Source organism: Capra hircus, chromosome 7 (assembly GCF_001704415.2).
Source record: "Capra hircus breed San Clemente chromosome 7, ASM170441v1, whole genome shotgun sequence".
NCBI lineage: Eukaryota > Metazoa > Chordata > Mammalia > Artiodactyla > Bovidae > Capra > Capra hircus.
Genome location: NC_030814.1, coordinates 47596906 through 47707412, shown reverse-complemented (window position 1 = coordinate 47707412; position 110507 = coordinate 47596906). Strand labels below are relative to the sequence as shown.

Here is a 110507-nt window from a genome sequence, read left to right as displayed (position 1 = left end):
ACTTTTTGGAAGTTCCATTTGCTCCGCATTCCTCCCAATACTTCATATTGCGGTTTTTTCAGTTTTACCCATCTTAATGGGCTTGTAGTGGTAGTTCATTGTGATTTTAATTTGCATTTGCCTAACCACTACTGATGTTGTGCATCTTTTTCTGGGTCTTTTTGCTATTGGTCTTTTTTTTTTTAATTAAAACTTTTTATTCATAAACAACATGATTGTCTATGTGGAAACGCAAAATGCAGAAATACAGAATAAAATTTACCATTAGAGATAATTAGCACATTCACAGTGTTGTGCAGCTATTACCAGTACCTAATTCCAGAATATTTTTATCACCCCAAATGGCAACCATATACGCTTTAAACACTTTCTATCCCATCCCTGCATACCGTTTTAAAACGTACATGGGTCAGAATGGGTACCATCAAAAAGTCTACAAACAATAAATGCTGGAGAGGGTGCAGAGAAAGGGGAACCCTCTTACACTGTTGGTGGGAATGCAAATTAGTACAGCCACTATGGATAACAGTGTGGAGATTCCTTAAAAAACTGGAAATAGAACTGTCATACCGCCCGCCAATCCCACTGCTGGGCATACACACTGAGGAAACCAGAATTGAAAGAGACACATGTACCCCAATGTTCATTGCAGCACTGTTTACAATAGCCAGGACATGGAAGCAACCTAGATGTCCATCAGCAGACAAATGGATAATAAAGCTGTGGTACATATACACAATGGAGTATTACTCAGCTAATAAAAAGAATGCATTTGAATCAGTTCTAATGAAGTGGATGAAACTGGAGCCTATTATACAGAGTGAAGTAAGTCAGGAAAACACCAATACAGTATATTAATGCATATATGTGGAATTTAGAAAGATAGTAACGATGACCCTATACGTGAGACAGCAAAAGAGACACAGAGATAACACACTTTTGGACTCTATGGGAGAAGGCGAGGGTGGGATGATTTGAGAGAACAGCATTGAAACGTGTATATTACCGTGTGTGAAACAGATCGCCAGTCCAGGTTCGATGCGTGAGACAGGGCACTCAGGGCCAGTGCACTCCCTGAGGGATGGCATGGGGAGGGAGGTGGGGGGGCATTCAGGATGGGGGACATGTGCACCCGTGGCTGATTCATGTCAATGTATGGCAAAAACCATCACAATATTGTAAAGTGATTAGCCTCCAACTAAATAAATTTAGAAAATTAAAATGTACATGGGATTTGTTTTGCTTAGATATGGTAAGGTACACAGAAACAGATAGAACTGTCGTGAAAGATGGTTTTTAAATTTTGTTTGTTTATTTTTGGGCTGCATGGCATGTGGGACTTTAGTTCCCTGACCACGGATCAAACCTGCGCCCCCTGCATTGGAAGTGCAGAGTCTTAACCACTGGGCCACCAGGAAAGTTTCAGGATGAAGTTTTTATACTCACAGATCCATAGAAATAGGAGGCAGAGCCACACAGAAAAGTGCCATGGGTGATCAGGAGGCAGAAGAGAAACAGAAGCGTGGGTGGAAGCCTTTAGGGCGATTTTTGTGGGAAAGGCAAGGCAGGTTAGGGTTAGCAAGCTGAGCAAATCTGAGGTTAGACAGGTACACACTTTGAGCAGCCTGGGCTGTAAAGGTGGTCTCTAGTTGTCTATAACTCCTGGAGTGATTTAAGGTGGGGACTGTGATCCATACTGATAAGATGAGTTGGGTTGGGAATTGCACTCTGGATTGGTTGATTTGCATATCAAAGGGATGTCCTCAGGCAGGCTGTTTGCTGTCTCCAGAAATTAGCTGACTCTGGGAGGGGCAATCCCTCTCTGGGTCCGCAAAGACCCCAAGATGTCAAAGCATCATAAAGTGCAGAGAATAGAAAATGTGATTAAAACACTCTTTCCTCCTACCCCTGGCAACTACTAATCTGCTTTCTGTCTCTATGGGACTTTCCTATTCTGGATACTTTATATAAATGGAACCACAACAATACATGACCTTTCTGGCTTCTTTCATTTTATATAACGCTGTCAAAATCCATCCATGTTGTAATGTACATTAGTAGTTCATTCCCTAGCAGCAGTCACAAAACTGCTTTCTGTTTCTTGGTTTCATTACTCGACGTAACCAGCATCTTCATCATCTCCTCTTCTCCTCCTTCACCTTCCTCTTCATCGAGTTGACCATTTTCCTTCTTTTCTTGGTTCCCTGATTCCTTAGTTCCCTGATCTATCTTCTTTCAGTTCAGTTCAGTTCAGTTCAGTTCAGTCACGCAGTCGTGTCCGACTCTTTGCGACCCCATGAATTGCAGCGCGCCAGGCCTCCCTGTCCATCACCTTCTCCCGGAGTTCACTCAAACTCACCTCCATCGAGTCAGTGGTGCCATCCAGCCATCTCATCCTCTGTCATCCACTTCTTCTCCTGCCCCCAATCCCTCCCAGCATCAGAGTCTTTTCCAATGAGTCAACTCTTCACATGAGGTGGCCAAAGTACTGGAGTTTCAGCTTCAGCATCATTCCCTCCAAAGAAATCCCAGGGTTGATCTCCTTCAGAATGGACTGGTTGGATCTCCTTGCAGTCAAGGGACTCTCAAAAGTCTTCTCCAACACCACAGTTCAAAAGCATCAATTCTTCAGTGCTCAGCTTTCTTCACAGTCCAACTCTCACATCCATACATGACCACAGGAAAAACCATAGCTTTGACTAGACGGACCTTTGTTGGCAAAGTAATGTCCCTGCTTTTGAATATGCTATCTAGGTTGGTCATAACTTTTCTTCCAAGGAGTAAGTGTCTTTTAATTTCATGGCTGCAATAACCATCTGCAGTGATTTTGGAGCCCCCCAAAATAAAGTTTAACACTGTTTCCACTGTTGCCCCATCTATTTCCCATGAAGTGATGAGACCAGATGCCATGATCTTCGTTTTCTGAATGGTGAGCTTTAAGCCAACTTTTTCACTCTCCTCTTTCACTTTCATCAAGAGGCTTTTTAGCTCCTCTTCACTTTCTGCCATAAGGGTGGTGTCATCTGCATATCTGAGGTTATTGATATTTGTCCCAGCAATCTTGATTCCAGCTTGTGCTTCTTCCAGCCCAGCGTTTCTCATGATGTACTCTGCATAAAAGTTAAATAAGCAGGGTGACAATATACAGCCTTGACGTACTCCTTTTCCTATTTATCAGTCTGTTGTTCCATGTCCAGTTCTAACTGTTGCTTCCTGACCTGCATATACATTTCTCAAGAGGCAGGTCAGGTGGTCTGGTATTTCCATCTCTTTCAGAATTTTCCACAGTTTATTGTGGTCCACACAGTCAAAGGCTTTGGCATAGTAAATGGAGTATTTATTCAAATAATTTTCTTCTTTTAAAATTTGGTCTTTAGGGACTTCTCTAGTGGCCCAGTGGCTAAGACTTTGAGCTCCCAATGCAGGGTGCCCCGATTTGATCCCTGGTCAGGGAACTAGATCCCACATGCTGCAACTAAGCATTTGCATGCCACAACTAAGGTTCAGCACAGTCAAATAAATAAAAGTAAATTTAAAAAATATCTTTAGAAATTTGGTCTTTAAATTTAAAGATTAAACTCTTTATTTTGAAGTGATTATAAGTTCACAGAAAGGTACAAAGAAATATATAGGGGAATCCAGTGCACCCTTCACCCAATCTCTCCCATGTTGACAGCTTACATAACTATAGTGTTGTAGCCACGCATTCTGGGAAACAAACTCACTCAGAAGGACAATGTAGATAGTGGAGTGCAGTTAATTACACCGGTGGGCCCAAGGCAGAGTCTCCTCTTAGCCAAGGACCCTGACCAGTTTTTGTGAAAACTTTATATACCCTAAGCATACGTGCTAAAACCCACCTCCCCAAATTCTCTGAAACTAGTCTGAACAAAGGAAAAAGAAAGATACAATCAAAGTCAACCCGTGCCCAAACTCACCTCCCCAAATTCCCTGAAACTAGTCTGAACAAAGGAAAAAGTAAGATACAATCAAAGTCAACCCGTGACTCATATACCTTAAACTTAGGTAGTTAACAGTGGACAATTATCAATAGGCTTGTGGTCATTCCCTAATAAGCATAATAGAATGTTTGATTCTATTCGGTCACACAGATAATTAGGGTATTCTTTTAGGCAATGGAGAGCCCTGGGGCTCTTCCTTCCAGGGGCCTGGTTTTCCAGTTGGTATGTTGTTTCCATAGATGCTGGGCATAGACCTCAAAGTCCACAGTCTGGCCCAAGATGGAGTCCTGCTTTCAAGATAGAGCCTGTTCTGTTTCCTCCCTCAACAGTACATTATCCCAACCAGGAAGTTGACATTGACACAATCCATGGAGCTCATTCTTGTGTCTCCATTTGTAACACACTCATTTGTGTGTGTGTGCATGCTTGCGTATGTGTCCGTGTGTGTGGCTAAACAATTTTAGTTACGTGTGGCTTTTTCCACCACGGTCATGGTGCTTAACGGTACCTTTACCACAAGACCCCTTCATGCTACCCTTTTGTTAGGTAGTTAGAATAGGAAACAGGAGTCCAAAATGGCGGTGGCTAAAACACAAGGAAGGGAAAAGCCCGGGAAAACAGAACAAAGGAAGGTCCAAGGAGGGTCCAAGGACCAGAGTGAGGACCTCAGCTAGAACCAACAGCACTCCTGGCTAGCCCAGTTTACACAGGGCAGGCCCGGGGGAGGAGAGAACATGTAAAAAGAGAGCCGAAGGGCTCTCTCTGTCTCTCTCCCGCACACTGGCGTGCTTTCCCACTCTATTCTCTTCGCTTCTTTGGGTCAGCATGCCCTCACGCCTCGAGGATGGATTCTCCTGCTATTTTCTAAGTAAAATAGAGCTGTAACACGGAGCTGTAACACTGATTTGTTTGAGAGCTATAACACTGTCCAAGACCCGAAAGCTGTGACGTTCTGAGGGCTTTAATGTCCGTCACTCCAAAATCTTTGTTGTGACGAGACAGAACTGAGGAGCATACACTCTCCTGATACCTTCATAGACACATCCACATCCGGAACCTTACCAACATCCGCTATCCCCTGGCAATGACTAATCTATTTGTTGGTCATCTCTGTCATTATGTTATTTCAAGAATGTTCTATAAATGTAATTATATTCTATGTATCCTTGTGAGTTTGACTTCTTTCACTCAGTGTAATTTCCTCGAGGATCATTCAAGTTGATGCATGTATGAATCGGTCGTCCCTCTTCATTGTTGAGTAGTATTCCGTGGTATGGACATACCAGGTTTGTTTATCAATTTACCTATTGAAATTTGCATAGTTTCCAGGTCTGGCTCCTACAAATAAAGCTACTGTGAATATCTATGTATAAGTTTCTTTGTGAAAAAAAGTTTTTGTTTCTCTGGGATGTATGTCAGGAGTGCAATTGCTGGGTTTTAAAAGAATCTTCCAAACCAGTTTATAGAGTGACTGTACCATGTTACCTTTCCATCAGCAGTATATGAATGATCTAGTTTTTTGGGGTTTTTTTTTTTTTGCATCTTTGCCAGCATTTGGTGGTGGTGTTATTTTCTATGTTAGCCATTTATCAGACCTTGTAAATGTTTTGTTAGATTTTACCTAAGTATTTAATTTTCTTTGAAGCAGTGGTAAGTGGTACTGTGGTTTTTTATTTCAGTTTCCACATATACATCTGTATTATATAAAAATGGAAATCATTTATGAGTATTATTGATGTCTTGTGATGTTTCTGCACTTACTTTGTAGTTCTATGAGTTTTTGGTAAGATTCTTGAGATTTTCTATGCAGATGTTCATGTTGTCTGCAAATAGTAGTTGTACTTCTTTTCTGATCTGTATACTTTTTTTTTTTTTTGTCTTACTGCACTGGCCAGAACTTTCAGTGCATGCGTGCTAAGTCACTTCAGTTGTGTCTGACTCTTTCTGACCCCGTGGACTGTAGCCTGCCAGGCTCCTCTGTCTATGGGGATCCTCCAGGCAAGAACACTGGAGTAGGTTGGCATGCCCTCTTCCAGGAGATCTTTCCAACCCAGGGATCAAACCCACATCTCCTGTATTGACAGGAGGGTTCTTTACTAGTAGTGCCACTTGAAAAGCCCCTATATTAGAAAAGAGTGGTCCCAGTGAACATTCTAACCTTTTTCTTGATCTTATAGGGAAAGCTCTCAGTGTTTCACCTTTACATATGATACCAACTACAGGATTTTATAGAAGTTCCCCTGTATCCCTGTACTGAGAGGTTTTCTTGAAATCATGAATGGCTTAATTTTGTTGAATGCCTTTTCTGCATCAATTGCTATGACATTAACATTTTTCTTTTTTGCCTGTTGATATGATGTATTAAAATGGATCATCTTTGAATAGTTAACCAACCTAGCTTACCTGGAATAAATCCCACTTGGTCATGGTATATGGTATATTATTTTAGGTATATATATGTATACACACATACATGTGTACATACATATATGTATACACACATGTGCACCCATATACACATATATGTATACATGTGTGTATATATATTTGGATTGCTTTTTACTCACCCTGATATTGACTTTTACTCTGACAAATGTAGAATCCAGAATGGTGCCTTTTTATAAATGAGCAAAACCATGTGCTGTAACTACAATTTTTGGCATAAGTGGGCTTTTGCCAGTTCCCAGATGCTATGTGCTACTTAAAGACCACATATATTTCCTTAAGACAGAGCTTCTCAGCCTTGGTACCATGTACATTTGGGGCTGGATTATTCTTTGCCGTTGAGACCGTTTTGTGCACTGTAGGATTTTTATCAACGTCTCTGGTCTACTCACTGGATGCCACCTGCATCCTGCCAGTCATGACAACCCAAAGTGCCTCCAGACATGGTCAGACTTCTCTGTGTGTTGTTTGTGTGTGTGTGTGTTGAGTGTGAGGGGTTGTTTGGAAATCACCACCCTCTCAAGAACTGCTGCTTTAATATACTTAGCCTCTACCTACCCCTCTGGAGAAGGAAATGGCAATCTACTCCAGTACTATTGCCTGGAAAATCCCATGGACAGAGGAGCCTGGTAGGCTACAGTCCATGGGGTCTCAAAGAGTCGGACACGACTGAGCGACCTCACTAGTCACTACCTACCCCTAACTGGGGAGATGTCCTTGTGTCTTGGCTGTGAAACAAAGATATGTGAGCATGGATACTACAATAGGATCTGCCTTTTTAATAGCAATGATAACATATCTGACATCTTCTAAGCATTTATTGTGCCAACCATGCTAAGCACTTTACCTATATTCTGTCCTCAGACCCAGAGAGGTAAGGTGCTGCTAATATCTCTGCTTTTCAAACTAAAGCATAACAGGTTAAATGATGCCCAAGATAACACATTTTCTATTATTATTTTAATTTTTTAAATTATGCAAGTATGATAATACAATTGCAGGAGATTTGAAAAATCCAGAATTATTATCATTTTTGCCCACACCGCACGGTATGGAGGATCTTAGTTCCCCGACCAGGGATCAAACCCATGCCCCTGCAGTGAAAGCATGGAGTCCTAACCACTGGACCACTGGGGAAGTCCCTAAGATCTCACGTTTCCTAAATGGTGAAGCCAGGTCTGTCTGACTCTAGACCTCATGTCTTTGGCCCTTGGATCCACTGCCTTGCCACCTGATTCTGTCACTCCTCCCCTCTCATCCCTCGGTGGACACGGTGTGTCTCCAGACCCCCGTCTGCGCACCTAACTCCTCCCACATTCCCACCCCAGGCTGTTCTCCCCACCCTGCACCCCACCCATCAGAACTCCCCCCAGTGCTGAAATACTTTAAACCTTCAGGCCTTCCCTTTGTGCTGTTCTCTTAGCCCAGCCGCTCCTTCTCCCTGTGCTGAACCTGAAGCTCAACTTTAATACCCAGTTGTGATGGCTGCTGCTCTGTAAAACAGGGATCCCCTGCCCCTGTTGTACGTACGGGTCTGTGGCATGTTAGGAACTGCTGAGTGGTGGGTGAAACTGAAACCAATCCCCCCACCAATAATCTCTAGTCTTCAGTCCACAAAAGGGTAGTCTGGTTCTGTCTGCCCGTCTTTACCCCCAGACACTCACTTTTTGCTGCTCTTCCCCAAGATGTCACGTGTGTCCCTCCAAAGCACTGCTCTTATTCCTGGAAGATGCTTCTCCGTGAGGCCTTGAAAAATGCCATGTGATGGTGCGGCAGTGCCTGCTGCCCATGCAAGGAGCAGTCTCACAGTTCCCTTGCCATGGGTCCTGGTGGATTCCAGCTGCCCTTCCTCCTGGAACGTGGTTCTGAGTCCTCCCCAGCCCCTTCCTGGCTGCCCTCCTCTAGCAGTGCCCAAGATTGCTGTGTAACTCTTAAGGCCCAGCCTCAGAGCTGGATACAGGATTACCAGGGTGGCCTAAGTTGAACCCTGGGGGACTGAGCAGACTCTACTTCCCCAAACCCAGACATTCCAGCTGTTAATACCACCTAGAATTATAGTGACATTCTTGGTCTCTGAACTTAGTTGGATCATTGGACTAAGCCCTCTCAGTCCCAGTTGCTCCTGTTCCTTAATCTTCTGATGTCCCATATTTATGATTAGTTTCAAAAACTCAAATGTAAGGCATAGTTCTGGAGTCAGGCATCCCTGGATTGAATCTGGGCCCTAGCACTCATGAACTGGGAGACTCCACTTGAAGTCACTACCATAAGTTACAAACCACTTAACTTCTTGTTATTTTTTTAAATATAAATATTGTTAAGTACTCTTTTGTCTTTACTTTTTAAAAAATATTTATTTATTTATTTGGCTGCACCAGGCTTTAGTTTCAGCACTCAGGATATTTAGTTGCAGCATGCAAAGCCTTGCTTGCAGCCCTTGAGAACTAGTTCCCTGGATAGAACCCCGGTCCCCTGCATTGAGGGGTGTGAAGTCTTAGCCACTGGACCACCAGGGAAGTCCCAAGCCACTCAATTTCTGTGTGCTTCTTTTCCTCCATCTATAAAACAGACATGACAGTATTCACACCATAAGCTTTGTTATTGTTCAGTCCAACTCTGCGACCCCATGGACTGCAGCACGCCAGGCTTCCCTGTCCTTCACCATTTCCCGGAGTTTGCTCAAACTCATGTCCATTGAGTTGATGATGCTATCCAACCATCTCATCCTCTGTCGTCCCCTTCTCCTCCTGTCTTCAATCTTTCCCAGCTTCAGGGTCTTTTCCAATGAGTTGGCTCTTCGTATCAGGTGGCCAGAGTATTGAAGCTTCAGCTTCAGCATCAGTCCTTCCAGTGAGTATTTAGGGTTGAGTTCCTTTAGGATTGGCTGATCTGATCTTGCAGTTTAAGAGACTCTCAAGAATCTTCTCCAGCACCACAGTTTGAAAGCATCAATTCTTCAGCGCTCAGCCTTCTTTATGATCCCATTTCACATCTGTACATGACTACAGGAAAAATTATAGCTTTAACTGGACAGAACTTTGTCAGCAAAGTGATTCTGCTTTTTAATACACTGTCTAGGTTTGTCAGTAGCTTTTCTTCCAAGGAGCAAGCGTCTTTTAATTTCATGGCTGTAGTCACCATCCACAGTGATTTTGGAGCCCAATAAAATAAAGCTCACCACACCATGAGCTTGATGAGGATTAAATGAGATAAGACATGCCAAGCGTTTGTACAACACCTGTCATATAGCAAGTGCCAGTAAGAGGTGATGGTGAGGATGATTGTGGTGACCTGTGTTTTCACCTGGGTCAAGTCAGGTGGGTCTTGCCTGGGTCTCTGCCTTTCTATGCCACTGTCACGCTGTGTCAGACTCAGGACGTTTTGAGTCAGAACCCCAGTGGCTTGAGGATTTCCCCGAGACACGTTTGGGGCTGCCACAGCTCTGTATCTTGATCCCAGAGAGCCCTCTAGTGGCTGATCTGCGAATGTGCAGGCGCAGGAGACAAAGGGAAGGAGGGACCTGGTGGGGAGAGAGGTGGGCCGGGTAGGGAAAGGCTCTCTATGAGAAGAGCAAGGAGTTTTCTAGGGAGACCCCCCAGTCTGGGATCAGACCTGAAAATGGTCTCACTACTGTGAAGTGCTACCTGTGGGACTTCAGATCCACCCCTTCTCCTCTGCAGGCCTCAGGGTGAGGAGCATTGGGAATGATGATGAACTGGATCTGTGTTTCCCAGACAGAGGTGATTTAGGGGACCCTGGACAGTCATTTTGAAAACCGGAATGTTTATGTGTTTTCATGTGGCGCTAGAAAAATTAGTAACTTTCACTTCTTTTCGTCTATGGATATTATCCTTTTAGAGAGTGAGAAGTGAAATCGCTCAGTTGTGTCCCATTCTTTGATACCCCATGAACTGTAGCCTGCCAGACTCCTCTGTCCATGGGATTTTCCAGGCAAGAATACTGGAGTGGATTGCCATTTCCTTCTCCGCGGGGATCTTCCTACCCTAGGGATTGAACCCAGGTTGCCTGAATTGCAGGCAGACTTCTTCCTGGCTGAGTCACAAGGAAAGTCCGAAAGTGAAAATGAAAGCCCCTCAGTCATGTCCAACGCTTATGCAGTCCATGGAATTCTCCAGGCCAGAATATTGGAGTGGGTAGCCTTTCCCTTCTCCAGGGGATCTTCCCAACCCAGGGATCGAACCCAGGTCTCCCACACTACAGGCAGATTCTTTATCAGCTGAACCTCAAGGGAAGCCCTATCCTTCTAAGGTAAATAAAAATATTTTTTAAAATCTAAATACACTAAAAGAAAAATATTAAGTAAACAACAGAACAGGTGTCATTTTATCAGGATCAAAATCATCAAAGTAAAATCAAAAAGCAACAGAACTTTGGGCGCCGCTGGACTAGATTCTTTGTGGTTTCCTGCACCGAGCTGATAAGCTGATCCTATCTGCATACTATACCTGGCATTGTTCCCTAGCATAAGGGTCACCATTTATTGTTTATGCTGCTATCAGCTCTTTGAACTTCTCTCTCGGAATAGGGGTATTATTTACTCTTCATTTTACTGACCAGTGAGAGGCCCGGTCATACCTGCCTGAGGCCACGTTATGGTGTGGCAGAGCTGGTTTGGAACCGAGCCCATTTGACCCCTGAGCCTCTGTCAGCTGTGGTACCACCCACGCGCATGCCTTCTCTGCCTACCTGCATTGGGAGCTGGACAGCAGGGACCAGACCCTCCAGTCTCAGTGATGGACCAGCAAGCCCTGCACGGACCAGGTTGCCTGGCGACATTCACATCCAGCTGGGCCTCAATGTGAGCTATGGAGCTGTGGCCACAGGTGACTCTGGGCCTCCGGGAACTGGCCTCCCAAGACCTGTGATGTTAAGCCCCCTCAGCCTGGCCACTGCGATGTGGTGCCAAGGGTGCTGGCCAGAGGTCAGCAGTCCTAAAGTCTTGTCCTGGGCCTTTCATTTACTCGCTCCTTAGCAGACCTGTCCAATCACTGTGCCCCGCTGTGTCAGAACTAGAGGCAGTTTTCCAAACAGTGTCCTAAGCCCCACCCCAGAGGTTCTGATTTTGTATGTATGGGTGGAACTCAGGGATCTGCAGGTTAGCTGTTTTGCAAGGGAATCATGGTGCTTAGTGACCTGTGGGGTCCCTTCCAACCCCAGACTCCATGAACCTTAGCTTGGAATGGCCAGTAGACCCCTGTGACCTTCCCCTGACCCAATCCCAAACAGCCTAGGTGACAAAGAAAATAACAGTAAAAAAGATATTTTATTGTTAAAAAAACAACAGATGAGGAATGAAACCAGGCACCCCATCATTCACGCTCACAGTCGCCCGCACAGCCGTGAACCACACACACAGACACACTTTCACCCACACAGCTCCCTCTAGCTGTAAGCAGCAGCCTTGTGGGTAAGAGTCACCATTTCTCTTCCTTTTTTCTTTTGTCTCCCTAAACAACACACATGAAGAAGCAGTGGACCAGAGTGGCAGGGGAAGGAGTGGCCAGGCCACCAGAAGCTCTGGTCCCTCTCACTCCTGGCTACATACATTCTGCACGTGTGCACACGTACTATACATGGACGCCCATGTGTGCAGACATGCGCCCACACTGACCCTCCATGCATAGGGTTGAGTCACTGCAGGTAATACTTGGATTGGCAGGTCTCTGAGACAGAGGGGCAGGAGAGGACCCTCCTGGTGTCTGACTCCCTGCTGCCACCCTTCCCTGCGCAAGAGTTGACTTCCTTGTGTCTAGGGAGGACATTGAGTCCCTATGGGGCAGCTCATCCAGACAGCAAGGTTGAAAAGTGCCTAAGAATTATTTTGAAAATGAAGAATCGTGCCCTTCTTGCCTTTGGCCCAAAGTGCTTGCGAAACTTGGGCTGAAGAGCCCAGAGTTTCATGAGGTCTGAATTCTTTAACAAAGATGGTTCAGGGCTGCACAGATCCTGGCAGGCCCTGGCTGGTAGAAAGTCACATGACTTAGAAAAGGAGGGACAAGGTGCTTGGAGTTAGATTAGAGGAGTGGGACCACCAGAAGACTGAAGCCAAGTGATGCCCCTGGGGAACCTTCGTCACCGAGGCTCATCAGCTTACCTCCGATGCCTGGCAGGCAGGGTGCACAGGTGGCATGTGGTAGCTGCTCACCTGCTGCTCACCTCTCAGCCCCTTGGAGAGCCTCTGTTGCCCCGCAGGGCTTGTGACCTTGGGCCTTGTCTCTACAGCAGGTGTGGCACTTGCCTGTGAGGCACAGGCCCGCCATGGCCTGCAGAGCACAGCTGTGGGCAAGTCTAAGAGGGTGCCCTTCAGGGTCAGCCTACTAGTTCAGGCTCTGAATCCCTGGGGACCATCAGGGGGTCCCACCACCTCTTGCCTATCCCAGGAGTCAGTTTTTCCTGGGTTTCCAGGGTAACAGCTCTGGGCACCCCCTTTCTGCTGGGGGCCCTGGTGCTGTGTCTGGAGCTCTACCCTCAGCTTCCCTCCATCCTCAGGGACCAGCTGGGGTCTGCAAGAGCACATTTCAAGATTTGGCAGCTTGGACTGGGTATGGGGGCTTCCCTCCCTCTTTCCCAACCATGCTCAATTCACACCCCACCAGTCGGAGGGGAGGTGTCGGGTCCTCAGCCTCCTGCCTGCCTCCCTCTGAGGATAGCTAGAACATGACCTCCTCACAGCTCCCGTAATCACTCTCCACCATGTCAGAGCCCTCATAGTTGGGGGGGGCCTGGGGCTGGCCCCGGCCCAGGGGGTGCCCACCCCCTACCTCACAGTCGGCGTAAGAGGGTCCAGCCCGGCTGAGGCGCATGCTCACCCCCTTGTAGCCCCCTTCTGCCAGGCAGGGCCCTCCCCCTCCCTGCTGGAACTGCGAGTGGTAGTAGCTGATGGCTGTGTACTCATTGAGACAGGGAGCCGGCAGGTGCTCCCGGGGACTGGGGGGCCGCGGGGGGATCAGATCTTCCAGGTTCTGGTTGCTGTAACGGGGTGGGAGAGGTGCTCGCTTGTTTTCCAGCTCCAGTGGGAAGGGGAAGCCCCCGTAGAGGCCACTGGGGTCTGGCATCACGGCTGGGTTCTGGTGGCAGTGAGGCGACGGTGACAGAGGGCCAGGGGTGACTTCGGAGTGGGGGTACTCCCAGCGCTCCTTCCTGGAGTAAGTTGGGGGCCAGACCGTGGCTCCGCCTGGGTATACTGAAAGGGAACACATGATAGGGTGAGCTCTGAGTTTCCCAGGTGAAGGTTCCAGCTGGCCTTAGAGCTAATGTACATGACTTAGCATGTGGCAGGGAAGAGCCAAGGAGTCAGTGGGTATGCGGCCCATCTGTGTGTGTTGTCTCTGGCAGCTTAAATTAATATCTAGAATCCAGTGGGGCCAAGTTGAAAGCCAGAGGTTTAACTCAAAGCCAGCCCATTTTGCAAATCTGTGCCACTGCTTCAAGGGTCAGTGAATAAGGGAAGAATCTGAATGGCTCCATGCAGCCAACTCCCATTCCTGGAGACAGCAGCTCCATCAAAATCCTACTGGTGAGTTTTGTCTCCTTAATTGAAGGAAACAAACATGTCTTTTGGACTAGGAGATGTGATGGTGTCTATCACAGGGAGTGATTACATGAGACGTGGCTTGGAAGCTTGGTGATCAGGCATCCTTGGTCCTACCTCTATCCCTGGTCCTACCTCTATCCCTGAAGAGTTGGGAGAGTTACAACAAGTCACTGTGTCTATATGGGTCCCAGTTACCCTAATGGCAGACAGTTAATGCCAATAACTGTTGAACTATTAGTAAGTAAGTCTGGAAACATAAAGTACTTTACAAATTCACCTCCTGTTGAGCTGAAGATGAGAGGAGGGTGAAGATCCCTCCTCAGGGTGAGCCAGGTCTGGCCCAAGGCTGCTGTACCTCTAGACTGGGTGGCTAGCCAACTAGACAACTGCCTCTCACTCTCCCTTTTCAGAAAAGTGTAAATATACATGTAAGTGAGTTAAAGTCACTCAATTGTGTCCAACTCTTTGCAACCCCATGAACTATACAGTCCATGGAATTCTCCAGGCTAGAATACTGGAGTGGGTAGCTTTTCCCTTCTCTAGGTAGTCTTCCCAACCCAGGGATCAAACCCAGGTCTCCTGCATTGAAGGTGGATTCTTTACCAGCTGAGCCATCAGGGAAACCCAAGTAAATATATATAGAAGCTCCCTTTTAACCCCATGGGTCCTCCCCACCCCCATCCAGGGTCTGTGGGTTTCTGCCATGGACGTCAGTCCTGGGGAGTGACTTGGAATTTAGACGAGTGCATCACAGTTCAGTGGAACGAGGCATAGACTCTTGAGTCCAGAGGCCTGGAGTCTGGTCCAGCCCACTAGTGCACCCTGACCTTGACCACATCCCTTCGTGGACTGGATGGTGGCTGAAAACTGTCATGTCTCAGATAATGGAGTGTTTCCATCTACTGCCCTGTCCCATCGATCCCAGAGGCTAACAGCCTATGGCTATACTGACCCATCTCCTCGCCTGACCATCTCCTCTTAATGATGGCCTCGTTGTCAGGGTGGGAAGAGACCGCAGCTGGCGGGAGTCTGGGAGGAACGCTGCAGACCATGGGCCGTTGCTTAGAGCTGGGTCCGAAAGTGACAAGTTCATTTGGAGCCGAGGTCTTGCCTGGCTCCATTTGGTTCAGGTTGTTGCAGGAGCTGGTGCTCAGGGGGTTGAGCTCAATGGCAGGTGTGGCTTGGGTGTCAACACCCACACTCCTGGCCAGGAGATCTGGGTCCTCCATGGCCACGGGCTTGTGTGACTTGCAACGGCGGCAGTAGAAGAGAAGCACCGTGGAGATGACGACGATGACCAGCAGGGCCACTATGATGATCAGAATCTCCTGCTGTCCCCAGTCCCCCCTTGTGATCTCAGGGGTGACGAGGCAGTGTCCTTCTGAGCAGCCCCTGGCCTCCATTTCACACCTGCAGGGACAGAGAAGTAGAGGATGCAGTCACTGTATAGGCCTTTCCGTGTCCCCTCTTTATTTATTATTTATTTGGCTTTCTTGAGTCTTAGTTGCTGCATGCAGGAGCTTTCTTTGCAGTTCACAGATTCTCTAGTTGTAGCAGGTGGGCTCTGAAGCACTCAGGCTTAGTAGTTGCAGCCCGTGAGTTTAGTTGCCCCATGGCATGTGGGATCTTAGCTCCCTGACCGGGTGCTGAGAGAAAGGACTTTAAGATAAACATATGGGGGAATCTTGGAGAAGCCCTTTCCTTCTCTGGGTCTGTTTCCCCACCTGTAAAATGGGTGGGTGGACCACACCACTGGATCTCTTACATATACACTGACAGCAGGGTGGAGGGTCCCTTGAGAGTGTGTTATAAATAGAATCTCAGGCCTCCTTCCTTGGAGATTCCAATTTAATTGTTCCAGGAATTTTTATTTTTCATGTCTCCCTCATGATTTTTAAAGGTTTCCAAGTTGGGAATTCATAAAACCAGTGAATTGCCAGAAGCCTCTTTGTGTCTAGGCTTATCGTGGGTGACTCTCCTTCCCTGGCAACCCCAGGGCAGCATTACACAAGGCACAGGTAGCTAGTGGTGGGGCATGAGTCCACAGTGGAGCCTGTCCCGAGGGGAATCATTGCCCCCAGGCCACTTTCTGAAAAGTCAGGGGCCAGAGCAAGAGAATAAGAACTTGAGCATTTTCAGACTTCAGCAAAGACCAGAAATGCCTGAGGAGCTGGTATGTAGATTCCTGGACCCCAGCCTGGCGAGTCCAGTCCACTGGGTTCAGCAGAGGGCTTGGGCGGTCTGTCTGAATAGCAAGTGCCTCCCCTCATGGGGTGTTCCTGATGCAGGTGGTGGGAGGAAGAAGGCCTGACCCCTGGAAAAGGCCACAAGGCCAGGTCGCTGGATTACTCGGCCCCTGGCTGCCCACTGGCCTCTTTAGGGCTCAGAGGGCAGAGGTGCTGCCAACCTCAGGGAGAGGAGCCCACAGCTGGGGGCCTCTCCTGTGCTCACCTGTCTCCTGTGTACGGGTAAGGGCAGACACAGGGGGCTCCCTCGGGCGAGGAGATGCAAGTTCCACCTTCCAGGCAGGGAGTTGAGGTGCAGTTCTCCTTTCTTTGTTCGCAGTGCCTCCCGGAAAATTGTGGGCGGCACACGCAGACATATCCTGGGAGGAAAGGACAAGGAGGTGAGAGGACACACTGGCCTCGTGGTCTGGTGACTGCGGGTGGACAGAGCCTCCAGGATGGAGGGGGACCTTGAGTGTTTGCAGATCCCGGGGTCCACACTTAGCTACTGAGTGCTCCCCTCTGCCACATGCTCCGTGTTGGGCAGTGGTGCTCAGCTGGGCAAGAAGACTTGATTCCTGCCCTTAAACAACTTACAGCCTACAGGGAACAGTCATCTAACAGATACTAATGGGTATCATCATTGTCATCCTAGACAATGCTATTCAGTGTAGTCACTGTTCTAAGTGTCTTCAAGTATTAGCTCATCTGACCCACCCATTGGCTCTGAGATTGGTTGCTGTTATGGTCCTCATCATTAGTTATTATTATTGTCCTTGCGCCTGGGGACAGGTGGAAGTTGATGGCTGGCCAGGAAGCGAGGCCTGGGAATGTATGACATTGGCTCAGAGTTACACCACAAGCAAATGGCAACTGTGGGGGGGATCAAACTGAGACAGTTATATATCATATCAGTATATTAGTAATTATTATAAAAACTCATTTTATTGAAAGGAAGTGTTAGGGGAGGAAACTAGCCTAAACTAGGGACCAGGGGAGGTTTCCTGGAGGAGGTGGTATTTTAGTTCAGACCTGAAGGATGAGTAAAAATTAGCCAGGCAAAAAGATAGAGTGGCAAAGAAGAAGATGCTTTAAGCAAAGGAGAACGTGTGCAAAGATGCAGAGGAGAGAGCATGACATATCACCAGGGGCCAGGGCGGGGGTGAGCCTAGGGAGCAGAGGGGAGAGTGGGAGCAGGAGGGCCGGCAGGTGAAGGGTACAGTGCATGCGAGCCATAGGCAGGAGTAAGAAATCGGGACTCCATCAATGGCACCCCAGTCCAGTACTCTTGCCTGGAAAAATCCCATGGATGGCGGAGCCTGGTAAGACTGCAGTCCATGGGGTCGCTAAGAGTCAAACACGACTGAGCGACTCCCCTTTCACTTTTCACTTTCATGCACTGGAGAAGGAAATGGCACCCCACTCCAGTGCTCGTGCCTGGAGAATCCCATGGATGGAGGAGCCTGGTGGGCTGCAGTCCATGGGGTCACTAAGAGTCGGACACGACTGAGTGACTTCCCTTTCACTTTTCACTTTCATGCATTGGAGAAGGAGATGGCAACCCACTCCAGTGTTCTTGCCTGGAGAATCCCAGGGACGGGGGAGCCTGCCATCTATGGGGTCGCACAGAGTCAGACACGACTGAAGTGACTTAGCAGCAGCAGCAGCAGCTGAACAGCAAGGGGAAGCTGCCACTAGGGTCTGAGCAGGACAGTGATGTGCTCAGATCTGCACTGTGTAAGGATGGCTCTGGTGTCCTGCTGGAAGATGCTAGTGGAGGGACAGAAGCAGGAGAGCAAGGAGGTGGCTGGTGCAGAAGAGAAGATGAGAGGTGGTGAGGGCTGGGCTCAGACTCATGGCAGTGGGGACACAGAAGTGATGGACTCCTTGGATATCTCAGGTAGAAATGACAGTAATATCAGTCAGGCAAACATTAGAAAACGGGAGAGTGCCAGGTGTTGACCGGGATATAGGTGCTTAGGAACCCCATGCACTTGCTGTGGAAGCACAGACTGCTGCAGCCATGCTGGACAGCAATCTGACCTGACTTAGTCAAAGTATTGGTATACTCTGGGTTTGTGAATTTCATGTGTGTGTGTGTGTGTGAAAGTTCTCATGTAGGTTCATAAGATGACATGGAAGGATGTTCAGTGCAGCCCTGTTGATGGAAGTGGGATGTCCATTGCTAGGAAAGTGGAGAGGGGAAACGTAGGCACATGCACACCTTGGCAAATTGAGCTGAAATTAAACATAGTAGGAGGGAAGTTCAAGAGGGAGGAGACATATATATATGCCTATGGCTGATTCATGTTGATGTATGGCAGAAACCAATGCAACATTGTAAAGAAATTATCCTCCAATTAAAAGAAATAAATTAGAATAAAGAATTACTTGTGGCAGTGTGGATGGAAGAGTATAAAAATTCAAGCATGAGAAATATAGTTCATGCATGTTGAAAGGACACTTTTAAAAACTTTAGGGACCTCCTGGTGGTCCAGTGGTTAAGATTCCATGCTTCCACTGAGGGGTGAGGGTTTGATCCCTGGTCAGGAAACCAAGATCCCATATACTGTGCAGTATGGCAAAAAAAAAAAAAAAAAAAAAAAAAAAAAAAACCCCACACACTTTAAATGTTTACCTATGAGTTTGGGGAAGGGAAAAGGCAGTGGAGTATAAAGGGCAGTAAGAAAGAGAAACAGCATGGACCAATGATGACACGGATGTGTTGACCTCAGCCTTCTATATGGAGGTCCCCATTCACCCCCTTCCCCCATCCAGAAAAAAAAAGTAGATAGTTCTTGTTGAAGGAGAAAGAAGACTCTTGGCCTCCCCTGGTGTAAACATGCTGCTGCTGCTAAGTCGCTTCAGTCGTGTCCAACTCTGTGCGACCCCATAGATGGCAGCCCACCAGGCTCCCCCGTCCCTGGGATTCTCCAGGCAAGAACACTGAAGTGGGTTGCCATTTCCTTCTCCAATGCATGAAAGTGAAAAGTGAAAGGGAAGTCGCTCAGTCATGTCCGACTCTTAGCAACCCCATGGACTGCAGCCCACCAGGCTCCTCCACCCATGGGATTTTCCAGGCAAGAGTACTGGAGTGGGTTGCCATTGCCTTCTCTAGTATAAACCTAGCTGAGCCCAACTCACCAGACAGTAAAGGAAAAGGAGGAATTATTTCCACTGAGATCTGCACCCTGAGCCTGTCTCAAACTTCAGCCCTGTGACCTTGGCTGAATTCCCTTACCTTTCCAGGTATCCCTTCTGTAGCACAGTGGTTTCTTGAGCAGTAAAACAGAGCTTTACTTCCCTCTCCCCTCTCTCCCTCAAGGGGCTGCGTTAGAGAAATATACTCAGTCAGCTCTACAGTGATCCATGATTGCTAGTTCAGCATGTCAGGGTCCTCTGCAGAGGCTCCTGCGGTAAGCCTCGGGGTCAGCCACAGCCTTACCTGCCTCGCCAGTCGGTGAGCACTTCCCACCATTGAGACATGGGTTCCGGCCGCACTGGTCACTGGGGAAGCAGCACTCAGTGAGGGCCCGCCTCTCCAGCAAACCGGCCACCTTCTTGCCATGGACCAGCAGCTCCAGCACCTCTCTGTTGATCACAACAGCATCCAGGCAGCCTTCAAAGCCCTGGGAGACATTTGGGGAAGAATGCGAGTGGATGAGGCCACCCAGAAAGAGGTCTCGTTCAGGCTTCAGACCCTGGCAGTTCTCTGGGAGCTCAAGGGAGGTGCTTCTTGCACTGTCAACCAACAGGCGGACGGAAGTGTCCATCTCCTCCACCAGAACAGAGTGCCACTCGTGGTCATTCACGTGCAACCGGGAGGAAAGATTTCCATAGAAGCCACCTGGGCAGTGGTATTCCAGCTGGAGCACTCCGTTGACCAGCTGTAAAGAAAACCCAGATGACCATCAGCAAAACCAAGAAGTGCTTAGAAAAACCCTTGCTCAGAAGCTGCTAGTGCAAAGAATGTTAGTGTATTCTTACAGGTAAGAGGGGTAGTGATTTTTCAAGGCTGTATTTTTTTTTAGATATTGTATTCGTAGAGCATAAAACCCCTCAAGGTGCACTTCCATTTGTGGTCTCATTTGGCCCTTGCTGTTCTCCATGGAATGTCCTGGGCAGGGGTGGCATCTCCATTTCACAGATGAGGAAACTGAGGCCCAGAGACATCCCGCTGGACCCTGTCTTTTGGAGTCTTCTTCACAGGCCTCTCTAGTGTCCTACTCTCCTAAGCCTTCAGGGAAACCAAAAACCTCCCTTTCACCCTCACTCCCTTATTCAACAGTTCAGCAGTTCTTGAAGTGGATCTTAAAGATGATTTCAGGGGATCCACAAGCTGACAAAGGTTCATATAGTCAAAGCTATAGTTTTTCCAGTAGTCATGTATGGCTGTGAGAGCTGGACCATAAAGAATGCTGAACACTGAAGGATTGATGCTTTCAGACTGTGGTGCTAGAGAAGACTCTTGAGAGTCCCTTGGACTGCAAGGAGGTCAAACCAGTCAATCCTAAAGGAAATCAACCCTGAATATTCACTGGAAGGACGATGCTGAAGTTGAAGCGTGGATTCTTTGGCCACGTGATGTGAAGAGCCAACTCACTGGAAAAGATGCTGATGCTGGGGAAGATTGAAGGCAGGAGGAGAAGGGGATGGCAGAGGATGAGATGGTTGGATGGCATCATCAACTCAATGGACATGAGTCTGAGCAAACTCTGGGAGATGGTGAAGGACAGGGAAGGGTGGTGTGCTGCAGTTCGTGGGGTCACCAAGAGTTGGACACAACTTAGCAACTGAGCAACAACAACAACAAGTGAAACTATTAAGTAGAGCTGGATTAAGCAGAGCTTCCTCTGGGTGAAATATGAAGGTCTAACCCAATGTTTTCTAGAGGCTGGCCATTTGTACACAATCTTGACAATTTTTGCCCTGGTTGAATACTACACATATCTTTATTAAAAAGAACGTTTCATATTATTACAGCAAATAGAAAACCAATATAACTTGCCATTGAGGAAAGAGAATGTAAAAAATAAGTACATCTTATGTATAGAGAGAATAACATAGAAAATTACAATACTTTATCTAAAATAGATAGCCAATGAGAATTTGCTGTGTGACTCAGGGAACTTAAATATGGGCACTGTGACAGGCTAAATAGTGGGATGGGGAGGGAGATGGGAGGGAGGCCCGGGAGGGAAGGGACATGGGTGTACCTATGGGTGGTTCTTGTTGATGTATGACAGGAAATCACAAAATTCTGTAAAGCCATTATTGTTCAATTAAAAAAAATTTTTTTATAAGTACATCTTATACAAAACATTGTTATTAAATCACTGCTTTCACTTACCAAAGACCACAACTCCATTGATCCCTCCATTTTTTCACTGTTTCTCCCTTCTGTCATGTCCTCACTCCTCACCTTATCAAGCTTAAAAGTCCATAGACAAATTATTTTCCCTTTCTAACTTGGTAGATCTCACTTGGCAAATACACAAATCAGGTAAAACTCAACTTTCCCTCTACTCTGTATAGGTATTATGGAGCTGAACGTGGCTACGGAGTAACACACAGCCTTTGCTTATCGGTCTCCCTTTAATTTCATGGCCATGAGTCTCAAATGTGTCCTTCGTACTACCCAACAATTGTACAATTGTACTGTCTTGGTTGGGCTTCCCTGTTGGCTCAGACAGTAAAGAATCTGCCTGCAATGCGGGAGACCCAGGTTTGATCCCTGGGTGGGGAAGATCTCCCGGAGAAGAGAATGGCCACCCACTCCAGTATTCTTGCCTGGAGAATTCCATGGACAGAGGAGCCAGATGAGCCACAGTCCATGGTTTTGCAAAGTTGGACAAGACAGAGCGACTAACACTTTCACTGTCTTGTTTAGTCCCCTTGCTCTCCCAGATGACTATTTTCACAACTTCTCTCTCCTTAGACCCTTAATGCCTCTCTCCCCATCCTCACTCTTAGCGACCAGATGGGAAGTTATAGGCACAGTCACCATCACATCTGTCCATGTTGTCCAAAGCCAATCTCTCTATTCGTGCACTAGATCCCACCCTACCCTTCTTAACCTCCTATAGATTGGACAAGAGACCACTGACTATCTCTTCTCCTCCCTATATCTTTGTTCATTCTCTACTGGATCATTCCAGGCATCATATAGACATGCTGCTATTGCTCTAATCTTTTAGAAATATATATATTTATGTATTTATTTATTTTCCAGATCTTAGTTGTGACATGCAGGGTCTTTGACCTTTGTTGTAGCATGTGGGATCTTTAGTTGAGGCATAAGAACATCTTAGCTCTGGCATGTGGGATCTGGTTCCCTGACCAGTGATCAAACATGGGTCCCCTGTTTTGGGAGCATAGAGTCTTTATCACTGCACCACCACGGAAGTCCCTACTGCTCTAATCTTAAAAAAAAAAAAAAGTTTTATTGAACCCACATCTCTTGCCAGATTGCACTTTCTTTATTTGCTTTCTCTTTGCAGTACACATCCACTCCTACCCACCGTGACATCATGACACAGAAACCACTGATGTCAGAGTATGCAGCGTCCTCTTTGTTGCCAAATCCAATGATTGATGTCACTTTGTGTCTTATTTGACCTCTTAGCAGAATATGACTGAGCTGATCACTCAATGCTTCCTTCTCTTTTTATATGTAATTTTATTTATTTATTTATTTATTTATGGCTGTGCTGAGTCTTCGTTGCTGTACACAGTTGTTCTCTAGTTGCAGAGAGTGAGGGCTACTCTCGAGTTGTAGTGCATGGGCTTCTCATTGCAGCGACTTTTCTGGTTGCGTAGCACTGGGCTCTAGGGCATGCGGGCTTCAGCAGTTGTGACACATGGGTTCAGCAGTCGGGCTTCTCACTCAGTGACTTCTCTGGTTGCGTAGCACTAGGCTCTAGGGCGTGCGGGCTTCAGCAGCTGTGACACATGGGTTCAGCAGTCGGGCTTCTCACTGCAGCGACTTCTCTGGTTGCATAGCACTGGGCTCTAGGGCGTGCGGGCTTCAGTAGTTGTGGCACATGGGTTCAGTAGTTGAGGCTCCCAGGCTCTACACTGGCTCAGTAGTTGTGGTGCATGGGCTTCGTTGCTCTGAGGCATGTGGGATTTCCCCAGACCAGGGACCGAACCCATGTCTCCTGCATGGACTCTGTACCACTGAGCCACCAGGGAAGCCCCACTGCTTCCTTCTTAATACAAACCCTTCATCTGGCTTCCCAGATATAATACTCTGTTTGTTGTCCTTCAGCATCACTGGTTGCATCTTTTAATTCTCCTTTATTGGATTCTCCTCTTCTCCTGACTTCTCAGTGATGGAGTATCTCAAGGATAGATCCTTGATGTACCCTCATTTTAACCTGCACTCCTTGGTGATCTTCCCAGTCTCATGGTTGTGAATACTATATGTATGTTGAAGAATCTCAGATCTTCACCTCCAGCCCAGAACTTTCTCACTAGATTCTGTTTGTCCAGCTCCACTAGTAGGTCTAACAGTTATCTCAAGCTCATGTGTCCAAGATGGAACTCCTGGTCACCCCCGCTTCCCCAATCTACTCTATCCATATCCTTGGCTAGGTCTGTTGGCAGCAACTCCATTCCTTCTGGTTGCTGCAGGTCAACATCTTACTCCTTGTTTTCTCTCCTAGCCCTCATTCAGCTCCTCCAGGGTCCTGCTGTCTTTGCCTTCAAAATATCTCCAGCATCTCAACTCTTTTTTTCCCAGTTCCACAGTCATTCCCCTGATCTAAACTGCCATCATCTCTCACCAGAATTACTCCCTTTGGGCTGGGTCTTTCCGCTTCCATCCTTGTTCCTCTAAAGTCTATTCTCAGCACAGTAGCCATGAGGACCCTTTTCACATATGTCAAAACATCTTAATTCTTTGCTCAAAACCTTTAACATCCCCTGTATTACTCAGAATAAAACCCAATGTTCTTAAATAGCCAGATAACTTTTTATAGATATGATCTCATCTCATCTTATTATGCATCAGACCTCAGCTTGTGCTACTACTGCCCCCCTGCTCACTTCACTCAAGCCATATTGACATCGGAGCTGGGTTTTTTTTTTTTTTCTTTTTTTTTTTTTGGAGCTGGTTTTAAACATGCCAAGCAATCTCCTACCAATGACTGTTCCCTCTACCTAGAATGCTGTTCCCCCAGAGGTCTACATAACTAGACCCTCAATGAAACCTTCCCTAACCACCTTATTTAAAATTGTAACTTCCCACATTCCTGATCCCCCTTAACCTTTTTTCTTCTCTTTTAACCTCAAACACTTATCACATTTAGACAAATTCTGTAATTTTCTGATTTACTAGGTTTACTGTCACTCTCTCACCATAGGATGAAAACTCTAAGAGGGTTTTTTTTAAATCTTTTTCACTGATAAGACCCAAGCACCTGGAAGAGTGCCTGTTGCATAGTAATGCTTGATAAATATTTGCTAAATGAATTCAGTTCTAACTAGGGCTTCCCTGGTGGTCCAGTGGTGAAGAATCCGCCTTGCAACGCAAGGGACACAGATCCCTGCTGTGGGACGATCCCACACACCACAGAGCAACACAACTACTGAGCCCTTGTTCTTAGAGCCCATGCTCTGCAACACAAGAAGCCACCACAATGAGAAGCCCCAGCACCACAACCAGATAGTAGCCTCCACTCACCGCAACTAGAGAAAGCCTGTGCGCATCAATGATGACCCAGGGCAGTAAAAATAAACAAATATTTTAAAAATTCTAAATGGGGCTTCCCAGATGGTGCTAGAGATAAAGAACCCGCCTGCCAATGCATGAGACATAAGAGACGTGGGTTTGATCCCTGGGTAGGGAAGATTCCCTGGAAGAGGTCACGGCACCCCACTCTAGTATTCTTGCCTGGAGAGTCCCATGGACAGCAGAGCCTGCTGGGCTACAGTCTATAGGGCTGCAAAGAGTCAGACACAACTGAAGCAACTTAGCACGAACTAGCTGCCAAAATCTCCTTTCTCTTTGGGAGATGGACATGTGTGATGGAGGTGTTAAAATCAGGCAGGCACTCTGAGACTTTCTACAGATATAATCAGAAGGACTGAAAGACCCTTAGAAAGGAAATTCATTTTCCTCCATATGATTCGATGTACTTAATGCTGAGTTTGTCATCTTGAGCGCCCCCTAGGTCCAACCCATCTTGGGGGAACATTGGTCTGTTACTCAGCAAAAGTGATAAAAGCATCAGCCAGGTCTAGGTGGCCTCATGCATCTCTCTCTATCTTCAGAGGCTCTCTGTCATCCCACAGAACAGCCCAGCGTTGTACTAGGACATGATGCATCCCCAAGTGGGGTGGTTTGGCCATTGTAACTAGAAAGTCTCATGTTCTGACCTTCGAGAGTCACACCCAGGATCACGGTAAACCACGCAAGGATTTCTTTGCGGAAGTTTGCCTTCTTGGCCACGCCCATGCCACCCCACCTCCCCAGCCTGGCACGCCCCCAGGAAATCTCTCAGGGTGGCAGTTCCTTACCTTCAGGGAGAGACACACTGTCTTATTGCTGAACAGGAGAATTGCCTGTGACTGGAGTGTTTTCAGGCGGAAGTGTATGTGCCCGTTCTGAAATTCCGGAAGACGGTACCGCCCGAAACTCTGACCGCTGAACCTCACGGCAGTACCTGTGAAAGCAGCCAAAGGTGTCACCTCCACACCAAGTGGTCCCCACGGAGCACTGGAACCGACTTTGTCTCACTCAACTCTTGAGTGGCAAGCAGCGTCATTGCTCACATTTTACAGGTGAAGAAACGAGGGTGTGGGGTAACTTGTCCAGGCTCACACTGTTAGACAGGGGCCATCACCCTGCACACCTTTCTTTGGCCCCCGGCACCCTTGCCTTGGGTCCCAGCCTGGGTCAGAAACTATGAGCTCAAACCATGAAGGAAACGCAAATCGAGCCAGAAATATCAACCAGGTATGTTGGTTGATATCAAAATCCTCCATAGTTTCCATGTTGAGTCTGACATCACTTGGGGAAGAAGGAGGCCAAGTTGGAGAGGATCTTGCATATATGTGTGATTTCAGGAACACTACAAAGGCTTTTTGCCTCAAGATATCTCCTTCATCATTAGGAGTGTAATCATTTGAATAAGCACATCCCACATGATATGCTGTTAAGAAGTCAAGAAGAAAGCAAATAGTGACAAATAATGTAGCTGAAACTTCCATAAGGTCCTGCATGCCCCATCCCCCATATCAATTGCTAACACACTGTTGCATAGTGAGGGGTCTGAAACTTCACCTAAACTTGAGTTTTTCAAGCTCATTTGACCATGGACCCTTTAATGTGGACCACCTACCATTAGCCCTTGGACATAGCATTCTGTGGAAACCCCTTTGAGAAATGCTGTGTTATATTAAGCAATGCCCTCCCCAGATTTTGTTTTTTAAATCCACCCTCCCCAGAAGTGAGTCCACTTATTAAATCCTTAAAACCTCAGTGTGAATAAGATTATCAGTTGTCAGGGCTCCAGATTCCTAGGGAAGAGGATTGATTTGGGGGGAGGGGGATTGGGAGGAGGGGAAGAGAAGCGTTGAAGAGAGGGAACTCAGGTCAAAAGAAGGAGAAAGAGAGTTTTAATAACCCACTCAAGGGTATGCAGCTAATAAATGATAGAAACTCAGATTTGAACCTGAGCTGCCTACTCTGAATGCTAAGGTTAAACCCATCAGACTGTAGTAATAATAGTAGTAGTGTTACTGACTCAGGTTAATTGACCACCTTCTATATGTCAGGCACTTTTCTAAGCAAGCACTTAATATTTAATTCTTACTTAATCCCTACAATAGCACAAAGGCACAGAGAGGTTAATTAATTTTCCTTGGGTCACGTGGCTCACAAGTGGCATAGCTAGGATTGGAACCCAGGCAACTTGATGCTAGAGTCTGTGCTTTTAGCTGTGATCTGAACTGTCTCTTGTATTTTTACCATTATTTTCAAAATTAAAAAAAGTGACTAGAACTAGGGTGCTATTCCATGATGAGATTTTGTGAGGCCATACCTGTCTCGTGGTGGTCCATGGCCCTTAATCCTGTGAAAACATCCCTCTAACTAAACTGAGAGCCCTGTGTTGGGATCTCCAGCCCTGGAGTTGGGCTGGCCAGGCCCAGCAGCACTGAGTGTCCTGGGGAAGGCCCGTTTCTCACCTTTACAGGAGCAGTTCTTCTCCAGGCGGTGCCTCGGGGTCAGGATGCTGAGCCGGGCTGTGCTGTACGTGGGCCCAACCCTGGGGTCCAGGCGCACGGTCTCTTGGCAGATTTGTCCCTGGCAGCTTGGCCCCTGGCAGGGCACCACGGGCATGGCTGACCTCATCTGAATTCCCACCGAGTGCTCCATCTCCTTGGCTGAGCGAGCGATGGTGGATGCCAGCTCCTGGAGCTTGGAGAAGGCCCCCGAGTGCCCCTCGAAGACCAGCAGCACATCCACACCAGCCGTGGCCTCTGCTGGCTGAAGGCTGGCCAGGTGGATGTTGGCTCGTTTGATGTCCAGCCAGTTGCTAAGGAACCTCTGCAGGTTCCTCCAGTGGTCACTCACCAGCTCCTCCGGGGTGAGCTGGTGGAAGCCCATCCACATGGTCCGCTGCAGAGCCTCTGGCCCCATGTGCCACACGTGGACATGGACGCCAGCCACGGTGGAGAAGGTTCCATCGCTGACTGTGACGTTGAATGTGTATCGGCCCCGAGGCAGCGCGTGGGAGGCAATGATCTTGCCATCGGTCGCCCCCACTGAGAAGCGCCGGCCCACGCCCTCCTCTCCCGCCAGGCTGTAGGTCAGCGTGTCCTGCGGGTCTCGGTCTGTGGCGTGGATTTTGCCCACCATGCCGCCCTGGAACTCCTCCTCCCCAGTGGTGATGAAGATCTCCAGGGGGAGGGCGGAGGGCGGGTAGTGGCTCTGCTCCCTGACGTGCACCTTGACCGACGTGGAAGATGAGAGGGGCGGGGTGCCGCTGTCTGACACCTGTGGGTGAAGCAGGCTACGAATCAGGACAGTGGCTGTGGCCCCTAAGGGGCCTCCCTGCTGCTCCAGCGTGAGCTCAGTGTGCTGTCGCATTTGAAAAGGAAAATCGTCACTCCAGAAGCACCAAAGGTTTTGTGGAGGGACTTACAGCCCACACCAGGCAGTAAAACGTAACTCTACCACCTTCTTATCTGACACCTCTCTGAGTCCCTCCTAAGCCTCGCAAGCCACACAGTTCCTTCCTCTTGAACTTCTCTCATTCCGTCTCTTTCTTTAGGAGGGTCATCACATGTCTCCTAGAGATTTCAGAGCACATCCTTTGTGGCCACTGTCAGCCCAACAGGTTCTCTTACTTCTCTTTACTATGTGACTGGGGTCAGGCTGGGGATGGGCATGTCCTCTTCAGTTTGGTCAACAAATATGTATTGAGTGCTGGTACAGGCCAGGCCCTCCGCCATGATCAGCAGAAAAAGAGAGATGAGGAGGAGAGGTGACAGACAGGGAACAGCAAGTGTCAGGCCCTCAGGTGGGAAGGAATGCTGAAAAACCAGGAAGGGACCAGAGTGGCCAGGGCTGAGGGCCAGAGGTGAGCAGAGAGGTAACCCAGGTGGTTACTGATGTGCTGAGGAACAGGAGATTGGATTTAAGTCAGAGACATGAAAAGCCACCAAAGGTTTTAAGCAAGGTGATTATTAGAATAAATTAGAAATGCCTTTCCCTTGCACATTTCACCAAGCATCTCTACAACTTTCTGCCCAGACTTAGGCAGACAAGGGTGAAGCTTTCCTTCCCCTCCTCAGTAGCATTACCACTTTCTCAGCTGTCAGCAAGGATCTTCATGGTTTTCCCTACAGTAATATCTTGTTCATATGGATTTGCTCTGAGTGGACAAGAAAGGTATAATAATACACCTGCTTCTGGGAATTATGGTAATAATTAATATTACTGCTAAGTATTATAATATATAGGCTTTCCTTGGGCTCAGATGGTAAAGAATCCTCCTGCAGTGTGGGAGACCTGGGTTGGGAAGATCCCCTGGAGGAGGGCATGGTAACCCACTCCAGTATTCTTGCCTGGAGAATCACATGGACAGAGGAGCCTGGTGGGCTACAGTTCATAGGGTCACAAAGAATCAGACATAACTGAGTGACTAAGCACTGCATTATAACATGTAACTGACATTATCTGAGTACAAACTGTGTGCCAGTCACTTTTACATGCTTTAAATGTGTGATCATAGTTTATCTGTCTGATGAGGCAGGTATCCTGAAGTGTCCTACTTTACAAAAGATATAACTGAGTCTCAAAGAGGTCAATTAACATGCTCAAGGTCATACAGTAGGTAAAGCCAGAGCAGAATCTGCTGGCCTATACAGAGTTGGACAGGACGAAGTGACTTAGCAGCAGCAGCAGCATAGTGCCTCCCAGTGAACAAAACTGGAAATACAGGACGAATGCAAGAAAGTGATTTTTTTTTTTTTTTTTTTTTAAGAAAGTGATTGAGTTACTAAGTGATACTCTGAGCCAGGCTACAGAGATCAGGAAGCTGATCTCTTGACCTATGCTTTTGGCTTTGAAGACCCTCTACATTAGCCCACATCTGTTCTCTGAGTCAAAGCCTCCCATTTCCAGCTACTTATTGGACACCTTCACTTAGATATATCATGGACTCCTGAAAGATAATATATGCTAAACAGAGCCCTCATTTTATCCCATAAACCTGTTCTCCATCCAAGTCCTTCCAGACTCATAAATGGCCCTACCAACCAGACTTCACTGGAGTCAGGAACCTGGGAGTGGTCCTGATTCTTCTCTTTTCCTTCTCTCCCCATATCCAGTCCACCACCAACTCCCACTACCTGTTGCAAAATCTGTCCACTTGTTCATCCGCACCATCACTCAAGGTCTCAGTACCACCTGCCTCCAGCTTAGATGACTTCTCATTGGTCTCCCTCAACCACTCTTGCCCCCTTAAACTGACTGTCTCTGGAACTTAAAAAATGAGCTTCCTGAGACACAAGAAGGGTCACTTCCCTGTAGGAAACCCTTCCATCACTTCTCACTGCACCCTGATTAGAATCAACAAGTATTACCAAGGCTTATCATGGGTGACTGTACTTCCTGGTTTTGATTTTCATTTGTTATGAAAATCAACAGTTATAACCAATTAACTGTTTTTAGTGCCTCTCTCACTCTCAGGAACATCACAGTTTGGACCTCAAATAACATGGTCATCCAAGCTATGAGGCACCCATGAGCCATCCAACCCATCCCTTCAGCTTCATTCCCCTCCTCGCTCACCATGTGATGAGCAAATGACCATGCCTCGGGTCACTTCAAGCTCTTTCCCAAAGTGGGATTGGTCTTGTCTTGTTCTTGCCTGGGACACTCTCCAGCCCCCTTTTCATGTGGCCAACTCTTCAGGTCTCAACTCAAGGGCAGCCACCCTCTGAATATGTCTCTGCAGTGCCTTTTGAGCTTCCCACCCCTTTCCTTCTTCATCTGTTTATTGTTTATCTCCATAATTAGAATCAAAAGCCCATGGGGACAGGGATCACCCTCTTCTTTTCACTGCTAGCATGGGACCCAGCGTATGATAGGTACTCAAAGGATGCTGAATGAATGAATGCCTGGCTGGCTGGCTGTCTGAATGGATGACTACATCACCCTGAGCCCAGAGAAGTTCACAGGATAGTAGTATCCACTAGACTAAGGTTTAGAAAAGAGATTTGGGGGGATGCAATGAGCATGGGCATGTTTCATCAGCATTTTGGCCGCTTTTTCTTGGGCAGTTTTCCTACAACCCATCATAATATCACTGTAATCCTCTGCACATGTATATATGTTCTCTCATTGGACCCTGGCACTGAAACCATGGATAATCATTAGTCAAATCCACTTCACCTGCCTTCACTAGTCAAGGTCGCTTTAAGACTTGTATCTGCCTATAACCTAGACAATAAGATAGTTGCCTGAGTTATTTTCCAGGACTTGGGGAGTCAATTGTGCCTAGTGGGAATAGAACTGGTTCAGACTGGGTAGGACCACCAGCCCTTCAACAGAGCATGCCCAAGTTCTGCTTGGTGACCTTGATGTCAGAGGGCAGAAAACTCCACCCTCAGGTAGTGCAAAGTGCCTCCATTTCTGGACATGCAGAGGCCTGTAGCTTAGGAACACCTGCGGCAGAACAATGATTACCGCACCTTTTTCCAATCAGCTTTCGCCGTGCTCCCCTCGCTCCCCAGGTCTCAGACTGCCCTGGCCCTTTGTTCTTAATCCATAAACACCCAGAGCCCCTTGCCTTCCAGGAGGTGGTTCTGAGACTTGTTATCCTATCACCTTGCCTGGCAGCCTTGCTAATAAACCCTGTCTTCACCGCAGACTTCATCATCTTAGCATTTTGGCTTGCTGTGACGCTGGATAAACTGAACACCAATGCTCAGAGGTAGGTCTTTAACAAGACTTGAGGTTCAAAGAGCTATTCTGGCCAGACTTGAGGAATTAGATCCAGGGAGAGGGAGTTTCTGTTCTGAGAGCAGGGCAGGGGTGAAGAGCTTGGAGTCAGAGTGCTGGGATTTGGAGCAGGCCAGCTCTACCACTTATTAACAGTATCACTTTAAGCCAGTCACGTAATCTCTGTGTGCCTCGGTTACCACATCAGGAAAGTGGGAGTGATAACTGCACTCACCCTAAAGCATGGTGTGGAGATTTAGTGCAATGATGAACATGAAGCACTTAGCTCAGTGCCTGGCATGTAGTAAGGGCTCTGTACACTTTTTTCCTAATAAGAGAAGCACTGATGGTGCTTTTATTCATTAATTATTTTTTTATTGAAGTATAATTGCTTTACAATGTTGTGTTAGTTTCTGCTGTATAGCGAGGTGAACCAGCCATGTGTGTATATATATATATGTGTGTATATATATTAACATATATAAATGGCTATATATATACACATACCCCTCCCTCTTTATTTTAATTTGAGCTTATTAATTTTTAGTTGGAGGACAATTGCTTTACATTATTGTGCTGGTTTCTGCCATATATCAACATGAATTGGCCAGGGGTATGTGGTTCTCTCTTAAACCTCCCATCCCACCTCCACCTGCATCCTACCAGTCTACATCATCGCAGAGCACCAAGCTGAGCTCCCTGCACTATACAACGGCTTCCTGCTAGTATCTATTAGCACTGCCAGCACATGTTTCGTCCCCACGGTCACCACCAGGGGCCCCCACAGCTCTCACCTCGATTTGAAGCTGATACCATTCCTGGACTCTCTTGCTCAGGCCTGCAGTAGTCACCAACCATCCATCTGGGGTCACTCGGAAGGCAAAGCCATCATTCCCCTTGGTGATTCGGAATGAGAAGGGGGGACCATTCTCTGGGGAGTCTGGGTCACTCAGAATCAGTTGCAAGACTTTGCTGCCAATGGGGGCATTTTCCTGAGAACAAGAGTGACAAAATCAAAGAGCAAAGTGAATCCCAGTCCTTCCTCTCACATCTTTCTGGATTCCCTTCTCTAGGATGAGTCCTCGGCACTCTGGCTGCTCCCAGGTCATGCCTACATCTTGAACTGTCATTCATTCATTCTGCCTGTCTGTGAATTAGTGGTTGACTTTGTTAGTCTAGACCAGAGCTTCCTGAGGGCAGTCCTAGGTTTTAGAAACAAAGGCCATTGGGGCTGGAAGAGTCTTTAGAGGCCCTTTATCCTACAGAGAGGTGACTTGTCCAAGTCACATAACTGATAATTCATGTATATAAGTTAGTGCCTGAGATCCACATGGGAATTTTGTGATTCATAGGATCAGTTGAAAACCTAGAGATGGTTTCATGATTAGATGACCAATGGAACACACATCCAATGAGAAAAATTCAAAGACAATTAGTAATTCAACTGAGAAAATGGATCCCGTGGGTATTGTTCCATTTTTTTTTTTTTAATATGTATTTGGCTGCGCCAGGTCTTGGCGGCATGTGGGATCTTCAGTCTTCATTGTAGCACCCAGGATCTTTAGTTGCAGCATGTAGGATCTAGTTCCCAGACAAGGGCTCAAACCTGGGCTCCCTGCATTATAAGCACAGAGTCTGAGCCACTGGACCACCAGGGAAGTCCCTGTTCCAGTCTTTGTTCTGTAACACAGGAATTCAACATGCTATAATATTTACAGTGATTGTTAACTGTCTTTTTAGCATCAAAAACCTTATCTAAAAACACAGTCTTATGAGCAGAAAGTCATAGTTTCAGATTCAACAAGTAGTCTGGCCTTTCTTATAAAATCCTACTTTTATTCAGGTAGGGCAATACCCTCAGCTAAGATATGTCCTCCTAAGAGGAGACAGACTAAGACTGGTTTAAGTCAGTTGTAATAATCTGATTTCCTATGCCAGTTTTCTTTTTATTTAAGGGTGATCGTATAATCCAGTTCTGACCATTGGAGAAGTCTGACAGGTGAGGGTTCTTCTTTTGATAGAAACAGATTTGGCAAAGGAAATCTCCTGTTCACCTTTGAAGAAGGTTAGGCAAGGATGTGATTCTGGAGCTGCAGCAGCCATTTTATAACCATAAGGAAGAAGGTGAGTGAATTTTGAAGAAAGTAATCCAAAATTGTGATATCTTTTTTTTTTTTTTTTTTTGCTGAAATAACCAATTCTGGAATTGGTTTTCCCACTATCAGACCTATTGCTATAGGATTAATAAGGCCTTATTGTTTAATGAACTTTTAGTCAAGTGATCTATTATTAGCAACCAAAGCATCCTAACTCATACTCATAATTTCCAAAACAGGTGACCCTGGTTGATGGATATGGGACTCAGAATTTTGTGCTCCTCCCCACTTCCTTACGTCTCTCTATGTGATCACAATTCCCCACAGAATCCCAAGGCCTTCTCCAAATCCCGTTTATAAACCATTAGTATAGTGGAAATAGCTTGGGATCTGGAAAATCTTTGAGTTCAAATCCCAGATTTGCCACATTTTGACTATGGCATGTTTCTGTACCTCCATTTAAAAAAATCTGTAAAATGAGTACTATCTATTCCATATGGCTGTGTGAGCCCCCTGTGAGATAATGGATGCAGAAGAACCTAGCAGAATGCTAGATAATTTTTAATTGTGTAATCCGTAATCCCCTTCAGCAGGCTGTGTTGCCATTTGGGTATCAGTGCAAGGTCACAGTCACTGTTTGGGTGGACCGATACCAGTGGTGAGCACCCTCCACTAGGAAGAAAATGGAGGGAAGATGATGACTTTGGGATGATCTTAGAAGGCTGAACATACCTGGACAGAGGTGCTGTAGTTGAGCTGGAAGAATCTTGGTGGGTTGTCATTGACATCAACCACTTGGATAGCGATGTCTGTGTCCTCATAGAGTGCGGGCTGCCCACTGTCTGTGGCTCGGAGCTTCAGGGAATAGCTAGAAGTCTACGGCAAGAGACCCAGGGGAGAATTAGCAACAGGGCCCTCAGTTCTGCCCCCATGATTCATGACTAATATTTTTGGAAAAATAAGATGGAGACACTCCCTTTTGCCTGCCCCCATTGCTCTCCCATAGCATTTTAGGGCTCAGGTTCTGGTGTCAGGTGGAAGTAAATTTGACTTCCAGTTTAACTATTTACTAGCTGAGCCTTGGCAGAGTGACTGACTTGTGTGCGGGTGATATCAGGAGCCACATCCTAGGATCACTTTAAGGGCCAAATGGCATAATGTATGTACATCACATAGCAAAGTCCCTGGCACAGAGCAGGTGCTCAGTAAATGATAACTTGTTACAATGATCTAATAATCCTTGGTTAGTAGTGAGAAGTTGGCCTGAGTTAAAAGTCGCTCAGCCCCTCTCCTGCCTCTGGCTTTACACGCCCCAGGGTCTCCACAGAGGAAAGGAATGGGGGACACTGAGGGCAGGTCTGGAGAAGCATCAGGCTGGGGTGTTGACCACAGTTCACCCTCTGGACCTTCAGCAAGGCTATATTCCGCTCTGATGATCTCAGAACGGGTCCCTCCCATGTGACTCACCTGTTCCCAGTCCAGGGCCTTGGCCACCTGTAGCTCTCCTTTCTTGGGATGGATGGCAAAGTGCCCAAGCTGGTTCCCTCCTATGAGGCTGTAAGTGATGGCACTATTTACAGGTCCATCTTCATCAGTTGCTGACACCTGCAGTGGAGGCAGGTGATGGTTGTGAATGGAGGGGCAAGAGAGACCATAAAGGAAATCTTGGCCCCTAGGAGTGTAGGGGGCACAAACATGTTCCTGGCCCACAGATTGTCCTTGGGCTGGCAGCCCCTAGACCACAGTCATCCTTTCCAAGAGGATATCTTCATTTACATCCTGGTAAGGATGTCAGCATGTCTTGGTTCATTCATTTATCTATCCATTCATTCATTCCTTCATTTACTCATTCATTCATAACCGACAGGGTACTAAGGTCCTGTGCTAGGGGTTGAGGAATATGCCAAAGTGAGTAAGCCCTCAGGAAGCTTAATGTGTAATTTTATGGTCAAGTCTAATTTGGAGCAAAGAATGATCAGTTTTATGGCTATAAATTTCACCTGGGGAAGTTAGACAAGGATTTGCAAAGGCCTGATGGATAAGGAAGGCTTCTGAGAGTGGAGTCAGCATTCCAGGCAGAGGAAACGATATGAGCCCAGGAATATGAAAGTACAGAGGATTTTTGGGGAAACATCTCCTCCTGTGTGGTTGGAGTGTAGGGTGCATGTGAAAGGAGATGAAAACCTCAAATACGGGCATGCAGAGTTCACTGTCACTGCATGAAATGGGGAGCAATTACATATTTAAATGCAAAGAGGTGTTGTTTGGTGTCCCCCCATTCCTCCCTTCCCAGACTGACCCTCTGTGCCCCTTGTGTCCTCTGGGGCCTCTCCCATGCCCATTATTTCATTACGTGATCTAGATCTTATCAAACATGGCTTTGAGACATTTTGTCACGAGAGAGCTTGGTTGAGGGGCTATATGTCAGTCAAGCCTATAGTGTATTAATTGATAAAATAATCTATGCTCATAGATGACTAAAGGAAGGGGAGACAAGAACCCACTCCAGAGGCCATCCCCCCGCTGCCCACACACACACACAGGGCAAAATCACAGATTCTTACTGTCAGCACAACATCCCCCACGATGGCATTCTCTAAGACCCTTGTGCTGTACAGATGCTGGGGGAATCTGGGCCGATGTTCATTGACATCGGTGATATTGACCACGATAGTGGTCATGTCACTGAGGGAGGAAGAGGCCTTCCGGCTGCACTCGACGGACAGGAAGTGCTTGGGGCTGGTCTCAAAGTCCAGGCTCTTGTTGACGTACAGGATCCCTGAAGAAACAAGAGGTGATGGGAGCATTGAGGCAGTTGGGACCACAAAGGCAGAGTGCTGAGGGGGGTCTTGAGCCAAATCCCAGGAGAGGCAACTCAACTGTGTTGGGAGAGATTGATCTCCTGCCTCATCTTCTCTGCCATCTCCTCCATCATCTATTTTCCCTCCCCCATAGTCTCCCTTCTCCTCCTCCATCTCCTCTCATTTTCCTTATTACCATCTCAGCGGCAGCTTTTCCCTCATTATTTATGTACTATTTCATTGAGATTTCGTTTAAATCTATAATGTTAACTCTGTGTCATATGGAGCTATAGTAACCCTTAGAACAAGAACAAGGTGTGATTTCCATTTTCTAGGTAAGTCAGCTGATGTGCCCAAAAGCTAAGTGACCTGCCCAAGCTCAGTCACCTAGTAAATGACAGAACTTATATTATAGAGTTTTATACTACCCAGCATTGTTCAACAGATTGTTAGGGCAGAGAGTTATTATTCTGAAAACTGGAAAATAAAAGAATAAGGATTTATCCTGCTATTCCTCTATAACTGAACAGTTAATGGTAGAAAACTCTTCTTCATAAAATGATTCCAGTTAGTAAATGAATGAAGAATGACAGGACTAGAAAAAGCCACCATTTTTGCAGCCCCTAAAGAAATAATATCCTTGGAAATAATCATTAAAGGCTGTTAAAACCTCTGTTGAAAGAATAGCTAATGAGGAACTCTGTAATAGATAGATCATACTAACAGCCTCTGAGCCCACCATCAGTCTTAACCTCAGGAAAAAGAACCAATAAACCATTACATGCCTCCTAATGTGGTGCAAAGGAGAGCCCAGCATCATCTATGAAGCACCGTTGGCAAAATATTGAGCTTGAACGTGATCAAGGTCTTTGATCCAAATATCATTTATAATAAGCTTGGGGGCTAGGGGGATATATTATATGACATCATAAAGGTACAACTAGCCAATCCAAAATATTAGAAAATCTCGCCTCACTCATGACCCAAATTTTTCATTAAAATAAATAAAATATTTATCTTATTTTATTAAATAAATAAATAAGTGGGAAATAAAGAGGGAGAGCAAAATGTTAGAGATTCAAAGGGACGTTTATATAGCTCCTATCAATGAAATGCAATATGTGGACTTTTGAGGCTGTTGACAAACAAACCAACTCCAAAAAGTCATTTGAGATATAGTCTGAAAAGTTGTCTGGAAACTATATTAAGGAATTATTATCTTTTGGGTGTGCTAATGATATTATAGCTGTGCCTATACAAGAAATCTGTATCATTTAGAGATACACACTGAAGTATTTACAAACCACATGATATCATGTCTGGGGGTTGCTTTTTTTTTTAACTGAATCTTGATCCTGTTACTTATTTATTTGGCTGCACTGGGTCTTAGTTGTGGTACACGGGATCTTCGGTCTTTATTGAGATGTGCAGGCTCTTAGTTGCAGCAGGTGGGGTCTAGTTCCCTGACCAGGGATTGAACCCCAAGCCCCTGCGTTGGGAGTGCAGAGCATTAGCCACTGGACCACCAGGGAAGTCCCTGGGATTTGCTTTAAAATAACTCAGCAATGGGTGGATGTGAGGGTTTAAGGATGAAACTAGACAAGACGAATGTTGTGGGGTCCATATACTGTTTCCTCTATTTTTAAAAAATATGTTTAAAGTCTCCATAATAAAAATTGAAAAAAAAAAAAAAGAATGCTCAACAGGCAGATGCTTTAGGAGGTAGAGCACACCATTGCAGAGGCACTGTGGGGAGGGATCCACGTGGGGCCTGATCTGACCTGAGCAGCTTCTGAGGCCCTTCCAAGGGATGCTATGAGTCTGACTTAGATTCTTTCATGGATAGGAGGATAGAAGAGAGCAGTTGTCCTAGATGTCTATCTTTATGAGACTAAGGGAAAATTCAAGGGAGCTGGGATGTTTGTGGATGGCTTTAGGAGGGAAGCAGGCAGCCTTGCCTTGGGCTGCTCAAGCCCCAAATTCTAGCAGGTGCTTTATGCCTTGGCAGCAAAGGATGGAGGGTGGCCTCAGCATCCTGGGGCTGGATGTGAGCTGGGACTGTGAAGCTGCAAAGTGGGAGGAGGGGTGTCCTCAACACAGAGTCCTTGGTGGGGACATAATGGAAGGAGGGGTGTTTCCATATAAGCTGGGCCCAGGGTGCAAGAAGGGACTTGGTACCTAGAGAGATCCAGAGTGAAAAAGGGGCTGAAGGATGCCAGGGAGGGGCTGTTGTATGTGAAGAATCCAGTGTTCCCCAAAACTGTGAGTCAATGTGTGTGTGTGCGCGCGCTCGTGTTTAGGGTTGGGGTGGAGCTGCCTCCCGGAGCTGTCTCACCTGTGCGGGCATCCAGGCGGAACCTCCCCTGCTCATTCCCACTGACTACGCGGTAGCTAGTCTTCTCAGCACCCGGGCGTGTGAGGGTGGCGAGCCGCAGCACCTCTGTGCCTCGCTGGGCATCCTCTGGCACCTGCACGCTGTGCTCGGTGCTCAGAAACACGGGCAGGTAGTCCTCCAGCCCCACCACAGAGACCGTGACGGTACCCAGCGTGGAGAGCGGTATCGGGGTGCCCAGGTCAGAGGCACGGACGGTGAGCTCCAGAGCTGCCTGTGGCCTGACCCGCAGCGGCTTCTCCAGCCGGATCACACCTGTGGTAGCCTCAATGGAAAAGTGGCCTTCAGCAGAGTCCGTGAGAGAATAAACCACCTGGGCATTGGTGCCTGGGGAGGGAGACAGAGTGCATTATTCATCCAGAGGGACCTCCCCTGGGCCCTGCCTGCTGCAAAGCTTTCAGACAGAGGAGGGTCTGGAAGGCAGGGTCCCTAAGCTAAAATGCTTAGGCTGTTAGCAGTGAGACCCTGTCATGTGGGGGTTCTTGATGAGGGTGGGGCCCAAGACCTCATAGAAGGTTCTTGTGAAGGGGAGGGTTATTCTGCAAACCCTTAAGGATATCTGAAGCTGTTTATGTAGAGGTTAGGGTCCAATGTCAGTTCATAAAATGAAAATTTTACAAGATTGAAACCACCCATAGCGAGTTCTTTGGTTGTGATAGAACAGTTCTTGATTGTGGTGGTGGTTGCATGAGTCTATACATGGGATAATATTGAATAGAAGTGCATACATGTACATATTCAAATAAGTGCGTATGGAAACTGTGAAATTTGAATAAGGTTGGAGTCTAATTATCAGTAATGTCCCTGGTGGCTCAGATTGTAAAGAGTCTGCCTACAGTGCGGGAGACCCAGGTTTGACCCCTGGGTCAGGAAGATCCCCTGGAGAAGGCAATGGCAACCTACTCCAGTATTCTTGCCTGGAAAATCCCATGGACGGAGGAGCCTGGCAGGCTACATGGAGTTGCAGAGAGTCGAACACGACAGAGCAACTTCACTTTCTTTTTTTTTTTTTCTATTGGTAATGTCCCATGACCAGTTTCCTGGTTTTAATGTTATACTACAGATTGCTGCCTCTGGGAGAAGCTGGGTGAAGGATGCATGGGCCTCTCAGTACTATTTTTGCAACTTTCTGTGTGTCTATAATTATGTCAAAATAAAAAGAAAACAAAAAACAGAAAATAAAATATACACCCATGGAAAGTTCTTAGTAAATCAAAGCACATGATGTTTTTCCAACTTTGTCTCAGAGGCTGTTATTTCCTTTGGTTGTGGACCAGATGAAGCAGTTGGCTCAGGCAGGGCCCATAGGGTCTGAAGAAGGCCAACATTTAATGCTCAGCCATGAGAACCTCACCCAATGGGAAGAGCACAGGCCTTGAGCCTATAGAGACTGAATCTCACACGCACATGGGGACACACAATGCTTTTGTTGAATTTACATGAACTAAATGTGCATATCATGCACACTCTTCCATACGTGTATTTTTTTCTCGAGAGAGAAGTACTGGTCAGGCTGCATTTGAAATATTGAGGTGGAATATTGGGTTAGAATAATAATAGCAGTTTTGAAGGGTTAATTGTTAACTGGTACAAGGCCAGAGGATGAATCCTAGAAGGGAGGTAGGGTTGGAAACTCAAGAGTGAAGAAGCTAGGGCTCTTTATCCAGAAAAGGAGCCTTGAGGCTAGAGCTGACAGCACGTCCCAGTCTTGGAAGGTCTAGGACACCTGTGTGGCTGCAGATGGCAGGACCATGATTGACAGGTATCTGCTTCAAAATGCTAACACTGAATAATTATCTGAAGAGGGAAGGGGCTGCCTGGGAAGTTGGGAGCTTCTGTTCCTGGAGGTGTGCAAGCCCTGGCTAGTGAGCATTGCAGGGCCTTAGATATTAGATGCCTTTGCACTGACTATTTGCCCTCCCTGGAACCCCTGCGTTCCTCCAAAATCTCTCACCTCCCTCAATGCCAAGCTAAAACTCCCTTCCTCTAAGAAGTTGTAAATTTACTCTGTTGGTGTCTCATGAAGCAGGGTATTTTGATCTGTCTTATCACTACCATCATCTTCATCATTGTTCCTCTGGCTACTTTGATCCTGAGGGTATTTTTTACCTATAGCAAAATTGTCCAATTTTCTTGAATTAAATTTTATAATTGTATATGTACATATATATATATAAACGTGTATATATACACATACATCTATAGACATAAGTAGAGATCGCCACAGTGAAAAACTTCATGATGTCAGAAACTTTAAATGGTACAGTATGAAATGAATACTCCTGGATGAATCCAACTTGCCTTGTAAATAGTAAAAGGAAAAGAATCCTAATGAAAACCAAGTCATTAAAATTAAAATGTAAAATATTAAAACGTAAAAATAAAATGTAAACTATTCCACTTCATTGCCTAGAAAATTGATCCAAGAATTTAGTAGACTAAATGGAGTTTGCGCCCTAGGTTTCTTTCTTGTGGCCAATTAATCAGAGTCGAATAATTCTGATTGGTGTATTGTATTCAAAATATCCTGGAACTTAAACGATAGGATTGAAAGTGCTCCAGGTCTAAGAGGCAGGGAGAAGCAATGAGGCTGAAATGCCCCACATCAGTCTTGAAATGGCCAAAATCTTTGGTCCCCTAGCACTTAGATACACAGTTTATGGACATTTTCTACTTGTAACTGTCCGTAGGTGCCGGGAGCCAGTGTGAGGAACTCTGCCCATGGCAAGGGTCATGAGGAAGGAGGCTTGGCATACGCAAAGGCGTGATCAAGCCTCAGGAAACCCCCTGTTCCCGAGCATCTAACCCCAAAACCAGAGTCTGTTTATGCTCTCACCTACACCTCTGACTTTACTGGGGCTCTCCCCATAACCGTTTCTCTTGGAGAAGGAGTAAACGTGCAGCTCCAAGTCAATAAAAATTCTTGGGCGTGACAAGAGTGTTTCAGCTTATGGACTCCTCTGAAGGTTATCTAGCCCGCCTGTATAGATTCGTCCGGCCACATGTGATTGTTTACAGCCTCCCAACCTGAGAGGCATGAGATGTTTTAGACTTACTAAAGGCAAATTCTTTTGGGGAATTAGAAATTATTAGTATAGTGGGTTGGTTAGGAATTATATTGGTGAAGGGTTCTTCATTTGTTGTGTCAATAATTGCTGCTAATTCCCTGCTCTGGGTGGGACAAGGGTGTCTTAGGTCAAACCTCTCTGCTGACAGACTAGCTTGTGTGACAGGATTATCCATATTCCTGCCACTAGGCACATGATTGTTTACTACCTCTTAACCATAAACAGCACAGAGAGTTTTGGAGTATTTTGAGAGTCTTAATTAGCATAGGGCTTTTTCTTCTTGTTGAGTCAATGATTGCCGCCAGGCCTCCATATCCTTAGGCACCTGGGAATATATTAATCAATGTATTTGGACTATAGAAAAGGAAATACAGTAGTTTCTGATGTTAGCAATACTAGACTTTTTGAGTTAATGGATTTTCTCCTTTGTAATAGATCACTGTGCTTTGTTATTAATCACTGTGTCCTTGTTAGGTAAAAATGTAACTTTATCACTATCTTAAGACCAAATAGATCTTAAGGGGAACATTGGTGAAAGGATTTTCATTTGTTGGGCTGATGTTTGCTGCTAAATCTCCATGTTCCCTACCCTTATAATGAATATAACTAACATATAGGAGAAATAAGTATTAACCTTTAAGACTAATCATGTTAACCTTGGGTTAAATAAATTCCTTTCTTGATTGTAACTCACTACACCCTCACCCTATCGGAATGTAACTTTATTTGGAGGGTGGTGCCTGGTTTAAGAAAAAACACCCTTGGAAAAAATATGTTTTTTGGTTATCAGAAAGAAAGGATCATAAAATCCCTAAGACCTTTTTATGTGAAGCACCTGATTTTGATAAAGGTCAGGACTGCTGACCATCCCCCACCCCCCCCCCAACCCCGATGACTCTGTATTCATCCCTATGTATAACAAAAGGTATATAAGCAAACCTAAAAGTAAAGAAATCAGATCAGTTTCCGGAAAGACTGATTCCCCCATGTCGCTTCTTTCTTGCTCCCGTTTTTCTGGCTGAATTCCCATCTGGAGCATGGATGCTATTCCATGTAATCCAAGTTATTCAGCCTCTTTTTCTCCACTAATCTTCCTACTACACTATCCATTTCTAATCTCTCTATATCTGTGATTAAATATGTATTTTTCCAAAGACGCCGACTCTGTCCCCACCTTTGAATCACCCTGGATCCACCAGGGCTGGACCCTGGCATGTGGGCTCAGGAGTGACAGTCCTTGCAGTTCCAGAACAAGAGAGAGAGAGAGCCAAACCCTCGCCTAGGGTGACCCTGTGAGCAAATGGCCTCTAATCCTTGTCTTTCTCACCTTGGTCAGGGTCCCGGGCCAGTACTACTGCCACAGGGGTCTTCACCGTGGTGTTGTCGAAGACTGCCACAGCAGAGTGGCTGGGGAAGAACCGGGGGGCGTTGTCATTCACATCCTCCACATGGAGGATCACATCTGCCTGGCACGATTGGCCGCCTCCATCTGTTGCCTTGGCAACAAGGCTGTATGCATCCTTCTTCTCTCGATCTAAGGCTGTGAGTGTGGTCAGCTCCCCTGGCAAGAGAAAGGACAGAAAGTGATCTTTCTCTGGAGGCCATGATCCTAGCATGTACATTCCTGATGTCTATATGAGATAACCTCAGCACCGCCCACCCCCCTCAGTGTGCTGTCACAGAGAATAGGGGTCCTGTGTACAGATGGTTAGGAAAGAGGCTCAGTCTGTATCTTTCCACACCTGCTTGCTTTCCTAGTCACATTCTACCACCACATCCCCAATTTAAAATTCACACCAACAAGCTACAAAGAGGCACAACGTTTTAAAATGCCAGTTAGACAGTTTCTGACACCACATAAAATGTGTTTATGCTTTGGCCTGCAGTCTCACTTCTAGGACTGTATCTGATAGAATAATCAACCCAAGGAGAAAATATACATGTAGAGATATTCTCTGCAGCATTCTTTATAAATAGCAACATACTGAAAATATCCTGTGTCTTTCAAAAATCTACTGGTTAAATACGTTATCATTTAGCCATAGAGTAAAATATTCTGCAATGGGAAAAGTGATTATGGCAAAACTTTGTGTACCGCCTTGTTGATAGCTCCACGATATTGCTCTAAGAAAAAGGAAGTCACAAAATAGTATGCTATATAGAGATTGTGGCATGCATGGAAAACCAGTCGGATAGAATATATGCCAAGAGTGCTTATCTTTCATTAGAGGCTGGTTGTCATGAAGATTTTCCAGTGTCTGCCTAATACACACCTACATGGTTTGTATTTTTGAGCAATGAGTAAGTGAAAGTTGCTCAGTTGTGTCTGACTCTTTGCGACCCCATGGACTATACAGTCCATGGAATTCTCCAGGCCAAAATTCTGGAGTGGGTAGCCTTTCCCTTCTTCAAGGGATCTTCCCAACCTAGGGATTGAACCCAGGTCTCCCACATTGCAGGCAGATTCTTTACCAACTGAGCCACAAGGGAACCCCATTTTGAATAATGAGCACGTATTATTTCCTTACTCAGATAAACCATTGAATTTTTTTTAAGACCCTGCTAATCATCCTTCATCTGGACAAAGAACAGTAGAGAGAGGTTAGGTCACCTCCTTGGGTGACTCAGCATGCCTATGCTAGGGTCAGAAAGGGCAGTGCAGCTTCTTGAAATACTCACTCTCATCTGCCACCTCCCTGCTCAGCAACCTCCATAGTATCCTTTGAGCTACTGGTTCCAAGTGTCAGGAGCTGGCTTTCTGTGCAAGTCACAGAGAGGGCTCAAGAGCCCTCTACGTTGCATGTCCCCATACCCTCCATTACAGCAGCAGGACAAGGACTTCCCCTTCTCTGAAGGAACCAGGCTCTGCCCTGCCTTCTCCACCAGGCGCTCACAGCCAAACCTTTCCCAAGTATTCCGGTCTACTCTGCTGGACTCTGCTTCCCACTCTCTGCTTTGTCCCCTAACTGATAATGACAATGGAAACCGTATCTACTGAATTATTATTATGTGCCAGACTTGGGCTTAGATTTCTATATACTTTATTGGGATCCTTACAATAGCGCCCTGGGGTTTTATCTCAATCTGCAGCATACAACCTTGAGATCATGTCTTTGATCATGACTTTTTATCCACTTGAACCTTTTAATGGCTCTGTAGGTAAGGACTTGGCTCCTGTGCCCCAGGGGGCCTCATCCTTTGCCCTCTTTCTCTCCTCCCCTTCTGTGCACCAGTTCCTGTCTTCTAGGTCCTTACCTGTGCATGTTCTTTCCCAAAACAAAGTCCTCGTATGAAATCTCTTTCTGCCTTGAATGTCCAACCTTACCACTCCCTTACCCCCTGGCTATTTCCTCAAAGAAATTTTACTTACCCCCACTTCCAAACTTAAGTTCTGCTGTCAAAAACTCACCTAACATCCTGAATTTTTCTTACCTCAGCACATGTCAAACCACTGACTCAGTACCTTTCCCACTAGACTGTGAAGAACTCGATCTTGTCTTATCAATTTTTGTCCCCAGCATCTAGTGAATGCTTGGCACATAGTGCCAATATATGTTTGCTGAGTGGATGGATGGATAGGTGAATTCTTGTTTCTTCTCTAAGGAGCCTGGGTACTGGGCACTGGTTATTCAGTGTATCAGTTCTTGGCTTGATCCTGCAGCTCAGGAAACCTACCTGTGTGAGGATCCAGCTTAAATTCATCCGCCCCAGGGCCATGCAGAGAGTATGTGATCTGAGCATTGGTGTCGGAGTCCAGGTCTGTTGCAGAAACTTTCAAAATGAAGTGTCCTGGAGGTACGTCTTCACTGACTTCGCCAGTGTAGAGAAGCTGAAATCGAAAGACAAAGAAGAGGGAGATTGTGGGAGATATGCTAAGATCCAGAGAGAGACAGAGTTACAGGACAAGATAGAAGCAGAGAGAGAGATGAGAGAGGAGAGATGGAAGTGGGGAGGGGAGAGAAGCAGAGAGAGGGAGGGAGGAGAATAGAGTAAGATAGAACATGCAGGGAACATGGAGATGAAAAACAAGGAGAAAGATGATGGGAGACCTAGTCAGAAAAGCAGAGCATGAGAGAGAATTTCCACCATCTGAAAGCTCACACTCAGGGCTAGAAGTGAAAGTGAAAAGTTGCTCAGTTGTGTCTGACTCTTTGCGACCCCATGGACTGTAGCCCACCAGGCTCCTCTGTCCATGGGATTCTCCAGGCAAGAATACTGGAGGATCTCCAGGGGATCTTCTCCAGTGGATCTTCGCAACCCAGGAATTGAACCCAGGTCTCCCGCATTGCAGACATGTTCTTGACCATCTGAGCCACCAGGACCTGCCACAACCTTTTACTCCATAAGGGCCACATTTCGAAGAGTGTGGCCCAGGGGAGAGGCTGGAGGCCAGTGTTTTTCCAGCTGCTGGTGCTGGACACAGTTTCCAAGCAAACCTGTTCCCCCATTGCCCACTGTGGATTAGCACGGACCCCCATATATGCTCTGGGTGGAGGTTTTGTGCTTGGCAGGCTGTGTTGAGATGCCACCCCCCACCCCCCACCCCAGACTCTTTCCCTGGCTCTGGTTATGCTCTTGATCACCTCTGAGAAGGCTAAGGTGAGTTTGGCCCCAGACTCCCTCAGCATGAGGAGGATACAGGCTGGTTAGAAGGATGCTGAGGCAAAAGAGAAAGAAGGTATGGCCACTGTTCTCCCCAGAAGGTTGCCCTTCTGAGACCATCCAAAAGGTGTTCATCTTGGATCCTGCAGAGAGACATTTTCCATGCATTCCACTTGATAATCCAGGTTCTCTTCTACTTTGCTTCTATGAGATTGGAGCATAGAAAACAGAGCAAGGAAAGGTGATAGGATATATGATTTTTGTGTATTCCAAGGTATGTGTCCATATATATGTATACAAATAAAGTATGAAGAACTGAAGTATACACATATGTACATGCTTATATGTTTGTGTGAGTTGCTGCTGCTGCTGAGTCACTTCAGTCATGTCCGACTCTGTGTGACCCCATAGACAGCAGCCCACCAGGCTCCCCTGTCCCAGGGACTCTCCAGGCAAGAACACTGGAGTGGGTTAGAGATGTACATTTACCTGTATGAATGGGTATGTTATGGATAAATGTTATTTGGTGGCTCAGATGGCTACCTATAATGCAGGTAGACCCAGGTTCAATACCTGGGTCAGAAGATCCCCTGGAGAAGGAAATGGCAACCCATTCCAATTCTCTTGCCTGGAAAATTCCATGGACGGAGGAGCCTGGTAGGCTACAGTCCATGGGGTTGCAAAGAGCTGGACACGACTGAGCGACTTCATGCATGCATGCATGCTTATGTGTATCTTTGTATATATGTATATATGTATTTGCATATTTATAGAGTTATAATCTTTCAACTACATGTATGTGTGTGAGTACCTGCATATAAGTGTGCACTTATATGTATTTATACTGAAGAACTGGATTTTTTTATACACTTGAATTATGCTAACTTGATGTCATAAAAATTTAATATTAATAGTTTATTTGGAAACCTTAAAGTAATGCAACCCCCCCAAATTAAAAATTATTTATTGTGTTTTAAAAAATGTGTTTAAAAGCAAAGCTACATGACAATGGTTGTTGATTTATGTCCTCTAAGAATGCAATTTCTCTCCTGATGTATGTGTGCGCGCACACACACACACACACACCACTCAATATTTTCCTTGGGAAATTTAGTGTTTAATTATATGAGGTCCTTAGGAAAGTCTCCCTTATCAAAAATGTAGCTGCCCTGTCTGTATGTTTGTGTATACATGTATCCTGGAGGAGGGTTTCTGATGGTCTGTATAATGCATGCAGATGTAGGGATATGCACATAAAGACATGGTGAGTGGTGCAGGGTGTCTCTGGGGGAAAGTCTCTTTGGATATATTTGATAACAATGAGCCATGCTAACAAGTTGAGTGATAGAGTGACCTTTCCATTGAGCGTAGCAGACTGCTTGGAGAATGAAGTTACTTCTGGATATGTTTTGCAGGAAAAAAGGATCTTTTTAGAGAGTGTGGGGAAGGGAGTGGGGAGAGCTATGGACCATGAATCCTAAAGAGCTTGGTGACATCCTTTTGGGAAGGGCAAGGAATTACCTGGAACGGTCCCTGCCCCAGGCACTAGTCTGAGGCCGGCCGGGGAGAAGCAAGGGCAGGTTTGGTCAGTGATGGCTCGCCTCAGAGATGGTACTCTGAGTCCTTCTCCTTCCTCTTACCCTTTGCTCCAGCTTCCTTATCTCCACTCCTCCCCTACCCTCAGCTGGCTCTCACCTGTGAGCACTGTGGGCTGTTATCATTGATGTCCAGGACAAAGATCTCCACGGGGACTGAAGCCTGGAACTTGCCATCAGAAGCTGTGATTCGGAGCAAGTACTTGGCTGTGTGCTCACGGTCCAGGGTCTTCCTCGAGAAAATTCTCCACTCATCTCCAACTTGGCTGATGCCAAACTGGCCCAGGGGGTCTCCCTCTAGAAATATGGGACAGAGTTTCCTGAAGCCAAGCCATAGGAACAAACCAGGCTTTGTACTATAGGTGACTGCCCACCTGACACTTTTTTTTTAGGATTGCAGGGAAAGGCAAAAATTTCCTCCTTTAACTAGGGACCTACATTTCTTCAGTGAGTCAGTTATTTGGTGTTATGAAACCTCTTTCAACTTCAAAGGTCTCCTGTTAAATGGAATTATCACTGCAAGAAATGCTGCTCCAAAGTATGTGGCTAAGGGGCACATTTCTTCTTTTGTGTGCATTGGAAGACATTCGGAGAAGTTAAAGGGAAGCAGATAGCAATTCTAGACAAGAACCATCTAGTATCCAGTATCTGTTCAATAGTGGAGGGCTGGAAGGTGATCAATAACATTCAACTCTCTGAGGTTTTATTTTACAACTGAGTACACAGGCTAACCAGAGGTTCAGATGGCTCATTAGGTTTGCTTCTGAGTCATCTTTTCTTGACATCCATCACTGAGAGGGGAGATGGATTTTCGAGATTCTAAGATTCTGGAGCTCCAAGATTCAGCTATTCCCTGAGTTGATGATACAGTGGCATTTATTATGTTATTATTCAGAGAGTTTAAGATTTTTGTGTTTTTAAAAGTCTGATATTATAAGATTCTATTTCACTAAGACTCCATGTTTCAAACAACTTTTATCCAGGCTCTGTCTCCAGGAGTCTATAATTCTTGGTTGGAATGTCATGCTTGTTAACTCTCCGCCAGACAGCTGTGAGAGCAGAACAAACTATGACTATGGGAATGGGATGACAAGGCAGCTGGGACACAGGGAAAGGGACACTGAGAAGTAAAGAAACTCTCTGGCCACCAGATGGCTGGTTTCACCCCTGGACAGAGATTGGAGTCGTTTAGGTTTGCAGTGGTTATCTACTGGGGAAAGCAGTTTGTAGGGTCTGGTTTTAATCCCAGTCCTGATGCAAGCTTGGAGTATGATCTTGATTGAGTTTATCCTCCTATCTGGGCTTTGGTTCTCCCATGTGTGTGTGAAAGAAGAGGATTGGGTTGGAATCATATCCAACCCACTTAACACTCAGGTCCTATGATTGACTAGGAAGCATTTTCTACTATCCACAACTTGCCCTTGGCAGAGTACTACTCTGCAAGGATAATCACCTCACAGAATTTCTATAGCCCACACAACTGTTGATCCCCTCTCCATCTTCCAGAAGCTAACAGAACAGTTACAGTATCTCCCTTCTATTCTACCTACTCCAGCTAAGGTAATAAGAGATCCTCGTTACAAAGCACTTTCTAATTTATAGGGAGCTATCAAAGCTTTTTCAAGTTAGATCCTGTCAGCATCCCTTGAGATGAATTAAAACAGCCATGCCAAGTCTATAACTGGAGCAGTTGAGGTCCTGGAAAGTTAAGTGATTTGCTCAAGATCACACTGTTAAGTGGCAGAGCAAGGACTTAAACCCATGTCTTAAGAAACGTCTTACTGGAATTTTTTTCAGTGCATCCCACTCTAAGATAGGTATCCTTACCTGTGATATAGCAGGTGACCTGTCTGTTCTGCTCAGAGATATCAGCATCCAAGGTTTTAAGAGTGGCCACAGGTTCACCAGGCTCACTGTTCTCTACCACAGATCCTCTATAGTCTTCTGAAGCAAATCGGGGGGCATTGTCATTTTCATCTGTAATGGAGACTTCAACCAGGACCTGAGAAGATAGCTGGATGGTCCGGCCATGGTCATAGGCCACTACATAAAAGTGGTAGATCTGGTTGGTCTCACAGTCAAGTTCCTGGAGTGTGGTGATCCAGCCAGTTTCACTGTCAATGGCAAAAAGTTCATGGATATTGCTACCAGGGTCCACTGGCAACCTGTAGCTCACCTGGCCATCATCCCCAGTGTCCTGATCATTGGCAGTCACTTGAATGACTGAGGTCCCCACTGGCATATTCTCAGTGAGAACAGCCTTATATGGGTCAGCCTCGAATATAGGCCTATTGTCATTGACATCCTTCACTTGGATGTTGACAGAGACCAGGGAACCCAAATAAGTGTCATTATGGGGGCAATGAGCCATCAAGTCAATCTGGTACCATTTGGTGGACTCATAATCCATGGCCTTCCTCACCTTTAGAACCCCTGTGTTTTGGTCCAAGGAGAAGATGCCATCCCTGTTGCTCTCTGGCGTGGTGCCCTGCACCAGACTATAGATGACTGGATCCTGAGCTGCCACTGCTTTAACAGAGCCAATTTCAGACCCCTCTGGAAGGTCTTCTGATGCAGAAAAGGTATATAGAGGTTCAGAAAATTGGGGCAAAGATACTTCATTAGGAACCACCTGAAGTCGTAACAGCATGAGAGAGTTCCAGTGAGGAGGGCCCCCATCCTGAGCTTTAATTTTTAAGTCAAAGGCCCGATTTTCCAATCCCACCAGGCTCTCTTTCACCTTGACAACACCAGTAATTGGGTTGACTTCAATGACCTCTTCTTCCAAGTCCTCCACTGAGTCCACTGAGTAGGTGACGTCTGCATTCCGGCCTTCGTCTGCATCATAGGCCAGCACCTGGATGACTGGGGAGTCCTTACTGACATTGGACTGAATGGATACAGTGTACTCAGATGCTTTGAACTGTGGAGGGTTATCATTTTCATCCGTGAGGATGATCTTCACAGTGCAGAATGCCACGCGTCCTCCTCCGTCCTGAGCCATGACCTTAATGGCAATGACCCTTTCTGTGGAATTTTCCCGGTCTAGTTTCTGCAGTGTGGTGATCTGGCCACTCGGGTTTATGGAGAACTTCTCACCTGCTAGTTTATTGATAATGGTGTAATCTACAGTGCCATAGGGACCACTGTCTTTGTCTATGGCTAACAACTCAATCACCTTGGTCCCCACTTTTGCATTCTCAGCCAATTCTGCCTCATAAATATGCTGCTGGAACTCTGGGCTGTACTTGTTGGCATTTGTAGTGTTGATATACACAGGTACAGTTGCTCGGAAGACCCCATCAGAAGCACCTACCCTCAAATTGTAAGAAGAGTCCAAGTGCTTTTTGCAAAGGTTGTACATAGAAATTATTCCCGATGAACTGTTAATGGAGAAGTGCCTGTCCTGATTGCCGGAAAGAATCAGGTACTCCAGGCGGGAGGTGTCCCTGCTGTCAGGGTCAAGAGCTTGCACTTTGAGAACCAGGTGTCCACAGGTTGCCAGCTCACTGACATTGGCTTCGTACTGAGGTTGCCTGAACTCTGGGGGGTTGTCATTGATGTCAGACACATTGACAACCACAAGGGTTTCACCAGTGAGTGGGGGATCTCCTCTATCCATGGCCCTGACTTTCACATGAAAATGTTGTTGGGCTTCGTAGTCCAGCTCTTGAACTGTGGACATTTCCCCTGTGCTCCTATTGATCTGGAAGAATTTGGAAACATCTGAGCCATCCTCTACAATCTGGTAAGAGACATCACGGTTCTGCCCTGAATCCCGGTCAGAAGCCAATAGTTGGATCACGGGAGTCTGAGCAGGCAAACCTTCTGAGATTGAAGTGGTGTAGACCAACTGAGAGAAGGTGGGAGGATTATCATTCACGTCCTCCACCAGGACTTCCACGGTGGCCTCAGAAAATGACCCCAGAGCAGTGTCTGTGGCTCTGACTGTGAACACGTGTTTGGTCTTAGACTCATAGTCCAAAGGGCCCGTCACGGTTAGGACACCAGTCTTAAAGTCAGTGGTGAACAGCATCAAGGGCTCTTCCTCTACAATGTTGTAGATGAGCCGGAGTCCCTCTGGACTCCGGGCCTGGGTGTGGAGAATAGGGGTATAGAGTGTGATATTTTCAGGCACTCTGACTTTGTAGTAAGGCGTCTGAAACAGTGGGTTGGATTTATTTCTCACAATGACAAGTACCTCTTCCTCAGCCTGGAGGGATGGAGTTCCTCCATCTTGAGCAATGACTTTGAGGCGATACTTATTCAGAGCCTGATAATCAAAGGGTTTCCTTAATGATATGTCCCCAAGATAGGGGTCAATTCGAAAATATGTGTAATCTTCTGCAAATGCATAGGTGACAGCACCATTCACCCCCAAGTCCTGGTCAGTGGCAGACACCTGAAAGAGGACATCTCCTGGTTCTGTGCCATCTTGGATGATTGTGTGGTAGGGCAGATGTTTAAATTCGGGGCTATTGTCATTGACATCCTCAACAGAGACTCGGACCAGAGCCTGAGCCACCCTCTGAGGTGTCCGATTGTCCCTCAGTTCCACTGCCACCTCATGAGTGTCCTGCTGTTCTCTGTCAAACCCCACACCTCTCGTCTGCAACACACCTGCTGATTGGATCATGTGAAACATATCTGTGCCATTCAAAAGGAAGTAGGACAAGGTGTCGTTCAAATGATTGCCTTGGGCACCAAGAATCACCAATGCCTTTCTCTCCAGTAAATTCTCCTTCACTGTTGCCCTGTAGACATCCCGGTCAAACTGTAAGGTTGTGTTAAGAGCTTGTGTCCAAGAAATCTTTACTAGTGCAGTATCTTGATACAGGCCATCAGAAGCTCTGACAATAAGCTCCCGAGAGAGTCCCAGGAGAGTAGGATCCAACACAGATATGCGACCAGTAATGGGATGCATGGCAATAGCTTCGTCAGCATTGCCAGTTTTGATGCTATAACTGACTTCTGAGTCATCGTCACTGGCCTGCACCGTAAGGAGCGCCATACCCCGGTGGACTGGCTTCATTATTGCTACTTCATATATCTGGTCCAAGAACCTGGGAGGACAGTCATTAACATTCCTGACGTTGATTATGACCTGGGCAGCCCTGGGTGCAAATAAGATGGGGCTTCCTTGGTCATGGACATAGATGTTGAATTGGAAAGAGGGCATGCTTTCGTAATCCATCTCTAATACGGTGGTTAGAGTTCCCATGCTGGGATCGATTTTTAAAAACTTCAGAGTCTCTGGTTCCAAAATTTTATAGACCAACAAGGAATTTGCTTCTTTGTCACTGTCAGAGGCTCGGATCACGAGGGGGTTGTTGTTTTCATCCATGATCATGCTGCTCAGTGGAGCTGCTTCACTAATTTGGCCCACAAAAGTCAATTTTGAGAACATGGGAGCATTGTCATTTTCGTCAATGATGTAAACAAGAACCATGATATCAGTAAATGCACCCGCCATATTGCTGCCTCGGATTTTCAGCTGGTAAGATGAAATTTTCTCATGATCCAGTTTCTTCTGAGTAGAAATGAGTCCAGAATATGAGTTCATGGAGAATACGCCATTCTTGTTTCCCTCTCTTAACTCATAGGTAACTTCTGAGAAGCTTGTAGCTGAGATGAGGAGGATTGGGGAACCCACAGGGATTGATTCAGGGATCTCTACAAAGTACTCAGAATTTGAAAAGACGGGGGCACTGCTGTCGGAGGGGTGGACGTGAATGATCACTGTAGCCAGGTCATGCCCTTGTGGGGAGCCTTGATCTTCTGCCTTCACTGTTAGAGTATACCGGGCATGATTTGCCTGATCAAGTTTCTGCGCTAGAGTGATGATGCCTAGCAGGGCGTTGATGTTGAAGAAACCTTCGCTGTTCCCTAAAACAAAAGACAAGAGAAATTGAAGTTTACCACATCCTCAAGAGGTACCAACTAGGCTTTCTAGATCAGTATAAGACAATCACGCAAAAGCTGGGCAGGGCAAAACCCACGTCGTGTGCCACAATGGATTTGGTTATGCTAGAAGATGTAGGGTAGGTCTGTCTTTATAAACTCTCTTAATTGGTGCACCTAGTAGGTGCTCCATAAATGGAAGGTTTTGGGGTCATAACTTAAAGCTATAAACCAAAGCCATAGTAGGGTTTTGGAGGAAAGAAAGGAGATTTATACTTTGTAGGAAAAACATACTCCTCTCTGTATTTCAGTGGTGACTTTTATAGGACAAGCTTCAGTTACATCATATAGAATTTTAAACCATTCTTTACATAACTTTGAATAGCTTTGGTTACACACTCAATAGTTGAAAATTGTCAATAGGGAATCATAAACTGTCTAAACTGACACAGACTGGGAAAACTGCCTTGTCTGTTCCCATATAGTCTACTTTGTCAGGGTTGGGAGTGAGTGGCGGGGGTTGAGTGGGGAGGGACTGAGTAGCACTTGAGGCTCTTGGCCAAATGCCCTTTCCACCACACCTGGATTTCCTAAAGGTTAGGCATTCTCAAACCACCTCTGCAGGTTGTTGTTTTTTTTTTTTTTTTAATATTCAGCCACTACCTATACAACAGTATAGTATACAATTTATACCATTATTTAATGGATACTTTCCTTTAAATTGATTTCTTTTTTAAATTTAAAGTATTTTTAACAGGCAACTTTATATATTGGTTCTTTAAAAAGCAGCACAGTATTGCTTATTGTAAAACAGAGGTTACCATAAAAACCAGTCAATGGAAAATATTTTCTTAAAATTCTGGATAAAATCTGTTGCTTGCTAAGAGGGTCTGGCCCAAGACCTTCTGCAGCAAGTATTAGAAAATTAAAGCGATCCTAGTACCCAAAGGAATCTTCCTTGACTAATCAGGAAGCCCAAATGAGAATAAAAAATGGACTCCTTTCTCCATGTCTGATTATTATTTTTATTGTCCTTTTAAAATTTGATATTTATTTGGATAAATACATAATACCATTTCAAATTTAAGTTGAGAGAAGTTGTGATTATGCAACATTACATAGTTCACAAAAGGTAATGTTGAAAACTAATCATGTTTTCCTAAAAAAAAGTTCTCAAAGTTATTACAGTTTTTAGAGTCTGAACTTACTTGGGCTGCAACTATTCTTTTTTTTTTCCCCTTACATTTTTTATACTATGGTAATAAACAGATAACATGAGGTCTACATTCTTGAATTTTTAGAGGTTATAGTGCAGTGTTGTTAACTATAAGCACAACGCTGTACAGAGATCACCAGAACTTATTCAGCTTGCATAACTGGTGCTTCTTTTCAGTTTTATTAAGATATAATTGACATATGACATGGCATTAAAGGTGTATAACATAATTTGATCTATGTTTGAGTATATATTGCAAAATGACCACCACAATGTTTAGTTAACATCCATCACCTGATATAGTTTTTCAAATACGTTTTTTTCCCTGTGATGAGACCATTACCTATTTAATACCATGACTAACACCTGAACAATTCTGCTCACCACCCAGGAGTACAAGTCCTTCACTCAGGGGAGTACTACTTATTATTATGCTTATTTCATTTATTATTTCAATGGCAAAGTAAACAGCCAGGCTTCACCACAAAACCTTCCATCTGATTCTCCCACTAAGCGAAGTCACTCTGCAGCTGTCTATTGAAGTGATTTCCCAACTTGCCTTTGTTATACAAATCCCGAGGTTGATCAAAGAATGTGGTTTTAATGAGTAACCAGAAATTTAAAAGTAGTTCCCTTAAAAGTAGCCAAGTAAGCATAATCATAATTTCTTATTTTACTGCTGAGAGAAAAAAAAATAGGGAATAAAATTGTATATTCATTTTGATCTTAGAACTACAGAAAGATGCATAGAAAAAGATGAGAGAAATACATGAAATTATTTTCTCTGGGTTATGAAAGCCATGGCCGAGTGTTATTTTTATTATTTTTTTGACCATACTGCTGCATGCTGCTGCTGCTGCTGCTGCTAAGTCGCTTCAGTCGTGTCCAACTCTGTGCGACCCCATAGATGGCCTCCCACCAGGCTCCCCCGTCCCTGGGATTCTCCAGGCAAGAACACTGGAGTGGGTTGCCATTTCCTTCTCCAATGCATGAAGGTGAAAAGAGAAAGTGAAGTCGCTCAGTCATGTCTGACTCTTAGCGACCCCATGGACTGCAGCCCACCAGGCTCCTCCATCCACGGGATTTTCCAGGCAAGAGTACTGGAGTGGGGTGCTATTGCCTTCTCCATGCAGGATCTTCAATTTGAACCTGTGCCCCTTGCAATGGAAATCAGTGCAGAGTCTTAACCACTGGACCACTAGGGAAGTCCTCTGAGTGTTATTTTCTTCTTCATAGATTCTTGTTTTTTTCAGGTTTTAAAGAATAACCATGTGTTACTTCTTCAATCAGATTATTTTAAAACTAACTCAATGTGTAAAATAAAATTAGTAGCAGGGGGAATACCTTGGTGCTCCAGTGGTTAAGACTCCAAGCTTCCTCTATAGGGCACCTGGGTTTGATCCCTGGGTAAGATCCCATATGTTGTGAGGCATAGATTTTAAAAATGTATTAGATTTATTAAAAAAAAATTAGTACAACATCAGTGGGACTGTCAGTGAGAAAAAAGAGATGATTATACTTCATAAGTCACAAAAACAAGCCATTAATGGGTTATTATTTGCCTTATTATTCTTCAGGGATGACAGACTACTGCTGTATGACAAGGTATAACAACTGTCTCTACAAAAAAGGAAAATGTGAAACATTCTGAGTTCTTGAAAGTATATAAGATACTGACAAGCAGTAAATGAACATCATTATGCTCCATCAAGGCAAAGAGCAAGTCATGCTCACATTTGATCATCCATAGCATCTTGCTCTATAGATACTAATTCATATTAAAGATACAAAAATTACTAAGTATCAATTATGAATGATCAAACATTACAAATTATGATTAATAATTAGTTGGGTACTGGATATTATCATTTTTGTCATATTAACTACTACTTATAATTAACACTTAGTAATAACCCCTGGCACTTGTATAATATTTTACAATTTACAAAGTGTTAACATACATTTTCTCTGTTAGTCTTCACAAAGAGTTTCTGGCACAGATAATATTCCCATTTTTCAGATTAAAAAAATAATAGGTATGAAATCATGATGTGGCCTTAGAAGAAAATACTCCTGAAACTATGCCATGTATTTTATAGGTCCCTTTTATTGTACATGTACAAAGATACTATCTTTTAAAATGTTGCTTGGGGGACTTCCCTGACAGTCCAGTGGTTAAGACTCTGTGCCCACAGTTTAGTGGGCATTGGCTCAATCCTTGGCTGGGGAACTAAGCTCCTGCATGCCACGTGGTGTGGCCAATATATATACATATTGAGAGGACTTCATAAGCATCCTGTACATGTATGGTCATTGGTGGATATATATATATATATATCCTCAATGTAAATTCTCCCATAACTTGAGTAATCCTTTGTTACCATTCTCACCATCTTTGAAAGCACATTAATTTAGGTCATTATAGTTCCAGGGAATGCTCTAGAATGATAATTTGCCAAAGTTTAGCAAGTAATTGACACTTGAATAACTTGCAAATCCATGCTCCTGGTGCTTTTCCTTATTGCCAAAGCCCCTCTCCTCATACCCTGCACTCAGGGTCAGACCTCTCACCTTTGAGGAAGGAGTAGCGGACCTCAGCATTGGCTCCCCGGTCACCATCCATGGCTCGGACCTGGAGCAGCTCTGCTCCGGGGACTGTGGTGTCAGAAACACGTGTCTCATAGTGGAGCTGGGTGAAGTGGGGACGGTGGAGGTTTCTGTCTTCCACGTGAATGGATACCCACACAAAGTTCCTCTTGATGGGCATCTCCTGGTCGCGAACCTATGGGCCCAAGGGTGTGATGGGATGAGCAGCAAGCGGAATGGGGGAGGCAGCATTAGATAAAGGTCAATGAAATAGAATGCCAGTGAAAAATACACCTAATTGTAACTCTCTGTATTCCTTTAAGCTTTGCTCTGCGACATTCTTTTCTCTTTTTAAATAAATGTATCGATTCATGATTATTAGACTGAGCTATTTTCATGGATAATTCCACTTTAGGAGAAAGGCAGAAATAAGCAGAGGAGCAGTATTTTCCAAATTTGTTCTTGGAGAATATTAGTTCTTCAAGATGTTAGTGTATTATTCAGGAAAAAAAAATTCTATAGTCAGGTAAATTTAGGGAGCACTGAACTAAGCCAAGTTGATGTTTTCTTTGCTGCAGGACTTCTCAGAGCCTTTAATATATATTTAAGTGTCCAGAGGATGATAAAGTAGCATGTAAGAACCTTGAGCCTTGAGTTGGAAAGGCTGGACTGTGATTCTGGTTCCATCTAAAAAACTGTATGATGGTGAGCAAGTCTCTTCCTCTGTGAGCCTCAGGTGTAAGATAAGAGAAATAGGTAGGACCAGGACTGGGACTCGAGTGAGACACATGAGGGATGGAGGGCATAAATTCAGGAGGCTCTCACTCTCAGGGTTATGAAAGTGCAGGTACATGACCCTCAGAGGAAGCCCTCCTTCTTTTAGGCCCTTACATATCTGTTTGCTCTGGGTAGGATGGTCTCTGGGCCCCTCCCAGGTCTGATGCTATATGAGTTCATGTGATCACGCAGTCATGGAGCAAGGAGGGAATTGTTGGGGGTATTTGGAGTGAGCCCAGGAATAGCCAAAGTTGCAGGAACTTTTTTGGCAGCCATCCCATCTCTTTCCTCACTCTCAGGCATCCGTTATGGAAGATGCCTCTGGCAGGCAGTGAAATGTCACAACTCATCTCATGGATTATCACTATAAACATCAGTACACCTGGCTCAGTAGGGGAAAGGGAACCCTCAGCATGCCTCCAAGCATGTACACCCCCACACATCCGCATACAAGCACATCCTTACCCAAGTCTTTGGTTAACTCACCATGACTGTCAGTGTGTGCTGGGAAGGCCCCGAGCCCAGGTCCAATTTCCCCACAGTTACCAGGACACCACTACTGGGGTCCAGCTGGAAGAGACTGGCGCTTCCTGGGTCTTGGCTGCCGTGTATGGTGTAGATGAGGCCCTTGCCCTTGTCTTGGTCTGTGGCCTGGACTCGGAGGAGCTCCACGCCAGGCATTGTGTCCTGAGGAACTCTGACCTCATAATGAGCCTCCAAAAACTGGGGCCGATGGTGGTTAACATTGGCAATCATGGCAATGTAGACCTAGGGAGGCGGGTGAGAGAGAAGACAGGCTGTAAGCTCCAGGGGGCCAGGGACCTTGTCTGTCTGCTTCTCCACCGTAACAACTAGGCCTGGCATACAGCAGTCCCTTGATGAAATTTTGTCGAATAAATGACCATATTTCAGAATCACAAGACTTTAAGATGGTGGTTTTCAAAATAAAAATTCTTCTTTAAGGGCCTTTTCTTCAGATGAAATTTTTGGGGTGAAATTCCAGCATATGAAGCAAATAAAATGGGCTGAAACCAGAATAGAAATCCAGAGCCCCACTTCCCATCATTCCTTATACCTATGAAAGCCCTTAGGTGCTCTATCTTTAATTGAAAACTGCTCATTTAGATAAAACTCCTTATTATACAGAGATCCACAGTGGGAACAAGAATTCTCCCAAGATCACAGACGTAGAGAGAGTGATCAGATAAGACTGGAATGCAGAACCCTGATTCCAGATTCAGTCTTCTTTGAGGTGCACAGAGAGCCTTCTGCGTCCTCATCCCTACCAAGGAGGCCCCAGTGTGCGTTGGTGACATAGTGGTGAGCACAGCTACTTCCAACCAAGGAAACCTCCTATCTCTTCTCAACTCAGGGCTCCCAGTGAGGCTTCTCACCTGGGTGGCAATAGTTTGGGAGCCGTCGGTCACCTCCACAGTCAAGTTATAGCTCGACCTCCTCCTTGTATCAAGAGGCCTGGCAATGACGATGCTGCCCGTCGTCTTCTCAATGTCAAAGTCCATGTCCTTGTCCCCACCTGGGAGGGGGGTGGGGGAAAGCATGCACGACCTCAGTGATGTAGGCAGTGATAGCACAAGTACTAACACTGTGGGATTTGGCAGATCTAGAGGAGCTGGTAGCCGATCCTGTCGGGTTATTGTCAAATTATTATCAAGATCCAAGTGATGATTCAGGAAAAGGTAAACTTATAAGGACTGGGGAGTCCCAGAGGAAGACCAAAATTTGCCCTACCATGTATTCTGTTACTAGACTTAAAACATGCAGGAGTGATGGAGCTCTGTGTCATGGCTTACAGGCAGTTTGCGTGGTCTAGAGAAGCCTAGACATGGGAAAAAATGGAAATGACTGTTTGGCAAGAGGGAATTATTTATTAATAAACTATGAGAATCCAAAATATAGAAGTAGCATGCAGGTGTTTAAATGTCTACTAGTAGAAATCTGTTTAGTGACACAGAAATATGTTCAGGATATATTTTAAAAAGTTATAAAACAATATTTTCCTGTAACCCTAAGTGTGTGGGTGTGTAAAGAAGAATGACTAGAGGGAAACATCAAAATGAAAACAGTGGCTTAACTTCTATTTAGTGGGAGTTTATCCTCCCACTGATTAGGTGATTTTTATTCTCCTCTCTGTACTTATTTGTATTTTCCAAATGTTCTATAGAGTGCATGTGTTAATTCTGCACAAACGAAAAAATGTCAAATGCTTACAAAGAACAGTGAATCAGCAATGGAAGTAAACCTAGGAGATTAAAAAGCTTGAGATAGGTTTGTTATCCAACCTCTGAAGCAGGTGGGAGTCTCTGTGATAGGACTTCAGGTGGTACTGAAGCTCTTAGATTAGAGATTCTTGACCTGGAGTCCCTGGCTGGGTTTCAGAGAATCTATAACTACCCCCTCTCCCTAAATTTGTTCACAAATTTGTGTGTGCATGTGTGCAAGCACGTGCACACAGGTCACAAGTATCCTTCTAAAAAGAGAGCCTAAACATTCATCAGATTCCCAAAGGGATCTGTGAACCACTCCCAACCCCGATATTTTCTGACAAAATGTTGGTTTAGAAACAGAAAGAAATTTCAGAGGAGGCTGTGAGAGCTTGGATCCAAGTGTCTCCTACCACGAGAGTGCACCCTTTCTCTGATCTTGAGGATGGTACCTGGGACCAGAATGTTAAGCAGAGCCCCAGGGTACAGCTGGCCTCAAGTTCGTGGTCAGTGAAGTCAGCTCTGCAATGATGTTCATAGTGAGGCAGAAGAGGAAGCATAAAACTTGTGTTTTCTCTGCTGGGTCTCTCTGGCCACTCTCTGGACCTGGGTCTTAGGTCTCCCAGGAACTTGGGATAACTGAGGCCCCATCCAGTTCTGGCTGGGGTTACCAGTGAGTTCCTGAGATCATAGATGGTATGAAGGAAAGCTTGGAAGAAGCAGTGTCCTGACAACCCACTGCCCCAGAGAAACAGGGAAGAGGCAATCACCACTCACAGCCAAGACAGAGGATGCCAGGGAACATGACCTTGAGAGGGCTCAGAAGGATTGTGCCCTGAGGACTAGGGCTCAGGATGGAAGGGACTGGCCCTCCTGGGGCCCCCCCCTTACCTGAGATGCTGAACCAGAAGAGACCAGGTCGGCCCTCAACACTGATGACCCCCACCATGTGATTCACGGGGTCTGTCTCCATGACCGTAAAGCTGTAGTGGGATTCGTCAAAGGCCAGTGGGATGGAGGAGGGCCGGGGCTTGGGGATCCACTCGATGTGTAGCCGGACGCTGGCCGAGAGCGGTGGCTGCCCACCGTCTGTTGCCTTGACCTGAAAAGAGGCCAGAATTCAAGTTGAGGCTTTGTCTGTAGGATTGGAGTCAAGAAAGAAGACCCAGGTGGCCAGGCCCAGAGACAGAGTGCCCTGTGATGGACTGAGCTGGTCTTTCATCCACTAGATCATCCATTCGGCACAGTTAGGAGCTTACAGTAAATAGGCACCAAGTCAGCTGCAGCGAGCACAGTAGTGAACAGAACATAGAACTATGCTCCAGAACCTTATGGGCAGTGAAAGATGAATCAAAGCCACCATTAACTGAAGGCTTTGGTGCTCATTCCTAAGACTTTCCATGCATGGGCTTTTTACCCTTCCCAACAACAATCCACATAATAAACTAGAATTTATTGAGCCCTCCCTATCATTAGGCCCTGCTCTAAGAGCAATATGTGCAACATCTAATTCAGTCCTCATGACTGCCTAAGAGGAACCATCATCAGCTGTTTTTTGCAGGAGGAACCCGAGGCTCTGTGTTGTGAATTCTTCTGCCAGGGCTGTCTGCCTGGCCAGCAGTGAGGCTGGGATTTAGGCTACCAACATGACAGCCCAGGCCCAAGCCACTTAACTATGTTAGCTTCCTACAAGGAAAATGTTCTCATCCCCATTTTACAGATGATGGAACAAAGGCTCCCAGGTGTAATGACTTGTCCATGGCCACACAGGTGTAAAATGTCAGTGCTAAGATTGGAACCCAGGTTTATCTTGATTTCAATGCCTCTGCCCCTCTCAACAAAAGTCTTTAAGAAGAGAGTGCATTTCCCAGGCAAGGACCTTATTGCCTACAAAGAGAAAGGCCCAGAATTTGAATCTTTTGGCTTCTTTTTGGGAGAAAGCCACGGAGGGGAGGACTTCCCCCATCACGCCTGAAGGCTGTCTCCCCGGTCTTGTATCCTCAGAGAAGATCCATCCCTGAGCAGGTGTGCACCCCGTCCCCACCCCCACCTGCCCCTCACCGTGAGAATGTTATACTCTCCAGCTGTGAAGGTGCTGCTTGCTGACACCACGCCTGTGACCGGGTCGATACTGAAGCCTGCCTCATCACTCTCCTCGATACTGTAGGTGACCCTGCCATTGAGACCCTCATCCAGGTCTGAAGCCACCAGCCTGTACACAGGCCCAGAGGTCCCTGGGATCAGCCTCTCTGGAAGGCGGACATTGAAGAGTTTGTGGGAGAAGACAGGGGGGTTGTCATTGACGTCCACGATGCGTACCACCACCCTGGAGGTGGACCGGAGGGAGGGCTCCCCGTTGTCCAGCACAGTCACCTGGGGAGAGGATCCAGCGTGAGTTGACAGGCACAAGGCCATGACAATGTATTGCCGCCCACCGCAGCTCGTCCTCTGCCCCTGCTTTCAAAAGCCTGGAAACACCAATCCGTCTGTTCTTTGGTGTATGCTCATGATTTTAATTATCGTAACCTCATCTTCTTGGAACCCAGCTCTCTGGCAACCTCGCCCACAGAAAAGCCAGCAAGAACAGAGAAAGAAACCGGAAAGAACTGGAAGAAGACAAAGCCACAGAGGCTGTAACAAAAGCTGGGGCTCTTTACTCGGGAGGCCCATGGGCCATTTCTCCGAGACTTTTGACATTCTGTTTGCTCATAATTCTCATGAGCTTTGTTCTCGCTTTCCTTAAGCTACGGGAGATTAGAGAAAAACAAACGAGGAGGCGTTTATGGAGGCGTGGGCAGTACCTTTGGAGGCAGGCATGTGGCCCAGTGTATGAGATGAGATCTGGAGACAGAATAAAGGCACGAAAACAATTTCAGGACCAGGCACTGGTCCATGTGCCAGCAAATTATCACATCCATCAGTATAGACAGGACATTTCCACTCAGAATGCTTCTGAATTTTAAAAAGATTTTGCTATTTAAGGACAAATGCCTCTACTGAACTATGGAGAATGCCTCAGCGCCTAGAAGGCCATTGCTACTGCTACTGCTAAGTCACCTCAGTCGTGTCCGACTCTATGCGACCCCAGAGACGGCAGCCCACCAGGCTCCCCCGTCCCTGGGATTCTCCAGGCAAGAACACTGGAGTGGGTTGCCATTTCCTTCTCCAGTGCATGAAAGTGAAAAGTGAAAGTGAAGTCGCTCAGTCGTGTCCGACTCTTAGCGACCCCATGGACTACAGCCTACCAGGCTCCTCCGCCCATGGGATTTTCCAGGCAAGAGGACTAGAGTGGGGTGCCATTGCCTTCTCCAGAAGGCCACTGAGCTGCTGTTTACTAGTGATGCCTATTTTATGCAAAGGGAATGTCCAGAGCCTGGGATCATAGAAGGCAACACTGATTTCAGTTCTGCTGAGGAATATGTGTCCCTCCTCGCTGATGCCTTTAAGACTAGCGGAGATGCCTGTTCATCAGTTGTGGATAACACAGGACAGGGTTGACTAGAGTACTTCTGATTTAAGCCCCTCTGGGTCAAGACTGATGCCTCTCATTGGAATGGTCACCAGGGATGCTTATTTTAGAGACATCCTAGAAAGAGCACGACTGAGGTGGCTGAGTGGTAGAGAATACGACTGCAGTGCAGGAGATGCATGTTTGCTTCTTGGTGGGGAAGATCCCCTGAAGAAGAGAGTGGCAACCCACTCTGGTATTCTTGCCTGGAAAATCCTAGGGACAGAGGAGCCTGGTGGGCTAAAGTCCATGAGGTCATGAAGAGACCCAGTTGAGTGTCTGAGCACACATGCACAGAAAAAGCATGGGCCTAGAGGACAAAGGTCTGGGTTTTCATCCTGGCTCTGCTACTGACCTAGTGTTTGACCTTGGGTGACTCTTGAGCAAGGGGATGGGCCAGAAAGCATACTGGACAAAGACATAACCCATGTGTACTGCTCCGTTTTCCTGCACTCCCTGCAGGCACTACTAATTGATCAGTGCTTCCTGCTCAGCTTAAGTAGCAACTTCTCCCTGAGTCAGAACCCTCCTCAGCTACTGCCTGGAGACGTGCATGTGGCCCCAAGGCCTGGCTTGGCTCCAGCCTGGCCTCCTGCAGGAGGTTTTCAAATGTAGTGAAGGGGTTCAGCAGCATCACTCACCTCCAGGATGTGTTCATCCTTATTTTCTCGGTCCAGCTGCCGGGCAGTGGCTAGGAGACCTGGAGGAGAGATGGTTGGGGGGAGACTGGAGCAAAGGGCTGCCAGGGCCATTTTACTGGGATAAATTCAACGCCTACGTTCAAAGCCTAGATCAGAATCCTTTTGGTCTTGGGAGAGCACGAACATAAAGAGGAAATGGAAACCTGGAGAGAGAGGAGGGGAGGAGAGGGAGGAAGAGGACAGCAGAGGCCCCACCTACTTTCTGCTTCCGCCACGAGGAGGGTACTGAGCCCAGGATACTGTGGCGTGAAAAGGCAGCTCATCAGGAGTTATAACGGGGGTCACAGTCACTGCCTCTAGCTCCCGAGAAATCACAAAGGGGTGACGTTTTACTCCTTTATTCTAATTCTCTTGCTCACCTGGCACCTAGAATGGGCTCTTCCCATGCCCAGCTGGCACAGATGAACCAGAGGAGGGCTGCCCTGGGCTCCTCCCAGCACTTCTGTAAATTCCCGAAGGTGAACTTAGTGATCTGTAATTCTGGTTTTCATTTTCTAGGCACTGTGGCTATAAATTGAGGCCATAATGGTGAAAAGGAGCCAGTTCTCTGCCTGCATCAGACAAGTCAAGCTCAAGATTGTTGGGAGACCAGAGGGGCACCCGAGCCCATAGACTTGAGAGGTCCTAGCTGGGTAGGTGGGACCCTTTTCAATGAAGGCAGAGCTATTGGTAGGGGGTTGTGGGTGTTCTAAAAGCTTTCTGTAAGTTTCTTGATCTTGTTTAGGCAATTAAATAATAGAGTAATGGAATGAAGTGGGGGGTTGGGGGCCTCCTGAGGAGAAGGGGGATCTGGTGTTGGGGTGGGGTCTCCAGTGCAGATGTGAGGAGTGACCTCTGTTGGGGGCGTGTCTTTGCCTTTGTGTCGTTCTGGCTCTTTCTTCCCTCACTGAAGGCAGCCGTGGGAGAGGTCCTAGGAGGTTGTTGGAAAGCCCCACAACCAGGAAGGAAGACGTTCCTCTGGGACAGAGTGAATATTGTTTCAGGTCTCCCCACCCAGCTTGTCCCCAAGCCGAGGAACCTGCCGGGGAAGGCCTGGCATCCGGGGGACCCCCAGGAAGAGTGCGGGATGAGAGGGCTTGGTGGAGAGCCTTCCTTCCAGCTCAGTCCTGCCCTCCTCCTGCTCCTGCTTCAGCCCCTCTCCCCTCTCTCTGTTGATTCCTGTCCGTCCGCCACCTCTCTTGCCTTCCCAGGGATTCCTCTCTCCCTCCCCTCTCTGTATGTCTGGTAAACTCAGTCACTGTTCTTCTATCTCTAGCTTTTCTTTTCTCTCTTTGCTTTCTCTCACCACCGCCTCCCCTGCTGCCTTCTCCCCCACCTTCTCAGGGCCGGTGTCTCTGGAATTGCTGCTGGACCCCCTGGACCATTGCCCCTGTGCTCCTCCACATCCCCCTCTCTGAGGTTGGTATGAAGTCTTAGATGGGAGTAAGGCCGTTAGCAGAGAAAACTGGGGAAATCTGAATGAAGTCTGTAATTTCCTGAATTCCCTTGCACCAGTATTAATTCTTAGTGTTGACACATACACTGTGTTAATATTAGGGGAAGCTGAGTGACCGGTGTATGAGAACTCTCTTTGCAGCTCTCCTGTAAGTCTATGATTTATTTCACCATTAAAGAAGAAGAAAAAAGTTTTTTAAAAAAGAAAGAGAAAATGGACCTACTTGCTCTGTCTTCAGCAAGTCTTGGGTCTTCTCCTCCTGGCTGCTGCTTCCATAACCATTTTTACCCAAGTGCCCGCCCAGCCTGCTGCCTGTCAGAATCTTCCCTGCCTGCTGTCCCATGAAGCCATTGCTGGCCCACTATACTGAGCAGCTTCCTCTCTCCTCGAAAGTCACAGCCTTGCATCTACTCATCTTTTACAATGTTGTACTCTTTACACCGGTTCTACAGCTCTTTTTGTATCCAAATCTTTATACTCCTCATGGATTGGGTTCCTCAAGGCCTGAAACTGTGTCTTTTTCTTCTTCCCCTCTCCATAGCACTTAACTTAAATGCCTTATAAAGACAGACACCTTCAAACATTTGCAGAATAAATGAATCTCGGGCTTAACCAATGATTGTGGATGCTGGCAGAGATTCATTCATTCATTTCCTCATTATTTGTTGAGGTTCTATTCTGTGCCAGGCCTTGATATTATAGTTTTCAAAAAACAGTCAAAGTTCCTTTTCTGGAAAGCTTGTTGAAGTCTAGTGAAGTATGTGGATAATTGATGGAATAATCACACAGATGACTATAATGTTCTATGTGATAGCATGTTTTTTAAAAGTAGATGCTGCTGGGAGGTGTATTATAGTGTCAAAAAAAAAAAAAAAACTTCTTTAAGAAAAGAACAGCTGAGCTAAGATCTGAAAGAAAAGCAGGAGTTACCTTGAAAAAGGAGAGGAGACCCCTGGCAGAAGGAAAAGCTTGTGCAAAGGCCTTGTGCCAGGAGAGGGCGTGCGTGGACTGAGGCAGGCCACATGGTTGGAATCAGAGAGTGATGGAGTGAGAGAGGCAAGCTCATGGGACGTGACAGGGCTTGGCTTTATCTTAAGGGCATAGGGAAACCAGCCCAGGGATCCAGGTATGGAAGTAGGACAATCTAAGGGATAAGAAAGGTAGGCGGGGGTGGGGGGGAGGGGTCATTGCTGGATTTATTTTATTTTTAAATGTTCATGCTGATAAGAATTTCTGAAGGAAGGAAGAATTTCTGACTGAAGGAAGACTAAGCATCTCTGCCCTTTGGGGCATTTTGCCAGACCTGGTGTCAGGGAACTGTTGACAGTAAACACAGCAGGGATTTGGGAGAGGTAGAGAACCTATTACCTTAGGTGAGAGATGTCTTCGCTTCCAAAAAGGGAGGGGCCGAGTGGGCCCAGGCAGAGAGCCAGCTTGGGAAAAGCATTCTCCTTCCAGGAAGACTAATCCATGCCCCGAGGTCAAAAGTGCCAAACAGATGTCACAGGACACTTACGTCTCCCACCCGCTGTCTGCCTCAGGACCCCCAGGTCCTTGCTTTTCCTGACTCCCTTTTGCCTTAAGAATCATGAAGGAAGCTGCTGCTAGCTCTACCCCATGCCCCTAACTCCCCTCCTGCCTTTTTCCAATCTTGCCAGACTTCTGTCCTTCAAGGACAAGAGTCAGTGGTTGGAGCTGGAGAATGGGAAGTTGGGTTGGAAGGCAAGAATGTCAGCATTCTCTGCAATAGCATTGTTGTTCATGGTCCAGAGGGACACAAGGCCTTGGAGCTGTGCCTGCAGCCATGGGAACTGGCTCTCATTCTTCTGGGAGCCAGGCAGGCAGCATAAATGCAGGAAGCAGGCGGGAGTGAGGGGAGGAGAGAGGAGAGAGGACACGCCTGCCCTACACAGGGAGCTGCTGTTGGCTCAGGTGGTTGTGGCCCTGCGGGATGTGCAGTTGGCATAGCTAGATCTTCTAGCTACAGAAGCCTGGAACATTTTGTGAGCTTTGCTCATTTGTAAATGTTGGCAACAACTTGAAAATTATTGTTTAAAGCTTGTGCAGGCCAAACAGAACACTGCTGTGGACTGTATCTGGTTCACTGCTGCAAGTTGTTGACCTCTAGATTCCTCTGAACCATCCTAGATGGGCTGGGTTGAGGAGAGATCTTTGTGAGACTGTTGACTCCTCTGAAGTGGATCTCTATCACCACCACACCATGGGCAGGCTTGAGATCAGTTTGAAACTAGAGTTAAGAGACTCAGCCTGTGGCTTGTGATTCTGGGGAATGGTCATGTTGGGAACACTGGCAGGGTTGAAATAGTCCCAACTTGACAACATGGAAAACCTGCTTGGCTTCCCTAGGCCCCAAGGAAAGAAAACGGACATATTCTTCCATAGAGATGGACTTTGATGAAGTGCAGTTCTCAAACACAGCACACATCAAAATCCTCTGCATGTCTTATTAAAATACAGATTTCTGATTCAGTAGGTCTAAGGTGGAGCCTGAGAACTTGACCTACTAGCAGGTTCATATGCGACACTCACGATGCCAATCTTCAGATCACAACTTTGAGAAGCACTGCTGTAGAGAATCCTATTCACCCAGGTTTCTGAGGTCCTTACCTGTGAGAGGATGAAGGACAAAGAATCCCATATGGTTCCCGCTGGTGATATTGAAGGTCAGTTTCCCTTTGGAGCTGGAGTCAGGGTCCCAGGCATCCAGCTGAAGCACAGAGGTGTGCAGCGGCGCATCCTCCCGGACGGAGGGGTAGAACACAGGTCTGGACATTTGGGGTGGGTTGTCATTGACATCCAAAACCTCAATGTAGACTTCAGTTACAGACGAGAGGGGGATGGAACCCCTGTCTACTGCCAGTACCGTCAGCCAGTAACAGGATGCAAATTCTCGGTCCAGGGGTGCCAGAGTCTGAATCATTCCTGGGGAGAGGTGATCACCAAACCCAAAGTATTTCAGAGCTCAAAGGAGCTCTAGAGATCACTTTACCTAACAGTCCTGAAACCATACCATGGAAAGGATATTAACAAGTGTTTCAGGAGAAAAGGGAACTGTGGCCTATACGGCGTGGGAGCTGCTGAGTTAAACACAGGGGAGCTTGTATCCTTATTGAAGAACCTCTCAGAGCCTTTCTCTGCTAAGACAGATCCATAACTGGGGCATATGGGCACACACAGGATTTCCAGAAGGCCATAGTATTTGATCTACTTTCTCCTGACTACTTCAACCCAAGTCCAATTTATTTATTTCACATTCTCTAGGTGGGATTTCCATACTTTGTTCCTTACAGTGGTTCCTTCAAGCTTCAAGTCCTTATAGATACTAATTCAAGGGTGAGGGATTTGATGAATAAATTGCTGTTCCCCTCTCCATCGTCTTCACGATTTTAGAGACTTAGCTTCACTCATTAGTTCACTCATTCTACAAATTACTTATTGTGGGCCAACATTTTTCTAGAGGTCAAGGGTCCGAGAGTGAGCAAAAGAGCCTGGTGCTCTAAGCTCTCATGGGGCATACTGAACTCTGAAGACCTAGGTGAGAGGGCAGCATCTCAGAGCTGAAGCAACCTTCCTCCTTTGACAGATGGGGAAACTGAGGCGCATAGAAAGAGCATGACTTGACCAAGATCATGCAGCAAGTAAGCAGAAGAGCTGAGTCTAGAATTGACTCTCAATCTAATTCTCTTTCATCACCCTCCCCTTTACCCTGGAGAGAAATCATCCATCAGGTTGTAAACTTCTCAAGGTGAATAACCTACTTTTATTCACCTGGGATCTTCTCTAAGTTACCTACCTCAGGGCCTCACAAGTAGAGGGTGCCCAGTGTTTGCTGAATTGCACTTGTTTTCTATGGAGCTTCAAAGGAATAAATACATTGCTGCCACCTTTTTGGAGGACAACTTGGAAAGATATATTAACATTGAAAATGTGTGTTATCCTTTGACCCAAGAACTGCATTTTAAAGGTTTTCCTATAGAGACTCATGCATACGAGTAAAAGCATATGAACAAATGCAGCCATTAAAAAAGAGTGAAGAAATTCCCAGGTGGTCCCGTGGTCAGGGCTCTGTAGTTTCACTGCCAATCCCTAGTCAGGGGACTAAGATCTAAAAAGTCATGTGGCATGGCCAAAATAATTTAAAAAATAAAAAATGAAAATAAAATAAGAGGGACAGGAAGGAGTGGCCCTATTTATTGCTCCTTTTAGCTTACAGCCTGACTTCTCTCAAAAGAGCCCCTGATTTTCCGTAGCCCCATCCTCTCCCAGCACCTGGCCCTCCCGTCCCTCCCAACGCCCAGTACCTGTGTCTTGGTTGATGCTAAAGGCAGCAAGGCTGGTGCCAGCGCGCAGGAAGTACTGGAGCTCCCCGTCCAAGCCAGTGTCATCATCGTGGGCGGCCACTACCATCACTGAGGTTCCTGAGGGGCTGTTCTCCTGCACCTGGCCCTGGTGCACAAAGGAAGCAAAGTGGGGAGGGTGGAGATTCTCATTCACATCCAGGACAATCACCTCCAAGTGGCAGAGGGTCCTGCGGGCCAGGGGCTTCCCACTGTCGCTGGCCCATAGGCTCAGGTTATATCCAGCCCTCCTCTCAAAGTCCAGCTCTTTCTCCAGACTGAGTGCCCCTGTCATCGGGTTCACATGGAAGGTCCCGTGGACATCATCCAACAGGACATACTGTACTTCTCCCGCAGGGCCCAGGTCAGGATCAGAGGCATCCAGAAATGTTAGAATAGTCGCTGGGGGTAGATCCTCTGGGACCTTAAGCCTGCGGTGTTCTGTGATGCACTGAGGGGAGTTGTCATTGACATCTTCCAAAGTGATTATCAGGTCAGTGACAGAGAAAAGCTGGTGGCCCTTCCTGGGCTGGTCCCTGGCCTCCACCTTGAGTATATACCGAGGTTCTGATTCCCGATCCAAGTGTCCTGTGACAACTATTTCTCCGGTGAGAGGATGGAGGGAGAACTTCTCTGTGGGGCTTAACAGCGCGTATCGAACCCTCCCGTTATCCTCTGAGTCAGCATCTTTCGCTTTCAGCTCTGCAACAGTGGTTCCAACTTCTGTGTCTTCTGAGATTGTTACCTGGTACCCACCGGGAGGAAATCTGGGCGAGTTGTCATTCCAGTCTTCCACATTCACTGTCAGCAGCTTCCAGGAGGACTTCTGGGGAGTGCCCAGGTCATACACTGTTACATTGAGGACGTGGAAACTGGTGGCTTCATAGTCTAAGGGGGCAGCTACAGTGAGCAGCCCTGTTTCCAGCTCAATGTCAAAGCAACCCTCTTCATTGCCATCTGCAATCACATAGACCAGTTTTCCATTAAAGCCAGCATCAGGGTCAGTGGCTGCCAGACGGGCTAGAGGTGTGTTGAGAGGAGCACTCTCAAGGATGTCAATGGACTGTGGAAAGTGGTCCTCAAACTGAGGGGTATGATGATTGATCTGATATGCACTTAAGGAAGTGAAATCCTCATCATTGGACTCCTGATTCTGAAGCCCAATAGAGTGCAAGATGGTCTTTGTGAAATGTGTCAGTACCCCTGTCTTCTCACACTTTACAGGGACCTCAAAATGAGGGTCCTTCACTACAGTAACATTCAAAGTCATGGGTGAGGCATAATTTTTCCCATCTGAAGCAGTAATTTTCAGGGAATAGCTGATGGGTTGACCAGTAGTACGGTTCCTAAAAGAGCGTTTGAGGGATATCACACCAGAGAAATGATTTAGATCAAAATACTCTAGTTCGTTGCCCGACACAAACTCGTATTTTAGGTTCAGAAGCTCATCCACATCTATAGCTGACACAGTCATTACTGATTTTCCTACTGGCCAGTCTTCGTGGATAGACCCAGTGCAATTAACTTCCTCAAACATAGGCTTGTTGTCATTCAGATTCTTGAGCCTAAGAGAAACAGATACTTCTTTTTCCTGGCGAAATGGGGATCCCCAGTCTGATGCCCGTACCCGGAAAGTGTAAATTCTATTCATGAGCTCATAGTCCATGGGTTTGGAGGTGGAGATGATCCCCAGGTAAGGGTCAATAGAAAAGGGGACAGCATTTGGGCGAGCGATGGAGTAGGTGATATATCCATTCTCTCCATGATCCTGGTCTGTGGCACTAACAGCCAGAACACTGGTGCCTGGAGGGATGTTCTCATCAAAAGTGCCATCGTAGGAGGACCTGTTGAACACTGGGGCATGATTATTACAGTCCATAATGTCAATGACCACAGTGGTGGAGGCCAGGCCCGGTGAGGTTCTGATGCGTAGCTGGTACTGGGCTTGGTCATGGAAGTCCATGAGCTTTGTGGTGGTGATCAGCCCCGTGCGGGCATTCAGTTTAAATGCTGCACTCTCTGAGGATGGCTTTAGAACATACTTCAGGTTGGGGAAGGCTGGGGTTACTTTCACCATCACCACGCGGCTGCCAGTGGGGGAAAACTCACTAAGCCGCACTCTGTACGTGGCCTTCTCAAACCTGAGGGAAGTTAGTTTGGAAGGAGGTAAGTGAAAGCCCCTGATCTGGGAGTAAACGGAAGGTCTGCTCCCAGCCCTGGCCTGCAGGCTGAGGTTGAATCCATGAGGGTGGTCCATCCATTTGATGTCTTTGACAGAAACCACGCTGAACTCACTGCTCCGGGCATAAGACTTGATGGCTTTGAAGTTCTTTCCAGGGTCACCACCAACAATTTCCAGCGAGTCCACGTCCACCCCTGAGCTGTTTGCGTCTACCATGACAGTGGCATAGGTGGCGTCCTCCTGGCGGTCCGGTGCAGCCAAGACCACCGAAGAAATGGCTGGGGGCTTCCTGAGGGCAGGCTCCACGTGAATGACGAGCGCAGCCACGTTGCCAAATCCATTGCCCTCCGAGATCTTCCGCATGCGGTCCACAGCCAGTACCTGTAGCTCATGCTTCCCTCGCCAGGTGACGTTGAGCTTCCCAGCCAAGGTGACCACCCCGCTGGTGGGGTGGATGGCGAACATCTCTGACCTTGTGTTAAATGCATAATAGAACTCGGCGTTCTGGCCCAGGTCTGCATCGGTGGCGCTCACCTTGCAGATGGGGCTCTTGAGGGGCATGTCCTCAGAGATGGTGACTCGGTATGAAGGCGGGGAGAAGAGGGGCTTCAGGTCATTCTGGTCCAGGATGCGGACCACCACGCGGGCCAGCGCTTCTAACTCCAGGGTCTTCTCCGTGGCTTGGATGATGAGGGTGTAGCTGTCTCGCACCTCCCTGTTCAGAAGGGCCGTGTTGCTGCTCTTTGTCCTTATTCTCAGAAAGCAGAAGTTGCCCACCATGTACTCCTCTGTTTTAAACACGTTGGCCACATCTCCAGAGATAATCCGGTACCTCACTGCCCACTGGGGGTCTATGAGGTAGATGCCCATTTTCTCAGAGCTTTCCACGTAGGTCTTGGGAGCAGAGTTTTCATAGATGGTCGCATTATATAGGGGGTGTGTGAAGTGCCAGGCTGAGGAGATGAGGGGGTTCTCACAAGTTGTACAGTGGAGCAAGAGAATGGCAAACCCCAACGAGGCAATAATCATGATGGAAAACCTCCTGAAACCCTGGGCAGAAAAAGAAAGGGCATGAGTTAGCAAAGAAATGGTTCCTACTGCTGTGGCTCTTAACTGGGGTGGTTTTGCCCCTCAGAGGACATTTGGCAATGTCTGAAGGTATTTTTTCCTTCCCAAGTGGCACTCATGGTAAAGAACCCACCTGCCAATTCAAGAAACTTAAGAGATGCAGGTTTGACCCCTGGGTAGGGAAGATGCCCTGGAGAAGGGCAAGACAACCCACTCCTATTCTTGCCTGGAGAATCCCATGGACTGAGGAGCCTGGTGGGCTACAGTCCATAGGGTCGCAAAGAGTCAGACATAACCAAAGCAATGTAGCACGCACAAAGGTATTTTTGGCTATTCCAGCTTGTGCAGAAGATGCTGTTGGCATTTAGTAGAAAGAGGATGGGGATGTTGCCAAACAGCCTATGGTGCACGGGACAGACACCCACAGCAAGTCAGTAGTGCTGAGATTGCAAAACCTTGTGTTTGAAGAGTAACAGACTAGTTTAAGTGCTTCCTCAAGAGCATCCAGCAGATACAGCACAGTCCTTAACTGCTTCCCTCCCTTTTCCAAACCTTCAGTGGTTCCCTGTGCATGCGTGCTAAGTCGCTTCAGCTGTGTCCAAGGACCCCATGGACTGTAGCCCACCAGTTTCCTCTGTCCATGGGATTCTCCAGGCAAGAATACTGGAGTGAGTTGCCATTTCCTCCTCCAGTGGATCTTCCTGACCCAGGGATCAAATCTGCATCTCTTATGTCTCCTGCATTGGCAAGTGGGTTCTTTACCACTGGAAAATCTTCCTCAGTGACGCTAAAATCATTCTGAAGAGGCACCCAAGCTTAGCAGTCTGGCACTAAATACTTCCCATAAGACACTTCCGCCAGGGCTGAACTCTAGTTGAACTGAGCTGTATCTGCACATGTAGGGGCTGTGAAAAAGCAAAGGGACCAGGATCGAAGGCCTGGCATCAGGCTCCTGGGCCATCAGGCCTGGCTCCACTATTTACTAGCTGGGTGACTTTCTGGGCAGGTTGTTTCACCTCTATGAGCCTCAATCCCCTCTTCTGTAGAGTAGGAATAAGGATAATATCTACCTCATTTGACTGTTTGAAAATTAAGTGAAATAACAAAGGTAAATGAGCTAACAGAGTGCCTGGCACATAGTAAATTTTAGCATAAGTGAAGTGAAGTGAAAGTCACTCAATCGTGTCTAACTCTTGCAACCCCATGGACTGTAGCCCGCCAGGATCCTCTGTCCATGGGATTTCCCAGAGACGAATACTAGAGTGGGTTGCCATTTCCTTCTCCAGGGAATCTTCCCAACCCAGGGATTGAACCCCAGTCTCCTGCATTTCAGGCAGATTCTTTACCATCTGAGCCACCAGGGAAGACCGTAAGTTTTAACATAATATTAACTATTGTTAGTCATAGAAATCTAAGTTTCATAAATGGAAGGGGCCTGCCCATGGCCTGACAGCTAAATAAAAACAAAGCACAAATTAATCCTGGTGAGACATCCCTTGTGGTCCAGTGGTTAAGAATCTGCCTTGCAATGCAGCGGGGGGTCATGGGTTCAAATTCCTGCTCAGGGAAATAAGATCCCACATGTTGCAGGGCAACTAGGCCTGAGTGCCACAACTACTGACCCCACACATCACAGCTAGAAAGCCCAAGTATTATAACCAAAGATCCTGCATGACGCAGCTAAGACCTGATATGCCAAATAAGTAAATAAATATTTCATGGGGAAAAGTCCCTGGCTTAGGTACATCTCCTCCACCAAAAAGTCCCTTTGGATGGGGCCTGATTCTGACTTGTCTTGTAATCCTGAAGAGAGAAACACCTTGCCTTCCTCCTCTGAAATGGCAGAACTGAAGTAGTCCTGAGAGATAATGGAGCTCGGACCCGCTTCTCATGCAGAGATGGAAAAAGAGAACCCAGGTGGGGGAGGGATCTTGCCCCGAGTCACATAGTGGGCAGCCAGGTAAGAAGCAGCCCCTGGCAATTGTTGAAGTAACCACGAATGAGTGCTTCACCTCTAAGACCCACTGTTCCCCATCCTCTCCTTTATAGCTTCCTCAGTGGCTCATCCCTGGACTCCATCCTGGGTCAAAATATGAGACTCATCAGGGCCAAGGATGGGGAGGGTCATGAGGTAGGCTGAGTTTGGTTGCCAAACCGAGTCTTCTAGAAGCACCTGGAAGGCTGTGTGCACCAGGCTGGTGCCTGGCCTGACCATGGGAGTCTTGACTCTGGGGAGTTCATGGCTATCAGCCAGATGTGCCAAGCATTCCTGGAGGAAACAAGCAAGACTTGTTTTTCCAGTTGCCTTGGTCTTCAAAGGCAAGGAAGAGTTAAACGTCCAGGGCAAGGGGGAAAAAGAGAGGCTTAGATCCTTGTCTCTTTAGAGTCGAGACAACCAAAGGCAGGTTCTTTAAGACCCTGTGGGTTGCATCCCAACATGGGAAGGAGAGTGAAGGCAGAAATGGGAAAGTCAGCCTAACTTGGGCTCTGAAAGCCTGTGATAGTAAAGAATTTGATTATGCCTCCTCCTTCCAGGCTCCCTCCCACCATTCCTCACTTGACATCCTGTTGGTGGCGCCCTAAGCCCAACACCTCAGAAGAGAGGGGCCAGGATGGAGGCAGACTCTACACCTGGGGTCCTAAAGCCGGTGACACAAAAAGATGTTGTCTATTCCCCACCGTTCCCACTCCTTGCTGTCACCCCTTGCTTGTCACTGCAGCCCACAAGGGTCCTGGCCACAGGGAAAAGCCACACTTGCCCATCCCTGACACAGTTCCTTGCAAGCAGGAAGGGGACTGCCCCCCCCTCAATCATTCAGACCCCACCCCTTCCCCCAGGACCGCATTGCTTTTGAAGTTGAAGCTGGAGGGGGGAAATGAGTGCTTACCTGGTCCCAGGTCCACACTCAATTTGGTGGCCCAGCAAGTCCAGGATGCAGGCAGCCTCCCAGCTCCGCCCGCCCTGCTGTGGGGAACACTTCCTGTTCACCAGGTCAGCTCCCGTGGAGGGCAGGTCCCAACAAGACACTCCGCTCAGCAGCTGCAGGGGTGCCTTGCAGAGCTAGAGTTCTTAAAGTGAGCTGCAGAGAAGGGAGCAGGGATGGGGTCTCGCCGGGGCAGGGTGTAGTGGTGGTGGTGGTGGTGGTCAAAGGGGATGATGTCAAAGGGAATGAACCCTTGGGTGGGGGTTTGGTGCCCATGGCTGTGTTCAAGCTGTAGGACTCACAGACCTGGTAAGTGGTTTGCTGGGGGAAGGGCCTGTGTCTGAGACTTGTTTCTGGCGCTGTGCCCAGGCAAGTGAACAGGCTTGCAGGGGGCAGGGACATGTTCAGCTCCCTGGGCTACCCTCCCCACCCGCAGCACCTAGGACCACTATTTTGAAACATCTTGTGAAAGCATAAATGAATTCTTATCACTTTCACGCTTAAAATTTTCCAGCAGCTTCCTGTAGCATTTAAATGAAATCTGAACTTGTATCATAGCCTGGAAGGCTCCCCACCATCTGGGCCCTGCCTGTATCTCAGATGATACCTCCCAGCACCCCTCATATTGTTCACCAAGCTGCGGCAACGAGGGTCTTCTTTCTCTTCTGCAAATACACACTTCTTTCTCTTCAGCAAATTTGCACTTGCTGTTTTCCTCTGTTTAAGATTCACCCATGGCTAGCTCCTTCTTGTTATCCATTTCTCAGCTCTAATGTCACCTTCTAGAGAAGGAAATGGCAACCCATTCCAGTATTCTTCCCTGGGGGATCCCATGGACAGAGGAGCCTGGCAGGTTACAGTCCATGGGGTCACAAAGAGTTGGACACAGCTGAGCGACTGAACACAGCTTCTCAGCACACCTTCTAACCCCCAGGTTGATGTAGCCTGCTATCTAACACCCTTTTTTATCACTTCACCCTCATTTTCTCCACGGCACTTGTCACCTCCCAATATTGTTCTTATTTATTTGTTTACTGTCTCCTGGGCTCCGTGAAGACAGGAGCTTTGGGTATCTTATTCATGCATGAACTCCCAGTGCTTTGATCAGTGCCTGGTAAATAAGCAAGCTCAATAAATACTAGTTGAAAAAAATGGAAGGATCTGGACTTAGGAAAAGCAAAGACAGAGGGAAAACTGAGAGAACCTTTAGTGAGCATCCCTTCCTTTTTGAAGCTGGAAAATAAAGTCCCTCCAAAAGAAAGGGGCTTGCCCAAGGTCACAGGGTGAAAACCAGAGCCAGGTTCTTTCCTCCTAGTCATGTTGTGAGAAAGAGAAACTGTGCTCACTTATAAATCCAACTGTTTGGGGTCAAGTCCAACTCTACCACTTGCTGACTGGATAACCTTGGGGAAGTTTACCTCTTAGAACCTCAGTTTCCTCATCTGTAAGATGGGGCTATTAAGAACACTGCTTTCCTGAGGTTTTATGAAGATGAAACAGGATTGTGTATGTTAATGTGCTTAGTATGGCACCTGGCCCATAGAAAAGCACTCAATAAATATTAGTTACTATTGTTTCAAAGCCAAGGCAGAATCAAAGACTGAGATTGGGGTGAGGGTAGGGTCCACTGAACCCCCTAGAGAAGGCCCAGTCTGCTCCCCAGTGGAGCAGGAAGCCGCTGGTCCCTGGTCGAGTCTAAGCTTGCTAGCTGAGCCATAGGCTGTGCTGGGAAGCTGCGAGCAGGCGCTTGTCCGGGGTGGGGCCTCAAGCTTTTGGCTCCCCAGACTCAGAGAGAAATCTGCATGTGGCTGAATGTGCACATTTGCAAGAAATCACATACACACACACTTAAGAGGCAGTTTTGAATAATTATGTGGGTACACTCTTTGTGTGTGCCTGCTTGACAGAATGAATGGAATGGGAGTAAATAAACTGGTAGCCATGGGGCTTGTGTGTGTGCACAGGTGTGAGCAAGTGCAGGTGTGGGGCTTCACGAATGGGCTCTTTTAGGATATATGTGTGAATCAAATTCTGTGTAACTCCCGATCCCATTTCGTGCAGAAAATGGCTCACAGCACACAGCTTCTGGCCGTGTGACTTTGGGCAAGTGACTTACATTCTCTGATCCTTAGTTTCCTGACTTCATAATATCATTTTGAGAAAGAAATGAATTAAAGTACATAATTACTATGGTATATGACACAATTTTCAACAAATATTACCAAGTACTATTTCTTTTTTAGCAACCGGCTCAGATTATTGATTGTTGAGTTTGTAGGTAATGAAAACTCCTAGATGTCTTTTCACACCACCCCCAATCTGTTCCTATGCAGGCTGATCTTCTGCAACTAAATGACATAGGGCTTTAATGAGACCAGGATTCATTTCTCCATGTGTTTCACTCACTGCTTCAGCTTCTCAGAATCTTAATTCAAATGTTTAGCAACTTGGTGATTGTAACATCTGTGTCTTTATCCAAGTCAGTGATAAAAGTCTGAATACAACTGGCAGGAACAGTGTTCTGAGATGTAGCCCTGTTTTCTTGGTTAGCGATCTCAAGTGCAATTCTGGAATGAGTCGTCTCACAATATAGAGAGCTCCCCCTCTCTGGGGGAATCCAAGCAGATTCTGGGCGGCCACCTGGGAAAGGATGTGCTACTCCAGGGGAATGGTTGCCCTTGGGGACTACAAAGAGGGCTCTAAAGTCCTTTCCAACTTACATGGGCAGATTCTTTGGTGTGTGGAATTTGGGACTTCCTCTGGCTGTGGATCAGGGTTGCACATTCACTGATGCCTGTTCAGTGGTCAGTGTAGTTAGCTGACCTGGCTCTTGGAAGACCTAGATCTAAAGTCACTTATTCCCTGGGAGTGTTGGTCAAGTCAGTCACCTATGCCATCTGGACCTCCATCTTCACCTCTAAATGATGTGCGTGTCTTGGGGGAAGGGGCAGGAATGGATCCGCGATTTCAGACCCCTCTGTTGCTTTCTTTTTTCCCTAATCAAGTTGTACTTGGAAACACAGCCTATAAACAGATAAAAGCAGAACTGCACTATCGAAGCAGGGCTCCAGGCCTCGGACTCTGCCTCCAGGCTTGCCCCTCATTCTCTTGGGAAGCACAGGTTTGAAAAACCAGACTGGGAGCCCCTCCAGATCTGACAAGTGGGGGCTCTGCCATCCTAACATTCTGTGTCCTGCCTGCTGTTCTGAACTGCCTGGTGGGATGTGCTGTGAATCTGATGCTCTGTGACCTGTATCCATAATGGTCCATGTGCGAGGACTCAGGCATCTAGTTCTGGGAGTTTGTGACTCTGTAATTCTGTCTCTTCCATGGGGAAGCAGATGCACTTAGAAGAATTCAAAGCCAAATCAAGCTTCCACTAAAGACAGTCCTACCACATTTGTTCAAAATGCCAGGCTTGTTTCTGATGATGAAATTCCTCCCCATCACCCAGGCACAAATCAGAAAATGACATTCTGCCTCATGGCCCAGCACCTTCCCTTTTCTTGGACATTAACTAAATAGCCCAAGAGTACTTTTAGGAAACGCATCTGCCCTTTTACTCCTGTTTCTCGGTGAGGTAAACTGAGATTTGCCTGGCACCCCAAGGGCACCCAGAAGGGGGAGGCTGAACTGATATCAGAAAGCCATATTTCCTAAAGCTGGGCATTCTGGATTGCCTAGGCTCGGGGGAGAAGCAATGAGCGAAGATATTTTGTAGAGTTTGGAGAGTCTTTCATGAGAGAGTCACTGGCTTCATTCCTCTTCACTGGATGATGTCCACACTCTCCCCCAAAAAGTCTGAATATGAACTTACCATGGATCTGGGTGCTCTCAGGATTTAATTTTTGACGGCCCACCCCTATCCACCGCCTCTGGCATCCAGTGTGAGGCTGGCTCTGTGGCTCTCGAGAAAGTATCCTGAATATATTCTATTTATGACAAAGGCTGGGGAGTGGGGGAGGGTGGAGCCATGGAGTGAGAATTAGGAGGCCTTTTGCCTTTGAGCCAGATTAAAACCGTAAGTGAAAGAATGTTGACATTCCAGGTACCTGCTTGTCAGGAAGTCTTTAGCTACTGAAATAATTTTTCTACTTAGTTGTATGGAGCCGCTGAAGGTTTTAGACAAGAGGCAGGACCAGAGCAGAACTATGTGCTAGGAAGAGTAATCTAACATCAAATCGAAAGGGGAATTTTCCTACTCGATTCCTGCTCTATGAAGTAAGTCAGAGAAGAAAAAACATCGCAGCTCATCCCTTATAGGTAGAATCTAAAAGGAAATGATACAAATGAACTTACTTACAGATTAAGAAGAGACTCACAGAGAAGGAACTTATGGCTGCCCGGGGTGGGAAGGAAGGGTAGCAGGAAAGCATAGTTTGGGAGTTTGTGACCAACATGTATACATTGCTGTATTTAAAATGGATAACCAACAATGTCCTACTACACAGCACAGGGAACTCTGCTCAGTGTTATGTGGCAGCCTGGGTGGGAGAGGAGCTTTGGGGAGAATGGATATATGTATATGTATGGCTGAGTCCCTTTGCTGTCCACCTAAAACTATCACAACATTGTTAATCAGCTATGCCACAATAGAAAATAAAAAGTTTCTTTTAAAAAAAAGATTCCGACTCTAGCGTGGACTGATCTTGCCCACCAGCTATTGACCTGTTGGTTTAGGTCAACTGAAATTCAGGAATTGGTAGGGAGGCTTAATTCATTTCTAAGAAACTCGAACACTTGAGTCATGTGCTAGTTTATAGGCAGCCACTGCTGGGTCGTTATGTAACAAAAGCAAGTCAAAGAATTGGATACAAACAGGAAAAGGACCAGAGACTTGAGCCCTGGATGGGCCGTGTGACCTTAGCAAGGCCACAGGATTTCTTCTGAGCCTCAATTTACCTGTCTGTAAAATGATAATAATAATAGCTTCTCCTACCTACTTCCCAGGGCGGGAGGAAAGACAGATAATATGACAGGTAAAAGCGCAGGGAGGAAAGACGCAGAGTAACACCTTATTAGGACCAATAATGGCTTGCTAAATGGCAGCAGGACCCACCAGCAGACTGAGAAACCCAAGCCTGGAATCAAGGGGAAGAGAAATGGCTAAAAAGGAAGTTCTCATCTAGGGCATTGGTGAAATAGAGCTGAGACTTGAGGTCCCCTTCTTTATTAGTATTCTGATTATCATTATTGATGACAAAAATTATACTGTCTGATATCTGGATGGCAATCTATATGTTTTCAAAACACATCTGCATGCATTTTCTCACTTGGTCTTTGGAGAAAGGGTACAGTATTAGGTAGAACTGATAGCAAGAAAGTGGTCTCTGAAGTCAGATCAACCTGCTTTCAAATCCCAGCTCTTATCATTCACCAGCTGTGTGACCTTGGGCAGTTATTTAACCTCTCTGTTCCTGGAAAAAGGGAAATGAGAGTAGCACCTGTCTCATGAGCTGTTGAGAAGGCTGCATGAGTCAATACGTGGCAATTCCTAGCACAGGATACACTCAGTGTGAGTTAGTTACTGTACCAACCTCATCCTTGTTGTGACACTTACTATCATTCTCATTCTGTAAATGAGAAAGGGAGGCTCAGATAATTGGAGAGCTCTGCCTGGTTCACCCATCTAGCAGGTGGTGGATTCAAGTACTGGCCCAGAATAGGAACCCATATTCCAAAAGAGAGACTCAGAGGGGGCTGCAGCTGACTCTCTGGAGCAACATTCTCCAAAAGAATTTTCTGCAGTGATGGAAGTGTTCTACGTCTGAGCTGTCCACCATGGGAGCCACTAGCCCATATATTCATCTGTATGTCAGTATTGCCCTTAAATATACTTTCTGATATTTTTTTCATGGAGGAAGGGGCACACAAAGGCTACAGTGACTAGGGCCCTCAAAAGGCATAATGTGACCCTGGAGAATTGGACATTTGAAAGAAACAAACTGGATTTTAAGGAAGAAAAGGGACAAACTGGGGGATAAAGGGAAAGTGTTTTGCTATTGTACCTCTTCTGCCAAAGCCATTCATTTATGCATTCATTCAGTACTTATTTATTGAGGGCCTACCCCATGAAGGCATTCTAGAGCAGAGAACAGGATGGATAAAGACCTTGCTCTTGTGGGGGTTAGAGTCTAGTGGCAGAGAGAGAGGTTAAGAGAACGTCTGGTGGTTAAGACTGTACTTCCAGCGCAAGAGGCGTGCGTTTGATCCCTGATTGGGGAACTAAGATCACAATGTGGCCTAAATGGATAAAAGTACTTTATAAGGGACCTCCATGGCAGCCCAGTGGTTAGGCCTCTGTGCTCCCAGTGCAGGAGGCATAGGTTTGATCCCTGATTGGGGAACTAAGATCCCACAAGCTGGTGACATCTCCAAAAAAATATATATATATATATCATCAGATGATGAAAACTGATAAATTCGTAGAAAGCAAGATTAGAGAGTGATGGAGGAGGTGCTATTTTTGAAAGAGTGGTCAGGGAAAGCCTACATAGCAAGGTGACATGTGAGCAGAGGGAAGGCCACAAAGTCATCTTGAGAAAGAGTTCCAGGCAGAAGAAGTAGGCAGTGCAAAGGCCCTGGGGCAGGAACAAGGAGATTGCAGACAGACTAGAGGGGGAAAGGAGAGAGGGGTTCCTGCAGGCCAGGGAGGTAGCCCAGGGCAATTCAGGCCAAAGGAAAGGCCTGTAGTGAGCGGGACCCCGTCATGAGATTGACACGATGGTCTACAAGGAGCCGAAGGAGAGAGGGAGGTGCTGCTGGACATAGTCTTAGAGCCCTTCAAGGCCATCCCATGTGGCCAGTGGGTAGTATACAGGCTGTCCCACTTCAGTTAGTTTTGTTGGGCCATAGTATATTGTTTTGTTGTTTGATGGCTTTTTACCTAATTAGTTGTTAACATATAAACATTGGAAAGCTTCACCCCAAAATCTAGACTCCAGCTTCCGTTTAACAAAGTGGAGGGCACTGTCTGTGTTGGTCCATAGAATGGCTGGCTGGAGCTGAGTGGTGGCTGCCACTTGTAGATGGGGCCTGTGTTCTCCAGACCCCTTCCCCAAGCTCTCCCATATTCGGAGACTGCATCAGCTACCGCTTATCTTCAAGGTAGTTTTCTATCAGAAGAGACACATACCTGTACCCAGGTCTCTTTCCAAACTGTAAGGAAAATAGACCCCGGGATGACCTCCTGTCCACGCACTGGGCCTGCTTGACCCGTGAGGCTCCCCCTACCCTGGCTGGAGAGTTCAGAGCCCCCAACACTCACTGAGCCCCAAAGAGAACAAGGAATCTCTTTCTCTTGGGACTGCCTGTATGGGTGCATGAGCTTTGCATTTGGAGCTGAAAACTCCCTAAACCAGAGGGCATCCAGGGATCAGAGGGCTTGAGAGGAGGACAAATCCTATCCCACTTTTTCTGGATTCTCTGTCCAGAAGGATTCATAAGTTACCAAAACCAGTTCTAGCTCAGAATGACGTTGAACCTGTTTATCAGTTAGTCGTTCTGGAGACAAAGAGGAGGAACAGAGCACCTCCTCTAAGTTCTGTGTTTATGCCTCGGGATCCCTCAGGCACAAACTCAGCTCCGTGGGAAGGCCTGTGGAGTCTCTTCTCTTGGTGGGGCAGCCTCCGGCCAGGCAGAGACCAGGAGGCCCCCATGTGGAGAGAAAGAGGCTGTCCTGAAGGTTAGAGTTTGGGGTGGCTCTCTGTGAGGCTGGAAGGTTGTGTCCTGAAGTCAGGAGACAGACATCCCTGGAGGACTGCAAAGCTCCCTCCAGAGGGTAGAACAGATTGTAGAGGCCAGAGTGTCCCCACCACATGGGCCTCACCTGGGTTAGGGGGTCTTTACGCCTCTGTGCGTCTTGCAACTCTTGGGTCTAGTGAAACCCTTTGTCTTGCCAAAAGCTATGGATGCATTTTCAAACATATAGGCATCAAGTTCCAACAGCAGGGACCTTGGGTCACACACTGAACCTCTGAGCCTCTGTTCTCATCTTTAAAAGAGACATTCTAACTGAATGCACCTCAGATAGTTGTTCTCAAGGCTTGACTAGGTGATTTCATATTAAACAGTTAACACAATGTTACACCTAGCAACCACTGAATAAATATTAGCTGCTATTTTTTAAAACTGTCATTATCGTTACGGAAAGTGGACTGAGACCCGCCTGCCTCCCTGAGCCCACCCCCACTGGCTCCCACATTCACCTTCTCAGGCATCTCTGTGAGGTTTCCAAGCCCCGCTAGGGCACAGTGTGAGAGCTGCTAGGAGTCTAATCTCCATTTTGTAGAGATGGGAGAACTCTGCCTGGAGAAGGGAAGTCCATAGTGCGCTGTACTAAGTCGCATTGGACTTTGGCGGCACACCTGGAACCAGAACCCAATCTCCTCATCTTGAGCACTTTGCACTGGCCAAGTTGCTCCCCACACCCCAACTCCTTTCCCAACCTGGGGCTCCTCAGGAACCCACAAAGTATTCGTTCTAATCAGGAGAGTGCAGAGAAAGGAGCCAGCCACTGGGGTCACACCTGCCTCCTGTATTGCCTCTGCTTTCTATTTCTTTTTTCTTCCTTAACTAAAAAAATTTAGCTGCACTGCAGGGTACGCAAGATCTTAGTTCCCTAACCAGGGATTGAACCCTTGCCCCATGCAGTGGAAACACAGAGTCTTAACCACTGGACCAACAAGGAAGCCTCTCCTGCCTCTGCTTGTCTGGAGGCCTGACTTCCTCTATCCAAGCCTCAGTTTCCCCATTTGTGAAATGGGGCTAGCAACAGTTACCTCCATGGAGGATTTAGTTAGTTTATGCATGCAAAGCATTTAGCACATAGTAAATAATGTTATCTATTACTATTATTCATTATTATTACTATAGTTATTGGAATAGTTATAGTAATGTTATTACTGTTACCTTTGGTGTTCAAAAATATGTGTGGAATATTCTCTGTATGTATACAGATACCTGTCCATGTTCCAGGAGCCCCTTCCGGGAGTACTGTTAAACACAAACAGATACACACACATACATATACACACACTGTGAGTCTCTGTGACATCTCCCGTCTCCTTGCAACAATTTGTAGGAAAGCTCACACAACAGCTTGAGCAGCATTTGAATAATAAAAATAATTTCTGTTCTTGTCACCCTTTTCCCCACAGTGGGTACAGAGAGGTCAGAGATGTGATCTTATTTAGAGTGTGAGGGGGCAGAAGACGGGGCGTGAGGTGGGCAGGAGAAGATAGGCTGTGGGAACACAAGGCAGAGAGTGTTGTGGACACATCACAACCTACCTGATCTCTCTGGTGTGTTGGGGTGACTCTCTGGGCCCCATCTCATGTGATTTGTCAAACGAAGCCATTCAGTATGGTTCCCCTGTCTATCCAAATACAACAAACTGCCTTCTCCAGAGTTAGCAGGCCTTGTGGCCCCCGGTGAAGTGAATTCTGTTCCTCATCCTGGCTCTTTGAAGCTGCTGAGACTGAAGCTTCCCTTTCTCCCTCTCTTTTTTTTTTTTTTCAGTTTATTTGTTTACTTCATTTTGGCTGCACTGGGTCTTCGTTGCTGCGAGCAGGCTTTCTCAAGTTGCGGCAGATTGGGGCTACTCTGTAGTTTCTGGCTTCTCGTTGCAGTGGCTTCTCTCGTTGCAGAGCATGGGCTCTAGAATGCACAGGCTTTAGCAGTTGTAGCTTGAGAGCTTGGTTGCCCTGAGACAGGTGGGGTCTTCCTGGACCAGGGATCGAACCCATATCCCCTGCACTGGCAGGCTGATTCTTAACCACAGGACCACCAGGGAGGTCCCTAAGCTTCTTTGTTCCTTGTACCAAAGGCCATCTGCCGCCCATGGCCACTGCCTGCCTGGTCTTCTTGGCAGGGGGGAGACTCCCGTCAGGCAACCTGCTGTTTGAGTCGTGCTCAACCCATTGCTAGCTGTATGACCTTGAGCAAATCTTTAACCCTGACCGAGCCTCTGTCCCTTCATACATAAACTGGAGAAGATAATCCCGCTGCAGTGACATTGCAGTTAAGATGAAGTGCCTCACACTACGGTCCCAGTGCCTTGCAGAGGAGCCCTCAGGCAGTAGGGCAGTGATGAAATTATTTAGGGATGGGAGCTCCACTCCTTTGGTGCTGAGGGACCTTGGTAATGTATCAGAGGGCCTGGGAGGGGACCAAACCAGAGACCCCCTGAGCAAACCGCCTCATTTCATGGGGTCTCCACTTATCGGTCTGGGAACTGGGACTAGTGCCTGCTCTCCTGCCTTCCTGGGTAACCCTCCCCTGTGAAAGTGAAAGTTGCTCAGTCGTGTCTGACTCTTTACGACCCTATGGGCTATATGGAATTCTCCAAGCCAGAATACCGGAGTGGGTAGCCTTTCCCTTCTCTAGGGGATCTTCCCAACCCAGGGATTGAACCCAGGTCTCCTGCATTGCGGGCAGATTCTTTACCAACTGAACCACAAGGGAAGCCCAAGAATACTGGAGTGGGTAGCCTATCCTTTCACCAGGGGATCTTACTGACCCAGGAGTCGAACCAAGGTCTCCTGCATTGCAGGCGGATTCTTTACCAACTAAGCTATGAGGGAACTCTCCCCTGAGCTGTTGGCAAATGATGCTCTAAAGAAGGTGAGGTTTAGGGAATAGGAAATACACAGGCCCTGATCACAGCTGACATTTACTGACTGCTTACTATAGGCCAGGCCCTTGGCATGCATTATCACTTTTAAGCTGGTTTATAGCAACCCTATAATTATGCTCATTTTGCAGAAGGGATAAATGAGACTCAGAGAGGTTACCTAAGCTCCAAGTTCACACAGCTAGCCAAGGAGGATTAAAACTCAGCTCTCTAGTGCGTCTAACAGTTCCCTGGCCTGCCTCCCAGGGCCTGTGGGCTGGAAAGAGTGATTGAGAGGGAGAGTTATATGATCCCTCCCCCACATCAAGGATCTTGTAACCATGGGACCTCTCCCACCAGCACACAGATTCTCAGCAAAAGCTTCATCTCCAGTTCAATCACTTTCCTTCTGGCTGTGCCCAGCCCAGCTGTTTGTCTGTCCAAGTCCAATCCCCTCTGAGCAGAGCAGCTCAGGACAGAGCAGAATGTAGGCAGGCCTCGGCAGGTGAGGAGCGGTGCTCTAGCAGTAGAGCAAGGCAGGCAGCTCCCTCCGCTCTTTGCGGTCCTGCATGGAGCTGGCTGAACCTGACTGTAGAGCTAGGGGCAACAGAGGAGCTAGAGATGATGTGGTAGCATCAAGGTGCTTACTAATGAGATGCAAATAAGCCTCTGCCAGGGACTCCAGCTCAAGCCCTTGGGCCCTGTCCACCCCGACTCCCTGGTAAGTGTTCTCCACCCAGCAATCTGTGGACCCGAAACTCAACAGGACCACTGGGTCAGTTGTATTCTCACCAGACAGGGCTGGCCATTGAATTAAACCAGGGATTATATTTTGGGAATTCCCTAAGGGGATGGGTGTAGGGGTTACAAATACATATTTCAAGCCCCACCCCAGATCTACTGAATCAAAATTCTTACGGATGGGGCTCGGGAATAGATGTTTTAACAAGTTCCTGGGGTGGTTTTTTGTGTGACTGGTGTTTGGGATCCATTGACCATGGTAATCGCGTTCTTTAAGATCCCGTGTTGTTAGTATCCCATCTGTGGGCCTCTTCTAGCCCCAGTGAAGAGGTGGGTAGGGAAGTTAGGAAAAGACCAAAGTCTTGGTGACTTTTAGGCTAGACAAGTGCTTCTCAAATGTCAGCGTAATAAAAATCACAGCCTCATCCTTAAGAAGTCTGATTTCGTTGGGCTGTGGAACTCAGAGGGCTTCTCCCCCATTAGTGGGGACCACTGGCTCCCAGGCAAAGCAGGAGCAAGATTATCTCTAAGGCCAAATAGAAGAGTGAACAAGAGCAAACAGGAGGGTGAAACAACAGATCTGTTTCCTGTGCCTTTCACCTAAAAGTCTCTGAGTGCAAATCTCTGCGCTCATTAGCATCTCAAACCCCAGAGACAACTGTTTTTAATTCTTGCAAACAGGTCTATCTCCCGGATAGAGACACAGCCCCATGAACCATGTTCTCCTTGCGTTGAATAAAACTGAACTTACAATCAGTGGATTCCATCCACACAGGCATACTCATGGCCCAACAATTTCCACCTTCGGCATTTGCACAGCAGTATCGTGTATGTATGTTCACACGAGAATGTTCAGAGCAGCATTATTTATAATAACCCTCTGCTGGAAACAGCCTGAATGACCACCAAGAGCAGATGGATAAGTAAGTTGCAGCTTGGTCATACAGCAGAACACTATACAGCAAAGAAAATGAAAGTATTGTTCTAGGTAACAACACGGATGAATCCCCCTCACGTAATGTGGGGTGAAAACAGCCATATACAAAAGAGTACATACTGCGCTAGTCCACCTGTATAAAGCTTTCAAATAGTCAAAACTCGTCTATGGATTACATTAATATAAAGTTACCTTGGGCGGGAGAAGAGGGCTAGTTAGCAACTGGACTGGGTGCAAAGAAGGTTTCTGGAATTGTTAGTAATGTTCTCTTTCTTTATCTGGAAGCTGGTTAGTTTCTGGAAAGTTCACTGAGCTGCACACTTGTGATCCATGCCTTTTTCTGTTTTCTTATTATACTCAATTTAAAGGTTTTCCAAAAGTACTAGTAAAGGAGCTCAAAAAAGACTTTTAATAAAAGAAAAGTCATTTAACTAATAAAAGGGAACTCCAGGTGACTTCTGACTATGGCAGATTACATGGGATTTCATGACTGTGGGATCGTGGACTCTTCCTTTCCCAGGAACGAGGAAGGAGACAGTTCTCAGAACCTGAGAGCTTGGGCACCATGCCAGAGCATATGAGGGCTGTGGAAAACCAATGCCTCAGCATTTCCCTATCCCCACCTCCACATGGCCCGCCCTCCCTAGAACCGCAAGGACAATGACAGCCCATTTTGTACTGGGTTCCCAGGTTCAACTGAGTTCACAGTTCATTAGGGCTTGCTTCATGCAGCATTTTTCTGTCCTCAGAGCAGGTTTCTGGACCATGTTCTTCTTGTATCCTCTCAAAGACCCTACATATAGAGCACGAAATATTTCCATTTTATAGATGGGGAAGTTGAGGCCCTAAGATAGGGATCAAAAGACTTGTCCAAAGCTAGCAAGAGCTAGCAAGCTGCCCGGCCAGGACTTAAACACGAGGCTTCAGATGAAAAATCCAGCACTCCCTTGGCTACACCACAGATGGATTCTTCCAAGTAATAGCAATGCTAAGCATCTGTCAGCATCCGTGAGCAATCAGTTAGTGAACACCGTCCCTCAGAGTCCTTCAATAACCCAAGGAAGTAGTACTATCATTTCATGCATATTTTACAAATGAAAAAGCTCAAAGATCAGAAAGTCCAAGTGCCTTATCCAAGATCAGTGTCCATTAAGTATGGGGCATGGATTGGAAGAAACGGTCTGAGTTGAGACCAAGCTCTGAACTGCTAGTCCAGTGGTTCCCAAACCCAGCTGGAGTTCCCTAGGAGCTTGTAAAAATACAGATCCCCTGGCTTCACCCCCAGACCACACATTCGGATGATGTGGACTCAGGATGCAGCTGAGAAATCCATATTTTTAAAAAACAGCCCTAGCCGTTTGGGATGTTCAGCTCTAAACAATGCTTCCACTGAAATATGACAGTAAAAACAAAATAATTTAAGTGTAAAACTTCATTTAGTAACTTCCAAATAGCTCATGGAATCTCTCTAATAATTAGAGTCCTCCTAACAATGGTACACAAGCCCTCAAGAATATTTTTGAGAACAGCCCGTCTGACTGGATGATAGCTATGCTTAGGGTGGGGGGCAGTGACTGACAAGGAGTATCTGGAGGGCTCTAGTGGGGACAGGGTGGTGTCTGCTTTTTGCTCTGGATCCTGGTTAGCCACTGTTTGCATTCACTTGGTAAAAATTCATTAAGCTATAACTTACAATTGATGCATCTTCTTTTTGAATGTTTGCGAAAAGGAAAAAAAAAAAAATCAGGCTGACCATCCATCAGAGACACTGTAGAAGCAATCTTTACATAGAGTAGAGATTTGTATAAAAAATCCAATAGAGTTCTTCTAATTATATGCTTCTCAGAGTTTGAGATTCTAGAATTTGAATGTTCCACAGTGCTCTGATTCTCTAAGTCAGTTCCAAGACAGCAGGAGCCCCCAAATCTGTAATAGTAGCTAATGTTTAGTGAGCTCTTAGTATGCGCTGACTGCTATGCTAAGATCTTAAGAGCTTTGTATGGATCAACTCACAGCAACTCTGTGAGGTGGATAGCTTTATCCACCCCAAACCCCTCAGAAACATGAAATGATGGGTTCAAGGTCACAGAGCTGGAAAGCAGCAAAGCCAGGACCAGAATTCGAGTGCCCTGGCTCCAGAGCTGGTGTGCCAACCATGGCGCCATACTGGCATCAAGCTCTGCTACTTTCCAAGGCCGAGTGTTTAAGTATCCCAGTAATGTGTTTTGTGCCATCTAGCCTTGCATTTGCTGGGAGGACCCAGAGAGAAGGGGGTGCTGCAGGCACAAACAGCAGCTCTCACCTGGGACATGTGAGCACACACGGGCCAACACGCACATACATGCTGACGTTACCCCACAACTGGCATGTGCAATCCTGCTCAACTGGCACCGAGGCCAAGTGCTGTGGGTGCTGGAACTGAACGGGAACTGGGAACAGGAGAGTTCTCCGTAGCTGTTCCCTGCCCCCCGGCCAGGGAATGGGCAGTTGTCGTTTACCTGCCATCCCAGGTCACCTTGCAGGGGCCCCCACCAGTCTCAGGAATGGAGAAGGACTCAGGAGTGGGGTGGGGCAGGCAGAGGAGACATTTCTCTCTTCTGCAGGCTCCAAACTGGAAACAGCTTGAGGCATCGCCTCTTTCAGGAGGTAGTTTGTCAGTCAGTGGGTAATGGTGGACCATCATCATATTTATATATATATGTAAAGTCACACTCCTTGGCCTGACATACGTGGCTTTAAGTGATGTGGCCCCGTCTTGCCTTTCGGAGCACATCTCCAAATATTCCCTACCCAGCTGACAGTTGCCTGCAAATTCATGCTGTTTTCTTGAACTGCTATGCTTTTGCGTGTGCTACTTTCTCTTTCTGAATTGCCTTTCCCACTTTTTTTCTTTATTTAAGCCTTATTTAGTCTTCAAAACTGATATTCAGTCCCAGCTACTCCTAGAAGCCTTCCTCCACTAACTCCATACTAGGCTAACTATGTATGGCTCCTCGGGCCCCCCTGCCTGCTTGAGTTTGCCTCTATTTTACCACCTACCTCAAGGTATTAAACCATCCACTTACAGACCTGCCTCCGCTAGCTGTGAGTCTCTGGAGGCCTGACACATCGTAAGCACTGTCTATTGAACTAAGGATCTGTTGAGAAAACAGAAGCTGTGCGACTGAAAGGAAGTGGCTTAGCTTTTCTGAGTCTCTATTCATGTCCACGCTGGAAACTAATAGCAACAGCAAGAAGAAGTGGTGGAGGATCACGGTTGCAGGCCTGCAGGGAGGTCATGCAGACTAGAAGAGAAGATACAGGTGACAGGGTCTAAGCTGGTGGTTCAAGGGGCTCAGTACATTGAGAGTTCTCTCTTCAGCATTCAACGTTCAGGGCTGCACTTAGGCCCAGGACCCATCGAAAGCTGGCTACTGACTTTAGGCAAGTAAAATGGAACCAATTTACAAATTTCCATTGTAAAATGGAACCAATAATTCTTTTTTGAAATTTTTATTGGAGTATAGTTGATTTACAATGTTGTGTTAGTTTCCACTGTACAGCAAAGTAAATCAGCTATATGTATGCATTTATCCCCTCTTTTGGGGATTTCCTTAAAATGGACCCAATAATTCTTAAAGGAGACTTGAGGGAACTCCTGAGCACTCCACTTGTACAGGTGCAGATTCTTACTGACTCTCTGGCAATAGTGAGGGGATGGTGTGCAGGTGTGTACATGTGTGTGTGTATGTGTTGGTGGGGGTTGGAGGAGGGGTCTGATTGATGATGTGTATGTCCCTTGTACCCTGAAAGGCATCTTACAGTTTAGGGATCCACCTTGTTCTTCATCCCAAATTGCCTCCAGGGGTATGGGGGCAATTCCTTGGCCTCTGAGGCTGACCACTCACATAGCAAGCAGGACTCTCTCCTGATCTGGGCTAGGCAGAGAGAGGCAGAGGAAGGTGAGAAGATCTGGGGCATGGCCCTGCCTTCCCCACTCACTTACTGTGTGACCCCAAGCCAAGTTATCAGTCTTCTCTAGGGAGGCTTCCGTGTCTGATTCAGTGATCCCTAGGGACCCTTTCACTCTTATCTATGGTGGGTTGGACTAATGCTTAGTCCCTCTGAGTGTCAGTCCTTATCTATGAAGATTCATTCATTCTCTCAATAGACATGCACTGAGCTTTTATGCGCCAGGTGCTGCGCTAGACATGGATTCTGGAGCTGTGAGCAACGCTTAGTAGGAGAGACGGTATCATATAAAATATACACAAATAACTAATAATTACAATTGAGATCTGTCTTAGGAAGGAATACTTCAGGGTGCTCTGAGATGATCTCTACCCCAGAGGAAGTGGAGAGGAGCCAGTTAATTAATTAATGATCATGCCCTGGGCACAACATGCATTACCTCATTTAATGTTCACATCAGTCTCTGAGAAAAGGATTGTTATTTGCCCCATTTTTTCAGAAGAGGAAACTGAGGAAGTTGAGGCCCAGGTCATACAACCAATAATATCTAGGATTTGGACCAACACTCATCTTCCTTTTTTTTAAATTTAAACTTTTTATTTGTATATGTGTATGTATGGCTGATATAGCTGATTAACAACGTGATAATTTCAGGTTGACAGCAAAGGGACTCAGCCATACATATACGTGTATTCATTTTCCACCAAACTTCCCTGCCATCCAGGCTGCCGCATAACACTGAGCAGAGTTCTTTGTCCAATACAGTAGGTCCTTGCTGGTTATCTATTTTAAATAGCCATATGTACATGTCCATCTCAAACTCCCTAACTATTCCTTCCCCCCATCCTTCCCTCCCAGCAACCATAAGTTCATCCTATAAGTCTTGGACCCATACCCTTCTTTATAGACCTGTCTGAAAACCCCTATGGTGATTGTAAGCATCAGTACCGTTAGTCATAGAAACAGTAGCGTGGAGTTTCTGAGTTAGCTCAGCCTGTGCTGGGGCCCAGGAAGCACAGGAAAGTTCAGAAGCTTGGCCCACATGTTACCGAAGGAACCAGAAAGGCAGGGTCCACCAGTGGGCACAGGAACATCCCTGACTATGCCAACCCCATCACCCCCGACACACGCTGGTTTCCTCTAAGGCTGCCCCACGTTCTTTCTTCTCCTACCCGGCCCCAGCAGCAGTGCCAGTGCCTCAGCCTGTCCTGGGGCAGGAAAACTATCAGGCTGAGGTGAGTTCAGTGGCACCTGGGGAAGAGTGTTCGAGCAGTGCACCATGGTGGCCCAGCTCACAGAGGCCTGGTGCAGGGGACCCTGGCCACCCCTCCCAGTGGAAAACACAGGGGCAGCTGACACATGTGATCTGGAGCGTGCCAGTGTCCTTCTAGGTCTGGTTCCCTGCATCCTTAAGAGGCCACCGAGCATGGAAACAAGTTCTAGGGAGAACTTGATTCCCTCCAGGTCCTCCCCATTTTACAGATGAGGAAACTGAGGCCCAGGGAGCTTGTAGCAGACACTGCCTCGCTGTTTTGCTCCACCGCCCTAGCCAGCTCATGGGCTCAGTCCTTGCCTGCCAGGGGTATAATCTGTGCTCCGTGGAGAGCCCTGGGGGGAACCCGAGCTTGCCTCTTCCTGCCCTGGGGGATGCTGAGTTCCAAAGCTTCCTCACCTGCAAAATGCAATCATTCTTGCTCTGCCTACCCAGCAGCCTTGTGGGAGTGAGATTAAGAGTGTATCTTACAGGGATGCTCTGTAATGACCTATGTGGGAATGGAGTCTAGAAGAGAATGGATATATGTATATATATGGCTGATTTACTGTGCTGTATGGCAGAAACTAACACCGCATTGTAAAGCAACTATACTCTAATGTTTTAAAATTAATTAAAAAGGAATGGATCTTAACAATAACCCTACTGCGTAGGGAAATAGGCCCAGAACTGTATGGAACAGTTTCAAGTCACACTGCCCGTGACTTACAAGCACACAAATAATGAAATTCTCCTTTCCCCTGACTGCTTTGAAAACGTGACATTTTCAAATGACTGTATGTAGTCAGCCCCATCCCCGAACACAGGAAGCATCCAGAAGGTGTCAGCTGTAGTAGTCACTGATGCTCATTTCTGCGTGGAGGGCACTGCCCACCTGCCCAGGCTCAGCGCCCCCCACCCATCCATCCATAGAAGAAGCTGAAGGTTTGAAAATACTGACCTGAGCCTGCTCCTCTACCTCCCTGGTTCCCTAAACCCCAGCCTTGCTCCTGAGTGCTGTGCACCTGGGGACAGAGACAGCCTAGGCTCTCTGACCCCTCAGCATACCTCAACATGGCTGCTGCTTCCCCCCCAAGCGGAGGGCTACTCCTGCCCCCACCCAAGAGGAGGGCTGAACTCCGGCCCCGGTGGCCCTGTTCAGTGTTCCACTTCATCCGTCCTACCTCCACAGATACACATTGGAATCCTGCTTCCCCCAAGAGCTGCTCCCGCTCCCCCCACCCACCCCAGTGCTGCCCTTGGCCTCTGAGGCTCGCTGCCTTTCACAGCCCTCCCCCAGCCAGGAGAGTTGAGGTTCTAATCTGGGTGCCTCTAAAGAGTCCCACATGAATCAGGGCCAGCCAGATGTCTAACTCTCCCTTAGGCCTGCCTCCCGCCCCCTCACCAGGTGACTCTGTCTGTGTAGGGATCCTGTGACCCCCGCCTTGGACACACATGAGGACTTAGAATCTCTTGGTTCCCTGGCCCCAGCTCTTCCTCCTCAAATCAAAGAGAAGCTTATCTCCCCATCCCCTTGAAGGTGCATCCCCAGAAAGCCTGAGCAGGGAATTTCATTCTTCCAAGAAAGAAAAGGAGTCCAACTTTCCACACATACAAATATGACCTTGCTCCTCCAGGAGATCAAAGCCCTAACCTTGTCCATTCCGGCCCCGTCCCCAGCGCTAGGCTTGGGCTGGCTTCATTCAGTGTACCTAGGTGTACCTGGCCTTAGGCAGGGCCCAGGTGTCTTACCCCTGCTGTGCCTGCTCCAGCCATCTCCCAGGTTCTGTTGCACCTTTCAGGAGCCCCTACTGGGGACCAGAATGGATAAGCTTCGCAACCCCCGCCCCCTGACTTCCCACCCTCCAGCATTTCTTACCTGGGCCCTTTGGGTGGGGGAGGGTGCCCCGGAGTGGGCCGCTGGGCAGGAGTCCCTTTCAAGAGCACCGGGCTGACAAGCTCCGGAGGGAGGCGCGGAGTCTCAGAGCAGGAAGGCGCACACTCAAAGAGGCTGCTGAGAAAGTTGGAGTAGGTGTGTCCCAGCCCAGGAGGAGGAGGGAAAAGGAGGTGGGAGAATTGAGGCGGATCATCCCCTCCTGCCAGCTCTGTCTCACGGAGCAGGAGGGAGGGAGGGAGCCAACTGGGTTGTGGCCCAGAACTCACGGTGGGGAATCAAGTCATGGAAAACGATGACTGGAGAGTTGCTGAGAAGTGCGGCCCATCTCCACCTGCCTTCTCTGTTTTACAGAGGGATAAACTGAGGCCCCGGTCAGGTCGTACTTGTCTGAGGACGCACAGAGACCTCGAGGCCCTGGGAAAGGGCCCAAGTTGCTAAGCTCTCTGGCCAGAATTCTCTCCTTTCTCCTCCCCACTCTGCAGATCTGAGGTGAACAAGCACAAGCACCCCTCAACCTGAGGTCTGGTTCAGAACCCTGGCACTTCTACCTACTAGCTCAGTAACCTTAGAGGGGTTACTGCTCTGAGCCTCAGTTTCCTTTCGGGTGGATAATAACTCCTGCCGTACAAGATTGTTATGAGGATTAAATGATATAAAGGTTGAGGGAAGGCACTTAGCAGACTAAGTCCCCCCAAAAAGGAAATTCTTCTTACGGTTATTGGCTGGGATTTTCTCCAGGAGTGACTTAACCTCTCTGATCTCTGGCTTCCCCAGCCGTGAAATGGGGGTAACAGGAATCCCTGCTTTGTAAGGTTGTGCAGAATCATGGGACAGAGATGTGTGTAAAATGCACAGCACAGTGCCTGGATCTCTTTTCCAGGCACTGTACCAGGCACTGGGGATGTAGTGATTTGCCCCGTAGAGCTGAAAATGGCTCTGAGATCATCCTGTTCAGTACCCCTACCCTCCTCTCTCCCTGGACTTGCAACCCTTCTGCAGCTTCCCTGACAAATAAATAAGTCTTTGCTTGCATACCTCTAATTATGGGGAACTCACTACCTTTCCCAGCAGTCAGTTCTGATTCTAGCAGTTCTACCTGATGTCTAGCTGAACAGTAGCCCTTGAACCTGGTTAATAAATAAGCATTCTATTTATCCTTATTCTTACGCTTATCAAAACCATGTGGCCTAAGGCAGATGACATCAATTTCCTCTGTTTCCTCATTTGTTAAATGGGCTCAAAACTGCTGAGGCCACTCAGAAAAGATATATTTCTTCTGCCAAGTGAGAAATGCTAACACCTGGTTCTCTGGCTAGGACTAGGTTTTCTAGATGTTCAGGCTCTGGTTTAGGGGACCCTGAGTTTAAGTGGAACCATGAAGGTTCTGGTCTTTTTAAAATATATTTATTTATTTATTTTTGGCTGCACTGGATCTTCATTGCTGTCGGTGGGCTTTCTCTAGTTGCTGCCAGCAGGGTCTTCTCTTGCTGAGGAGCATGAGCTCTAGGGTGCACAGGCTTCAGCAGCTGTGTTGCACGGGCTTCGTTGTATATGGGCATGTGGGATCTAGTTCCCTGACCAGGGATCGAATCTGTGTCCCCCGAATTGGCAGGTGGATTCTTAACCACTGGACCAGCAGGGAAGTCCCCAGGTTCTGATCTTGTTTATGGAGGAGTAAAGAGACTCTTGGCTGTATCCCAGCTCTCGGGAGATATCCATTCATGGAATGACTGCAGTCCCTGTGGACCATGCCCTCAGGGATCTGTCACCAGCACTGGGGATGACCACAGGTGTCAAGCAAGTGGCTGCCACGTGTTGCCTGAGACGTCTAGGGAGGAGTCTCCCAGGCGTCCCTCCTACAGGCTGCCTGAAAGCCTTAGGGGTTTATAGCACGAGAGGACCCCTGTGATCAACACCAATGGAAAGGCTAACCTGGGCAATTATCCACTTGGCTGATTGCCACCCAAGTCTCCGAGTCTGGGCCGATTAGGCATTAACCCGAGGAAGGTGGCTGGGCAGCCCCACGAATCCTTTGACTAGTCATGTGCGACTATCTGCCTTTGGGCTCCCCATCCTGGCCAAGACTGGCCTCCAGCCTGTCCAGCAAAGGGATGTCTGCAGCCTGGGGGTAAGAGGAGATGAGGAATGGGATGAACTGAGAACCGCAGATCGCAGATCGCTACTGACATCTGTCCCCTCCTCTCCAGTTCCCCCTCCACTCTTGCCCCAGGCCTTGATCTTCCTCCCTGCTGGTCCCAGGTCCTAACTGGGTACCCATGGAACCACCTGGGAAACCCCAGGGGTCTGTGTCTAACCCAGGAGTTCTCAACTGGGGCTGCTGCACACTGGCATCACTTGGGGAGCTACAAATACTAGTGTCCGACCACTGTCCACCCACTGAATTGTCGCCTCTGACTCCCTGGGAACAGGCCCTGACATCAGTGTTTCCCAGCAATGTCAGCCATGTCATAGGCATTAAAAGAATTACATCTGATTCTGAATCCCCTGCCTGGACCTCAGTTTCCCTGTTTCACTGAAGCAGGTGTTGAACTCTGATCTGTAAGATCCACCTCTGAGATTCTAAAGCTCTAATATTCTTGACATAGGATGCTGTAAGCTTCTAAAGAAAGACCTAGCACACCATCCCTGCCCACTCTTCTGTTTGCCTGGAGAAAGCTGGACTCCCCACTGTGGTCTGGGTGAGTGCTTCCCCTCTCCTTCCTAGGTTTTCCTTTCTAGAGCAATCTGTTCACATTCCCCATGGGGTAGGGAGTATAAGTGAGGGCCTTGAGCAGTGATGAAAATTCTAACCACATGGAAAATTTCAGGGTGTCCATAGAGTCTAGAAGCACAGATAATTGTATTTTCATAACAGGCTGAACCCCTCTAATTCCTCCTGGGGCAGGCTGAAATCTTAAGTTAATTCAGGGGAAATCAGAGGCACAAGTCGTGAGAGCCAGGACACCACAGATGCAAGTGCAGGATTGGCGGACCAGCATCTGCTTGGCATGGGACTGAGGGGCTTCCAGGGATGCAGGGCTTTCAGGGAAATGGAACTGGTCGGTCACCCTAATGGAGGAACTGCTGCATTACTGCTGCATGTGAGCTGCATACCCAGAGTGTATGGGATGAGTGTAGTCCACCGTGGAGGACTGGTCTGGAGAAAAGATTCAGCTCATGGGGACAGTTGGCTGATGGACTGGTTACACTGAGACAACACGATCAATGAACATGCGATGCAAGCTGTCATCTCTGGGGCTGGCCTCTCTTCTGTCGTATTGTGTTCTTCCTGGGGAGGGTCACATAGAGCCGCATGGGAGTGGGTACAGAGCGGGGACCCTGGAGTCCAGTTTATGGACCTGTGGACAGAAAGGGCTCCAGAGGCTTGACTGTCAAAGGAAGGGACATGGTGCCTTTAAGGAGGATGAAGTCATCGGGGGATGAGGCCACCTGGCTCCATGAGGGCTGCAGCCCAGGGGAAGAAGCAGAAGGTGGAAGGCAGGTGGGCTGTGGGGGCCGTGGTGGGGGATGTCAGCTCCGCGGCTGACAGACGGGACCCAGCAGGAGTGGGAACCACTAGCCCTGGCATTGCCTGGGGTGCCCGGGAATGTAATCAAACACTCAGCAGACATGCTGGCCATGGGCATCTGGGCACCACCAGGCCCTCCAGCTCATCCTGACCCCCAGCTGGCAGTTCTGACAGCTCCTGCCAGGAGCAGTGTCCGGCTTGGTTGGTCAGGCTGGATTGAATGAGCTCACCTGCCCAATCCAGCCCTGCGTCAGCCTGCCCCAGGCTGGTGCTGGGGGTGGGGCTGGCACACAGTTCCCAGAGCCCGGCTGGCTGGTCCAAGGCTTTGGTTAGGTCACCCCAACAGGAAGCTGGGAGGTGGTGAGTCGCTCTAAAACGGACATGAAACAGAACCTCTGATGTCATACCCACACTTACCTGCCCCCACCCCCGAGGATCAGTATCCCTCCCATGTCCCCTTCTCCACAACCACGAACCACTTTTCTGCCTTTTGTATAGTAACAACAATTATGATGAATCTATAAATAACTGATATTTGTTCCAATTTATGAAGTATTAGGCTAAGCATCATCTCGTTTGATCCTGAAAGAGATCCTCCTGATAAGGTACTACTGTTACCATTTTCATTTTGCAGAGGAAGGAACTGGGATTTACTTTTAAGTGACTTGTTCAAGGTCATCATACTCTTAAATGGCAGAGATAGGATTTGAACCGAGTTTATCTAGATCTAAAACCTGTGCTGTTAGCCTTGGCCCTTGGTTATGCTCCAGTCTCATCACAGGATTTGGATCCATGGCCATGCCACCTGCATCTAGCAAGGCCCCACTCTCGATCCAATGCTCTGCTCTCTCTGTCTTACACATCCAAGTAACTTTTGAATAAGGCCCCCCACATTATCCTTTTACACTGGGCCTCATAGATGAGGTGCAGATGGCCTGCAGATCGGCCAGCTTCAGCCCATCACCCTCCGCTGGTTCCTGCTGGAGACTGCCGTCCTGCCCATGCCTACCAGGTCCATCACCCGGTTGCCCGCTCAGGAAGGTCTCTTGGCCTCTCCCTCTGCACCTCCCCATGAACTGTCAGGGCTTCTGTGCCCTTGCCGAGTGCAGATTGCTCTGTGCTGGTTGACAGTGAGATCTGGGCAGGATAGCACTGTGTGGTCCCTCTCCCCCTTGCTGCATTTACCAAGAAGTTGGGGCACAAGGGGAGGTTTGGACTTAAGGCTAGACGTTTGGATTCAAACCCAGCTCTGCCATCTTGCAGCTGTGTGACATTGGACAAGTTACTTAATCTCTCTGGGAAGTAGTTTCTTCATCTGCCAAATGCTGGTGAAAATAGAAGTGGCTGAATGGGGTTCTTATCTCGCAGTGGTTGTCAGGATTAAATAAGATAGTGAATCAGCAAACCTCCAAGCAGGGACTTCCCTGGTGGTCCAGTGGTTAGGACTTTGCCTTCCAGCCTTAGCGTTGCCAATTTGATCCCTTGTTGGGGAACTAAGATCCCACATGCCTTGAGGCCAAAAAAAAAACAAAACTTAAAACAGAAGCAATAGTGTAAAAATTCAATATAGACTTTAAAAAAATTGTCCACATCAAAAAAAAAAAAACCTCTAAGCAGTGTGCCTGGGGCAGAAAGTGGTGGTTTTCCAGATCAGTGGTGTCTAATTCATCTATGAAGTTCCAATAGCTCTTCATATGGTGCTAATGAAATGTGATAGGTGCAGAGAATGGATATGTGAGGGGAAGCACACTGATTGAAACCGCCCACCCTGGCCAGGCCCTTTAGTAACCATTCGCATGAGCTGTTTTATGACAGGAGATCCTGGTAAGGCATACAGAACTAATAAGCCACCACCAACCGGAAGAGTTAGGGAAAGGTCAAAAGGAGACACTGCGTGTCCGTCCACCTCCCAGAATCCCTCTCGCTAGCATCCATCTTGGCTGAGCGATGCGTGCGCCACCAGGAAAGACTCTGAATTAGAATGATTGGCCAAAGACCACCCGGAAACTAATCCCATCACCATAAAACCCGAGACTGTGAGCCATGCGGCAGAGCAGTTCTCCTGGGTTCCCTTACCCTACTGCTGTCCACCCGGGTGCCCTTTCCCAATAAAATCTCTTGCTTTGTCAGCACGTGTCTCCTCAGACAATTCATTTCTGACTGTTAGACAAGAGCCCGCTCTTGGAGCCCTGAAGGGGGACCTCTCCCTTCCTACAGCAGATAGATGTACGCCATACGTGTAGAGGTAGGACATGGTTACAAATAAAGGAGCTTCCCTGGTGGCTCTGCGGTAAGGAATCTGTCTGCAATGCAGGAGGCACAGGAGACGTGGGTTCAGTCTCTGGCTCAGGAAGATCCCCTGGAGGAGGAAATGGCACCCTACTCCAGTATTCTTGCCTGGAGAATTTCATGGACAGAGGAGGCTGGTGAGCTATAGTCCATGGAGGTCACAAGGAATTGGACACAACTGAAGCGACGGAACACACGTTAACTGTGTTATACATCTTCATCTAGCACACAGACAGAAGAACTGAGGCCCGGGGAGATCTCCGGATGTGCTCAGGGCCCTAATGCCCGCCCCTTCCTCGCTTTCTCAGATGCTTGGTTCCTGCAGAGTCGCCTCCAGGCTGGCAGGGCAGAGGCCTTCAGAGGCAAGAGTCTGCTCTCCAATGCCTGGATTCCAGAGGCAGCTCCGGCAGCCCGACCAGCCCCACATTCCAGACATTCTGCCCAGGCGAGGAAGAGGCCGGCCCTGAGGGAGGAAATCCAGACCACTAGACAAGGGGTGGCTAGAGGAGAGGTCTCCTGGGGAGCAGGCCTGCCTGCCGCTCTGGATTCCTCAGTGCCTGCAGCCCTCCTCACAGGCCAGACCTCAGACCGCCTGAGACCCAGGGCTGGAGGTGTTGCTCCGGGTAAATGACTAGTACCACTGCGGTTTTCTAACTGAAGACTTTGTAGGGATCCTGGAGGGACAGAAGGATGAGGTTGTTAGAACATGCAAGTTCCATTGAGATCGATAAGTATACACTGTCATATATAAAATGGATAACACACAAGGACCTACTGTATAGCACAGGGAACTCTGCTCAATGTTCTGTGACAGCCTGGATGGGAGGGGAGTTTGGGGGAGAATGGATACATGCATATGTATGGAGATGCTCTTCTGTACACCTGAAACTAGCATAGCATTATTAATCAGTTATACCCCAATATAAAATAAAAAGTTTAAAAAAAAAAAAGACAAACAAACACGTTTCAGCCCCTTCCCCGTTACAGAGGGGCCGAGCAGTCTGTATTTTTTTGCAATTAATTTATTCATTTATTTTTGGCTGTGCTGGGTCTTCAGTGCTAGAAGGTTTTGTCTAGTTCTGGCAAATGGGGACTGCTCTCTAGTAGGGGTGTGTGGGCCTCTCATTTCAGCTCAGTGGCTTCTCTTGTTGTTGAGCATGGCTCTAGGCCATGTGGGCTTCGGTAGCTGCAGCTCCTGGGCTCTAGAGCACAGGCTCAATAGTTGTTGCCCATGGCTCAGTTGCTCTGCATCGTGTGGGATCCTCCTGGATCAGGGATGGAATCTATGTCTCCTGCGCTGGCAGGTGGACTCTCCACCTCTGAGCCACCAGGGAAGCCCAGCTTTCCGGATTTTTAAGTGAGTCTCTAAGAGGGTGCCGAATCAGGTTTGGGAGTCTCTGTATGTTTGTTTTTGTTTAGTCACTCAGTTATGTCCAACTCTTTGTGACCCCATGGACTGTACCCTGCCAGGCTCCTTTGGCCATGGAACTTTCCAGGCAAGAATACTGAGGTAGGTTGTCATTTCCTTCTTCAGGGGATCTTCCTGACCCCAGGGGTTGAACCTGTGTCTCCTGCATTGTAGGTGGATTCTTTAGCACTGAGCCACCAGGGAAGCCCAGTCCACTGTATAAATGAAAGATGAAGGTGATGCAGTCAAGAAAGGAAAACAAGTGCCCAAGGTTACCTAGTCACAAGGCTGTCCAAAACGGGAGCCACTGCACCTGCTGGAAACAGCAGGGCCTCAGCAGTGAGCTGCACAAGGCAGGGAAATCCAGAGAGGAAGAGGGACCTGAGACCAGGCTGGCTTGAGAAGAAATGATAAAGATGAGTAATAGTTCCCCCTCTTGCCTCCTCCTCCCCTCCCCACCATCCCTGTATCCCTCTCCAGCACAGAGGCTGCCAATGGACCCAGTCCCCAGTGTGCACTGAGCCCCGGTTGCTCACACTCTGCCTGTGGACACCCATGCCCTAGCCCCAGTCTCCACTCTTCTCCTGAGTTTCCTTCTCATGTCATCATGCACGAGAGAGCACCGTGGAGTAAAACTCCTGGGCTCAAGTCCCAGCCCAGTCACTATCAGGCTGTGTGCTCTTAGGTAGTGTCCTGACCCTCTGACTCAGGTAGTGTCCTGACCCTCTGACTCTCAACTTATCTGTACAATGATGGGACTAGGCCAGCTTTTCTCAAAGTGCAGTTCACGGATCACCTGCACAGAAGCACAGAAACTTTGCTAAAATGCAGATTCTCAGACTTCCAACCAGATAAGATGGGTGAAAAAAAAATTGGAGAAATTTTTTAAGTGTTGCATTTACATGGTTTATTTTCCTTCTCAAATAATAAAGAATTACATTTAAGGCTAAAGGCTTCTTTGCCACCACCAGCAATACCTTCTTCAAAGGCAAACAATGTAGTTATTTAGGTGTGTAACCCTTCTTACGTTCACACATAAATATACCAGGAGGAGATATATAGCATTGGGGGTTTTTGCTTGCTTTCAGGGGGTGAGTAATTGAAGTGAGTAAGTGAAGCCGCACGGTCGTGTCCAACTCTTTGCGACCTCGTGGACTGTAGCTTACCAGGCTTCTCTGTCCATGGGATTCTCCAGGCAAGAGTACTGGAGTGGGTTACCATTTCCTTCTCCAGGGGATCTTCCTGACCCAGGGATCGAACCTGGGTCTCCGGCATTGGAGGCAGATGCTTTAACCTCTGAGCCACCAGGGAAGATTCAGGGGGTGGGGTGGGTTGTTAAAGCAGTATATTGTGTGTCCTGCTGCAACTCTTCCACTCAGTGGTGTGTCTTGGGGTCTTTTCATGGAGCTACCCAGGCTTGGAGCTCATTCTGGGGCTCTCTCAAGTTTGAGAACCTCAGAGCCAGATAAACTCTAATGTCATATCTTATGAGTCTGATTTTAGCATAGGGTAGGGGCAGGGAGAGCAGATATTTCCAACAGTGAGGAAAAGTCCAGCCTAATTAGAGGGTCCTCGGTACTTGGCCATGGACTCCATTGCTCAGATATCCTGTCTCAGGGGTGTGATACCCTGAGAGCCAGCCAGGGTCCCCTGCTTTCCTTCCCTTAGAGCCCTCAGGGCCACTCCTCTCCCTTGCCAGCCCCCGGTCACCCTGATGTCATCTGTGCAGGTGAAGCTGACTCAGGCTCTCCTGCCACACGGAAGGCATCTCCCTGTGGCTCTCGTTGGGGACTGATTAGGGTGACTTGGTGAAGCAGCCCAGGTTTCCCAATACCTCCTCTGTGGACACCTTCAAGCACACGCCATCTGGCTCTGGGGGGAGCCCAGGAGCCATCACGGTCCAGAGTAGTGACGTTCTCTTCACTTTGCTCAAGGTTCTGCCTCAGCTGTGGGACCTTGACAGAGGCCTGGTCATTCCCAGGGCTTCCCTCTCCCTATCTGCACAGAAGGTTGTACTCATTAATCTCTAGGCCTAGCAAGAGCATCTAGCAAGACAAATCATGCAAGGTTTGTCAAATGAATAATAGTTGAAAAGACCCTTCCAACTCCCAAGGACTGCAAATTCATGAACAAAATGCGCAGCGTGTGCCTAGCCCTAGACTGGAAACTGAGAAGGGTGGAACCCTGGAAGAGACGTGGTCCTTGCCCTGGAGTTGCAAACAGCCCAGCTGGGGGTCCAGTCAGTGAGTCAGTCAATATTTCCCTGGAGTCTAGCCTGGGGAGGGATGGAACCAGGTCAGGGCAGTCATGGAAGGACAAGGGGTCAGGTCACAAGCGATCGGGGGAGAGTGTGGCTTAGGAGACAGGCAAGTGGAGACTGTGGTCACACAAACTAAGGGTCCTGCAAAAAGGTCAGTGGAGAAAGCATTCAGAGGGAAGATGAGGTATGTGGAGAGTGGAAGCAGGAGATGCAAGTAGGGGGAGTGAGATATATAGCAGGCTCGATAAATATTTGCAATAAACAACTTATTATAGACACCAATTGTGTTAAATGGATAAACAGAAATTGTTGTTTAGTAGGTAAGAAGTCGTGTTTGACTCTGCAACCCCATTGACTGTAGCCTGCCAGACTCCTCTGTCCATGGGATTTCCCAAGCAAGAATATTGGAGTGGGCTGCCATTTCCTTCCTTAGAGGATCTTCCTGCCCCAGGGCAGGATCAAACCCATGTCTCCTGCATTGGCAGGTGGATTCTTTACCACTGAGCCACCAGGAAAGCCCAGAGAGATAGATAAGCATATTAAATAGATGGCAGAAATAAGCAGACGAGAATAAGTTAGCAATGTGTGGTTGGGTGGACATATGGCTGGCTGGCTGGCTGGATGAGGGACAAATGGGTGAGTAAGCAGAGAGACAGACAGATAATCTTAGTCTAGGGTCATTGGATATAGGTCTGATGCCTAAGTTTGGATTTGGGCCCTTTTACTTACTTACTCTTGCTGACCATATATCCATGAGAGTTTTGTACTGAGAAACAGAGATGATCAGTCCAGTCTGCCGTGTTAACCAGGAAATTATAAGAACTGCCTCAAATAGTAGATGAGAGGGGAAACTGCATAAAGCTACAGGTAAGTGTCAGAAGATTGTGGAAATAAGCAAATCTAAAGGAGTTCTTGGTCCTAGATATACAAAGAGGACAATGCAAGACTGGCTGGTGGAGGAAAAGACATAGGAGCTGGGATGTATATTATACACAGCAGTAGGTCCTACTCCATCAAGCAGCTGTTGAGTTACTGAAGGCCTGATGTTAGGAGACGGCTTGAGGCCGGTGTCTCACTTTACTCACTTTGTCTCATCATCGAAAACATTCTACTCCTCCCTGACACGGCACCTTCTGCTGTGAGGCTCAACTATCACTCAGCCTCAGGGTCAGTATCCAAGGGCCCACAATACCAGAATCACTTGGGTGCCCACTGACAAGTACAGATTCTGGGGTCCCAGTTTTGTCTTCTAATTCAGAGTCCTTTAACATGCCCCAGTTGAGGACACCAGCTTGATGCCTTGCATACAGTGATTCTTCAGTAAATATCTGTTCATTTTGCAGCTGTTGATGTTTGCCCCAGCTCACTGGTTGATGTCCCATTGGCAGAATTGAGACCTGAACCCAGGTCTCCTGCCGCCTATTCCAGGGGCCCTGCCAGTGCCTCCTGCAAGGAAATGGCCACCATGACCTCTCCACGGCCTTAAGCTCTAAGACTGCAGACTCCTCAGCAACTCTGAGACACAAGCCTCTCCAATTGCCTGAGGATTTTAAACTAAGCCCTCTGGCTTTCACCAGGCTGCTGCTGGGATCCTTGAAAACCTAGGGATAAGAGAGGCCTAGTAGAGATAAGAGATTCTAGCTTCTCCTCCCATCTGCCTGCTGCCCAGAGGAGGGCCATGCTGATGCAACGCTGAAGTCCCAGGTGTGGAGCCACGGGGCGATGCAAGAGCAGTGGAGCTGCTAATTACCCACAGAAATCCCGCATTGTTTAGAGCAATTGTTCTCGCCCTCATAACTCCCTGGAATCACCTGTGGAACTTTACAAAATATTGTTATGTGAGCCCACCCCAGAGACTGTGAATGTCTGCAAGCCTAGGCATCAGGCTGTTAAGTCTCAGTGCATGGTGCCAACATGGAGCCAAGGCTGGGAAGCAATGCCTAGAGGTATCCCTTATCCAGGGACTCGCCATGTTTTCCAGCTGGAATGCTAAGCATTGAATCCCCATTTTCCAGATGGAGTAAATGAGACTTTGAAGCATCAGGCAATATGCTCCAGAGCACACAGTGTCTTCCTTAAAAGCCCCAGAAACCAACTTTGCATAACTTACACAGAAGGGGAAATTAATGCACAGTTATGAGCGACACAGAATGAGAGTATAGAGTTCACAGCTAGAGCTCCTAAAAGACAAGAGCCAGGAGTGGATGGGTGATCAACTCCGACCATCACCACTGGAAGGGTGCCCCTTATCTCTGTGAGCAATCTCAAGATCCAGATTGCTTCCGGGGGCTGGGCTGGTTGAGCTTGGGTCCCCTGTAGAACTGAGATGAGGGAGAGGCTGACCCCACACTTGTATGCCTTGAGAGTGAGGGCTTAGACAGTAAAGAATCTGCCTGCAATGCAGGAGACCCTGGTTCTATCCCTGGGCCAGGAGAATCCCCTGGAGATGGAAATGGCAACCCACACCAGTATCCTTGCCTGGAGAATTCCATGGACAGAGGAGCCTGGAGGGCTACAGTCCATGGGGTCACCAAGAGTCAGATATGACTGAGCAGCTAACACAACAATAGACAGTGAGTGCATCCTTAAAATTTTCACCCTGGGGACCTTCGTTACCTGAATCCCCTCATTCTAGTGCTGAGCCTACACCTTGGCCCAGGGCTGAGGATTGCCAGAGTGACAGCCCACTAGGACTGCATCAGATAGCCCCTGGATGCCTCTCCAAAACACAACCGGGATGCTGTTAGCAAAAAGAAAGGAATGGATGCTGGGTGAGTGGAAATGTAGGTGCCCACTCCCAGGTTTTAGAGCAGAGCAATTAGTGGCATGACTCTGGAGTTGGATGAATCTGGATTTAAACCCAGGGTCTCCCCTTAAAATCTACTTGACCTCAGACAACTCAGCTTGTTTTTCTGAGTGAAGGTACAAAGTGATACTGATACTGTGTGATCACTGATCTGTATCATGGTACTGATGCTGTACCATGTGTTGACCGCTGACTTCTGGTTCTTCATACCATGTTCTTGCCTCCCCCCCCACCTCATACCAGTGTTCTCAAATGTTCCAGTGGGGGCATCTAACTGCCAAGGAGGGAGGGCTTGGGCCCCTGAGGACCTGGAGGCAGAATCTGAAACCACTCACAGCAAGCACATCCTTCCAGACTGCCAGCAAGTCCACAGCCTAGGGAATTGAGTGCTTATGTCCACAAAAAGACACATACAGAAATGGTGATAGTGATGCCATTCATAGAATCCATAAACTGGAAACAAACAAAATGCCCATTAACTGTAAAATCAGTAAATGGAGCAATAGTATGTGAGCACAGAAAATAGCAAACCACTGCTACCCGTAGTGACATGAATGATCTCAGACAAGGTCAAGGGAAGCAAGCCAGACCCCAAGTAGCATTTTCTGTATGACTTCACGTACATGAAGCTTAAGAACCAACAAAATTAACCCATTGAACTGTACTTAATAAGATCAGTGAACTTTGTTATATGTAATGCCAATTTAAGAAAAAATTTTAATTAAAAAAAAGGAAAAGATTTAAGTTCTGCAATCTAACCAAATATGCTTAGACTTTAACAATGATTACCTCCAAAATATTTCAGGGAAATGGGCTATTTGGGAACATAGGCCTTGTTTATCCAGTGGGTATCAGTCCCCTCTTCCTAGTGTCCATCTATCCTTGGAGCATGCTCCCAAGTTCAGAAGTTTTCCTCTCACTCCATTTTGAATGATCATCCAAAGCCCAGAATAGCAAGCTAATGGTCCATAAGCCACAATCACCCCTTCTCAGGTTCTGTTTGACCTACTCTATGTTGTTCATTTGTTTGTTTTTCCATATTTCCTTTCAGGATAATCCAGACTTCTCTTGAAACTTTGGATATCTGAAAAATGGCATGTTGGCAATAAAGGACTGGAGCTTAGATGCTGCAGGTCTTGACAGATGGGACATGGGTGTGTGAGTTCCCCCAGCCCCTCCTGGCCGGCCTCACTCGTGCTCTGCATCTTCCTGACCTCTGCTGGCATTTGAGCTGGTGCCCTGCCTGCTCACCTCAGACCCGAACCTCTGCTGCTCTCCTATCCAAATCCTTCCCTGGCTGCTCTGTCACTCCTGCAGAAAGCCTCCCAGAGAAGCTTCCCAACACTGTCCTGTCCTTTCTAGGTCAGGGGCCAGTCCAACCCATCACCTGTTTTTGTACTGCTTGCAAGCTAAGGATGGCTGTGAGATTTTCAAATAGCTAGAAAAAATCAAATCAAGCATAATACATTGTGTTACATGATAATTAGATGAAATTCAAATTTCAGTGTCCATACCTGAAATTCTTGGAATACAGCCATGCTCACTCATTTAGGAATCATCTGTGGCTGCAGAGTTGAGGAGCTAAAACAGAGAGAGTATGGCTCATAAAGCCTAAAATATTTACCATCCAGCTCTTTGCAGAAAAAGTACACCAGACTGTGCTCTAGCTGCCCCCAGTCCACTGGATTGTTGCCCGATCAACTTTACACACTGTGCTGTTTGGATAATTTGCTGTCTTGAACTCCTTAA

At 47.2% G+C, this 110507-nt stretch overlaps 1 protein-coding gene across 2 annotated transcripts; it reads right to left on the bottom strand.

Annotated features, from left to right (window-relative positions):
- FAT2 (FAT atypical cadherin 2) lies at window positions 11673-96603 on the bottom strand. Of its 2 annotated transcripts, none has more exons than XM_005683192.3 (24): window positions 96449-96603; window positions 70867-74134; window positions 69173-69487; window positions 65050-65108; window positions 62962-63273; window positions 61792-62002; window positions 60073-60212; window positions 59165-59446; window positions 57887-58097; window positions 50026-54084; window positions 48299-48495; window positions 45677-45830; window positions 43329-43562; window positions 38877-39260; window positions 36305-36519; window positions 35208-35345; window positions 34473-34616; window positions 32439-32636; window positions 27381-28191; window positions 25710-25855; window positions 19633-20074; window positions 16414-16567; window positions 14915-15372; window positions 11673-13611 (listed from the first exon to the last, which is right to left on the bottom strand). In XM_005683192.3, exons 2-24 carry the CDS (start codon window positions 74111-74113, stop codon window positions 13079-13081), a joined length of 13044 nt encoding a protein of 4347 aa, XP_005683249.2. In that variant the 5' UTR covers window positions 74114-74134; window positions 96449-96603; the 3' UTR covers window positions 11673-13078. The 2 variants fall into 2 exon arrangements, with proteins under 2 accessions (XP_005683249.2, XP_017905620.1); XM_018050131.1 differs by lacking the exon at window positions 96449-96603 and adding an exon at window positions 77041-77204.

What these genes read in the sequence shown, in the direction of transcription:
- FAT2 (XM_005683192.3), bottom strand. Translation starts at nt 74,113, where the DNA reads ATGATTATTGCCTCGTTGGGGTTTGCCATTCTCTTGCTCCACTGTACA. An exon ending in TAAGCTGGATCCTCACACAG is followed by an intron (nt 43,563 to 45,676) that starts GTAGGTTTCCTG and finishes TTCTCTTGCCAG; the next exon opens with GGGAGCTGACCACACTCACA. An exon ending in GGCCCGGGACCCTGACCAAG is followed by an intron (nt 39,261 to 43,328) that starts GTGAGAAAGACA and finishes CTCCCTCCCCAG; the next exon opens with GCACCAATGCCCAGGTGGTT.